At 40.0% G+C, this 144,179-nt stretch overlaps 2 protein-coding genes and 1 long non-coding RNA gene across 3 annotated transcripts; 2 read left to right on the forward strand and 1 right to left on the reverse strand.

The window, feature by feature from the left end:
- Nucleotides 1-6,435: 6,435 nt before the first annotated feature.
- On the reverse strand, nt 6,436-108,116 carry LOC100979830 (uncharacterized). The gene is made up of 14 exons (XR_010110666.1): nt 105,124-108,116; nt 93,328-93,445; nt 92,836-93,008; nt 92,220-92,425; nt 70,005-70,163; nt 68,342-68,421; nt 64,872-67,175; nt 58,083-63,560; nt 57,163-57,214; nt 39,388-39,553; nt 36,692-36,792; nt 34,045-34,145; nt 30,924-31,047; nt 6,436-8,110 (listed from the first exon to the last, which is right to left on the reverse strand). It is a non-coding gene; the product is annotated as an uncharacterized LOC100979830 (long non-coding RNA).
- FLG (filaggrin) lies at nt 56,649-67,474 on the forward strand. Its single transcript, XM_034935666.3, has 2 exons — nt 56,649-56,801; nt 57,374-67,474. The coding sequence occupies exons 1-2, from the start codon at nt 56,664-56,666 to the stop codon at nt 67,472-67,474; spliced, it is 10,239 nt and encodes a 3,412-aa protein (XP_034791557.3). The 5' UTR covers nt 56,649-56,663.
- A 10,990-nt stretch (nt 108,117-119,106) lies between the features above and the next one.
- HRNR (hornerin) lies at nt 119,107-134,340 on the forward strand. The gene is made up of 2 exons (XM_063599148.1): nt 119,107-119,244; nt 120,862-134,340. The coding sequence occupies exons 1-2, from the start codon at nt 119,107-119,109 to the stop codon at nt 131,737-131,739; spliced, it is 11,016 nt and encodes a 3,671-aa protein (XP_063455218.1). The 3' UTR covers nt 131,740-134,340.
- The last annotated feature ends 9,839 nt before the right edge of the window (nt 134,341-144,179 follow it).

The raw sequence follows: 144,179 nt of genomic DNA on the forward strand, positions 1-144,179 counted from the left end.
TATGGCTATCCAATTGTTCCAGTTCCGTATGTTGAAAAGATTATCATTCCCCAATTAGTGCCTTTGTACATCTGTTGAAAATTACCTGAACGTATCAGCATAGGTCTATTTATGAACTTTATTCCATTGTTCTAAGTGACTAAACTTTGCTAATGAAACACTTTCTTGATTACTGCAGCTTTATACTAAGTCTTAAAGACAACCAGTGTGAGTCTTCCGATTCTGTTTTCTTATGTTGTTTTGGCTATTCCAGTTCCTTTCCCTTTCCCTTTAAATCTTAGAATCAGTTTGCCCATTAATATAAAACAGACCATTAAAGAAAAAGACCATTAGAATTTTTATTAGGATGTTGTTGCATTTCTAATAATTGGGGGAAATTGACAACTTAATTATATTAAGTCTTCTAGTCCATGAACAAGGATGACTCTTCATTTATTCAGTTTTTTTCTTTGGTTTCTTACATCAGTGCTTTGTAGTTTTCAGTACATATATATTGGATATGTTTCTAAGAATTATACCTAAATACTTTATGGTTTGGATGTTATTATACATAGTACTTTTAATTTTAATTTCCAATTGTTTATTGATCGTATATGGAAATATTATTAATTCTTTTGTATGCTGACCTTATGTACTGTGACTTAAATAAACTCGCTTATTAGTTCTAGTAGTTTTTGCATGTGTTTATTACATTTCTTTGTTATTTTCTACATTGACAATTATGTCACCTGCAAATAAAGAGAGTTTTACCTCTTCCTTTCTAACCTATAGTCTCATTGCACTGACTAGGATCTCCACTATGATGCTGAGTATGAGCAAGGAAATTTATGTTCCCAATCTTTTTTATTTTATTTTATTTTATTTATTTATTTATTTTTGAGACAGGGTCTCACTCTGTTTCCCAGGCTGGAGTGTAGTGGTGCAATCATGGCTCACTGTAGCCTTGGCCCCTCTGGGGCTCAAGCGATCCTCCCACATCAGCCTCCTGAGTAGCTACAGGCACGTGCCACCACACCTGACTAATCCGTTTATTTTTTGTAGAGGTAGCCTGTGTTACCCAGGCTGGTCTCAAACTCCTGACCTCAAGTGATCTCCTGCCTCAGCCTCCCAAAATGCTGACTACACGCGTAAGCCATTGCACCTGGTCCATGCTCCTAATCTTAGAGGTAAACCATTCAGTCTTTCAACATTAGATAAGATGCTAGCTATAGGAATTTTGTCGATGCCCATTATCAGGTTGAGAAAGTTCCCTTTAATTTCTATTTAGCTAAGAGATTCTGTTACCACAAATGGATGTTGACATTTATCAAATGCCTTTTCTGCATCTATCGAGATGATAGTAGAGTTTGTCTTCTTTAGTTTGATATGATGATTTTTTTTTACTTTAATTTTTAGGGTACATGTGCACAACGTGCAGGTTTGTTACATATGTATACATGTGCCATGTTGGTGTGCTGCACCCATTAACTCGTCATTTAACATTAGGTATATCTCCTAATGCTATCCCTCCTCCCTCCCCCCACCCCGCAACAGGCCCCAGTGTGTGATGTTCCCCTTCCTGTGTCCATGTGTTCTCATTGTTCAGTCTCCACCTATGAGTGAGAACATGTGGTGTTTGGTTTTTTGTCCTTGCGATAGTTTGCTGAGAATGATGGTTTCCAGCTTCATCCATGTCCCTACAAAGGACATGATTTTTTATGGCTGCATAGCTCATCATTTTTTATGGCTGCATAGTATTCCATGGTGTCTATGTGCCACATTTTCTTAATCCAGTCTATCATTGTTGGACATTTGGGTTGGTTCCAACCTGCCATTCCCAGGATAGACCCCATTTGTCATAACATATGTTTTTCATACATTGTTCAATGTGGTTTGCTAAAATTTTTAAAGAATTTTTGTATCTATTTTCATGAGGAATATTGGTCTATAGTTTTCTTATAATCTCTTTGTCTGATTTTAGTATCAGGGTAATGTTGCTCTCAGAATGAGTTGGGAAGTATTCCCTCGTCTTCAGTTTTCTGGAAGAGTTTCTGTATAATTGGTATCATTTCTTCCTTAAATGTCTAGTAAAATTCACCAGTGAAGCCATCTGGGCCTAGAGTTTTCTTTGTGAGAAAGTTTTTAATTACACATTTAACTTATTTATTAGATATAAGGCTATTCAGGTTAGCTGTTTCTTTTTCAGTAAGCTTTACTAGTTAGTGTCTTTCATGGAATTTGTTCATGTCATCTAAATTGTTGAAATTACCAGCCTAAAGTTATTCACAATATTCCCTCATTATCCTTTTAATCTGCAGACTGTGATTTTTCTTCTCTCATTCCTGATATTGGAAATTTGTATCATCTCTCTCTCTATCTAAATGTTTTTCAATTTTATGGATCTTCTCCAAGAACCACATTCTGCCTTAATTGGTTTTCTATTATTTTTCTGTTTCCTATTTCACTGATTTATTCTGTTATCTTTATTATCTCTTTTCTTCTTACTTTTGACAAAATTTGCTCATATTTATTTCTGGTTTTTATGACAGGAGCTTAGTTCATTGATTTAAGACTTTTCTTCTTTTCTAATATAGACATTTTAGTGCTATAAATTTTCCTCTAAGTATTACTGTAGCTGCAACTCACAAATTTTGATATGTTCATTTTTTCATTTTTATTCAGTCAAAATACTTTCTAATTTCCTCTTTCATTTGTTCTTTGGCCCATAAGTCATTTTTAGGTGTGTTTTGGTTTCCAAATATTTTAGCTTCCACATTCCCTTCTATTGTTTCTAATATAATTTCATTGTGATCAGAGAATATACTTTGTAGGATTTGAATAATTTTAATTTATTGATACTTGTTTTATGGTTCAGAATTTTTCTTGATAAATCTTCCATGTGCACTTGAAAGGAAGTATATTCCACTGTTGTTGAGTGGAGTGTTCTATAAATATCAATTAAGTCAAATTAGTTGATAGTGTTCTTCATGCTTCTATATAATTACTGATTTTCCATCTCTGTTTTATCAATTACTGAGAAATGGATTTTAAAATCTCTGATGATAATTGACTATTTCTTCTTGCAGTTTTATCAGTTTTTCTTAGAATTGTAATGTCCTCTTGATAAGGTGACCTTGCCTGGATTCCCTCTACTCTGCTGTGACCTGGAAACTTTCCCCAGGCTTTAAGTTAGGAAAATTGTATTGCTTCCTTCATTTATCTTTCCTGTAGTGCAGTGGGTGGAAACCTTTTTTTTATTTATTTTAAGTGACAAAAGTGGGAGGGTAAATCCAATCCACGTTACTCCATCTTGGCCAGAGAATCATGAAGGCAATAACTGAGTATAGACTGAAAAGAGATAAGGAAGCAATATCTGGGACAGCGCACTCCAGAGAGAGGAAACTCTGAGGTGAGTATGTATCTGGCAAGCTTGTGGAACATGAAGGAGGCCAGTGTGGCTAGAGCAGAGAGAGTAAGGGGAATAGCAAGAGATGAGATCAGAGATCATTTAGTCCCTCTCTGGCCTGTGGCTTACTCTGAGCAAGATGGGAGCCACTATAGGGTGTTAAGAAGAGGAGTGACATGCTCAGACTCAGACTCCTGTTTTAAAATGTTCACTGTCTACTGAGTTGACAATGGACTGTAGAACAAGCTTGTCCAACCTGCAGCCCATAGGCCACACGCAGCCTAGGATGGCTTTGAATGCAGCCCAACACAAATTCGTAAACTTTCTTAAAACCATATAAGATTTTTTTTTGCTATTTTTTTTTAGCTCATAAGCTATCTTTAAGGTTAGTGTATTTGATGTGTGGCCCAAGACAATTCTTCTTCAAACGTGGCCCAGGAAAACCAAAAGATTAGACACCCTGCTGTGGGGTATTAAGAGTAGAAGCAGTTGTGTCAGTCAGGAGGCTAGTACTACCAGCAACAAATGATGGCAGTTTGACCAGGATAGTAGCAGTGGAGATGATAAAGTATGCAGACTCTTATTATAATCTGAAGATAAAATTGGTAGGATTTACTAACAGTTTGCCTGTGAGGATGAGGGGAAAAAAAGAAGTTAAGAAAGATCTAGTGTCCTTTGCATTATACCATACTATTTATCTTTTGTGTTTGGCAAAAAGGTCTGGGGGTTATCTCTCCTATTATTGCTGCTACAGAATGAGCACTTGTATATTTAATGCTTTTTCTCCTACTCCTTTCCCAATGATCCAACACATATTAGCTCCTGTGAAAACTTATTGGGTGTAAGAATTAAAGCATATGAGACTCCCTTTTCAAGTTGAAAAGTGGGTTTGGTGGAGATGTGGATCAAACCACAGCTAATCTCTGTGTTTCTTAGGATAGGGGCCACGGAATCTATATTTAAATTAACATCTAAAGGGCCTTCCCTTAACTACCATTCTCAAAATAGAGATCCAGCCTGCCTTATGACTCACAACCCCATTTGACAAGCAGCTCAGCTTAGACTCCAGATTGCTGGGTTGTGGAACTAATAGGTGAGGGAACCAGTCCTACAGCAAGCAAGTTCTAAACTTGGCTGGTATGTACCTGCCTCAACTTGCCTCTGGCTTTACACAAAGACTTAATTTGGTTGGGCTTTTCTTCAGGTGAACTGCAGCTCCTAGTAGCCTTGAGAAGCTGGCTGGAGAAAGAAACAGCTGAAATTAATATGTCAACTTTACATTTAGGCAGAGGAAAGCTTTAAAGCTGCAGAATATACACTCACAGAAGACCTTCAGTCAACAAATGTCTCCCTGCTACTTAGACCAAGCTGAACCATTTATTACTCCCTGTTGGAATTCTATAGGATAGGAAGGCAAGAGCCAGGAAGTAGAGAAGTCAGGAGATCTACAATCCATTGAAAACTACTGGGAATCTGGCTCCTTATAAAAGAGAAGGAACAGAAAATGTATTCTATCTATAAAACTCCAAAAGATTCCATAGATTTAAGATCTGAGACAAGTAAGTCTTCCTAGTGAGGATCAAGTGACTAAGAACCACAGATAACCAAGAAGAGGCTTACAGTGGCTAGTGCAACCAGAGCAAATAAGATTATGGATTGGAGAACCGGATAAATATACTATAAATCCCCTGCTCCCAGAGAATCAGTCATAGACTAAGTGAACTAGAAAGAAGGAGAGAATCTATGTATCCCGCAGGCAAATTCAGGGACTATGCTTTGACCTGCTGCCCTAAAAGTAAGTGGGTGTGATCTGAGGATTCTATCTTCATCATAGGCAGAGTTTGCATCATTATCATTAGCATCATAAACAATATCAAGATTATTGGCATTGTAATCATCTTTAATCAACGTGGCCCACTAGCCAACTGAGCCAGAACCAAGATGCACTTCCAAGCAGACCAATCACAGGCCATGTTTTTACAGTATTGGATGCCCAGAGATGTTGATTAATCCCAACACAATGTGATTGGGATTAATATATGATTTTAATTCTCAAAACAAAACTTGTAACAGTGATTTTTATGATGATGATGTCATCCACTAAACAGAAAATATAGTCTTTCTAACAAATGCAAAAAATATTACTTTTTAAAAATTTGTGTAAAAACAAAAATTTCTATGATTTATTGAATGGCTGTTCTGTTCCAGGCACTTGACTTAACTCTTTTAAGCTTTGTAACAACCCTGCAAAGAAAATTTCCCCCATTCTCAGAGATGTGAAGTTACATAATTAGTAAATGGCTGAAGCAGAATTCCAACCCAGATCTTTCAGATTCCAATGTCTATACTCTTAGTCACTGGGCTAAATTGCTTTGCTATGAATGTTTTTGTTTTAGTTTTTAGGAAAAAGCCAAGAAACATACTCCTTTAAGAGTCCTACCCTGTGTGTTCCCTGATTTCTTCTATGTGGACCAGATCTAGGAAACAGGTATGAGAAAGTCCTTATTAGAAAAGTCTAGGCTAATAGTTCCTCCTCTTGCAGCAAAGGTCCCAAGCCCTGCTCTCCATGAATACACCTGCCTTTCAAATCATACCCATCTCAGAAAGGAGTGGGATGTCATCAATGACCACTTAAAAAGTTAAGTATTAGTTTCCCTAGGCCAAGGCCCTGGAGCCTCAGGTAGCAGATTCTGCTCCAAGCATCTTTGGCTTGTATAAAACTTGGGGTATTGAGTGGGGCAAGTGGATTACAGAACACAGTCATTCCCTGAGATCTTAGTCACCCTATAACAGCTATGTAAAATAATTACTCTACCTGCCTTTTGTAATTATCTTGCCAAATGGTGATCTAGTATCACTTTTTCAAGACAAGAGTCTCCAAGGAAGAAAACTTACCCCTGAAGAAAAAAATGAGACATTTGCAGATGTGTTTTTCCACAGATCCCACTTTACTGTCTTTTCTCTCAGAGTCCAATGTTCAGAAGTTACTTAAACTGAGCAGTCCCAGGAAATCTAGGCACTGAAGAATAATTAGTGCCAGAGTCAAGAAATAAGCACATGGGAGGAGTGACTTTATTCACAATAGGTAAAATAAACATAATTAATTTTTAAAAGGAGAACAAATGAAATTAACATAGATAATTGCAATAATCAATAATATTGTTGGTTTAATTCATAAATTAAAGTTCAAGCCTGATGCCATAACTCATAGGTCTTATATTTATTTTTCCCTTATCCTGTTAAAAGATGTGTGAGGCAGCCCGAGATATAATTTTTGCCTATTCTTTTCTCATCCATGAGGCATGAAATATCAGCCCTACCGAGTAATGTGGAGCAAATCTATTCCAGTTAAAACTTACAGTGATTTAAGGACAGACAGATGTATATTCACAATATTTGTGCACAATACACCCTGGTCAATATCAAATGGCAAATCCTCAATATCTTTTCAAATAGGTGAATGTCAAGATCATTTAAGGGTAGTGACAAATAATCCCAAACTCATAAATAATTCCAAACCAATACAATTTCACTAAGGACACTGCACTTAGCACTAGGCAGTCCATGTTATAGATCTTCAACAATGTATAGTAAATACCTGTCACCAGGTAGAGTAAATACTATACGTTGTTATAGGAGTATGGAAGAGAGAGAGAGAGAGTGTGTGTGTGTGTGTGTGTGTGTGTGTGATGTATACATAACCCTTCAACAGTTTTCCTGATGCTCAAATCCCAGGCCAAGCTTCCATCTTGGTCTGGCTTCATTATACTGCTTCACACATTCTCAGACTGCCTCACCACTGGAAGCACATTCCTACAAGAAGGGTCATGATATCATAGAACAGCCTCAAAAAAAAAAATGCCTGCTGAAGTAAATTACTGACAGCCACTGGACAAAAGTCAGTCTGGTTACTTTAAATTCATACTCAACAATGAACTCCCCCCCTTTTTTTTTACCTTATCAGTTATTCACTTGACTTACAAACTCTAAATGCATATTGTTTCAAAAAATCAAATGTATGACTTAAAAGCTGGTATTTTCATCTACCAATTGACATTCAAAAGAATGTAATGTTCCAAATGCTCTGAATGCCCCAACACTTTAAGCATATACTTGCAGCCTTTTAGAGAAATTATTTTGATTACACAGATTCTAGATTGTTTGTTTTAAGGGAAAAAAAAATCAGTTGCATTACTTAATAATCATAACGTGCAATTTGTCAAAATACAAATTCCAGCTCATCTAGTGAAACTAGAGTTCCAAAGCTATCCACATTCCTTCCCATTCAATCAGGTTTAGCTAGCCAGTAAGTTTCCAAATCCATCATGGAGCAACCTTCTCTCTGTCATCACAGGTTGTTGATATCGTAGCTCTGAGGAACATCTGAGCTTCTGAGACCCAGCTTCTGAGATCCAGTAAAGTTCAACAAGCATTAGTAGGTCCCAGATGGCACATTTCAGCTGAACCTGGACAAGTCACTAAAGCCCTATAGCGCATTCTGAAAGCCTGGGCGTGTCACCAGGTATCCTCTTTGTGAGACCCCGCTGCTCCAGTACATTGATCTTAAGATACCAACAATGATGTGGTAAAATAAAAATGAAATCCTGGGGTGAGAGCATTCTCAGCCAGTGTAGCTAGTGGATCCAGTTTCCTCAGGGACTCTACATAATGGAAATTTTAAGTTCCTTTGAAGGTTGAGTTCCAAAAGCTGGCCTTCAATTTCACCTAAGAAGAGAGACCACAAGGAGGGAACGGAGTTAAGAATCATCTCCATGAACCATCATGCCCAAAACTTATTGATAATTTTCTAAGTCAGATTAAACTTGACAGTATGAAGAAAAGACGGGAAAATATATTGAAGTCTTATTACGTGCTAAGCATTATCCTAATGTTACCGAATTCTAAGATGTCTGTAATTGTCCCTATTTCACAGGTGTGAAAACAGAGACAGACTTAGAAATGTTCCCAAGATATTACAGGTAGTGTATGTTGGAGCTATAATACAAATTAATCTATCTGTCTTACTGCAAAGTCAATGTTTCTTCTACCACATCATACTACAAGCCAAGAACATCTCCCTAAACTGCTCTTACAGAAAACAGACATTTAATACACATCAGTGTCCCTGAATCAATTCTCAGGTATCAGCTGTAAGTTGAGTTCATTGAAAACCCCCCAAATAGGAGTTCCAAATAGTTACAACATAGAGAAAATGTTTGGTTCTTATGATAGACAAAGACCCACTTGGGCCCTAAGGCAAGTTCTTAATTTGAACATGACAAGAAGTAAAACAGACTATTTTAACTTGGAGAACCTCCACCACCTTAAATAGGATGAAAAAAAATTAGCACGCATGGTGGCATGTATCTATAGTCCTACCTACTTGGGAGGCTGAGGCAGAAGGATCACTTGAGCCTGGGAAATCGAGGCTGTGTTGAGTCATGATCATACCACTGCACTCCAGCCTGGGTGACAAAGTGAGATGCTGCCTCAAAATAAATAAATAAATAAATAAAAATTTTAAAAAATAAAATTAAAATTAAAAAAAAGGATGAGATGTAGAAACAAAACTTATCTGGCATGCAGTGGAAAAGCCAAAATCTGGAACTTCCACAGGTCCAATTAAAGTTGCTTTTAACATTCTAAGGTATAGCTTCCTCTTCAAGAATCCAGTGGCCAACGGTGCATAAGCTTCACCAAATGGGCCTAAAATCAAAGAGTCTGGTAGTGCCTAGAGCCTGAGCAATGTAAACATGGAATGAGCAGACGGTGATGAGATGAGTAGAACAAGGCAGGAAGGAGGCCCAGACACAGAGAAATGGTGTAACTGACTGTGCCCTACCTCTGGACTTCAGGCCTCTGCTTTGTTGAGCTAAATAATCTTTCAGAACCCAGGAGGGCAAAAGTTTCTGCAGGTATCAACTCAATTCTTAAAACCAGCACTTGGATTTCTTTCCAAAGTGTGCATAGGCGTCTGTGAAATGGGGACAATAATTGTTCTCCAAAATCGCAGCTGAAACGACCTGCTATCTGTCCACTTGGACCCTGATACTAATAACACCTATGATTATTACAGAGGGTAAACTAAGGCATTAAGAAGTGAGGAAACTCACTTAAGGACATAGACATCATAAGAACAATAACTCAATTGCACATACTCTGTACACACACACACACACAACGAACTGTATACTTTAACCCATTTCCCAATTAGGGAAAAAAAGTGCAGCTCACTGCCAGCACAGTATTCTGGGGGCAAACACAAAACAGATTAAAAGGTTGACATTTATGATATGTGAATTATATCCCAAAAAAGGTGGTTTATTTTCAGAACCATGACTTACCTTCTACACAATGCTTTTGACAGAGGCGTAGTATTTCTACCTTTAAAAGCCACTAGTAAGTGGCTTCTAACTCATTTTTATCAAACATTATCAAGTACTTTCTTTGTGTAAAATGCTGTGATAGATTGTATGAAATATTTATCAAAATAAGTTTGCAGTAATTATATAGTGTACTAAGAATGTATTATATGCCAGGCAGGTACTAAGCAATTTCATATGTTAAGTAATTGCCACCTGTTAGGTAAGTGTTATTGTTCCCATTCTATAATTTGGGAGACTGAGGCTGAGAAGATTAGATAATTGTACAAGAAACGCAGTAAGAGGCAAAATTGAGATTAGAACTTAGGTCTTTCTGACTATAATTTTATCCATTATGCTAAGCAAGTAGAAGAGGAAGAGAGACCTAAATGCAAAGAATACAAAAGACTGAATAATGGAGTTCTGAACTATGGAGGAGTTTCAGAGTTCTCAACTATAATGCTGGAGTGACAGTGCAAAAATGCTTTAAAATTCTGTCTCAGTGTGGAGTCTGGGGCCTGAAAGTCTTTCTGACACAGCAGCCATCTTAACAAAAATGCACTTCCAAAAGATGCATATGATTGAAAATGACCATAGTATCCAACAGCAAACATAACTTTCTGTGTGGTTGTTTTGGTCTAGGATTCCTTGGCTATGTGAGCAATTGACATATTTCAAGGGCCTATTCATTAACATTTTATGAACAGACACTCATTCTTAGTGTTTACCAAGCTCTAGGTGCTGCCTAGATGGTGGAATGAATAAGATATGATGACTGGCCCAAAGCAATGCCCAGATAGGAGTTTATTGACTCCATATATGTAGAATATATATGGTTAAGTGCTAGGCTTTAGCATCGGCTAGCATGTGTATCTGTTCTAGTGCTGCTACTAACTAGCTGCGATTTGTAACAAATGTTTGCATTGCTCTATACTTTTATTACCTTATCTATAAAATGGGGTTATTTTGAGGAATAAATAGATAAGCATGTAAACCTACCATGTATAGAAGATAGTAAGCACTTAGCACTTAATGGTAGCTGCTATCCTCCTCCTCATCATCATTATCACCCGGTAGCAAAGTACAGCAGAATTGGCTCTCCATGCTTAAGACTTACAGCTCTCTGATTATTTTTGTTACCCTCAAGTATATTTGATATACTTTCTGTACATAAGTGAACATTTTCCCAAGGGTCCAGGCCCTAAACATGCCAGACTACCAGTGGATCGCAGAGTGCTGGAAGAAAGCTCACTCTAAATTCACCCTGAACACATCTGAAAACATTATTTTTATATATAGCCAATTACACTTTTCTAGCCTAGAAATGAGCCTTCACAAGGTCAGAGAATGTTTCCTCTCTTCCTAACAGCACTCTGTATGTTACTTTTTTATATTATTTGTGTTTGAGTGGGCCTTACACTCCTAAAATGGTGCATAATTTTTGCATGATAGTTATATATGATAAATACACAGAGGTAAGTTAGTATAATGGTAAACAGCAATTGCAATAAGGTAGATACAGGTTCAACTTCTGGTTTCTCTGCCTACTAGCTATGACCTTGGAGAAGATCCTTATCCTTCCAGAACCTGTCTCTATAAAATGGGATAATAAATACATATCTCGTATGAAGGTTGTGAAGATTAAATGAGGTGATAAGATCTAGTATTTGGTAACATAATATGGTAACTATAGTTAACTATTTATTGTATATTTTTAAATAACTAAAATAGTAGAATTAGAATGTTCCTACTACAAAGAAATGCTTGAGGTGCTGAATACCCCAATTACTGTAATTTGATCATTACACATGGTATGCCCATATCAAAACATCACATGTACCCAACAATTATATACAACTATGTACCCATAACTAAAAGTGCAGATTTTTTAAAGATTGAGATGGTTTGTTTAAAGTATTTAGCACATAGTAAATTCTCAATAAATGTCACTTTTTATTATTACAAAAAAGACATGAATTAGATGAACCTAGTGGCTCAGGTTCATTTTCAATTAAATAAGCATTTATTGTGCACCTTCCAAGTATCTTACACTCTGCTACTTTCTGTGGGTACTAGATAAAAGAAATGTATAACATGAGTCCTCTAAAACAAAGTCTGTGCTTTTCACATGTATATGACCCTGAAAAAAAAGGTATCTTGCAACCATGTCCTCATACTGGAAGGTGGGGCTGGTACTAGCCTTTCTGCAATCATCTGTAGATAACAATGTGAAGGAGGAAGGTAAATATGTAGAGGTGGAGTTAGGTTTGATGGAAAATGAATCACCTCATTCACTATAATCACTATAGCTATATAAGGGTCATTATCCCAATCCATCGTCACCCTGCAAGCTGCATCAGGCTTTATCCTACTTGTTCCTTTGGTGAACCAGGTGAGAGAAAATTCATCCAGCTACATTTATGAATATTTGGTGTTGTCCATAGTAGAAGTCTAGGGATATAAGCAAAGGCAGAGTTCATGTATATTTTGCCTTTCTTTTCTTTTTTGTTTCTTTCTTTCATTTTCTTTTCTTTTTGTTTGCTTATTTGTTTGGTTAGTTTAGTTTATTCTGGGGCCTTTTTGTAGTTAAGTTCATTTTTATGGAGAAGAATAATGCAAGTAAAAGTTCACCTTCCTCTAGGCCATTCCACAGTCTGAGTCTTTTTCCATGCCCTCTTTTCTGGGCTGTCCAGCTCAAACTGGGAGGCAGCTGGGTCTGTTGCAGAGTCCCTTCCTTATTCAGTGGTGGTTCCCAGAGCTCCAAGATCTAATTATCCACTAGTTAAACTGCTGCCTGCATTGCTGAGCTCTTCTTCTTGATTAATTAAAGAGAACAGTCTTTGGTCAAGTGCTTGACATTAAGAGAGTTCCTACGCTCTACTGAGTTCTACTGTCTCATGCCTATGAAACACCAAGCTACTTTGAGCCCCTTTGCCCATTTTTTATTTGCTGAAGGCCTTAAGGGTCCAGTTTAGCTTCTGGTGCCCAGAGGATAAACAGATGTGCATGGTGGAAGGTCTGTCACTTTTGACTCAAGAAAAGCAGTGAAACTAGAAAGAGAGATTGAGGCAATGGTGTCTGGCTGGTTCTGGAAACTTTGGAAGCCTTAGAACAACACCCAGAATGCCAACACACTCAAAGTGTAGAGATACTATGTAGAGACTATACTTACCCATGACAGGAAATATACAGACTTGAGGTCTATTCTCAGTTGAACCAGTAACATACCAAGACTTGATCACAGAAAAGTAACTCAAAGTTAACAAAGTTAATTTTCATTGTGTTCAACGGGGTTGTATCATCCCTGGCCCATTCTTACGTTTTGAGATTTAAAAAACAAGAGGTTAAAAAAATCATGCTGGTTATTATTAAAATGAAAATTGCTGATAAGTTAAAAGGGGAGAATATGAATAATAGGGTTCTTTGTTTTTCTGTGTCCAGGTTCACTTAAACTTGCAAAAAGATGACCGACCTCTTGAGAAGTGTTGTCACCGTAATTGATGTTTTCTACAAATACACCAAGCAAGATGGGGAGTGTGGCACACTGAGCAAGGGTGAACTAAAGGAACTTCTGGAGAAAGAGTTTCATCCAATTCTGAAGGTGAGAGCCATGTACCAGAACTGAAGGCTGCTGGAGTCCTGTACATGCTCTGTTGTATGACCCAGATCAGCTAAAAAGTGCACAGCCCCAGTGAACTCTAAGCAGACTCTATGAGCGGTATTTTGGGGATGCCAGAAAGTCTGTTAAAGCAGCAGATATTTTAAAGAAAGTGAATGTTTCGTCCTCACTTTTCCACCTATGCACTCCTACCTCATAGACTCTCAGACTTTCTCATACACCCAGGCTTTTCCTTAGAAAAAGCAGAAAATAAATTTATGCTAGGACACGAATTAATAAATTATCCTATCAAATGGAAAAAAAAGTATAGAAAGGGAAATCATCTACATAGGGAGTTGACAAAATAGCCATGATTAAGAATCAAAAATAAAATACCAGCATTTTATTCCATCTACTTAAAAAGGACTCAGCTAGGCGCGGTGGCTCATGCCTGTAATCCCAGCACTTTGGGAGGCCGAAGTGGGTGAATCACAAGGTCAGGAGATCAAGACCATCCTGGCTAATACGGTGAAACCCCATCTCTACTAAAAATACAAAAAATTAGCCGGGCGTGGTTGCACGCCCCTGTAGTCCCAGCTACTCGGGAGGCTGAGGCAGGAGAATGGCGTGAACCTGGGAGGCAGAGCTTGCAGTGAGCAGAGATCGCGCCACTGCACTCCAGCCTGGGCTACAGAGTAAGACTCCATCTCAAAAAAAAAAAAAAAAGACTCAGTTATTAACTTCAAAATAATAGATGATAAATTCCAACATGGAAGATATTAACATGTAATAGTTACAATTTATGTAAAACTTAGAAATACCAGTTACTGAACTTAGTTTATTCCACTCCTTCCTGTAGGCCTTACCTAAGCACTTAATCCTTTAGCCTAAATCCTTGAAATGTCTTCTTCTGAGGATCCCAGTAGTCTTTATTTTCTATTAAACCTTAACATTTACTGGGTTCTATTAACCTAAAGTAATCCTTTATTGGGCTAAAACTACATCATGTCAAACATCCATAATTTCACAGCGCTATTTGAATGTGTTAGTTGAGTATGCAGGTTAGGCTGACCAGGTCTCCCTTGGTGTGTCACTCATATACAGAACCCAGATGATCCAGACACAGTGGATGTCATCATGCATATGCTGGATCGAGATCATGACAGAAGATTGGACTTTACTGAGTTTCTTTTGATGATATTCAAGCTGACTATGGCCTGCAACAAGGTCCTCAGCAAAGAATACTGCAAAGCTTCAGGGTCAAAGAAGCATAGGCGTGGTCACCGACACCAAGAAGAAGAAAGTGAAACAGAAGAGGATGAAGAGGATACACCAGGACATAAATCAGGTTACAGACATTCAAGTTGGAGTGAGGGAGAGGAGCATGGATATAGTTCTGGGCACTCAAGGGGAACTGTGAAATGTAGACATGGGTCCAACTCCAGGAGGCTAGGAAGACAAGGTAATTTATCCAGCTCTGGGAACCAAGAGGGATCTCAGAAAAGATACCACAGGTCCAGCTGTGGTCATTCATGGAGTGGTGGCAAAGACAGACATGGTTCCAGCTCTGTAGAACTGAGAGAAAGAATAAACAAGTCACACATTAGCCCTTCTAGGGAATCTGGGGAGGAGTATGAATCTGGATCTGGATCAAACAGTTGGGAAAGGAAAGGTCATGGTGGTCTGTCATGTGGATTGGAGACTAGTGGGCATGAATCAAACTCTACTCAGTCAAGAATTAGAGAACAAAAGCTTGGGTCTAGCTGTTCAGGTTCAGGAGACAGTGGGAGGCGAAGTCATGCATGTGGTTATAGCAATTCAAGTGGGTGTGGAAGGCCACAAAATGCTTCAAGTTCTTGTCAGTCACATAGATTTGGAGGGCAAGGAAATCAATTTAGCTATATTCAGTCAGGCTGTCAGTCAGGAATTAATGGAGGACAAGGCCATGGCTGTGTCTCAGGAGGTCAGCCCTCTGGATGTAGTCAACCTGAGTCTAACTCCTGTAGTCAGTCCTATAGTCAGAGAGGATATGGAGCTAGAGAAAATGGTCAACCACAGAACTGTGGAGGACAATGGAGAACAGGCTCAAGTCAGTCCTCTTGCTGTGGACAATATGGGTCTGGAGGTAGCCAGTCTTGTAGTAATGGTCAACATGAATATGGTTCCTGTGGCCACTTTTCAAACTCTTCTAGTTCAAATGAATTTTCCAAATGTGGTCAATATGGGTCTGGTTCAGGTCAGTCTACTAGCTTTGAACAACATGGAACAGGCTTGAGTCAGTCCTCTGGGTTCGAACAACATGTATGTGGCTCAGGTCAAACTTGTGGCCAGTATGAGTCTACATCAAGTCAATCCTTGGGCTATGACCAGCATGGGTCTAGCTCAGGTAAGACATCTGGCTTTGGACAACATGGGTCTGGCTCAGGTCAGTCCTCTGGCTTTGGACAATGTGGGTCAGGCTCAGGTCAGTCCTCTGGCTTTGGACAGCATGGGTCTGTCTCAGGACAATCCTCTGGTTTTGGACAGCATGGGTCTGTCTCAGGACAATCCTCTGGTTTTGGACAACATGAGTCTAGATCACGTCAGTCTAGCTATGGCCAACATGGTTCTGGCTCAAGTCAATCATCTGGCTATGGCCAATATGGGTCTAGAGAGATATCTGGCTTTGGACAACATGGGTTGGGCTCAGGTCAATCCACTGGCTTTGGCCAATATGGATCAGGCTCAGGTCAGTCCTCTGGCTTTGGACAACATGGGTCTGGCTCAGGACAATCCTCTGGCTTTGGACAACATGAGTCTAGATCAGGTCAGTCTAGCTATGGCCAACACAGTTCTGGCTCAAGTCAGTCATCTGGCTATGGCCAACATGGGTCTAGACAGACATCTGGCTTTGGACAACATGGGTCAGGCTCAAGTCAATCCACTGGCTTTGGCCAATATGGATCAGGCTCAGGTCAGTCCTCTGGCTTTGGACAACATGTTTCTGGCTCAGGACAATCCTCTGGTTTTGGACAACATGAGTCTAGATCAGGTCATTCTAGCTATGGCCAACATGGTTTTGGCTCAAGTCAATCATCTGGCTATGGTCAACATGGGTCAAGTTCAGGACAGACATCTGGATTTGGACAACACGAGTTAAGCTCAGGTCAGTCTTCCAGCTTTGGCCAACATGGATCAGGCTCAGGTCAGTCCTCTGGCTTTGGACAACATGGGTCTGGCTCAGGACAATCCTCTGGCTTTGGACAACATGAGTCTAGATCAGGTCAGTCTAGCTATGGCCAACACAGTTCTGGCTCAAGTCAGTCATCTGGCTATGGCCAACATGGGTCTAGACAGACATCTGGCTTTGGACAACATGGGTCAGGCTCAAGTCAATCCACTGGCTTTGGCCAATATGGATCAGGCTCAGCTCAGTCCACTGGCTTTGGACAACATGGGTCTGGCTCAGGACAATCCTCTGGCTTTGGACAGCATGAGTCTAGATCACATCAGTCCAGCTATGGCCAACATGGTTCTGGCTCAAGTCAATCATCTGGCTATGGTCAACATGGGTCAAGTTCGGGACAGACATCTGGCTTTGGACAACACAGGTCAAGCTCAGGTCAATACTCTGGCTTTGGACAACATGGATCAGGCTCAGGTCAGTCCAGTGGCTTTGGACAACATGGGACTGGCTCAGGACAATACTCTGGTTTTGGACAACATGAGTCTAGATCACATCAGTCTAGCTATGGCCAACATGGTTCTGGCTTAAGTCAGTCATCTGGCTATGGTCAACATGGGTCAAGTTCAGGACAGACTTTTGGATTTGGACAACACAGGTCAGGCTCAGGTCAATCCTCTGGCTTTGGCCAACATGGATCAGGCTCAGATCAGTCCTCTGGCTTTGGACAACATGAGTCAGGCTCAGGAAAATCCTCTGGCTTTGGACAGCATGAGTCTAGATCAAGTCAGTCTAATTATGGCCAACATGGTTCTGGCTCAAGTCAGTCATCTGGCTATGGTCAACATGGGTCTAGTTCAGGGCAGACAACTGGCTTTGGACAACACAGGTCAAGCTCAGGTCAATACTCAGGCTTTGGACAACATGGATCAGGCTCAGGTCAGTCCTCTGGCTTTGGACAACATGGGACTGGTTCAGGACAATCCTCTGGTTTTGGACAATATGAGTCTAGATCACGTCAGTCTAGCTATGGCCAACATGGTTCTGGCTCAAGTCAATCATCTGGCTATGGTCAACATGGGTCAAATTCAGGACAGACATCTGGATTTGGACAACACAGGTCAGGCTCAGGTCAGTCTTCTGGCTTTGGCCAATATGGATCGGGCTCAGGTCAGTCTTCTGGCTTTGGACAACATGGGTCAGGCACAGGTAAATCCTCTGGCTTTGCACAGCATGAGTACAGATCAGGTCAGTCTAGCTATGGCCAACATGGTACTGGCTCCAGTCAATCATCTGGCTGTGGCCAACATGAGTCTGGCTCAGGTCCAACCACAGGTTTTGGACAGCATGTGTCTGGCTCAGACAATTTCTCTAGTTCTGGACAACATATATCTGACTCAGGTCAGTCCACTGGATTTGGCCAATATGGTTCAGGCTCAGGTCAATCAACTGGCTTGGGCCAGGGTGAATCTCAACAAGTAGAGTCAGGATCTACAGTTCATGGGAGACAGGAAACTACTCATGGTCAGACAATAAATACCACTAGACATAGCCAGTCTGGTCAAGGACAATCCACACAGACAGGGTCCAGGGTAACTAGAAGACGAAGATCTAGCCAAAGTGAAAACAGTGACAGTGAAGTGCACTCAAAGGTCTCACACAGACATTCAGAACACATTCACACACAAGCTGGATCTCACTACCCAAAGTCAGGATCCACAGTTCGCAGAAGACAAGGAACTACTCATGGACAGAGAGGAGATACCACTAGACATGGCCATTCTGGTCATGGACAGTCTACACAGACAGGTTCCAGAACATCTGGAAGACAGAGATTTAGCCACAGTGATGCCACTGACAGTGAAGTGCACTCAGGGGTCTCACATAGACCACACTCACAAGAACAAACTCACAGCCAAGCTGGATCTCAACATGGAGAGTCAGAATCCACAGTTCATGAGAGACATGAAACTACTTATGGACAGACAGGAGAGGCCACTGGACATGGCCACTCTGGTCATGGACAGTCCACACAGAGAGGGTCCAGGACAACTGGAAGAAGGGGATCTGGCCATAGTGAGTCCAGTGACAGTGAAGTGCACTCAGGGGGCTCACACAGACCACAATCACAAGAACAAACTCATGGCCAAGCCGGATCTCAACATGGAGAGTCAGGATCCACAGTTCATGGGAGACACGGAACTACTCATGGACAGACAGGAGATACCACTAGACATGCCCACTATCATCATGGAAAATCCACACAGAGAGGGTCCAGTACAACTGGAAGAAGGGGATCTGGCCACAGTGAGTCCAGTGACAGTGAAGTGCACTCAGGGGGTTCACACACACATTCAGGACACACTCACAGCCAAGGTGGATCTCAACATGGAGAGTCAGAATCCATAGTTCATGACAGACACAGAATTACTCATGGACAGACAGGAGATACCACTAGACATTCCTACTCTGGTCATGAACAAACCACACAGACAGGGTCCAGGACAACTGGAAGACAGAGAGCTAGCCACAGTGAGTCCACTGACAGTGAAGTGCACTCAGGGGGCTCACACAGACCACACTCACGAGAACACACTTACGGCCAAGCCGGATCTCAACATGAAGAGCCAGAATTCACAGTTCATGAGAGACACGGAACTACTCATGGACAGATAGGAGATACCACTGGACATTCCCACTCTGGTCATGGACAGTCCACACAGAGAGGGTCCAGGACAACTGGAAGACAGAGATCTAGCCACAGTGAGTCCAGTGACAGTGAAGTGCACTCAGGGGTCTCACACACACATACAGGACACACTCATGGTCAAGCTGGATCTCAACATGGACAGTCAGAATCCATAGTTCCTGAGAGACATGGAACTACTCATGGACAGACAGGAGATACCACTAGACATGCCCACTATCATCATGGACTAACCACACAGACAGGGTCCAGGACTACTGGAAGAAGGGGATCTGGCCACAGTGAGTACAGTGACAGTGAAGGGTACTCAGGAGTCTCACATACACATTCAGGACACACTCATGGCCAAGCCAGATCTCAACATGGAGAGTCAGAATCCATAGTTCATGAGAGACATGGAACTATACATGGACAGACAAGCGATACCACCAGACATGCCCACTCTGGTCATGGACAGTCCACACAGACAGGGTCCAGGACCACTGGAAGAAGGTCATCTGGCCACAGTGAGTACAGTGACAGTGAAGGGCACTCAGGGTTCTCACAAAGACCACACTCACGAGGACACACTCACGGCCAGGCTGGATCTCAACATGGAGAGTCAGAATCCATAGTTGACGAGAGACATGGAACTACTCATGGACAGACAGGAGATACCAGTGGACATTCTCAATCTGGTCATGGACAGTCCACACAGTCAGGATCCAGTACAACTGGAAGAAGGAGATCTGGCCACAGTGAGTCCAGTGACAGTGAAGTGCACTCAGGGGGCTCACATACACATTCAGGACACACACACAGCCAAGCCAGGTCTCAACATGGAGAGTCAGAATCCACAGTTCACAAGAGACACCAAACTACTCATGGACAGACAAGAGATACCACTGAACATGGCCACCCTAGTCATGGACAAACCACACAGACAGGGTCCAGGACAACTGGAATAAGGGGATCTGGCCACAGTGAGTACAGTGACAGTGAAGGGCCCTCAGGGGTCTCACACACACATTCAGGACACACTCACGGTCAAGCTGGATCTCACTATCCAGAGTCAGGATCCTCAATTCATGAGAGACACGGAACTACTCATGGACAAACAGCAGATACCACTAGACATGGCCACTCTGGTCATGGACAGTCCACACAGAGAGGGTCCAGGACAACTGGAAGAAGGGCATCTGGCCACAGTGAGTACAGTGACAGTGAAGGGCACTCAGGGGTCTCACACACACATTCAGGACACGCTCATGGCCAAGCCGGATCTCAACATGGAGAGTCAGGATCCTCAGTTCATGAGAGACACGGAACTACTCATGGACAGACAGGAGATACCACTAGACATGCTCACTCTGGTCTTGGACAGTCCACACAGAGAGGGTCAAGGACAGCTGGAAGAAGGGGATCTGGCCACAGTGAGTCCAGTGACAGTGAAGTGCACTCAGGGGTCTCACACACACATTCAGGACACACTTATGGCCAAGCCAGATCTCAACATGGAGAGTCAGGATCTGCCATTCACGGGAGACAGGGAACTATACATGGACAGACAGGAGATACCACTAGACATGGCCAGTCTGGTCATGGACAGTCCACACAGACAGGTTCCAGGACAACTGGAAGACAGAGATCTAGTCACAGCCAGGCCAGTGATAGTGAAGTGCACTCAGAGGCCTCACCCACACATTCAGGACACACTCACAGCCAAGCCGGATCTCGACATGGACAGTCAGGATCCTCAGGTCATGGGAGACAGGGAACTACTCATGGACAGACAGGAGATACCACTAGACATGCCCACTATGGTTATGGACAATCCACACAGAGAGGGTCCAGGACAACTGGAAGAAGGGGATCTGGCCACAGTGAGTCCAGTGACAGTGAAGTGCACTCATGGGGCTCACACACACATTCAGGACACATTCAGGGCCAAGCTGGATCTCAACAAAGACAGCCAGGATCCACAGTTCATGGGAGACTGGAAACTACTCATGGACAGACAGGAGATACCACTAGACATGGCCATTCTGGTTATGGACAATCCACACAGACAGGTTCCAGATCTAGTAGAACAAGTCATTTTCAGTCACATAGTAGTGAAAGGCAAAGGCATGGATCAAGTCAGGTTTGGAAACATGGCAGCTATGGACCTGCAGAATATGACTATGGGCACACTGGGTATGGGCCTTCTGGTGGCAGCAGAAAAAGCATCAGTAATTCTCACCTTTCATGGTCAATAGACAGCACTGCAAACAAGCAACTGTCTAGACATTGACAGTTATTTTCTAGTTCTGACCTTACAGTATCCAAAGCAACTAAAAGAACAGGAAGACACGGTTTAAATCATGAACAGTCAATGGTAAGTTATGAACATTCAGTTGATTCTCAGTATCAGTCTCGACCTATTATTATAAGTCAGGAATCTAGTCATGGACATTCTATAGTAACTCATAAACAGTCAAACAACACCTATGTTCAACCTGGATATAACACAGCCAGAAGGGAGGGATGTACACATAGCCAGTCAAATGACCACCTTGGATTTGGCCATGGTGGATTCATTTGGCCATATGGATTCATTTGGCCATGAATCCATATCAGTTCATGGCCATTCAAAATCTAGTTCAATCAGAAAACAGGAATCCCATACTGATAACAAAAAGCATTCAGAAGATTGGGAGAAAGACACTCATGAGCAATTAGGATCTAGGCATGGGAAGTTAGAGTTCAATACAATAGCTATACATGGATCTAGCCAGCAACATTTCGGAGATACAACTTTTCATGGGCAGGTAAGATCCAGCACAGGTTTTGCCAGATAGGTATTAAGTCATGGGCCATCAAGAGATGCCTAGGGTCAGTCTGGATTCAGTACCAATGAAAGACAAGTATACAGCCATGGCCAATCGAATGATAGTTATGAGTAGTCAAATGACAGCAAAAGTCAAAGATACATTTTCAGTCACTTTCTTGACAGCCAAGACCCTGCAGGAATTGAAGAGTATAGGTATAGATATTCATCAAGCAGTGCAACCATATGCAGTGGGGGAGACAAAGGCAAGAGTCAGATTCAAGTCTGTCAGGAGGTATCAGAATATACGGTGAGGATGTGGGCAAAAAACAAAGAGGCTCTGAGGCCAGCAGTTACCATACAAAGGAAAGAACAGGCTCTGGTTCCTTCTGCTTAGATAGCAACACCCCACTCTATGAATATGTCCAAGAACAAAGGAGTTATTACTTTGAATAAGAAGCCAACATAAACTAGCCCAAGATAAGAACTAACCCAGAGAAGAAATGAGACACATACATGAAATTAAGGTATTTAACATGATCTCCTCTTTTGGTAGTAGGGGTATATGCCTGTTCTTTCATTTTAACTATAGTTCTGTACTATATTACTTTTGTTTGGTGCCAGGTGTTTTTGTAAGGCTCCACATTCATTGAACTCCTTGGTTAGAAAATAGTGAATGAGGCCGGGCGCGGTGGCTCACGCCTGTAATCCCAGCACTTTGGGAGGCCAAGATGGGTGGATCACGAAGTCAGGAGTTCGAGACCAGCCTGGCCAACATAGTGAAACCCCGTCTCTACTAAAAATACAAAAATTAGCTGGGTGCAGTGGCGGGCACCTGTAATCCTAGCTACTCAGGAGGCTGAGGCAGGAGAATTGGTTGAACCTGGGAGGCAGAGGTTGCAGTGAGCCGAGATCGCACCACTGCACTCCAGCCTGGGTGACTGAGCAAGACTCCACCTCGAAAAAAAGAAAGAAAGAAAATAGTGAATGGAAGAAAAAAATAAACACCATTTGGGGCTATATTCAGAACTATATAATAAAGTGAGATTTGTGTGGTTGGGAATAAAATTAGGTTTTAAAAAAATTTCCGAATTTCAAAATTTGGATTTTCCAGATTTTGTTTTAATTAATTATTGACAAACCTATCCAAGGAGCTAAATGACGTGGTTTAGGAGCCAAAACGTCTCTAGAAACATTATAACACATCCCATCCTGAACAAAGAATGTTGTAGTAGTTTCCCGCATGAATATTCAGAATATTTGCATCTTTTTGTGTCACTACTGGAATTCTGTACAATTATATTTAAATTTATTGTCATGGCCTTCTGGATATAGGATCCAGAAAATTGTACTTCATAAAAATTGGCAATAAACATTTCATCAAGTTATAGTTTCTCTTCTCTTTAATCTCCACAAACACATAGTTTCCTGCCATGGGATCAGATGCAGTTTTCTTCCACCTCCACACAGCTAGATGGCAGTGAAGCACTCAGGTACTAATAATAAGGACTCCAAAGAAGACAAAACTCAACCATATCTGATCTTTTCCTCAATCTAATCGCTGTCCAATGCTTCTGTAAAGCATTTACAGAAAGGCTTTATACTGATGAGTTGACCTCAGATGTTCTGGTTAATCATGATCATCACAGCAATTATTATCAAACATAATCCCAAGAAGCTACTTTCTAAGACAACCCAAGCTCTGGAAATAAGAATTATACACCATGGATTTTCTCTGTCAAAGATATTAATGGAAGAATCACTATCAATAGAAGCTAATTGGGTCTGGAGGTTTCCAGTAGAAGAAAAACAGTTAAAAATATATTATTCCTGCCTATAAGGAGAAAATACATGAATTTATTATGAATAGTGAGAGAAGTAATGATGAGTAGAAGAATTATGTACAAAATGCACTATCCTCAGTAGAAAGTTTACTACTATAAAACCCAAAGAAAATGTCCAGACTGTCAGAACTAGTAAGAACTTTAAAGATTACTTCCTTAATTTGGAAGTTAAAATAAAAAAGCCAAGCACACCGTATTTAATTAAAAGAGTGATAATTCTCACCATTAAATTTGGTGCTATCCAAATTTATCCTCTTTTCACTCAAAAATCAAGCTACTTTTCCTCCACCTTCACTTTTGGAATTCAAACTAAACTGAAATTCATCAGTGAGTGTTCAAAATCACAAGTCCCTATTAGAAGCAGAAGTTACATGAAAACAACAACAACAACAAACAGGCTCATTCTTCTGACTAGACTCAGAATATATCTATCTAATCTAGTTTTTAAATTTTAATATTAAGAAGGACTTGTACTTTATGAACTTTAAATCATACTATGTAATCAACATAACACTAGTCTGTTAGTTTCCTAGTGAAAAAGCTACTGTTATACTATTAATGATACTCAGCAAAATTACTGTGTATATAGGAGTTAACGCTAGTAACCAATTCATACCAATCTATCTATCACCATTTATTCACTGAATATAAATACTAATTATCAAAGAATAGTTAGAAATTTAAATTTGATATTTAATCTCTTTCTATTATAGATAAAGTAAGTCTATACCTATAATAAAAAGAGAAATCCATAGATTTTTATCCTACCTCTGCACAGCTAGATGGCAGTAAAGTAAATCTATGGATTTACTTTATTTACAATAGAAGAGATTAACTTGCTAATTGGAAGTGCTGCTATGACCAAGGTATAGGTTTCTGATTCTCAAGCCAAAGCTCTCTCTCTTGTGTCAGGGCGTCTGCACTCATTCCATACATCTGTAATTCCATATTCTACCGCTAGACGGCGGTGAAACACTCAGATACTAATGATGAGTCCAAAGAAGGTAAAACTCAACATCTGATCTTTCCCTCAATCTAATCACTGTCTAAAGCATTTACAAGAAAGAAAGGCTTTATTCTCTAAGTATACGTTTACAAATGTCTAAAGTTTCACCGGTATCCTGAATAAACGTTAATGTGCCTTTATTGTATGTGTGTGTAAATATGTATATGTGTATATATAAATATACAGGTTATGTACATAAATGACCCCCATAATCCCTTAACCACACCCATTTGAAATTTAAATGTAATATATTCCACATTGCTAAAACTCTCAATAATATGTTTTAATCAAATAGGGGGCAATTGTTCCTTATAAATTACACCAGAAGTATTAAATAACTCAAAGAGAGTTACACATCTCCCTTCTAAGATAAAAGGAAAGATAAAAATGAGACATCAGGTATGGTCTACAAAGAAAAAGTTCAAAACTGGGGTGCCCCCATGTGAAACCTCTGTGAACAGTTGAATTTCTTAGATGCTAGAAAGAGAAGTGTCATAGGTACATACAGTTAGAGATTTCCCCTCTACTACCATCTGTGTGCTAGCAACCTGTAGGTAAAGCATTTCTGTGCCAAGAAATACCCAGTGATGTCAAACCATGGCTGAGACTGTCATGGAGAGTACATGGCACTGAAGAGGAACTCTGGGTGGCCAAAATGGGAGGAAAGAAAGATAAAATCCCTCTTCTTACAAACTTTCTAGATAAAGATGACCTTTGGATGAGGGAAATTGAAGGTCAGTTTGTACCAGACACACTGCATGCACTGGCTGTTCTGTTAGAGTGTAATACATAGTCCCTGTGTTCCAAGAGTCCTTGATAACCAGAGAAGACTTTCTAATACTACATGCTGAGTACAACCTTTGTGGAGCACTCTAACACAATCAAAGGTGGGTATGTAAACTGTGGGGAGATGAGCAAGAAAAAGTAGAAAATCTTTCAAAAGTGAAGATTGAGGAAATTCTGGATTTGGTTGGAAATTAATCAAGCGAGCAGACAGAAGCTTCCTCTCTAATAATGATTTGACACAATTAAAAGGCCATTAACTCAGGCTTTGAAACTGGTTTTAAGCAACATCTTACTGAATCTTTGGAAAACATGGTAAGTGAAAGTGAGTGAAACTCTCCTTAAAAGTGCATAGAATTACCAGTAGAAGTTCACAAGTATATTTTTTGCATTATAAAGTCATCTAACACAAAGAAGTATGAAATTTGCAAGGAAAAACATGTTCATTTTCTAAAGATTGTTTAGATATGTTAAGTTGTCTCATATTATTCTTTTCATTTCCCCACAATGTACATTAATAAAAATCTTATGTTGTCTTACTTTCTACAAATAAAGTGCAGTAATTAGGAAAAGGATGAAATGGAGGAACAGCCTCTGGTTCCAAATCACTTAGATGTGTTTCTGGCTTTACCACTTTCTCTAGAATTAAAGTTTTAAGAATTGGCAGGTTATCCGTTTTTAATTAGAACATAGAAATGAAGGGTGGGAGAGGCAGTTTCCTATACTGAGGCTATTAGAGAAGAGGAAATACAGAGAGACCCTAAAATTCACAAATAGGGTGATCTGCTTTGGCTACAAGAACAAGATCTAAGGAGCTCAAGAACTTACATACAAGTACAGACAGATTATCCCTAGCTTAAAGTCATTACTTCAAGATTCCTCTGAGGCTGATTACGAAACAACAACAACAAACAAAAAAATCTGTATCAATCTACTGGTTGCTGCTTTCTAAAACTTGGTACAAAATATTCAATATTTGTGTTATTTATTCCACTCTGGATTAAAAAAAGAAAATTAAAATTTACTGAATGCCTACTCACTATGTTTCAGACACTTGCTCTAAAACAACCTTGCAAGTAAAAAATTAACCATACCTTACAGACAAAATTGAGGATCATGGAGGTTTTAAAAAAATCCTAACAGAGAATACACATCAAATGTTACTTTCCCTCACTTTCTTTCCTCTAAAAATCACTTTATGCTTCCTCTTTTAGAATCAATAGACTAGATAGGTAGATCGATGATAGGTGATAGAGATAGATAGATGACAGATAGACTAATAGATAGATAATAGACTTTAAATATATTTTTAAAATTTTTAAATGTTAAAATATTCTCCATACCTCACTCAGTAGTGTCATTCTTTATTTTTTGTCAAGAGGGCTTTAATAGGACAGTAGTTCAACCCTTCTTCTTCCTTAAATTCTCAAGATGACATTTTGTCAGCTCTGATGTTGTTTGTTGCCTTGCTAGGCTAGCTGAATGTCTTAAAAACCAATCAACCAGTAAACAAATAAAATCATGTCTCATCCAAACTAATTTTTTTCAGGTAGCATTAAAAAATGTATTAGAGCCTGCAATTGTTTCCATTTGGTGCAATTTCAGAGGCTAGACAAGGGTTATGTTTTCTCCCAAAGTGTACCACATAGGCTCTAGATTTGAATATTTGCAGATTAGGGGAATACCCAATAGGCTTCATTTTCCAGCAACATTACTAGTTCCTACTGCCAGTTCCTACTGCTCTTTTCTTTACAATACTTGCCCCATTCTTCCTAATAACTTTCCTGACTAGTTTTGTCAGGGCTGAAAGAACAGATGGTTGAGCTCCACCTATGTGTGACCAAACATTCATATTTCTACAGCTCTCCTGCAACATATAATCCAAGAATGTGGGCTAGGCTGATTAGTAATCTCTCTATGATTATTTTAATGACAGAATCCAGATGATGCAGATAATATGGGTGTTGTCAGTGCAACATTAGGGTCACTCTTTCACTCATCTATTCATTGGAGGGAAGTTAATAACAACTTAAATGACAGATAATGTACTTGATACTGAAATTAGAAATAGAAGACATTGTCCCTGTTCCTTTCTTTATATGTTCATCAAGGAGACCAACATATGAGAAAACAACAGATATGAATGCTGTGGCAAGTACTATAATAGACATGATCAAATAAGACATAATCAAGGAACTACTATTGATCACGTCAATTATAGCACTTGCCACAGTATGATCAGTATGCGAAACTGCCTCTCCCACACTTCATTTCTATGTTCTAATTAAGAACTGAAAATTTGCCAATTCTTTTTAATTCTAGAAAAATTTGGTAAAGCCAGAAACACACCTAAGTAATTTGGAACCAGAGGGTGATCCTCCGTTTTCAGTAAAGTGATCAACTAACCCTGATTAAAGGTGAAGAAAGGATTCAGAGAAATCTTAAGGAAAGAGGAGAATTTGCAGTGGGTCTCCAGAGATGGTCAGGAGTTATTCAGGTTTATCTGAGGAGACTAACTACTCCAGGCTTTTGTTAAGTGTATGTAAAGTCTTAAAGTAAGAAAGACCATAGTGAGCTCAGGGAACCTGAAAATAATCCAGCATAGCTAAGACATAGGTTGTATGTGGAAGCATAGCAAGAAATGATGTTGGAGTAATAGGCATGGGAAGACTGTAAAATGAAAATAAAGATAAGTTTCTTTGGAATCTTTTATAGCAAGTTAAATATGAATAAAAATTAAGATACTATGGAAAATTGTTAACTTTTTATTTAAAATTGCATAAATGGTACGATTCCATTGTGTTAAATAAATTTTGTCTAACTCTCCATCCAGCTGCATACAAAGAAATCTGAAATAATGTTTTCCAGAAGTTAACACTGATTATTTCTATATGATGGAATCCGTGATGATTTGTTGCTGTCTTCTATTACAATTTTCTGTATTGCTTGACTATTTTATAATTAAGGAGCATTCATTCTTTCAGATTTAAAAAGTCACTAAAATAAAATATAAATGAACGCATATGTTTACACTCACACAAAGTATAGACAGAGAGACTTTGGAGCAAAAGAACATGATCTAGATAGACAAAGAATAATTCCTGCTCCAGGGAACTGGGAAAACAAGGTCATTCAGGCAAACAAAGAGAGGTCAGATCAAGAAGAAATGTGTCGTCAAAGTCATACAATAGAGCGAGACTTAAGCTTAGGTTATTCTGCTGGAAGGAGGCAAAGTGTTAACATGATCAGAGAGTACAGTTAAAAAGAAGATCTAACTGGGGTGGAGATCCAAGCATTTTTATGAAAAACTCCCAAATGGAATTATTTTGTGTGGCAGATCTCCAAGCTTTGGTCAGCATTTCTGGCATATAGGATCAGTTTTCTATTATGAATTTGGCTCTTCTCAGCCTTCTAGCTAAAAAATATGATTGCAAAAAAGTCCATTTCACTTAGAGAAAAAAGTTAAAAGTTATTCATAAAAACAAGAGATTGAGCATGATGACAATGTCCAGGATGAAGGTAAACCATAGTTTTCTCCGTATTTTTTATCCATTTAATGAACAATTATTTCTACAGAGAAGTAATTCTCAGTAGAATCAGCAGAAGTGATTCTTGAGGATTTCTGCCTCAAGTCCCCTTTTTGCTCTTAAAAATTACTGAGAAACATGAAGAGCTTTTGTTTATGGGGATTATGTCTACCAATATTTTCCATATTAGAAACTAAAACTGAGAAGTTTTTAAAGTATTTATTCATTTAACAAGTCCATTACATATTAGCATACCATATTTTTATTAAAACGTAACTATTTTTAGAAAACAATTAATGAGAAGAGTGGCATTGTTTTACACTTTTGAAAATCTCATTGATGTCTAGCTTAATAGAAGACAACTGGATTATAGTACCTAGTTCTGCCTTCCAGCTGTTGTGACATCACACATCTAGAAAACTCTACTGGATACTTGTAAGAGAATGAAAATTAAAAAGACAAATAATATCTTAGTATTATGATGAAAGTAGTTTTTACTTCACATGCACCCCAAGACTACATATTGAGAACCATGGCTATAGAAAATTCTAGTAAGACCTTTAAAAAGTGTAACTCTATTATTTTTTGCAAGGTCTTTAATAAGCATTCTAGGCCTTGGACCCTCTAGGTGAGAAAAAAGATAAAAAGTGAGGAATATGAGGCCAAATTTTGGAAGAAACTAACATTGATTGAATGCCTATCATTTTCCAGGTTTTGGACAAAGCTGAGTTTCTACTGGTTTTCTCAGAACTCAAAGAATTTTCCAGCCTTAATCACTGACTATTTCAAAGTTTATCACCTTTCTCCAATGAGCTAAAAAAATCACAGGCCTAGCCTACTGGCTTAGGGATTTAAACTTGCTGTTGTAACACCAATAAATTCCACCTCAGCTCTTTTTTAAAAAAATTATCTGTTGTTTGTTTACTCTGTGCCAGACAGTGGTAAAGGGCTTTACATGAATTATTCCATTTAATAATCATATTAACTTTGGTAATCAAATATATATTTTATAGTTGATGAAACTTGATAACTGTTTTTTGTTTTGTGTTTAGGAGTTTGATAAATGGAAAGAGAAACAGATAGGACAGGGCAAAAAAAGAGCCTCAAGCCTCAAGGATTACTTTTAACAGAATTTCACAGCTGAAAGGTCACTGAAGATCATCTAGGTCAATGGCTCTTAACCTTTTGTTGTTTTCTTGTTCCGGAACTATTTGAGCATTTCTCTCCCAAATGCCCTTCCCCTCAAAAAAATGCGGAGACCCACTTACAAATGTTTCCTTATAATTTCAGGGACTTTACAGACCTTTCAAAGTACACTCATAGATATTGCCAGGTTAGGAACCCCATGATATTCCCTTTATATTTCACCTGAAAAAAGTGAATTCCAGTGTCACACAACCAACAGATGTCAACTGTTAATCAGAACAACACTGCATACCATATCCCAGACCAGGGCTTTTCCTACCACCTCATGTTGTCTTTTGGAAATAGAACCAAAGGGAAATGGGTTAGTGTAGGTGTAGCGGAAGTTAAAGGAGGACTTAATATGAGAGCCCATCTTTTTAAGTGTTATCAATGTTTTTTCTTATTTTTTAATATAGACACGTTACATAAACATGCACCAGGTATGGTGGCTCAGAGGCCATGGCAGAAGGATTCCCTGAGGGCAGGAGTTTGAGACCAGTCTGGGCAATGAAGTGAGAACCTGTCTATACACACACAAAAAAATAAAAAAATTAGCTGGGTTTGGTGGACTGTACCTGTTGTCCATGCTACTTGGGAGGCTGAGGTGGGAGAATCACTTGAGCCCAGAAGTTGAAGGCTGCAGTGAGCTATGATGGTGCCACTGTACTCCAGCTTGGGCAACAGAGTGAGACCCAGTCTCTAAATACAAACAAACAGACATGCAAGCCTGCTAGTAAAATAAGCCAATATATTACTGTAAATAAATAAAATTGTCATCAAAACTATTCTCCTATTAATTATATGCATGAAAATTACTGAACACATCATTATTAGTTCATACCATGCATTCATTCAACAAAAACATGCCGCAAATAAAAAACGTTTTAAAAATTGATTTTAATTATGAAATGATACAGAAATATATTCTTCCTTTGAAAAATTAGAATATTTGTAGATATATGCTACAGCCTCCTCTGACCTTCATCCCAAATCCAATAACTTCTTTTCTGTACCCAGGAATAATCACTGAGGAATAGGGCTTGATTCTTTCCAGACAACTTAAAGATATTTTTATAGACATGTATGTACACACAGAAAACACCTAACATTTAGTGTACATTTTTAAGTGGTATGTTTAAGTGAGAATGCAGATATCTCTTCAACACCAATTTTAATTCCTTTGGCTATACACTCAGAAGTGAAGTTGATGGCTCATATTGTAATTCCATTTTTTTTTAAAGACCCCCATACATTTTCCAAACTGACTCAGACAACTGGTCATCTTAACATGCTGTATTTCACAATTTATTCAGATTTTCTTTTATATCCTTTTGTAAGTTTTTTTCCTATAAAAGTATTTCACTTTTTCATTAGGTTTATTTGGGGGTTTATTTTTGTTGTTAATACAAATGGAATTTTTCTATCATATTTTTGAATTGGTGATTTCTATTGTAGAGGAAGCTGTGAACGTATTCATTCTGATTGTGTATTTGACTATTTTGCTGCACTCTTATTATCTTTGAATGTTTGTCAATTAATTTTGGGGGGTTCATTTTGTCTGAAACTGATGAACAAATTATCTTTCTTTCAACATTGATTCCACATTTCTAAATTATTTATTGCGGTAAGATACACATAATATAAAAATTATCATTTTAATCATTTTTGGTGTACCATTAAGTAGCATTAGTACATACATATTGTTGTGTAACAGTCAAAACCTTCCATTTCCAGAAATTTTACATCTTCCCAAGCTGAAACTCTGTATCCATTCAACAATAATCCTCCATTCTCCCTTTCCATTAGCAGCCATCATTCTCTTTTCTGTCTCAATGAATTTGACTACTCTAGGTACCTTATCTAAGTGAAGTCATACAACATTTGTCCTTTTGTGTCTGGCTTCTTTTTCTTGGCATAATTTCTTCAAGACCCAACTGTGTTGTAGCATGTATTGGAATGCCATTCCTTTTTAAGGTTGGATAATATTTCATTGTATGTAAATACCACATTTTGTTTATCCATTAACAAAACGGACATTTAGGCTGTTTCCACCTTTTGGCTATTGTCGATAACACTGCTATGAACGTGGGTCAAAAAGTATCTGTCCAAATCCCTGCTTTCAATTGTTTTGGATAACTACCCAGAAGTGGAATTGCTACCTCATTTCTTATTGATTAGGACTATCTAAATATTAGTACTCATAGTAGGCATCCTTGTCTTCTTTCTGACTTCAATGACATTGTTCTAATGTTTCAGTATTTGAAGTAGAGTATAATGTTTGCTATAGATTTCTGTTAGATAGCCAATATCAGATTAAGAAAGTTCCCTTCTATTCCTAGTTTGCTGAAAACTTCTACTACAAATGAGTTTAAAATTTTATCAAATGTCTTGTTCAATCTACTGAAAGGATTATATATTTTTTTCACTTATTTTTAAATTATATTAATTGATTTTCAAAAGTTAAACAGATCTTGGAATCTTTTGGTAAACTGTATTTGGGAAATAAATTTGGGACACTCCTGGAATTGATATGCTAATATTTTATTAGGATATTTGCATTCTGTGTTCATAAGTGAAATTAATCTATAGTTTTATGTTCTTGGGCTTTCACTATCTAATTTTTGTACCTGATAAAATTGGTTGGGAAATTTTCATTCTTTTCTGTGCACTGGAATAGTTCATGCAAAATGTGGATTTCTTAAAGGTTTGGTAGATCTAGCTAAAACTAGTGGGTGGGCCTCCTGACTTTGGAGTTTGAAACAGTCAGTCTTTCATGGTTGAAAATAGAAAGTCAGATATAGATTCCTTGGCAATTGACATTTTCTTACTAACTTATCCATTTTGTGTTGATTTCAACATTACTGGTACTTAGTTGTTTATAATATTCAATTTTTTCAGCTTTTTGAAGGGATAACTGACAATAATATTCTATTTTTAAATCATTAGTTTATCTGTAGTTATTTTTGTTACTTTTTACTGCTCTTTAACCCTTTGCAAAAGGTTGCAAAATATATTATGCCTTTAATTACCAAAACACTTTACCTTTAATTCTATTTTAATCTGCTGTTAACTGTATTAGTGTTTGCCTGCCATATCTTTTACATCCTTCTCTTTTAATCTTTACTTTGTCATTTGTTTTAGGTGTGTTTTTAATAAACAATATATAGTCAAATATGGGTTATTTATTTAATTGGAGTTTATCTGTTAATAGAAAAAATCAGCCAATCATTGTCTTTTAAAAAAATTTAAACAACCTATAGAAAAGGCAAAGTATGAAACAGGATGGCAGAAATACTATGTTAGTTAAATGAACATAATTAAAATAACATAATTTCAAAAATGTAAATAGCCTAAACTAATGAAATGACAGAGACATTTATAGTTGATAAAAACTACAAAACAGATTCAACATGTTGTCTACAAAATACATGCTTAATAATTATATACATATTATATATAATTACATATATAATCATATATAATTAATTCAGATTGATAACAGGATGCAAAAACTATTAAAAATCACATAACCTATCTTTAAAATTTGTCACATTAATATACTAAAAAAATTAAAATAACATGTTCATCTCAATTAATGCAGGAAATACATTTGACAAATCTCAATGCATATCAAAGATAAAAACTCATACTAGAAATAAATGGAAATTTATTAATATATCAAAAAATACAGTATACCTTATAATTAATGAAGAAATCTTAGAGGCATTCCCTTCAGAAACAAAATCAGGAGCAATATCATTATTAGTGTTTACCATAGTGGGGTGCCCTGCCCTATGCTATAAGGAAAGAAAGAGAAATAAATACATTGGTAGAAAAAAAAAAGAAAACAAATGACATTATTTGCAGGTAAGATAATATGACTCTCTAGCTAGAAAAAAGCACCTAATCAACAAAGTATTACAACTAATAAGATAATTCAGCAAGTTTATCAGAAATAATCAAGTTACAAAAATTAAAAGCACTTTTCTCTCCAACAATAACCAATTACAAAATGTATTTAAAAATAAGATATCATTCAGAACAGCAACAAAAAATGTTAAATAACTAGAAAATAATGACAACATATAATACTTCCATGGAGAAAATTTTTAAATCTAATAAATGACATAGAAGATTATCTGAATAAATGGAGTGACATTCCATATCTTGGGGGGGATGACTTAATATTATAAACATGTCAGTTCATATTAATCTATACATTCAACACAATCACAAATACTTCAAAATATTTGTGTTGAATTTCTTGAGAAGTTCAATAACCTCAAGTTTTTATGGAAGAATAAAGATCCACGAACAGGTAAGTCAACATTTCAAGAAAAAGGCAAAGAATGGGTACTTGCCCTTCCAAGTATTAAGACATACTACACAGTCAAGTAATAATAACAATGTGATATTATTGCAATGACAAACAGATCAGTGAAACATGGTAAGGAGCTTAGAAATTAAGTATGTTTATATGGGAACTTAATATATAGTAAAGTGGGTACCATATATCAATGGGAAAAGGGCAGATTAATAGAAGGAGTTGCAAACCGGGCTCATGCCATAGATAAAAACAAAATTGGATATTTACCTAAAGTCACATACAAAGATAGACTGCAAATGAAATAAATATCTGAATGTGAAGCTTAAAACAACAAAGTAAAGAGAAGAAAATATGGGAAAATACCTTAGTAATCTCAGCACAGGAAAGAACATTGTAGATAGAACTTTATAGGCACACATAATACAAAAATAATGATGACTTTTATTACATCATAATTAAATATTTCTGTTCAGTGAAAGACACCACGAACAAAGTTAACAGAGAGATGACACATTGAAATTATTTGCAGTGTCTAAAAATAACAATGTACTAATGTCTAGAACATACAATGAACTTCTTAAAGTAAAAAAGAAAATTAACAGAAAAATGGACAAAGTATTTGAACAGGCAATGTATAGAATAGGGTAATCAAAATGGCTTACAAATATACATAAAGATGTTCAAACTCATGGATAAGGGAAATCAAAATCAAAATAACAGTGAAATGAGCTGGAAAAAGTTAGGAAACTAGATATTGCTAGGTGTTGGCTGGGATGTGGGTTTAGGAAATCTCATGTACTCCTGGTAAGAAAGTAAAGCTGTTCTGGAGAGTTATCTGACAGTATCTAGTCAATATCAAGTATACATATAGCCTACCACCCAGAAATTCTACTTCTGTGTTTATGACCCCCAAAAATGTCTCCCAGAGATCCATAATGGACATATGTAAGAGGATGTTCGTCGCAGCATTATTTTTAGTGCTGAGGAATTAATTAGAAGCAATTTGAGTGTTCATCACCAGGGAAGTGCAGAGGTATACTGAGTAGATGCAAAACAACAGCACAATTAGAAGCAATGGACTAGACTTACATACTGCAACATGGATACTAAATGAAAAAAAAGGTAAAAAAAAGAATGAGATCTAACAAAAAATAACACTTACATAAAAGTAAAACTCTATGAACATAAAAGTAACAATAGATACTTTACAAACACCTGTACAAGTTAAGCCATATACAGTAAACTTATTAGAATAATTATCTGGTGAGGGAGGAGGAGAGGACTGGGAATAAAGAATGGGGATGAAAGTTAACCAACTCTTCCACAGAAGAGTCTGCATAGCTCAATAATTACAATGTGCCATGAAATAAGGAATATGATTAACTCACATCTCTATACCTAGGATTTAAAAAAAAATTGATATCCTGAGTGCTGATGGTCTCAAGTCAGCAAAAACTCTGGGGCCAAAGTCTATGAATGGTTAATTTTGCAAGCTCACATAACTGTCTGCTACAATAGAATATCCTTGGTGAAAGCATAGGAGAGAATAAAAGGGCTGAGACCTAAGAACAAACAGATTCTGGATTTCTGACTTCAGAAGACAAAGGAAAAGAAAGACAAGGAAAATTGAATCATTTTCTAGAGGGGTGTTAACTTAAAAATTACACAATTTATAAATTTTGAAAGGAGAGTTATATTTCTCATAGAGGGTTACAGTTGCAAAGTTGACAGGCAAATTCTGACAAGCTGGCAAGCCTGGCCTCTGGCTGACACCAGAAAGGCAGGTACTTCAAAAGAGGAGGGATTGGGATAGGAACTTTATGCTGAATGGGTTGACTAAACATATTCAATGGGTTACAGAATGAGCCATGAATATTCGTGGTCCTCCTAATGCACACATACTGAATAAATGTACATATTACATCTGACCAATGTTCACCTTGGGGTGGAGACTTAACATTTAAATATATTATAATTAGGCTTTATAAGGTCGTTTCAGGACACAAACACACTCACGTATGCAGCCTTTGTAAACTGGCCAGAATCCGTCCACGGTCGGTGGTCTTCTTATCAGGAGGAAGTTATTGAAATAGCCTCTCGTCTAATCAAAGCTGTAGCTATAGTTTGTGAAACAGGGGGATGGAGTCAGTGTCTGGCAGTGAATGAGCTACAAATTGTTTTCATATTGCTTACCTGAAGGCCAGTGCTTGTTTAGCTGCTGAAGAAAAATAGAAACCTTATGGCATTTAGAACATAGTTTAGTCTTTTAAGTGCAGAAGTGTGTGACTTAACCCTTGACTGGCATGGTCTTAGCTCCTGTTTACAATTTGGTATCTTACTGCCACAAAGAGTCTGTTCTATCAGTCTTACATTCTCTATTTTCACATCAATGCTGGCCAGTTGTGTCTAAATACTGCAAAAGGGAGGGTATATAACAAGATATGTCTGACTTCCTGAGCCATCATGGCTGGGAACTCAGTTTTTAAGATTTATCTAGGGTCCATTTGGCCAAGATTGGGGTGGGGAGGGTCTGTTCAGTCAGTTGAGGGCTTTAAGATTTATTTTTAGTTTACAGGAGGAACCATGTTCAGACTGCCAAATAGTTTCCAATGCTGAGCAGGGCTAGGGCCACAGACACACACTCCTGTTTCCATAGAAATTCCTCAGGCAGGCCTCATGTACTTAGCCAGGACCCTGCTCTTGCCCCCAAAGGAATTTATCCTTTTAAAAGTATAATATTCCTCTTATCTGACTGTTCTACTGCACAGTGGGGTAACCACAGTTAACAATATCATATACTATATTTCAAAATAGCTATTAATAGAAGAGAGAATTTTGAATATTCTCACCATAAAGAAATGACAAATGTTTGAAGTGATTGATGTGCTAATTACCCTGATTTGATCATTACATAATGTAAACATGTATAGAAACATCACTTAAATATAAACATGCACAATTATTAGATGTCAGTTAAAAACAAAATAAAACTTAGAAAAGTATAATGTGATAATACTGGTTCAGGGATCTGATCTTTAATCCGAAGGAAAAGAGGAGACATGAAAGAACTGAGGGGAGGGCTTGTTATTCCTCTTCCTCCCCTTTCTCTATTACCACCCTTGCATTAACATGCCCCTGGTTATCTTGCTATGTTTTTTATATTTATTATGAATGCAGAACACAGCAAAAAGTAAATAGCAATTATATCAGTTCTAATTCTGCTTCAAGTAATAGAACAACTCAAAGCTTATTAAATGAAAGGGAGAATGTATTGGTTCACGTAATTGAAAAGTCTTGAAATGGGGCTAGCAGGCTGTACTCACTCCAAGGCTCAAAGTATATCATCAAGATTGGGTGAGTCTCTCAATCTCTCAGCTCTGCTTTTCCCTCTGTTGACTACAGTTTTGACATGTAGTCATGAGATGGCTGCAGCAGCTTGGCCTACATTCTTCCCTGTTCAAATCTCAAGGTGCAGGGGCCAAGGGGTTGGGGGGAGAGGTGGAGGAGGAATGCTATGTCTTTATTGGTAGTTCCCACAATAGTCCTGAGATTCACTCTGCCTTAGACATCCCAGGTCACATGCTCACCCATCCCTGTCCACTAACATCCAAGCAACATCTTCACCCTCATAAGTCAAAGATAAACTCCTCCCCTCACCCTGACCACAAGGAGTAAGAATGGGCAATGGTTGGATTCTTAAATGAAAATCAGGGACTGTTGCCAGAAAAAAAAAAAAAAAAGTGGAATGTATACAATGGAGGAAAACAATAAATGTACTAGAGCAATTTTTGCTACTTTTTTTGTAGTATTTGTATTCAACATTCAATATTCTCCTGAAGCTACTCTTTTCCTAAAACAGATGAAAACCTTCTCCCCGATCTTCTAGAGATGATCACACTGAACCCTAAAGGACATTTAAAAACCTCCATAATCTCACAGAGAGGGACTCAATTTAAAAAAATTCTTGGAAAAGAAAAAGGAAAAGTTGTATGTTTCTTGCTCTTCTCTCTTGATGCAAACAAACACACATGCAAAAATTCAATTGCAATAAGTGTCTCATATTGAGTTTACCAATTCTGTAAGACTTCATAGTTATATAAAACTAATAATTACCATGTACTGAATACCTTGCTATCATGCTAGGCAAAGTGCCAGACCATTGACATATAATTCATTTAATATACTGAAGAACTATCAAAATGAAGTATTATTATCTTTACTCTATAGATGAGGAAACAGACCCAGAAAGGTTAAGAAATTTGCTCAAAGTCATAGAGCTGGCAACTGGAGGAGCCAGTAGTCAAAGGCAAGTCTGTGAGGTGTGTGAGATTGTGCTCTCAACACTACACCATGGATTTTGTGATCTTGGCTCTAATTAGGGGGCCAATATGGTGGACATGGTGTTATTTGAATTTAACCATTTTTCATATCTCATATGAAAAGTTCCTAGAATTAAAAATTTCATGAAGAAAACAAAAAATAGCTGAGGATTTCTAGATGCATACCGTGAAAAGAAATGCAAATATTAATAGTAATCATGTTCTATGAATTAGTTTAAGCATATACATGAAATGCTGTTAGAGTACACGTTGCAAGAGTAACTAACTGATGGCCTGATTAGAAAAATGATAGAATGAGGTAAAGAAAGAGGTAGATTCTGGGAAATATGGATTAAAATGATGAAACAAAAAATGAGAAAAAATCTACCTTACCTTCTCAAGTATTGCCATAGAAGAGCAGAAGTCATCCTGAGCAAAGCTAAAGGCAAAAAACCTAGGCTCCAGACTGATACACTGGCTTGATAATCCACACTGTGAGATGTCACCAAAAGTTGTCTGATCCAGCTGTGGGGACTTGGCTCCAAGTTGTCTGGATATCCTAAAATAATATAAATCCCTTGAAACAAGTGCTCTAAGAAATGGAGGAAGCCATACTTTAGGGAATGCTGATAAAATGAGTGGAAATGTTGGTGGTGTGAGTCCACCTCTACCTCAACAAGGTCACCACTGATGTGAGAATCCATGAGGTTAACAAAAACAAGCATCATTAGTCTCATAAATTTAACACTTGAAGGACTTTGGAGCCTTGGGTCTCAGTGATTCTTTGGAAATATGGTAGTTTAGGGTCTTTAATAATTTTTTTAACTTTTGTTATGAGCAGAAATTGTAAATAACATGTAAATACAACTCCAGAGTGGTTCTGATGTTCACCTTCTGAACTCATCTAGTTCTCAAACTACTAGATTATGCAACCCTTGTGCTCCTACAGCTAAACCACATATACTATTCTGAGCCCTCCCCTAACTACACCTGGGTAAGAGGAGTGTGGTGTAGTCTGGTGTTGTGCTATACCAATAGTCATGGAGATTATCAATCAAACATCTGCCTAATCTACAGGGTGTAGGTGGTGAATTATGAAGAATGAGTAACCAGGAGACTTACGATGAGAGAATAAAGTCTAAGTTGATAAAAAGTTAGTGCTGAGTAGATAGAGGGGTCTTCAGGAATTGGAAGCTTGGTGAGGGTCCCCATCATCCAGAATAAGTACTGGTCTTCAGCAGGAAGAATTTAAGAATAGAAGTTACCTAAAGCTCATGAATTAGTATCAGTTCAATTATGCTGGTAATCTGATTTTGATCTTTCTCAGTTATGATAAAAGTCTCTGCCTGGTCATGTTATAAACCTTCTTTGTTCTTTAGTCTTCCCTACTTACAAGATTAAAGTCCTGGCCTAAAATATGAGCCCTAAGGTCCTGCTACCTAGTGACATGATATTGTTGATACCAACTCCCCATTACCCACTGCCTACTGAAATCTCCTATTCCTGCCTTCTCCGTCATTGAGTTCTGTCCACCTGTCAGAGTCTACTTCATTGGGTTGCCCTCCCTAACCTGCCCAACACCAACTGCTTGCCAGGCCGCTAACCTATTCCCTCTTGTTCTTCACCTTCTCTCATAGTCCACCTCCAATGCATCACCAAGATCTGCCTCTAAAATGTATCTTCTCTTCAATCCCACTACCAATGCCTTAGTTTGAGATTTTACTATCTCTTCCTTCTTTTATATAAATTGCCTGTATCCAGCTCAATCCGCCATCCATACTTCCAGTAGTTACATTTACTGAATGAAAATCTGGTCCTGTCACTTTTCCACTTAAAAACCCTTCAGTTGCCACCCAATATAAATAATATATACATCACTTAGAGGCTTCCAAGGCTTCCAAGCCCTTTCCATATGACCTTTCAGGCCTGCCTCTCCCTGATCTTTCCCATACAATCCAATAAATGCTTTTATTGTTCTTTAATGTTCTTTAATGTCCTTTAATGTTCAGCTCAAATATTACCTCCCCTTGACCTCTCTAAAAGAAAACAGCTTGCTTCCTCAAGTAAAGCTATTTACTAATACCTAAGGTATTCCTAAAGGTATTTACAAATACCTTTATTATAACACATATCATACTGTTTATATGTATGCTTTCTTCATTAGATTATAAACTCTTGGAGGACAAGGAGCATGCCTTCTTCATTTACAGTTCTGTGACAAGCATGGTGACTGGGAAGTAGTCACTGGCAAGAAATGTTTCTTGAATGAATAAATGATCCCTAAATACTGTGACCTAACTCTTAGTCTGAATTTCCCTCAGTTACCTGCAGAAATTTTCCCTCTGGAATATATTCTTGTCTATCTATCTGTCTACCTGTCTGTCTGCCTGTCTATCTATTCTATCTATCTATAATCTCCCTATATACAAAGGAAACAGGTGAGAAAGGAGAGTAGAAGCTTATTTCAAGTTCCAGTCCCTCCTGATCTACATTCTCCTGTAATTATTAGCCTATGTTACCATGTCTGAACAGAAAATATTGGTGACGCCCTTGATCATGAATAGCTATCATGTCTCTGTTCTGGCTTGCTCCTGGATTTTTTTTTCCAGTTTCATGATGCTGCATCACTCTGTCACCAGTCCTCACTGTTCGTTTCTATGGAACATGAAATGGTGAATGGTCCATCCTTTACTGCTGATACTAGTCATTGCTGAAACAGCCACCCTAAAGATCTCACAGTCTCTCTGTTTATAAACATTTAAGAGTCAAGTCATGAAGGCTTTCTCCCTTAACTACATGGGATGATCAGTTGTTTTATCTGTTATTTTTTCTGTTATTACTTTTGTCCTTAATTGTTAGAGAAAACTTTCATATAACACAGTTACTACATAAATGTCCCCTCCCTTCACATCTTAGAATGCCTCTGGCCATCTCTGTAGTTGTACTTGAGAGGTTTAATAAAGTACCATAAGTTTGGGAAAATTAGCTTTATTGATATAAGCACTTCCTGGAGAATATTTCTTCACTATACAAAAAGCTCATATTTGATCATTGTTTTCTCTATATCTGTCTATCTCTCTCACATACGTTCTGAGTGTCTGTGTGTGTGTGTGTCCCCAGTGACTTCTGCATCTGTAGTAGCTGGAATAACATGTGTGTCACATGTACCCCCACCACACACACACACACACACACACACCTCTGCCACGGGCTTCGTTCAATTCTATTCTCAATTTCCAACCTTGTCAACCATCTTGATTTCCTCTTCTCCAAACCTCAAAGAAACTGTTAATGAGTACCCGAGAATGAAAATGTTGGGCATATGGAAAAACTGAAAGACAATCCATATTGCCATAAAGTGGCCTGCTTTTATCTGGAAAAGCCTTATTATCACTCACACTCATTCCTTCTACATCCTTTACCTCCTTCTCTTTGTCTTTCTGTCTCTCTCTCATTCTGTCTCTATCACACACACACACACAACACACACAGAGAGAGAGAGGGAGAGGGAGAGAGAGAGAGAGAGAGAGAGACTGGCTATAAAGAAAGCAGCATCTGAGGGCATCAATGGTAATTCGAACATTTTGTTTGCTTGGGATCAAGATTCCTTTCCATCACCATTGTCCTGGCAAATATAAGCTGCAAGTGGAAGTGTTTTAGCCAGATACTGCTTCACCACTCTATGGCTAACTAAGCAGGAATATCAGCTTCAACTATGCCATGGAATTCAAGAGAATATTCAACCTGGAAAAATTCTAACCCCAAACAGCACCTCCCAAAAGATGACTACAGCTCCTGCAGGAAATCATTTAACCACAAATTCCAACTCCCCTTCACTCCTACAGCCTCAGTCACACATCTCAAAGGGCTGATCCTTGAATCGTGACAACCTGACCCACATCAGCAGCCCAGAGGCCAGATGGCAACACAATGCCTTTCCAGCCTACTGGGTAGGAAAAGGGAGGGACAACCAATTGAATGATTATAATTGAAATCCTGTAATTTATTATTTGTCAATAACTCCTGCCTTGGGGGAGTTCTCTTCACTCCTTAGCAAATGCTGGCAGCCGCAATATGTGACCACAGACACCTAAAACACCACTGAAAGCATTTCATTATGTGGCAACAATGATATGGAGAATAAGATCTCTCTGGAGATAAGAAGACATGCCACATCTCAGAGTTCACTATTCAACAGCAAAGAATTTGAATAGGGGGAAAAATTCCTTAGACTTAGGGGGGAAAATTCCTGTGAGATTCTGAGGGTAAAAAGCTAGCATGCAAGTGGGATCAGCCAGACTGGCAGGAAGTGGGGCATGAAAACCCAAGAACTATCCTCCTGTTTGCAGTATAATGTTACCCCTGCAGTTATTAAACTGCACAGATCAAATAACTATCTGAACTGAGCTGAGCTGAGTCAAGCAAAGAAATGTACTTCAATCATAGAATAGTAGCTGTCAGGTTGAAAAGGGCATCTATCAGACATCTACCCAATGTTCCTCTACCTAACTCCCATCCTAATTATCCCTGTCTCATGTTCATCTCCCTGTAATTGATGCAACCTGATGCAACATAAAGAGGATTTGGAGTGAAAAGCCCTGAGTTGGAGGCCTGGGCCTTGATTTTTTAATTTACTAGCCATACAACATTGGTCCTTCTAGTCTTCAGCTACAATGTGAGCAGATTAAACTAGTTGATGCCAAGATTCCATCCAGTTCAAAATTCTCTAGGCAATAATAGGGAACTCACTATCTCCAAAAATAATTATTTGCATGTTTGGACAATTCTATTAAAAAGTCGTTACTTACATAAAGCCAAAACATGGTTTCTTATAGTTTCTACATATTTATCTGAGTTCTACCTGCCTTGAGATTATATAGTCCAAGTATAATCCCTCTAACAGCCACTCATATAGCCAAAGACAGATATTGCATCTCCCATCCATCTATCCATCCATCCATCCATCCATCCATCCCACTGAGTTCTGTTTGCCACTCATCTAGACAATCATTCTATCTACTTTACTCAGAACACATACCAATTTGTCCATATCCTTACTGAAAAATGGTCATCAGAACTGAACAAAGAGCTACAGAAATAGTTTGATAAATGCTGAGCCAAGTACATCACCACCTATTTTGTTCCAGCTAATGTGTTTATTTTAATGCAGCCTAATATCACATTATCTTTTTGGCTATGGCATCACTCTGCCACTGCCACAATATTGCTTCTTTTACTCATGTCTTCTACCCTATCCTTGTAAAGTGTAATTTGGAACTGGAGTCAGAATTTTACTTTTTCAATAATATTCATTTATCAGATTTGAGCCATTGGTGCAACATGATAAAATCTTCTTGAATCCTCAGTCTATCCTAAAAATATTTGCCATCTATCCAAATTTTCACCTAAGTTATTGATAAAATACAATGAGCACAACATGGTCAGGAAAAAAGTCCTAGAGCAGACCACTAAACAATACCCTCCATATTGACATAATTCTGCAAGATTTGGGGTCTTCTGGCCCCAAAGAAGGTCATATCCAAGATTGCCTCATTCTTGACACTCTCTCAACGCTACCTTCTTCACTCACTCATAGTCCATGGTCTAGTCTTTCTGCTGATCCTGCAATGATTTCCACAGTTAAGTTCACCCAGACATAGGTACTTTGAGAGAAATCACTGTTTAAAACATTAAAAATATAAATAAGGTTAACAAAAAAAGGATAAAAGTTCACACCCAGAACAATATGCCATGGTGGAAATAATGTGGGAGTTGGAGTCTGAATAACCTCAGATTGAATCCTAGTTCTGTAACATACTTGCTTGGTGACCTTGGGTGCCTTATCAGTATCAGTTCCCTCATCTCTAAAATAGAGGAATAATAATGACCTCAAAGGGTTGTCCTGATGATTAAAATTAATACACGCAAAATCTTAGCACATTCCTAGCACATAATGGGTATACAATATAGATTACTATCATTATTACATCATGGTAGAGACAAAAATGCAATAACTACTGGCATAAAAAAATTAAACCCAAGAAGAAAAAAGGAGAAAATGAATATCTGTGTTCTACAGATGTTAACCAATACTCCACAAAAGAAAGAATCAATGGTCTAATAAGGTTAAGAACGAGGACATTAAACACAGTTTTAAAAACTTGGGCATATTTTTATCTCTTTGACTCTGAACAAGATTGGCACACACTTGCATCTCTTATTTGATCATGTCCCAGGCATTGCTGTAGGGCCCAAGGACACAAAGGATGACTCAGACCCAGTCAATGCTAGGGTGAGAAGAAACACAGGATTCAAGGCACCAGGGGGCAGGGGGCACACATATAAATAAGTAATTAATATAAAATATCACCAGTGCTATTGAGAGGTAAATACAGAGTATGTGAGGGAACACTGATAAATCTGGAGATGTCAGGTAAGGCTTTATGCAGGAGGTGGTAATTTTGAAGAATCTTAAAAGATAAAGAGAAGTTAAGGATGAGGGTCTCTCAAGTCAAGGTAGTGGAGGATAGCACGCAAAGATTTTGAACAGTAGTGGACCAATATGGGCTCGTCCAAGAAATATTGCTCATTCTAGAGTGACTTTTCCATGAGATACAGGTAATAAGAGGGACAATTGAAAAGATACAGATTCATGCCTATTGTAAAGGGGCTTGTACGTCAGGTAAAAAAGTCTGAAATTCTGCAGGCAAGAAGAAACCAGCACAGCGAATGACATAAGATGGTAAGCCAGCTTAATAGTAGAAAGAGAGGCTAGTTACGACACTTTTTTTTCTTTACCAATACCCAATTGAAAGATGGTCAGGTCCAGAACTAAAATTATAGCACTGGAGGTAGAGAATAGGCCTACATAACAAAATCTAAGCCTGAGTATAATTGATATGATGTGACATGAGCATGAGGGGTTAAGGAAAAGGAGAAATGAAAATGACTTTGTCTAGCTTGAGACACCCAGTGTGTGGGGGCATCATTACCAATATATGGGCTTCTGGAGGATAGTATTTTGGTAGGAGGCACAATGTAAGTTCAGTTTTCAACACTATGGATTGAGATAACCATGGGACATCCATATGGAGATGCAATCTGCTCAACGTAACAGTATGTATATCATAAGACAGACCAGGGATAGGAGTCCCCTGTATATTTATGGCAATAAAAGAAAATTCATGGTTTAAGAAGGAAGAGTATGTGGAACATGTCTCTGATGCCACGATGTAATAACCTTGAAAACAAAGTAAAATTACACTAATGAGTCTTGCCTAATAAACTCATGCTCCTAGTGATCACCACTTCTAGTTCAATTGTTCACATTCTTGCTCTGCTTTGAAAAATTAAAATTAAATTTGCCTATCCTCTACTGACCATAATTTCTAGAAGATGGCATTCATCTCATGGCAAGTTCTTTCAGTACCCAAAGATGGAATTCATAGATTAAAAAAGAACATATATGTAGATGCTTGTGATGTTTTCCTATCATAAATTGAATTTCAAGTTCTTATAAACGTATTAATATGTCCTACTCTTCTAGAGACAAGGATCAGGAAGTGTATTTATCAATAGATATTTACCAAGCACCTGTCAAGCCAAAGTGGGGTTACAGAAAAGTAGGTATGGGCCCCGCACACAAACAACCTGTATTAGCCAAAGGGACCCTTCCATAAAATTTCCAATATGTAAACCCACATTTGGAACTTGCTAAAACAAGTACAGATGAATACGTGAGGAAGCTGGGAAGTAAACACAGGTTGCTGGAGAAATAGAGGTGGAGATATGGGTGGATCTAGGTTTGGTTAGGAATGAATCAGACCATCCCACAGAGGGTGGCTCCTCCCTGCATGTGGCCTGCTATAAAAGGGCCATTATCTCAGCCTTCAGTACCCAGCAGGCTCCTTCAGGCTACGTTCTATTTGCTCTTTTGGTGAACAAGGTAAGAAGGAATACATTTAATTTTGCCTACTTACTATTAACCAAGGTGGAAATCTGAATGTATGTGTACTGTAAGGCAAAAGGTTCTGGAAGTTTAGGGTTTTTCTCTTTCTTTTTAGTGGCACTGTCACTAAAAGGTTTATTTCTATATAGAAGGAAAATGAGGGCATAAATTTGCTTTCCATGGAGCTACTCAATACTCTGTATTGTTAGATTGTCCATTTATTCATTTACTTAACAAATATGTATTAACTACCTTCTACTTGGTCTTGGCTCTATCTAGGCAGCAGTGAACTATATAAACTCCTAGCAGCTTACCTTTAATAGGGGGAAACATTTAGTAAACAACAATAAACAAATAAGATAATTTTAAATAGTGATAAGAACAATGAAGAAAATAAAAGAGTGATGTAGTAGAGCAGGGGTGTCCCATCTTTTGGCTTCCCTCGGTCACAATGGAAGAAGAATTGTCTTGGGCCACACATAAAACACACTGACACTAATAATAGCTGATAAGCTTTAAAAAAAACTCATAATGTTTTAAGAAAGTTTACAAATTTGTGTTGGGCCACATTCAAAGCTGTCCTGGGCCACAGATTGGACAAGCTTGTAGTAAAGTGATGGGAGGGAGGAGGAAAGTGCTTTAAATTAGATGGCCAGGGGAAGACCTCTCTAGGGAATTATCTTTGAGTTGAGATCTTAAACACAAAAGAAACTAGCCAAGGCAAAGGGCAAGATTCTAAGCAAGAGTAAACTTGTCCCAAAGAGCAAAAAGAAGCTAGTGTGCCTTAGAGCATACATAATTAAAAAGAGGACCAGTGGTATATGGTGATGTCAGAGAGCTAGACAGCGTAGCTCATGTAAAGAGGGGCACAGTAGAATTAAAACAGTACATGTTAGCTTTTAGCATGTACTTAAAGGGGTATTAAGCAGGAGGCGTAAGATAATCTATGTTTTTAAAAGACCACTCTGGGCTGCTACGTGGAAAACAGGAATATAGGAAGGCAAGAGCAGGAGCAGGGAGAGACTGCATTCTTTTATGTGAAAGATGATGGAAATAATAGAAATAACGAGAAATAACTGTTTGCTCATACCAAAATCTAGAAGTTATCCATGATTCCTGTTTTCTCGTCACACTGATTCATCACCACATCCAGTCAACTCTGCCTACAAACCTGCCAAATCTATCCATTTATCCCCCTCTCTGCCATTATCATCCTAGTCCAGTCTACCTTCATGTCCCAACACTGACTATTATGTTATCTGAAAATATAACAATTTATTCATCCATTTGTCTATGGGTAGATATTTGGGTCTCTTCCATTTTTGGGGGTATTATAAATAATAGGGCTATGCATTTTTTTGTGTACTACTTTTGGTTACACATATGTACATATTTCAGTTGGGAATATTCCTAAGAGTAAATCGCTAGGACTTAGATACTGTCAAACAATTTTCCAAAGTGCTTCTGTCAGTTTATGTGCCTCCAGCAGTACATTAAAAAAAAAAATCTCAATTCTCCACATTCTCACCAATATTTGGTATTGTCAAGGATTTTTTCCTTTCTTATCTTTTTAGTCACTTTGGTGGGTGTATTGAGGTCTCACACGTTATTTCAATTTGCATTTCCCTAGTGCATAACAAGGTTGAGAAGTTTTGATATGTTTATTGGCCATTTGGATATCCTTTTCTGTAACGTTCCTAAGGTATTCATTTTTCCATTGAGTTAACTGTATTTTTTATTGATTTATAGAAGCTATTTTTATATTCAGGACAGATTCCTTTATTGGTTAAATGTGTTTTGTATATCCTCCCACTGTGTGGCTTGTACTTCTCTCTTCTAATGCTATCTTTAAAAGAATAAACATTCCTACTTTTAATGCAGTACAATTTATCAGTCTTTTTCTTATTAATTAGTACTTTTTGAATTTTATTTAAGTATTTCCCCACCCCGAGGTCCTGAAGATATTCTCCAATGTTATCTTCGTTTATCTCTTACATGTAAAATCAACCTGGAAACTATTTTTTTTCCATTTGAAAATTCAATTAACCCAGCACCATTTATTCAAGACTATTCTTTCTCTACTGACCTACACTACCATCTTTGCCATTAACCAAATGTCCAGAGTGATATAAGACTGACTTTATACTATTATCTTTTATCATTCCATTTGTTTAGCCTTGCACCATGCCATATTGTCTTCCTTTATAACACACCTTGCTATCTGGTATGTCTTCCAACTTAGTCTTCTTCAAGATGGTCTTACCTAATCTTGGCCCTCTACATTTTCATATAAATTTTAGAAATCACCTTATTAATCTTTATTTTTTAAAAAAACTTCAGATATTCAGAATGGGATTTCATTGCATCTATAAATGAATTTAAGGAGATTTGATATCTTAATGCTATTGAGACTTTCAGTTCATAAACAAGCTATATATTGTCCATTTATTTAAATCTTTATCTCAATATTTATAATTTTCTGAGTATAGCTCTTTCATGTTTTCTTAGATTTATTCCTAAAAATTTCCTCTTTTTTTATGCTTTTATGAATAGCCTCCTTTCCTATTTCATTTTCTCAGCACTTATAATCTCAACTTTTATAATATTCTGAGTACAGCCATTTCATATCTTTAGATTTATTCCTAAAATTTTTCTGATTTTTTTATGCTTTTGTAAATAGCATCTTTTCTTATTTCATTTTCTAAGTGTTTATTGCTGTTATATAGAAATACAATTGATTTTTGTATACTTATAACCAGAAGCATGTTTAGTTTATTTATTCTAATAGTTTAGCTATACATTCTTTTGGATTTTCCACATACAAAAGTTATATCATTCTGTGAGTAATAACAGTTTTATTACTTCTTTTCCAATTACTCTGCTTTTAATTCCTTTTCCTAACGTATTGCTCTAGCTAGGACTTTTAGTACAATGTTAAATAGGATGATACTATACATAGTATATATCAATAGGATGATGCAGGCATACTAGTCTCATTCCCAAACTTGGAGATGAAAGCTTTCATTTCACCATTAAATATAATTTTTGCTATGACATTTTTCAAAGACATAATCAATCTTTTATTTATTAATCAGAATTAATATTGGATTTTATCAATTTTTCATCTATTGAGAGGTTCATATAATTTTCCCCATTATTCTATTTCAGTACTTAATTGGTTGGTTTTCAAATGTTAATCCAAAAATGAATTTTGGAATAAAATGTAGTTAGGAATAACATATATTCTTTTTATATACCACTGAATTCAGTCTGCTATTATATTCTTTCAGAGTTTTGCATCTATATGAAAGGAATTGTCCTGAAAATTTTGATTCTTATATCATTGTCAGGTTATGGTACTGAGGCCAGTTTTGATTAATAAAATGGGTGTTTCCTGTTTTTCATTTCTCTGAAATAATCTATGTGATGTTATAGTTATTTCTTTCTTTCACATTGAATAGAATTCAGTAAAGCCATCTGACCTGCAGTTTCTCCCCCACTGGAAATGAATGGATTTAAGATTCAATTTCTTTAATAAACATAGGACTATTTAGGTTTTCTATTTATTGTTGGTTCAGTTTTGGTAACAAGTGTTTTTCTAGAAACATTTCTTCTATGTCATCTAAATTTTCAAATTAACTGGTATAATGTTTTTTATAATATGCTCTTGTCATCTTTCTAATGTCTAAAACCTCAATAGCAATGTCCCCTTTTACTTTCCTGATATTGGTACTTACTCTTCTTTCCTTGATTAATCTTGCAGGGGTTATCAGTTTTATTAGATTTTTCAAAGGCTGAATCTTGGCACTGTTGATTCTCTAAATTTTCTTTCTCTTTTATTAATTTTAGTTATCTTTATTATTTCCTTCATTATACTTTCTTAGGGCTTAATTTGTTCTTTTTAAAACTTCTTGAAATACATGCTTAGGTAATTAATTTTTCAGTCTTTCATATACATATATATACACACAACTGTATGCTGCTTATAAGATTCACCCATAAAAAATGATAACAGTGATTGAAAATGAAAGGATGGGAAAAAGAGATATCATTCATATATATATGTATGTGTTTATATATGTATATATGTGAGTGTATATATGTATATATGTGTGTGTGTGTATATATATATAGGCTATAAATATCTATTAGGCATGGAATTAATGTATTCCACAAGTTATGCTATTTCATATTTTTCTCATTTTCATTTAGTTCAAAATATTTTCTAATTTTGCATTGTAATTTATTCAATGACCCATTGATTATTTAGAAGTCATTAATTTTCAAACACTTAAAGATTTTTCTAGTTATCTTCCTATTATTTAATGCTTGCTTCATTCCACTGTGTTACAGAACAAACTCTATGATTTCAACCCTTTAAAATTTATTGAAACTTGCTTTATGGCCCAGTATATGGTCAATTTCAAAAGAATGGGTATTCTGCAGTTGTTAGGTGTAGCGTTCAATGTATGTTGATGTTTTATTAATAATTTTGTAGAAATATTCTATATTCTTACATATTTTTTACTTGTTCTATCAGTTGCTGAGAGAGGTGTATTTAAATACCCCACTATGATTGTAGATTGCCTGGTCCTCCTTATACTTCTGTCGATTTTTATTTATGTATTTTGAGGCTTCCTGGAGAATTGATCTTTTATTATTATAAAATTTCCTTCTAGCAATATTTTTTGCCTTAAAGTCTGCTTGACAGATATGAATATAATAATAACAGCTTTCTTTTAGTGTTTGAATGGTATCTCTTTCTTCCACCCTTTCATTTACAATCATTTTAATCACATTGTATGTGTGTCTCTTATAAGCAGCATACAGTTGGTTTTTTTTAATCCAGTCTGACAGCCTTGTCCCTTAATTAGCGTATTTACTCTATTTATATTCAGAGTTATTATGGAACTATTTGGTTTACATCTCTACAATATTACTACTTGGTTTCTACTATCTCACCTGTTCTGTATTTCTTTTTCTATTCTTGACTTTTTTGGATTAAGTTAATATTTACCAGTTAATTATCTTTATACAAAAGCTTATTAATTATACACTTTTATTATTATCTGCATCCTTGCCCTAAAAATTATAGCATGCATCCTTGATTTGTTAGGGTATATTATTAAGAAAAAAATACTTTAACCCCTACCCAAATAATACAAGTATCCTACAATACTTAACTCCATTTTCTCACTGCCTTATCTGGGATTGTTATGTATTTTAATTCTATTTATCTTAAATCCTGAAAGATTACTATTATTATTTTATGCAATCAATATCTAGCTATATTTTTCCACACATATGCTCTTTCCATTGTTCTTATTCTTTCTTGCTCCTCTGTGCTTCCAACTAGAATTATCCTTTAATATTTCCTTTACAGTAGGTCTCTGGTGATTAGCTCTGTTTTTCTTTGCTTGAAAATATCTTTACATGTTTTCTTTTTGGTGGATATTTTCACTGTTAACATATAACTTATTTTGCTTCAGAAAGATGAATATAACATTTCATCGTCTTTTAGCTTCCATTGTTTCTTTTGAAAAGACAAGTATCAATCTTATTGTTGCTCCTTTGAAGGTAATACAAGTGTTTCTCTGTCTGCTCTTAGGATTTCCTCATTGCCTCAAATGTTCAGCAGTTTTATTATTATATGTCTTGCTTTGGTTTTCTCTTATATCTCCTGCTTGGAGTTTATAATATCCTTTTGAACCTGTACCTTGATATCTTTCATCAGTTTTAGAAAATTTTGTCTTTTAATTCCCAAAATACTATATTTCCCTCTAAATCTGAATGTAAGCCCCAATAAATTGTCACAATCTTGATAGCTCTGTGATACCTTCAAACACACACACACACACACACACACACATTTTCTAGTTGTATTCAGAGTTAGTCTGAAACTAATAAACAATTGCACAAAGCAATCTTTAAAAATCAAACCATATTAGATCACTCTCTTACCAAAAAATATCATCTAGTCTCATCACACCTAAAATAAAATGCACAAATGTCACCTTATTTAGAAGATCATCATTATCTGACCCGTCTGTATCTCTGACTTTATGTTGTATTACTCCTGCTTTGTCCACAATTTTCTAACTGAGTTGGTCTTTTTCTATATCTCTAACATGACAAGCTGATTTTCATCTTGGAATCTTTGCACTGTTCCTTGTGCTAAAATTCTCTAATTAACAAGGCTACTTCCTTCTTATTTTTCCATTTTAAGTTCAAATGTCCCCTCTACCACAAAACCTCCTTTCCTTAAAGTACCCCCAAATATTCTGTATAATAGCACTCTTATTTTAGTTATGTACATATCACTTATCAATATCTAATTGTTGAATTAATTTATTGTTTGTTTATTGTCTTCACAAAAGTAGGCAGGCACCTCATCTATCTTGTTCACTACTATATCTCCAAAGCATGAAACAGTGCCTAACCCTTTAGTAGCTGTTCAATACTTGTTAAATAAATGAAGGAATGAATGAATGAATGTAAGCTCTGAGAAAAGGTTATGCCTAGAGGTATCAATTTTGAAGTCATCAGATAGATGGTATCTGAAGTCATGTGATCCAATGACATTGCCTCAGAAAGGTGTGTAGATTTTTTTAAAAAAGAAGGTCTAAGACACAGCCACAGATATTTCCAACCTTTTGAGATTGAGTAGAAGAGAGGTTAGTAAAGAATACTGAGAGACAACAGCATTCAATGGGTAAGAGGAATATCAGAAGAATATGGTGTCATGAGATCCAAGAAAAAAAGACTCCATTAAGAAAGGAATGGTTAATTCTATTTCACATACCAAGAGATTAAGTAAGATGATGATGATGAGGTAATGATGGAGAAATGACACTGTATTCAACAACTTGGAGATCACAGATGATTTGACACAAAGCAGTTTCAGTAGAGTTTGGTGATAGAAAATTGAGAGAAGCAGGTTAAAAAGAAAGTGGGTGGTAAACATTTTAAGAGAGAAAGCAGAGAAAACTTCTCCAAGACTCCTGTGAAATGAAGCAGTTAATTAGGCTAGTAAGATGTTAGGAGAAATGTTGGGGGAGGGTGGAATAATGGTTCGAGGGAAGGGTTTTAAGATGGAAGATACTCCAGCATGTTTCTGTGGTGATAAAAATAAACTACTAGAGAAGGAAACAGAGTGAAGTAGGGAAAACTGACTAATTTTAGGGATATTTTGAAAGTAGGATCAATAAAACATGTTGATGGAATAGATATTGGATGTAAGAAAAGGAGAATCAGAACTAATTTTCAGGTTTACGACTTGAGCCATCAGGAAGACAGGAATAACTGATGAGGATAACGGGTGTGCGACATTTTTAGGGTAAAGCAGTTGAAAATCAAGACTTCTGTTTTGAACATAATAGATTTAAGATCTCTACAAGACTCAAGTAGAAATATTGGATAGGCATTTAGACATACACATCTCAAGTTTAGGGGACAGTCAGTGACTGGGGGTATAAACTTGTGAGTTGTCAACTTATTTAAAAAGTTATATAGAACTAGATGAGATGACCCGAGGGAGTATAATAAAGAAAAGAAGCTAAGGAGTGAATCATAGGGCATAGCAACATTAGGAGCTGAACGAGGAGGCTAAGAAAAAAGTGGGCATTGAGGTTGGAGGAGAAACTTGAGAGTGCCAGGTCTCTGAAGAAGGATGAAGCCAGTTGCATCAAATGCTGCTGATATGTCAAGTAATATGTAAAATAAAAATGGATATGTGGATTTGGAAATATGAAGGATATTTTTTACTTGGTGAGAGTTTTAATACATTTTTTAGAAAGAAAAATACCTTGAGTAAAGGAAAACAAGAATGAGGAAGTAAAGACAGAATGTATAGGCATATCTTTTGAGGAATTTTGCTATAAAAGGGAATAGATAAATCAGATGGTACCTAAAGGCAGATGTGAGATTGAGGGTGGGGTGGAGATGGGAAGGTAAGTGTTAGATAGATATTTCAGCATGAATATATATTGAAGGGAATGATCCAGTAGACAAAGAAGAATTAATGATGCACATGAGAAAGTAGGCAACTGCAAAAGCAAAGTGTTTGGGTAGGCAAGAGAGAGTGGGGCTCAGTGCCAAAGTAAAGGACAGGAGGAGCACAGACTGTTTATTACCCTAAATAAAGTGAAGGCAAGGTATATGGATAGAAATGTAGTAGGTTGGGAGATCAGATATTAGGAGAATGAGGAAACTCTTTTCCAATGGCTTCCAAGTTCTCAGGAATCAAAATCAAGGACATCAGAGATAAAGGAAAGAAGTTGTTGAAGCTTTGGCCAGTGGGTATAAGAAAAAGTAGGACAAGTGGATGTATCCAAGGAGCATTTGGGGAGATTAAACATAATGTCTAACCAAGGTAAAAAGGGAAGTGAGTACATAAAGCAGTAAATAGAGAGGTTAAAGAATTATTGACATCAGCGTACAAGAGAAGGTCAAAGAGTGAGATCCTTCAGAAAGAGATTTTGCATATGTTGCAAGTAACGATAAGTTCAGAGAATACAATATCATCATAAATAAGACTGGCTGAAAATAATCATAAACTTTAAAATGCATTTGTAAGAAGCATATACCTGTAATTTTTTAAATTCAATCTTTACAATCTATATTTTAACTGGCAAGATCTGGTCTATTTTACATGTATTGTAATTAGTAATAATAAAATTATTTGTAATTCTATTAATTTATTTTATGCTTTCTGTTTACCCTTCTTTTTCTATGCTTCTTATTTTCTTCTTTCCTGGCTTCTGTTGAATTATTAAAGTTTCTTAATTCCCCTTTTTCATCTCTAATGGTTTAGAAATTATAAATTCTATTATTTTAGTAAATACCCATAAACTTACCCAAATACATATATCACTTAACCACAGCAAAATTCATTAATATCTAATTCCTCTTACCAAACAAACCAAGGTCCAAAAATGTTTTAGTTGTGACTGCTACAGTAATCTCCTTCACATTGTTTTCTACAGTATTTTAGTTTCACCTGGTTTTGTAAGTCCTAATAAAGTTATAATTCTTTATATAATACACGCTTAGATTTATTGACATGCTTACTAATTTCTTCACCAATGAGATAAACTGAACATTCCTTAAATGGCAAAATGAAACCCAGTCAGAAAAACCTTTCTCTTTAAATATTGAAGAGCTATTAAATCCATCCTATACAATGAAATATTATAAACTTCATGAAATGTTTAAAAAACAAATAAAAAATTGAATGAACTTTCATTGAGTATCTTGTCATATGGCTAACTGGCTTTCAGAGAATTGTGTCTTAGCAAATTAATCATTTATTAAGTTAGCTTTTGGGGAAGTAATTTTCAGTAAATTTGTATAAGTAAATTTTACTGCTTAAAACCAGTCAGCCTTTCTAAATTCTTGTTGCTAGCAATGGCAAGATCAGCAAGAGGGATGATCTTACCTAGAGCACACTGAGGTCTGTGAGACTAAGTCCAGCTGTAAGTGGGCACAAGGCCAAAAAATGGGCAATTTTATTTAAGTCAGGAAAACTCTATTCATTTGTTTTATGTAGATGGTAGAGAAAAGTTTCTCATGTCCATCTTCCATTCTTAAAGATGGATTACTTAGAGGAAAATGTAGGTTTAAAATGTGGAAAATGATTGTAATAATATAACCTAGAAAAAAAGATGTATAAAAAAAGTGCGTTTTCATTTCTTCTTTCTAGGTTCACATTTATTGCCAAAAGATGTCTACTCTCCTGGAAAACATCTTTGCCATAATTAATCTTTTCAAGCAATATTCAAAAAAAGATAAAAACACTGACACATTGAGTAAAAAAGAGCTGAAGGAACTTCTGGAAAAGGAATTTCGGCAAATCCTGAAGGTAAGAGTCTCTGACAAGACCAAAGATAGAGCATTTGTTTTTCTCATCAATAATCTAAGCAAGGGTTATTTTGAGCTCTTTGTGAACTATTTCTCTTAAAATAGGAAAAGAGTTAATCTTGTCTCAAAAGAGATAGATTTTATTTTCTTCCCCTATACCTGGATGTATATTATAAACATAAAGACACCCTCAGAGAAAAAAATATAAATATTTAAAAATTAATGTAAATTAGTTCTTAGTATTTTGGTATTTATAATATTCTCCCAAACATCAACATTACTAAGGGGATTTTTGTTAAAGACAACTAAGTAATGAATTATATATACTTCTGACTTTTAAAATAAGAAAAAGAGTCACTTACCCCATCAAATCTTGACACCTTACTAGTCTACATCTTTGTTCACATATAACACCTGAATGAGGATGAGACAAAAAAGTCTTAAAAAAACAAAAAGATTTTGTCCCACTTTTTAATACTCAAAGATCAGGTTCCTTAAATTAACTTTGAATTAATTGGCTGATAATGTGATTCTGTCTGATGCAGTCTCCCTCTGTGACTTCCCTCTGTACAGAATCCAGATGACCCAGATATGGTTGATGTCTTCATGGATCACTTGGATATAGACCACAACAAGAAAATTGACTTCACTGAGTTTCTTCTGATGGTATTCAAGTTGGCTCAAGCATATTATGAGTCTACCAGAAAAGAGAATTTACCGATATCAGGACACAAGCACAGAAAGCACAGTCATCATGATAAACATGAAGATAATAAACAGGAAGAAAACAAAGAAAACAGAAAAAGACCCTCAAGTCTGGAAAGAAGAAACAATAGAAAAGGGAATAAGGGAAGATCCAAGAGCCCAAGAGAAACAGGGGGGAAAAGGCATGAATCTAGTTCTGAAAAAAAAGAAAGAAAAGGATATTCACCTACTCATAGAGAAGAAGAATATGGAAAAAACCATCATAACTCAAGTAAAAAACAGAAAAACAAGACTGAAAATACTAGATTAGAAGACAATAGGAAGAGGCTAAGTGAAAGACTTGAAGAGAAAGAAGACAATGAAGAAGGAGGATATGATTATGAAAATACAGGAAGAATGACTCAAAAATGGATACAATCAGGCCATATTGCCACATATTACACAATCCAGGATGAAGCCTATGACACCACTGATAATCTATTAGAAGAAAACAAAATATATGAAAGATCAAGGTCATCTGATGACAAATCATCATCTCAAGTGAACAGGTTAAGACATGAAAATACAAGCCAGGTACCATTGCAGGAGTCCAGGACAAGAAAGCGTAGGGGATCCAGAGTTAGCCAGGACAGGGACAGTGAGGGACACTCAGAAGACTCTGAGAGGCACTCTGGGTCGGCTTCCAGAAACCATCCTGGATCTGCGCGGCAGCAGTCAAGAGATGGCTCCAGACACCCCAGGTCCCATGATGAAGACAGAGCCAGTCATGGGCACTCTGCAGACAGCTCCAGACAATCAGGCACTCGTCACGCAGAGACTTCCTCTCGTGGACAGACTGCATCATCCCATGAACAGGCAAGATCAAGTCCAGGAGAAAGACATGGATCCCGCCACCAGCAGTCAGCAGACAGCTCCAGACACTCAGCCACTGGGCGCGGGCAAGCTTCATCTGCAGTCAGCGATCGTGGACACCGGGGGTCTAGCGGTAGTCAGGCCAGTGACAGTGAGGGACATTCAGAAAACTCAGACACACAATCAGTGTCAGGCCACGGAAAGGCTGGGCCGAGACAGCAGAGCCACCAAGAGTCCGCACGTGGCCGGTCAGGGGAACGGTCTGGACATTCAGGGTCTTTCCTCTACCAGGTGAGCACTCATGAACAGTCTGACTCTGCCCATGGGCGGACCGGGACCAGCACTGGAGGAAGACAAGGATCCCGCCACGAGCAGGCACGAGACAGCTCCAGGCACTCAGCGTCCCAAGAGGGTCAGGACACCATTCGTGGACACCCGGGGTCAAGGAGAGGAGGAAGACAGGGATCCTACCACGAGCAATCGGTAGATAGGTCTGGACACTCAGGGTCCCATCACAGCCACACCACATCCCAGGGAAGGTCTGATGCCTCCCGTGGGCAGTCAGGATCCAGAAGTGCAAGCAGAACAACACGTAATGAGGAACAATCAGGAGACGGCTCCAGGCACTCAGGGTCACGTCACCATGAAGCTTCCACTCATGCCGACATCTCTAGACACTCACAGGCAGGCCAGGGACAATCAGAGGGGTCCAGGACAAGCAGGCGCCAGGGATCCAGTGTTAGCCAGGACAGTGACAGTGAGGGACACTCAGAAGACTCTGAGAGGTGGTCTGGGTCTGCTTCCAGAAACCATCGTGGATCTGCTCAGGAGCAGTCACGAGATGGCTCCAGACACCCCAGGTCCCATCACGAAGACAGAGCCGGTCACGGGCACTCTGCAGACAGCTCCAGACAATCAGGAACTCGTCACGCAGAGACTTCCTCTGGTGGACAGGCTGCGTCATCCCATGAACAGGCAAGATTAAGTCCAGGAGAAAGACATGGATCCCGCCACCAGCAGTCAGCAGACAGCTCCAGACACTCAGGCATTCGGCGCGGACAAGCTTCATCTGCAGTCAGAGACAGTGGACACCGAGGGTCCAGTGGTAGTCAGGCCAGTGACAGTGAGGGACATTCAGAAGAGTCAGACACACAGTCAGTGTCAGGCCATGGACAGGATGGGCCCCATCAGCAGAGCCACCAAGAGTCTGCACGTGACTGGTCAGGGGGAAGGTCTGGACGTTCAGGGTCTTTCCTCTACCAGGTGAGCACTCATGAACAGTCTGAGTCCGCCCATGGGCGGACCACGACCAGCACTGGACGAAGACAAGGATCCCACCACGAGCAGGCACGAGACAGCTCCAGGCACTCAGCGTCCCAAGAGGGTCAGGACACCATTCGTGGACACCCGGGGTCAAGCAGAGGAGGAAGGCAGGGATCCCACCATGAGCAATCGGTAGATAGATCTGGACACTCAGTGTCCCATCACAGCCACACCACATCCCAGGGAAGGTCTGATGCCTCCCGTGGGCAGTCAGGATCCAGAAGTGCAAGCAGACAAACTCGTAACAATGAACAATCAGGAGACGGCTCCAGGCACTCAGGGTCACGTCACCATGAAGCTGCCTCTCGGGCTGACAGCTCTAGACACTCACAGGTGGGACAGGAACAATCATCGGGGTCCAGAACAAGCAGGCACCAGGGATCCAGTGTTAGCCAGGACAGTGACAGTGAGAGACACTCAGACGACTCCGAGAGGTTGTCTGGGTCTGCTTCCAGAAACCATCATGGATCTTCTCGGGAGCAGTCAAGAGATGGCTCCAGACACCCCAGCTCCCATCAAGAAGACAGAGCCGGTCACGGGCACTCTGCAGACAGCTCCAGACAATCAGGCACTCGTCACACAGAGTCTTCCTCTCGTGGACAGGCTGTGTCATCCCATGAACAGGCAAGATCAAGTCCAGGAGAAAGACATGGATCCCGCCACCAGCAGTCAGCAGACAGCTCCAGACACTCAGGCATTGGGCACGGACAAGCTTCATCTGCCGTCAGAGACAGTGGACACCGAGGGTCCAGTGGTAGTCAGGCCATTGACAGTGAGGGACATTCAGAAGACTCAGACACACAGTCAGTGTCATCCCACGGACAAGCTGGGCCCCATCAGCAGAGCCACAAAGAGTCCGCACGTGGCCAGTCAGGGGAAAGCTCTGGACGTTCAGGGTCTTTCCTCTACCAGGTGAGCTCTCATGAACAGTCTGAGTCCACATACGGACAGACTGCACCCAGCACTGGAGGAAGACAAGGATCCCGCCATGAGCAGGCACGAAACAGCTCTAGGCACTCAGCATCCCAAGACGGTCAGGACACCATTCGTGGACACCCGGGGTCAAGCAGAGGAGGAAGGCAGGGATCCTACCACGAGCAATCAGTAGATAGGTCTGGACACTCAGGGTACCATCACAGCCACACCACACCCCAGGGAAGGTCTGATGCCTCCCATGGGCAGTCAGGACCCAGAAGTGCAAGCAGGCAAACAAGAAATGAGGAACAATCAGGAGACGGCTCCAGGCACTCAGGGTCACGTCACCATGAACCTTCCACTCGGGCCAGCAGCTCTAGACACTCACAGGTGGGCCAGGGAGAATCAGCGGTGTCCAAGACAAGCAGGCGCCAGGGATCCAGTGTTAGTCAGGACAGGGACAGTGAGGGACACTCAGAAGACTCTGAGAGGCAGTCTGAGTCTGCTTCCAGAAACCATTATGGATCTGCTCGGGAGCAGTCAAGACATGGCTCCAGGAACCCCAGGTCCCATCAAGAAGATAGAGCCAGTCATGGGCACTCTGCAGAGAGCTCTAGACAATCAGGCACTCATCACGCAGAGACTTCCTCTCATGGACAGGCTGCATCATCCCAGGAACAGGCAAGGTCAAGTCGAGGAGAAAGACATGGATCCCGCCACCAGCAGTCAGCAGACAGCTCCACAGACTCAGGCACTGGGGGCAGACAAGCTTCATCTGTAGTCGGAGACAGTGGAAACCGAGGGTCCAGTGGTAGTCAGGCCAGTGACAGCGAGGGACACTCAGAAGACTCAGACACACAGTCAGTGTCAGCCCACGGACAGGCTGGGCCCCGTCAGCAGAGCCACCAAGAGTCCACACGTGGCCAGTCAGGGGAAAGGTCTGGACGTTCAGGGTCTTTCCTCTACCAGGTGAGCACTCATGAACAGTCTGAGTCCGCCCATGGATGGACAGGGCCCAGCACTGGAGGAAGACAAAGATCCCGCCACGAGCAGGCACGAGACAGCTCCAGGCACTCAGCATCCCAAGAGAGTCAGGACATCATTCCTGCACAACCTGGGTCAAGCAGAGGAGGAAGGCAGGGATCCCACTACGAGCAATCGGTAGATAGGTCTGGACACTCAGGGTCTCATCACAGCCACACCACGTCCCAGGAAAGGTCTAATGCCTCCCATGGGCAGTCAGGATCCAGAAGTGCCAGCAGACAAACACGTAACGAGGAACAATCAGGAGACGGCTCCAGGCACTCAGGGTCGCGTCACCATGAAGCTTCCTCTCGGGCCGACAGCTCTAGACACTCGCAGGTGGGTCAGGGACAATCATCAGGGCCCAGGACAAGCAGGAACCAGGGATCCAGTGTTAGCCAGGACAGTGACAGTCAGGGACACTCAGAAGACTCTGAGAAGTGGTCTGGGTCTGCTTCCAGAAACCATCATGGATCTGCTTGGGAGCAGTCAAGAGATGGCTCCAGACACCCTGGGTCCCATCAAGAAGACAGAGCCGGTCACGGGCACTCTGCAGACAGCTCCAGACAATCAGGCACTCATCACACAGAGTCTTCCTCTCGTGGACAGGCTGCATCATCCCATGAACAGGCAAGATCAAGTGCAGGAGAGAGACATGGATCCCACCACCAGCAGTCAGCAGACAGCTCCAGACACTCAGGCATTGGGCATGGACAAGCTTCATCTGCAGTCAGAGACAGTGGACACCGAGGGTCCAGTGGTAGTCAGGCCACTGACAGTGAGGGACATTCAGAAGACTCAGACACACAGTCACTGTCAGCCCACGGACAGGCTGGGCCCCATCAGCAGAGCCACCAAGAGTCCACACGTGGCCGGTCAGCGGAAAGGTCTGGACGTTCAGGGTCTTTCCTCTACCAGGTGAGCACTCATGAACAGTCTGAGTCTGCCCATGGACGGACCGGGACCAGCACTGGAGGAAGACAAAGATCCCGCCACGAGCAGGCACGAGACAGCTCCAGGCACTCAGTGTCCCAAGAGGGTCAGGACACCATTCATGGACACGCGGGGTCAAGCAGTGGAGGAAGGCAGGGATCCCACTATGAGCAATTGGTAGATAGGTCTGGACACTCAGGGTCTCATCACAGCCACACCACATCCCAGGGAAGGTCTGATGCCTACCATGGGCAGTCAGGATCCAGAAGTGCAAGTAGACAAACTCGTAACGATGAACAGTCAGGAGACGGCTTCAGGCACTCAGGGTCGCGTCACCATGAAGCTTCCTCTCGGGCCGACAGCTCTAGACACTCGCAGGTGGGCCAGGGACAATCAGAGGGGCCCAGGACAAGTAGGCACCGGGAATCCAGTGTTAGCCAGGACAGTGACAGTGAGGGACACTCAGAAGACTCTGAGAGGTGGTCTGGGTCTGCTTCCAGAAACCATCATGGATCTGCTCGGGAGCAGTCAAGAGATGGCTCCAGACACCCCAGGTCCCATCACGAAGACAGAGCTGGTCATGGGCACTCTGCAGACAGCTCCAGACAATCAGGCACTCGTCACACACAGACTTCCTCTGGTGGACAGGCTGCGTCATCCCATGAACAGGCAAGATCAAGTGCAGGAGAAAGACATGGATCCCGCCACCAGCAGTCAGCAGACAGCTCCAGACACTCAGGCATTGGGCACGGACAAGCTTCATCTGCAGTCAGAGACAGTGGACACCGAGGGTACAGTGGTAGTCAGGCCAGTGACAGTGAGGGACATTCAGAAGACTCAGACACACAGTCAGTGTCAGCCCACGGACAGGCTGGGTCCCATCAGCAGAGCCACCAAGAGTCCGCACGTGGCCGGTCAGGGGAAAGGTCTGGACGTACAGGATCTTTCCTCTACCAGGTGAGCACTCATGAACAGTCTGAATCCTCCCATGGATGGACAGGGCCCAGCACTAGAGGAAGACAAGGATCCCGCCATGAGCAGGCACAAGACAGCTCCAGGCACTCAGCATCCCAAGACGGTCAGGACACCATTCGTGGACACCCGGGGCCAAGCAGAGGAGGAAGGCAGGGGTACCACCACGAGCAATCGGTAGATAGCTCTGGACACTCAGGGTCCCATCACAGCCACATCACATCCCAGGGAAGCTCTCATGCCTCCCATGGGCAGTCAGGATCCAGAAGTGCAAGCAGAACAACACGTAATGACGAACAATCAGGAGACGGCTCCAGGCACTCAGGGTCGCGTCACCATGAAGCTTCCACTCATGCCGACATCTCTAGACACTCACAGGCAGGCCAGGGACAATCAGAGGGGTCCAGGACAAGCAGACGCCAGGGATCCAGTGTTAGCCAGGACAGTGACAGTGAGGGACATTCAGAAGACTCTGAGAGGTGGTCTGGGTCTGCTTCCAGAAACCATCGTGGATCTGCTCAGGAGCAGTCACGAGATGGCTCCAGACACCCCAGGTCCCATCACGAAGACAGAGCCGGTCACGGGCACTCTGCAGACAGCTCCAGACAATCAGGCACTCATCACGCAGAGAATTCCTCTGGTGGACAGGCTGCATCATCCCGTGAACAGGCAAGATCAAGTCCAGGAGAGAGACACGGATCCCGCCACCAGCAGTCAGCAGACAGCTCCAGACACTCAGGCATTCGGCGCGGACAAGCTTCATCTGCAGTCAGAGACAGTGGACACTGGGGGTCCAGTGGTAGTCAGGCCAGTGATAGTGAGGGACATTCAGAAGACTCAGACACACAGTCAGTGTCAGCCCATGGACAGGCTGGGCCCCATCAGCAGAGCCACCAAGAGTCTGCACATGACCGGTCAGGGGGAAGGTCTGGACGTTCAGGGTCTTTCCTCTACCAGGTGAGCACTCATGAACAGTCTGAGTCCACCCATGGGCGGACCGGTACCAGCACTGGAGGAAGACAAGGATCCCACCACGAGCAGGCACGAGACAGCTCCAGGCACTCAGCGTCCCAAGAGGGTCAGGACACCATTCATGCACACCCGGGGTCAAGAAGAGGAGGAAGGCAGAGATCCCACCACGAGCAATCGGTAGATACGTCTGGACACTCAGGGTCCCATCACAGCCACACCACATCCCAGGGAAGGTCTGATGCCTCCCATGGGCAGTCAGGATCCAGAAGTGCAAGCAGACAAACTCGTAATGACGAACAATCAGGAGACGGCTCCAGGCACTCAGGGTCGCATCACCATGAAGCTTTCACTCAGGCGGACAGCTCTAGACACTCACAGTCCGGCCAGGGCGAATCAGCGGGGTCCAGGAGAAGCAGGCGCCAGGGATCCAGTGTTAGCCAGGACAGTGACAGTCAGGGACACTCAGAAGACTCTGAGAGGTGGTCTGGGTCTGCTTCCAGAAACCAACATGGATCTGCTCGGGAGCAGTCAAGAGATGGCTCCAGACACCCTGGGTCCCATCAAGAAGACAGAGCCGGTCACGGGCACTCTGCAGACAGCTCCAGACAATCAGGCACTCGTCACACAGAGTCTTCCTCTCGTGGACAGGCTGCGTCATCCCATGAACAGGCAAGATCAAGTGCAGGAGAAAGACATGGATCCCGCCACCAGCTCCAGTCAGCAGACAGCTCCAGACACTCAGGCATTGGGCATGGACAAGCTTCATCTGCAGTCAGAGACAGTGGACACCGAGGGTCCAGTGGTAGTCAGGCCAGTGACAGTGAGGGACATTCAGAAAACTCAGACACACAGTCAGTGTCAGCCCAGGGACAAGCTGGGCCCCATCAGCGGAGCCACAAAGAGTCCGCACGTGGCCAGTCAGGGGAAAGCTCTGGACGTTCAGGGTCTTTCCTCTACCACGTGAGCACTCATGAACAGCCTGAGTCCACCCATGGACAGTCTGCGCCCAGCACTGGAGGAAGACAAGGATCCCACCATGATCAGGCACAAGACAGCTCCAGGCACTCAGCATCCCAAGAGGGTCAGGACACCATTCGTGGACACCCGGGGCCAAGCAGAGGAGGAAGACAGGGGTCCCACCACAAGCAATCGGTAGATAGGTCTGGACACTCAGGGTCCCATCACAGCCACACCACATCCCAGGGAAGGTCTAATGCCTCCCGTGGGCAGTCAGGATCCAGAAGTGCAAGCAGACAAACACATGACAAGGAACAATCAGGAGACGGCTCTAGGCACTCAGGGTCGCGTCATCATGAAGCTTCCTCTTGGGCCGACAGCTCTAGACACTCACAGGCAGGCCAGGGACAATCAGAGGGGTCCAGGACAAGCAGGCGCCAGGGATCCAGTGTTAGCCAGGACAGTGACAGTGAGGGACACTCAGAAGACTCTGAGAGGCGGTCTGGGTCTGCTTCCAGAAACCATCGTGGATCTGCTCAGGAGCAGTCAAGAGATGGCTCCAGACACCCCAGGTCCCATCACGAAGACAGAGCCGGTCACGGGCACTCTGCAGACAGCTCCAGACAATCAGGCACTCATCACGCAGAGAATTCCTCTGGTGGACAGGCTGCATCATCCCATGAACAGGCAAGATCAAGTGCAGGAGAGAGACATGGATCCCACCACCAGCAGTCAGCAGACAGCTCCAGACACTCAGGCATTGGGCACGGACAAGCTTCATCTGCAGTCAGAGACAGTGGACACCGAGGGTCCAGTGGTAGTCAGGCCACTGACAGTGAGGGACATTCAGAAGACTCAGACACACAGTCAGTGTCAGCCCATGGACAGGCTGGGCCCCATCAGCAGAGCCACCAAGAGTCCACACGTGGCCGGTCAGCAGAAAGGTCTGGACGTTCAGGGTCTTTCCTCTACCAGGTGAGCACTCATGAACAGTCTGAGTCTGCCCATGGACGGACTGGGCCCAGCACTGGAGGAAGACAAGGATCCCGCCACGAGCAGGCACGAGACAGCTCCAGGCACTCAGCGTCCCAAGAGGGTCAGGACACCATTCGTGGACACCCGGGGTCAAGGAGAGGAGGAAGACAGGGATCCTACCACGAGCAATCAGTAGATAGGTCTGGACACTCAGGGTCCCATCACAGCCACACCACATCCCAGGGAAGGTCTGATGCCTCCCATGGGCAGTCAGGATCCAGAAGTGCAAGCAGACAAACACGTAACGAGCAACAGTCAGGAGACGGCTCCAGGCACTCAGGGTCGCGTCACCATGAAGCTTCCACTCAGGCTGACAGCTCTAGACACTCACAGTCCGGCCAGGGCGAATCAGCGGGGTCCAGGAGAAGCAGGCGCCAGGGATCCAGTATTAGCCAGGACAGTGACAGTGAGGCATACCCAGAGGACTCTGAGAGGCGATCTGAGTCTGCTTCCAGAAACCGTCATGGATCTTCTCGGGAGCAGTCAAGAGATGGCTCCAGACACCCCGGATCCTCTCACCGTGATACAACCAGACATGTACAGTCTTCACCTGTACAGTCAGACTCTAGTACCGCTAAGGAACATGGTCACTTTAGTAGTCTTTCACAAGATTCTGCGTATCGCTCAGGAATACAGTCACGTGGCAGTCCTCACAGTTCTAGTTCTTATCATTATCAGTCTGAGGGCACTGAAAGGCAAAAAGGTCAATCAGGTTTAGTTTGGAGACATGGCAGCTATGGTAGTGCAGATTATGATTATGGTGAATCCGGGTTTAGACACTCTCAGCACGGAAGTGTTAGTTACAATTCCAATCCTGTTGTTTTCAAGGAAAGATCTGATATCTGTAAAGCAAGTGCATTTGGTAAAGATCATCCAAGGTATCATGCAACGTATATTAATAAGGACCCAGGTTTATGTGGCCATTCTAGTGATATATCGAAACAACTGGGATTTAGTCAGTCACAGAGATACTATTACTATGAGTAAGAAATTAATGGCAAAGGAATTAATCCAAGAATACAAGAATGAAGCAAGTTCACTTTCAATCAAGAAACTTCATAATACTTTCAGGGAAGTTATCTTTTCCTGTCGATCTGTTTAAAATATGCTATAGTATTTCATTAGTTTGGTGGTAGTTTATTTTTATTGTGTAATGATCTTTAAATGCTATATTTCAGAGATATTAAATGGAAGAAATCAATATCATGGAGAGCTAACTTTAGAAAACTAGCTGGAGTATTTTAGGAGATTCTGGGTCAAGTAATGTTTTATGTTTTTGAAAGTTTAAGTTTTAGACACTCTCCAAATTTCTAAATTAATCTTTTTCAGAAATATCGAAGGAGCCAAAAATATAAAACAGTTCTGTATACCAAAGTGGCTATATCAACATCAGGGCTAGCACATCTTTCTCTATTATCCTTCTATTGGAATTCTAGTATTCTGTATTCAAAAAAATCATCTTGGACATAATTAATATTTTAGTAAGCTGCATCTAAATTAAAAATAAACTATTCATCATATAATACTGTTTGTCTCTTGTATTCTTATTTGTCATAAACACAAATTCCATACTTCCCCATGGCCAGAATTAGATGTCTTCTATATCACTGGAAAGCTATATGACCATAGAGCAGATACATTACATTCAAAATAACAAGTAATTAATAATGAAACACAAAATTTAATCAAGGCCTATATTTTTCTCCAACATAATCACTGTCCCACAATCACATGCAGGAAAAAAAAAAACATGCTCTGCTCAATCATGAATATCACTATTATTAATATGGAATTATCAACTTAGGTGGTGATTAAGCCATGTCAAAGGCAGATCACGAAACAGGAATTACTGACCATAGATCCTTCTTCCAAAGACACTAGGAGATGCTTTGCAATGTAGACTAGTTGGAGCAGAGAAGTTGTGCTGATATATCCTGAAAAAGGGAAAAGAATTAAAAAGAAGTGTCCTCCTGACCTGGAAGGAAAATATTTGTATCTTTATAATTTAAGCAAGTAGATGAAAATGCTGAAAAAAGAATAGTAAAAATATGAATGAAGTTCTACCAGTAGAAGGAATATGCTTCTGTAAGAATCCTACCCAAATTTTCATTCCCATAATATCAGACTAGAAGTGATATGTAGGCTAGTGATCACATTTTGCAGATGAGTCTATTACACAAATAATCTACACCAAAGTAGCACTTAGATCTCAAGTCTCCAAATCTGCTTTTAGTGGTTTTATAAAAGCACTTCCAAAAAGCTGCCTTTACTGAACTTACACTTGAGTAAACCAAGATAAAGTGACACTGATTGTCAAAGTTACAATAATACCCAATAGGTGCAGGGACTGAATGAAAAGCAACAAACAAGCTCATTTTTCTAATTAGCCTCAAACAATAGTCTATATGTGTTCTCCACAAGCCACTTGAAGATGGCATTTCCTTCCCACCAGTGTCATGCCTCCCTGCTTGAAGTGTTGTCCCCAAATGCCCCTACAAAGCTGCAAACTCCATAAGATATCATACCTTCAGACCTCATTGAACTTCCACAGACATACCTAGAGAGGATGCCTTTGTCCATTTCTCTGATACACTTTGCTACCTTGCCCCCAGTCTCACAACCAGCTTATGTGGCTACCTCCTGTAGCTCCTGTCTAAAGAAGCCAGGCATAACTAACTGGCTAAGAAAACAATATATAATGAGGAAACAGTGCAGACCTAGTCTAACTATGGGAGAGGTACTGACAGAAGGACAGACAGACCTTAAAGTAGTTTTAGCCAGACGTTTAGAGAGCTAAATTCTCAAGTTTTCTGAAGAACCCATAAACAACTGAAACTGTTTTCTTTCATATCCCTGCTCACTCAAGGATAAAATTACCAGATGCTCCTTTTTGTTGAGAGAAAATCAGTTTACCCAAAAAGATGCCAACAAGATTCACTTGGAACATCAATTTTTCTCTGTCCTCTCTCCTTCCTTTATAAAATTTGTTTTTTACTTTTTCCTTAACTTGTTCGACCAATTCTCTCACATATAAGTCAACAATTTTCCTGCAAGATAACTACAGGTTTCTAAGTTTTTCTTTGGGACAATCGTTTTTAAAATTTTTGTGGGTACATAGTAGGTATACATATATTTATGGGATACATGAGATATTTTGATACAGACATACAGTGTATGATAATCATATCAAAATAAATGAGGTATCCATCACCTCAAGCATTCATCATTTGTGTTACATGCAATCCAATTATACTATTTTACTTATTTTTAAATGTACAATAAATTAGTCGACTGCAGTTGCCCTGTTGTGCTATCAAATACTAAATCTTATTCACTCTATTTAACTATATTTTTGTACCCATTAACCATCTCCACTTACCCCCTACCTTTCATTACCCTTCCCAGCCTCTGGTAACCATCATTCTACTTTCTATCTCCTTGAGTTCAATTGTTTTAATTTTTAGATCTCACAAATGAATGAGAACACGTGAAGATTATCTTTCTCTGCCTCACTTACTTTACTTAATATGATGTCCTCCAGTTCCATCCATGTTGTTGCAAATTACAGGATCTCATTCTTTTCTATCACTCCATTGTGTGTAGGTACACTTTCTTTATCCATTCATCTCTTAATGGACACTTAGGTTGCTTCCAAATTTGGCTATTGTGAATACTGCTGCAATAAACATTGGAGTGCAGATATCTCTTCATTATAACGACTTACTTTCTTTTGGGTATGTACCTAGCAGTGGGATTACTGGATCATATAGTAGCTCTATTTTTAGTTTTTTGAGAAACTTTCATGCTGTTCTCCACAGTAGTTGTAATTTACATTCCCACCAAAAGTGTACTACTGTTCCCTTTTCTCTACATCCTTGCCTTTTTTTGTTATTTCCTGCTTTTGGATAAAAGCTATTTTAACTCAGTGAGATGATATCTCATTACATTTTTGATGTGCCTTTCTAAGATGATCAATGATAGTAAGCACATTTTCATATACTTGTTTGCCATGTGTATGTCTTCTTTTGACAAATGCCTGTTCAGATATCTTGCCCTTACACACCCACCAACAGCATACTACTGTTCCCTTTTCTCTACATCCTTGCCTTTTGTTACTTCCAGCTTCTGGATAAAAGTTATTTTAAGTTAGATGATATATTATCATATTTTTTATTTGGATTTGATTTGCATCTGATGATCAATGATGGTAAGCACCTTTTCATATATCTGTTTGCCATTTGTATGTCTTCTTTTGAGAAACGCCTGTTCAGATCTTTTGCTCATATTTAAATTGGATTATTAGATTGTTTTTCATATTAAGTTGTCTAAGCTATTTACTTATTCTAGTTATTAATGCCTTATCAGATGGAGAGTACAAATATTTTCTTCCATTCTGTGGTTTGCCTCTTAACTTTGTTGATTGTTTCCTTTGTGCTGCAGAAGCTTTTTACTTGATGTGATCCCATTTATTCACTTTTGCTTCAGTTGTTTGTGCTTAGGGTATTACTTAAGAAATCTTTGCCCAGAAATCTTTCTTTTTTTTCTTTATTTATAATACTTCAAGTTTTAGGGTACATGTGCACAACGTGCAGTTTTGTTACATATGTATACATGTGCCATGTTGGTGTGCTGCACCCATTAACTCATCATTTACATTAGGTGTATCTCCTAATGTTATTGCTCCCCCTTACCACCACCCCACAACAAGCCCCAGTGTGTGATGTTCCCCTTCCTGTGTCCAAGTATTCTCATTGTTCAATTCCCACCTATGAGTGAGAACATGTGGTGTTTGGTTTTTTGTTCTTGTGATAGTTTGCTCAGAATGATGGTTTCCAGCTTCATCCATGTCCCTACAAAGGATATGAACACATCGTTTTTAATGGCTGCATAGTATTCCATGGTGTATATGTGCCACATTTTCTTAATCCAATCTATCATTGTTGGACATTTGGGTTGGCTGCAAGTCTTTGCTATTGTGAATAGTGCCGCAATAAATATACGTGTGCATGTGTCTTTATAGCAGCATGATTTATAATCCTTTCGGTATATACCCAGTAATGCGATGGCTGGGTCAAATGGTATTTCTAGTTCTAGATTGCTGAGGAATCGCCACACGGTCTTCCACAATCACTGAACTAGTTTACAGTCCCACCAACAGTGTAAAAGTGTTCCTATTACTCCACATCCTCTCCAGCACCTGTTGTTTCCTGACTTTTTAATGATCGCCATTCTAACTGCTGTGAGATGGTATCTCATTGTGGTTTTGATTTGCATTTCTCTCATGGTCAGTGATGATGAGCATTTTTTCATGTGTTTTTTGGCTGCATAAATGTCCTCTTTTGAGAAGTGTCTGTTCATATCCTTCACCCACTTGTTGATGGGGTTGTTTGTTTTTTCTTGTAAATTTGTTTGAGTTCTTTGTAGATTCTGGATATTAGCCCTTTGTCAGATGAGTAGGTTGAAAAAAAATTCTCCGTTCTGTAGGTTGGCTGTTCACTCTGATGGTGGTTCCTTTTGCTGTGCAGAAGCTCTTTAGTTTAATTAGATCCCATTTCTCAATTTTGGCTTTTCTTGCCATTGCTATTGGTGTTTTAGACATGAAGTCCTTGCCCATGCCTATGTCCTGAATGGTATTGCCTAGGTTTCCTCTAGGGTTTTTATAGTTTTAGGTCGAACATGTAAGTCTTTAATCCATCTTGAATTAATTTTTGTATAAGGTGTAAGGAAAGGATCCGGTTTCACCTTTCTACATATCGCTAGCCAGTTTTCCCAGCACCATTTATTAAATAGGAAATCCTTTCCCCATTGCTTGTTTTTGTCACGTTTGTCAATGATCAGATGGTTGTAGATGTGTGGTATTATTTCTAAGGGATCTGTCCTGTTCCATTGGTCTATATCTCTGATTGGGTAACAGCATCATGCTGTTTTGGTTACTGTAGCCTTGTAGTATAGTTTGAAGTCAGGTAGCGTAATGCCTCCAGCTTTGTTCTTTTGGCTTAGGATTGACTTGGCGATGTGGGCTCCTTTTTGGTTCCATATGAACGTTAAAGTAGTTTTTTCCAATTCTGTGAAGAAAGTCATTGGTAGGTTGATGGGGATGGCATTGAATCTATAAATTACCTTGGGCAGTATGGCCATTTTCACGATATTCATTCTTCCTACCCATGAGCATGCAATGTTCTTCCATTTCTTTGTATCCTCTTTCATTTCACTGAGCAGTGGTTTGTAGTTCTCCTTGAAGAGGTCCTTCACATCCCTTGTAAGTTGGATTTCTAGGTATTTCATTCTCTTTGAAGCAACTGTGAATGGGAGTTCACTCATGATTTGGCTCTCTGTTTATCTGTTATTGGTGTATAAGGGTGCTTGTGATTTTTGCACATTGATTTTGTATCCTGAGAAATTACTGAAGCAGCTTTTCAGCTTAAGGATATTTTTGGCTGAGACGATGGGGTTTTCTAGATATACAATCATGTCATCTACAAATAGGGACAATTCAACTTCCTCTTTTCCTACTTGAACACGTTTATTTCTTTCTCCTGCCTGATTGCCCTGGCCAGAACTTCCAACACTATGTTGAATAGGAGTGGTGAGACAGGTCATCCCTCTCTTGTGCCAGTTTTCAAAGAGAATGCTTCCAGTTTTTGTCCATTCAGTATGATATTGGCTGTGGGTTTCTCATAGATAGCTCTTATTATTGTGATCAAGTGGGCTTCATCCCTGGGATGCAAGGCTGGTTCAACATATGAAAATCAATAAACGTAATCCAGCATATAAACAGAACCAAAGTCAAAAACCACATGATTATCTCAATAGATGTAGACAAGGCCTTTGACAAAATTCAACAACCCTTCATGCTAAAAACTCTCAATAAATTAGGTATTGATGGGATATATCTCAAAATAAAAAGAACTATCTGTGACAAACCCACAGCCAATATCATACTGAATGGACAAAAACTGGAAGCATTCTCTTTGAAAACTGGCACAAGACAGGGATGCCCTCTCTCACCACTCCTATTCAACATAGTGTTGGAAGTTCTGGCCAGAGCAATAAGGCAGGAGAAGGAAATAAAGGGGATTCAGTTCGGAAAAGAGAAAGGCAAATTGTCCCTGTTTGCAGATGATATGATTGTATATCTAGAAAACCCGATCATCTCAGCCCAAAATCTCCTTAAGCTGATAAGCAACTTCAGCAAAATCTCAGGATACAAAATCAATGTGCAAAAATCACAAGCATTCTTATACACCAATAACAGATAAACAGAGAGCCAAATCATGAGTCAAACCCCATTCACAATTGCTTCAAAGAGAATAAAATACCTAGGAATCCAACTTACAAGGGATGTGAAGGACCTCTTCAAGGAAAACTACAAACCACTGCTCAATGTAATAAAAGAGGATACAAACAAATGGAAGAACATTCCATGTTCATGGGTAGGAAGAATGAATATCATGAAAATGGCCATACTGCCCAAGGTAATTTACAGATTCAATGCCATCCCCATCAAGCTACCAATGACTTTCTTCACAGAATTGGAAAAAACTACTATAAAGTCCATATGGAACCAAAAAAGAGCCCACATCACCAAGTCAATCCTAAGCCAAAAGAACAAAGCTGGAGGCATCATGCTACCTGACTTCAAACTATACTACAAGGCTACAGTAACCAAAACAGCATGGTACTGGTACCAAAACAGAGATATAGACCAACGGAACAGAACAGAGTCCTCAGAAATAATACCACACATCTACAACCATCTGATCTTTGACAAACATGACAAAAACAAGCAATGGGGAAAGGATTCCCTATTTAATAAATGGTGCTGGGAAAAATGGCTAGCCATATGTAGAAAGCTGAAACCAGATCCCTTCCTTACATCTTATACAAAAATTAATTCAAGATGGATGAAAGACTTACATGTTAGACCAAAAACCATAAAAACCCTAGAAGAAAACCCAGGTAATACCATTCAGGACATAGGCATGGGCAAGGACTTCAGGTCTAAAACAGCAAAAGCAATGGCAACAAAAGCCAAAATTGAGAAATGGGATCTAATTAAACTAAAGAGCTTCTGCACAGCAAAAGAAACCACCATCAGAGTGAACAGGCAACCTACAGAATGGAGAAAATTTTTTCAACCTACTCATCTGACAAAGGGCTAATATCCAGCATCTACAAAGAACTCAAACAAATTTACACGGAAAAAAACGAACAACCCCATCAACAAGTGGGTGAAGGATATGAACAGACACTTCTCAAAAGAAGACATTTATGCAGCCAAAAAACACATGAAAAAATGCTCATCATCACTGGCCATCAGAGAAATGCAAATCAAAACCACAATGAGATACCATCTCACACCAGTTAGAATGGCAATCATTAAAAAGTCAGGAAACAACAGGTGCTGGAGAGGATGTGGAGAAATAGGAACACTTTTACATTGTTGGTGGGACCGTAAACTAGTTCAACCATTGTGGAAGTCGGTGTGGCGATTCCTCAGGGATCTAGAACTAGAAATACCATTTGACCCAGCCATCGCATTACTGGGTATATACCCAAAGGATTATAAATCATGCTTCTATAAAGACACATGCACACATATGTTTATTGCAGCACTATTCACAATAGCAAAGACTTGGAACCAACCCAAATGTCCATCAATGATAGACTGGATTAAGAAAATGTGGCATATATACACCATGGAATACTATGCAGCTATAAGAAATGATGAGTTCATGTCCTTTGTAGGGACATAGATGAAGCTGGAAACCATCATTGTCAGCAAAGTATCTCATGGACAAAAAACCAAACACCGCATGTTCTCACTCATAGGTGGGAATTGAACAATGAGAACAGATGGACACAGGAAGGGGAACATCACACACCGGGGACGGTTGTGGGGTGGGGCGAGGGGGGAGGGACAGCATTAGGAGATATACCTAATGCTAAATAATGAGTTAATGGGTGCACCACACCAACATGGCACATGTATACATATATAACAAACCTACCCATTGTGCACATGTACCCTAAAACTTAAAGTATGACAATAATTTAAAAAACGCAGTCCAAACTTTGTTTCATGCACAAAATTTTTAAAAATATTATATAAAATTACCTTCAAGCTATGCATAAAATGTATATATGCAACATACATGAATTCCATGTTAGACTTGGGTCTTATCCCCAGGATATCTCATGTATATGCAAATGTTTTAAAACCAAAATTATCCAAAATCTGAAACACTTTTGGTCCCAAGCATTTTGGATAAGGGATACTCAGTGTGTAAAAGGCAAGTGAAGCATATAGTGAGGACTTAATGTTTCTTTAACAAATAAACCATGTCCTCCAAGTCTTATATTCCTCACAACAGATACTGGGCTAAGAATACAGGATGTGTTAAATTTAAGGGCCAAAAATGTTTTGTTTTATTGATACAATCTCTTTATTTTCTTTGAATAAAATGTAAAAATATTTAAAAATGTATATTTATATAAAGTATATATATTTTATATAAAATGTAAATATTTATACTTTACATGAACTATATATATTTATACTTTACATAAACTATATATATTTATACTTTAAGTTCTGGGATACATGTGTAGAACGTGCAGGTTTGTTACACAGGTATCAGTCTGTGTCTATTAACTGGGGCAATTAGCCCATTTACATTTAAGGTTAATATTGTTATGTGTGAATTTGATCCTGTCATCATGATGCTAGCTAGTTATTTTGCACATTAGTTGATGCAGTTGCTTCATAGTGTCGTTGGTCTTTATATTTTGGTATGTTTTTGCAGTAGCTGGAACCAATTTTTCCTTTCCATATTTCCATATTCCCATTGTCTTTCCTTCAGGAGCTCTTGTAAGGCAGGCCTGGTGTTGACAAAATCGCTCAACATTTGCTTGTCAGTAAAGGATTTTATTTCTCCTTCCCGTATGAAGCTTAGATTGGCTGGATATGAAATTCTGGTTTGAAAATTCTTTCCTTTAAGAATGTGGAATATTGGCCCCCTCTCTCTTCTGGCTTCTGGGTTTCTGAGGAGAGATCCACTATTAGTCTGATGGGCTTCCCTTTGTAGGTAACCTGACCCTTCTCTCTGGCTGCCCCTAACATTTTTTTCTTCATTTCAACCTCTGTGAATCTGATGATTATGTGTCTTGGGGTTGCTCTTCTTGAGGAGAATCTTAATGGTGTTCTCTGTATTTCCTGAATTTGAATGTTGGCCTGTCTTGCTAGGTTGGGGAAGTTCTCCTGGATAATATCCTGAAGTGTGTTTTCCAACTTGGTTCCGTTCTCCCCGTCACTTTCAGGTACACCAATCAATCATAGGTTTGGTCTTTTCACATAGTCCCATGTCTCTTAGAGGTTTTGTTCATTCCTTTTCATTCTTTTTTCTCTAATCTTGTCTTCATGCTTTATTTCATTCAGTTTATCTTCAATTTCTGATATCCTTTCTTCTGCTTGATCAATTTGGCTATTGATACTTGTGTATGCTTCACAAAGTTCTCACGCTGTGTTTTTCAGCTCCGTTAGGTCAATTATGTTGTTCTCTAAACTAGTTATTCTAGTTAGCAGTTCCTGTAACCTTTGTCAAGGTTCTTAGCTTCCTTGTATTGGGTTAGAACATGCTCCTTTAGCTCGGAGGAGTTTGTTATTACCCACCTTCCGAAGCCTACTTCTGTCAATTCATCAAATTCATTCTGTGTCCAGTTTTGTGTCCTTGCTGGCAAGGAGTTGTGATCCTTTGGAGGAGAAAAGGCATTCTGGTTTTAGGAATTTTCAGCATTTTTGAGCTGATTTTTCCTCATCTTCATGGATTTATCTACCTTTGATCTTTGATGTTGAAGACCTTTGGATGGGGTTTTTGCACGGGCGTCCTTTTTGTTGATGTTAATGTTATTGCTTTCTGTTTGTTAGTTTTCCTTCTAACAGTCAAGCCCCTCTTCTGCAGGTCTGTTAGAGATTGCTGGAGGTCCACTACAGACACTGTTTGCCTGGATATCCCCAGCAGAGGCTACAGAACAGCAAAGATTGCTGCCTGCCCCTTCCTCTTGAAGGTTTGTTCCAGAGGGGCACCTGCGAGATGCCAGCCAGAGCCCTCCTGTATGAGATATGTGTTGATCCCTGCTGGGAGGTGTCTCCAGTCAGGAGGCATGAGGGTCAGGGAACTACTTGAGGAGGCAGTCTGTCCCTTAGCAGAGCTCAAGTCCTGTGCTGGGAGATCTGCTGCTCTCTTCAGAGCCAGCAGGCAGCAATGTTTAAGTCTGCTGAAGCTGCGCCCACAGCCGCCCCTTCACCCAGGTGCTCTGTCTCAGGGAGAAGGGAGTTTTATCTATAAGCCCCTGACTGGGTCTGCTGCCTTTCTTTCAGATATGCCCTGCCCAGTGAGGAGGAATGTAGAGAGGCAGTCTGGCCACAGCGGCTTTGCCATGCTGCAGTTAGTCTTGCCAAGTCCGAAATTCCTGGCAGCTTTGTTTATACTGTGAGGGGAAAACCACCTATTCAAGCCTCAGTAATGGCAGGTGCCCTTCCCCCAATGAAGTCGTATCATCCAAGGTCGACTTCAGACTGCTGTGCTGACAGCAAGAATTTCAAGCGAGTGGATCTTAGCTTGCTGGGCTCCATAGGGGTGCCACCAGTTGAGCAAGACCACTTGGCTCCCTGGCTTCAGTCCCCTTTCCAGGGGAGTGAACAGTTCTGTTTTGCTGGGGTTCCAGGTACCACTGGGGTATGGAAAAAAAATCTCCTGCAGCTAGCTCAGTGTCTGCCCAAACAGCCGCCCAGTTTTGTGCTTGAAACCCAGGGCCCTAGCTGTACAGGCACCCGAGGGAATCTCCTGGTCTGTGGGATGTAAAAACTATGGGAAAAGTGTAGTATCTGGGCCACAGAGCACAGTCCCTCATGACTTCCCTTGGCTAGGGGAGGAAGTTCTCCAGCCCCTTGTGCTTCCTGGGTGAGGCAATGCCTCCTGCTCCCCCTCCATGGGCTGTACCCACTGTCTAACCAATCCCAATGAGAGGAACCAGGTACCTCTGTTGGAAATGCAGAAATCACCTGCCTTCTGCATTGGTCTCACTGGGAGCTGCAGACCCGAGCTGTTCTTCTTCAGCCATCTTGCCCGCTCATCTCTAAAATTACCTTCTTGATTACTTTTTTTTCCGTAAATATTAGCTGCTTTTCCATTTATTTAGATCTTTTATCTCTTTCAAAAAAAATTTTAACTTTACAGTGGATAAATCTTAAAATTCTTTTGTTTTGCTGTTGTTGTTGTTTACTTTTATTTTAGATACAGGGGTACATTTGCATGTTTGTTATATAGGCAAATTTGAGAATATGTAGTATTTGGTATTCCTGGTCCTGTGTTAGTTTGCTTACAATAATGGCCTCCAACTCCCTCCATGTTGCTACAAAAGACATAATATTGTTCTTTTACATGGCTGTGTAGCATACCATGCTGTACATGCATCACATTTTCTTTATCTAGTCTACCGTTGGTGGACATCTAGGTTGATTCCATATATCTGCAATTGTGAATAGTGCTGCAACAAACATATGCATGCATGTGTCTTTATGGCAGAATGATTTCTATTCCTTTGGATATGTATGAATCCATTATTACATTGCTATAAAGAAATACCTGAGACTGGGTGATTTATAAAGAAAAGAAGTTTAATTGATTCATAGTTCTGCAGGGCAACATAGGAAGCATGATTCTGCCATCTGTTCAGCTTCTGAAGAGGCCTCAGGAAACTTACATTCATGGGAGACGACAAAGGGGGAGCAAGGCATCTTACATAGCAGGAGAAAAACAAGATAGAGAAGGGGAGGTGCTACACACTTTTAAACAAGCACATTGCACAATAACTCACTCTCTATCATGAGAACAGCACCAAGAAGATGGTGCTAAACCATTCACAAAGCATAAACTCTCATGATCCAATCACCTCACACCAGACCCCAACTCCAACACTGGGAATTAAAATCAAACATGAGATTTGGGCAGGGACAGAGATTCAAACCATATCAGGGTATATATCTAATAATAGGATTGCTGGCAATAGAAGAAGAGGGAATCTTCCCTAACTCATTTTATGAGGCCAGCATCATCCGGATACCAAAGCCTGGCAGAGACACAACAACAAAAGAGAATTTTAGACCAATATCCCTGATGAACACTGATGCAAAAATCCTCAATAAAATACTGGCAAACTCAACCCAGCAGCACATCAAAAAGCTTATCCACCATGATCAAGTGGGCTTCGTCCCTGGGTCACAAGGCTTCTTCAACATACGAAAATCAATAAACGTAATCAAGCATATAAACAGAACCAAAGACAAAAACCACATGATTATCTCAATAGATGCAGAAAAGACCTTTGACAAAATTCAACAGCCCTTCATGCTAAAAACTCTCAATAAATTAGGTATTGATGGGACGTATCTCAAAATAATAAGAGCTATCTATGACAAACCCACAGCCAATATCATACTGAATGGACAAAAACTGGAAGCGTTCTCTTTGAAAACTGGCACAAGACAGAGATGCCCTCTCTCACCACTCCTATTCAACATAGTGTTGGAAGTTCTGGCCAGGGCAATCAGGCAGGAGAAAGAAATAAAGGGCATTCAATTAGGAAAAGAGAAAGCCAAATTGTCCCTGTTTGCAGATGACATGATTGTATATTTAGAAAACCCCATCGTCTCAGCCCAAAGTCTCCTTAAGCTGATAGGCAACTTCAGCAAAGTCTCAGGATACAAAATCAATGTGCAAAAATCACAAGCATTCTTATACACCAATAACAGACAAACAGTCGAATCATGAGTGAACTCCCATTCACAATTGCTTCAAAGAGAATAAAATACCTAGGAATCCAACTAACAAGGGATGTGAAGGACCTCTTCAAGGAGAAATACAAACCACTGCTCAGTGAAATAAAAGAGGATACAAACAAATGGAAGAACATTCCATGCTCATGGGTAGGAGGAATCAATATCATGAAAATGGCCATACTGCCCAAGGTAATCTACAGATTCAATGCCATCCCCATCAAGCTGCCAATGACTTTCTTCACAGAATTGGAAAAAACTACTTTAAAGTTCATATGGAACCAAAAAAGAACCTGCATTGCCAAGACAATACTAAGCAAAAAGAACAAAGCTGGAGGCATCATGCTACCTGACTTCAAACTATACTACAAGGCTACAGTAACCAAAACAGCATGGTACTGGTACCAAAACAGAGATATAGACCAATAGAACAGAACAGAATCCTCAGAAATAAGACCACACATCTATAACCATCTGATCTTTGACAAACCTGACAAAAATAAGCACTGGGGAAAGGACTGCCTATTTAATAAATGGTGCTGGGAAAACTGGCTAGCCATATGTAGAAAGCTGAAACCGGATCCCTTCCTTACACCTTATACAAAAATTAATTCCGATGGATTAAAGACTTAAATGTTAGACCCAAAACCATAAAAACCCTAGAAGAAAACCCAGGCAATACCATTCAGGACATAGGCATGGGCAAGGACTTCATGTCTAAAACAGCAAAAGCAAAGGGAACAAAAGCCAAAATTGACAAATGGGATCTAATTAAACTAAAGCGCTTCTGCACAGGAAAAGAAACTACCATCAGAGTGAATAGGCAACCTATAGAATGGGAGAAAATTTTTGCAACCTACTCATCTGACAAAGGGCTAATATCCAGAATCTACAAAGAACTCAAACAAATTTACAAGAAAAAAACAATCAACCCCATCAAAAAGCAGACGAAGTATATGAACAGACACTTCTCAAAAGAAGACATTTATGCAGCCAAAAAACACATGAAAAAATGCTCATCATCACTGCCCATCAGAGAAATGCAAATCAAAACAATGAGATACCATCTCACACCAGTTAGAATGGCGATCATTAAAAAGTCAGGAAACAACAGGTGCTGGAGAGGATGTGGAGAAATAGGAACACTTTTATACTGTTGGTGGGACTGTAAACTAGTTCAACCATTGTGGAAGACAGTGGTGATTCCTCAAGGATCTAGAACTAGAAGTACCATTTGACCCAGCCATCTCATTACTGGGTATATCCCAAAGGATTATAAATCATGCTGCTATAAAGACACATGCACCCATATGTTTATTGCGGCACTATTCGCAATAGCAAAGACTTGGAACCAACCCAAATGTCCAACAATGATAGACTGGATTAAGAAAATGTGGCAGATATACACCATGGAATACTATGCAGCCATAAAAAACGATGAATTCATGTCCTTTGCAGGGACATGGATGAAGCTGGAAACCATCATTCTCAGCAAACTGTCGCAAGAATAAAAAACCATACACCGCATGTTCTCACTCATAGGTGGGAATTGAACAATGAGAACACTTGGACACTGGAAGGGGAACATCACACACTGGAGCCTGTTGTGGGGTGGGGGGGGGGGGAGGGAAAGCATTAGGAGATATACCTAACGTAAATGACGAGTTAATGGGTGCAGCACACCAACATGGCACATGTATACATATGTAACAAACCTGCACTTTGTGCACATGTACCCTATTGTTGTGGGGTGGGGGGAGGGGGAGGGAAAGCATTAGGAGATATACCTAATGTAAATGACGAGTTAATGGGTGCAGCACACCAACATGGCATATGTATACATATGTAACAAACCTCCATGTTGTGCACATGTACCCTAGAACTTAAAGTATAATTTTAAAAATAGGATTACTGTGTCAAGTGATAATTCAGTTTTGAGTTCTTTGGGAAATTGCCACTCTGCTTTGCACAATAGCTGAACTAATTTACATTCCCACTAGCAGGGTTTAAGCATTCCCTTTTCTCTGCAACCGCACGACCTTCTGTTATTTTTTTACTTTTTAGTAATACCCATTTTGTCTGATGTGAGGTGGTATCTCATTGTGGTTTTGATTTTCATTTCTCTAATGATTAGTAATGGTGAGCATTTTTTCATATGTTTCTTGGCCATGTGGGTGTCTTCTTTGGAAAAATGTTCATGTCCTTTGCCCAGTTTTTAATGGGGTTGTTTATTTCTTGCTGATTAATTTGTTTAAATTCCTTATAGATTCTGGATATTAGACTTTTGTTGGATGCATAGGTTATACATATTTCCTCCCCTTCTGTACATTGTCTGTTTATTCTGTTGATAGCTTATTTTGCTGAAGCTCTTTAGTTTAATTAGGTCCCATTTGTCAATGTTTGTTTTTGTTGCAACTGTGTTACGTGTCTTCATCATAAAATCTTTGCCAGGGCATGTGTCCAGCATGGTATTTCCTAGATTATCTTCCAACATTTTTATAGTTTCAGGTGTTACATTTAAGTCTTTAATCAATCTTGAGTTGATTTTTGTATATGGTGTAAGGAAAGGGTCCAGTTTCAACCTTCTGTTTAGGGCTAGCCAGTTACACCAGCTAGCATAGCTGAATAGGGACTCCTTTCCCCATTGCTTGTTTTTGTTGACTTTGTCAGAGATCAGATGGTTGCAGGTATGTGGCATTATTTCTGGGCTCGGTATTCTGCTTTGTTGGCCTATGTGTCTATTTTTGTATCAGCACTATGCTATTTTGATAACTTTGTAGCATAGTTTGAAGTTGGGTAATGTGATGTCTCCACCTTTATTCTTTTTGGTTAGTATTGCCTTGGCTATTTGGGCTCTTTTTTTGGTTCCATAGAATACTTAAAATATTTTTTTTAATTCTATGAAGAATGTCATTGGAAGTTTGATAGTAATAGCACTGAATCTATAAATTGCTTTGGGTAGTATAGCCATTTAACAATATTGATTCTTTCTATCCATGAGCATAGAATGTTTTTCCATTTGTTTGTGTCATCTCTGATTTCTTTTAGCAGTATTTTATAATTCTCATCGTAGAGATCTTTTACCTCCCTTGTTAGCTGTATTCCTGTGTATTTTGTTCCTTTTCTGGCTAATGTGAATGGGATTGCTTTCTTGATTTGGCTCTCAGCATGCATGTTGTTGATGTATAGAAATGCTACTGATTTTTGTACACTGATTTTGTATGCTCAAACTTTATTGAAGTTGTTTATCCGATCTAGAAGCTTTTGCACAGAGACTGTGAGGTTTTGGGGGTATAATATCATATCATCTTCAAACAGAGATAGTTTGACTTCCTCTCTTCCTATTTGAATGCCTTTTATTTCTTTCTCTTGTGTAACTGTTCTGGCTAGGATTTCGCATACTATGTTGAATAGGAGTGGTGAGAGTGGGCATCCTTGTCTTGTTCCAGTTCTCAAGAAGAATGTTTCTAGCTTTTGCCTGTTCAGTATTATATTGGCTGTGGGTTTCTCATAGGTGGCTCTTATTATTTTGAGGTATGTTCCTCCAATGCCTAGTTTGTTTCTAGTTTTTAACATGAAGGGATATTAAGTGTTATTGAAAGTCTTTTCTGCCATCGATTGGGATAATCATGTGATTTTTATTTTTGTTTTTGCTCATGTGATGAATCACATTTATTGATTTGTGTATGTTAAAACAACCTTTCATCCCAGGGATAAAGCCTACTTGATTGTGGTGGATTAACTTTTTGATGTGCTGCAAAATTTGGTTTGCTAGTATTTTGTTGAAAATTTTCACATCTATTAGCATCAAGTATATTTGCCTGAAGTTTTCTTTTGTTTTGTTGTTGTGTCTCTGCCAGGTTTTGGTATCGGGATGATTCTGGCCTCATAAAATGAGTAAGGGAGGAGTCCTCCTCTTCAATTTTTTTGTAACAGTTTCAGTAGAAATTATACCAGCTCTTCTTTACACATCTGGTAGAATTCGGCTGTGAATCTATCTAGTCCTGGGCTTTTCCTTGTTGGTAGGCTTTTTAATACTGATTAAGTTTTGGAACTCCTTATTGGTTTGTCCAGGAATTCCGTTTTTTCTTCTTGGTTCAATCTTTGGAGGTTGTATGTTTCCAGGAAATTATCCATTTCTTCTAGATTTTCTAGTTTGCATACAGATGTTCACGATAGTCTCTGAAGGTTTTTTGTATTTCCATGGGGTCAGTGGTAATGTTCCCTTTATCATTTCTGATTGTGTTTATTTGGATCTTCTCTCTTTTTTTCTTTATCCGTCTGACTGTCTATCAATTTTGCTTATTCTTTCAGTGAAACAGCTCCAGGATTTATTGCTCTTTTGTATCATTTTTCACATCTCAATTTCCTTCAGTTCAGCTCTGATTTTGGTTATTTCTTGTCTTCTGCTAGCACTGATGTTGGTTTGCACTTGTTTCTCTCTTTCCTCAAGGTGCAATGTTAGTTTATTAATTTGAGATCTTTCTAACTTTTTGATGTGGGCATTTAGCACTATAATCTTCCCTCTAAACACTGCTTTGGCTGTGTCCCAGAGATTCTGGTATGCTCTCCCTTTATTCTCATTAGTTTCAATGAATTTCTTGATTTCTGCCTTAATTTTATTTACCCAAAAGTCATTCAAGAGCAGATTGTGTCATTTCCATATAATTGTATAGTTTTGAGAAATTTTCCAAGTACTGACTTCTATTCTTATTGTGCTGTGATTCGAGGGTGTGTTTGGTATGTTTTCATTTTTGAAAAAATATGCTAAGGATTGTTTTATGGCCATTTGTGCCGTTGATTTTAGAGTATGTGCCATGTGCAAATGAGAAGAGTGTATATTCTATTGGTTTTGGGTGGAGAGTTTTGTAGATGTCTATTAGGCCTATTTTTGTCAAGTGTCAGTTTAAGTCCCAAATATCTTTTCTTATTCATATTTTTGTATTTTTCTTTGCTTTATTTTTCTTAATACCTTCAACCAACTCACACCACCAAATATCTTTGTTAGTTTTCTGCCTCAGTTATCTGTATGATAGTGTCATCGGGGTGTTGAAGTTTCCCACTATCATTGTGTGGTTATCTAATTCTTTGTTGGTCTCTAGGAACTTGCTTTATGAATCTGAGTGCTCCTGTATTGGGTGCATATATATTTAGGATAGTCAGGACTTCTTGTTGAATTAAACCCTTTACCAATATGTAATGCCCTTCTTTGTCTTTTTTGATGGTTGATTTAAAGTCTGTTTTGCCTAAAATTTGAATAGGAAACCCTGCTTTTTTCTGTTTTCCATTTGCTTTGTAGATTTTTCTCCATCCCTTCACTTTGAGCTTATGAACGAACATTACATATGAGATGGGTCTGTTGAAGAAAACACCCAGTTGGGTCTTACTTCTTTATCCAATTTGCCATCCTGTGACTTTTAATTGGAACATTTAGCCATTTGCACTCAAGGTTAATATTGATATGTGCAGATTTGATCCTGTCATCATATTAGCTGGTTGTTACACAGACTTGATTGTGTGGTTGCTTCATAGTGTCAATGGTCTATGTACTTAAGCATATTTTTGTGGTGGCCAGTAATGGTCTTTCCTTTCCATATTTAGCACTCCCTTAAGGACCTCTTTTAAGACAGATCTGGTGGTAACAAATTTCTATGGCATTTGCTTGTCTGAAAAGGATCTTATTTCTCCTACACTTCTAAGGCTTACTTTGGCTGGATATTAAAATATTGATTGGAATTTGTTTTCTTTAATAATGCTGAATATAGGCCATCAATATCTTCTGACATAGAGTTTCTGCTGAAACATACACCTTAGGCTGATGGGGTTCCCTTTTTGGGTTGCCTGCCCATTCTCTTTAGCTGCCTTTAATGCTTTTTCTTTCATTTCAATCTAGGAGAATCTAATGACCATGTATCTTGAGGATGGTCATCTTGTGTAGTTCTCTGCATTTCCTGAATTTGAATGTCAGATTCTCTAGTGAGGTTGGCGAAACTCTTGTCAATGATATCCTCAATATGTTTTCCAAGTTGCTTGCTTTCTCTCCCTCTCTTTCAGGTTTGCCAATGAATCATAGACTTGGTCTCTTTACCTCATTCCACATTTCTCAGATGTTTGGTTCGTTTGTCTTTATTGTTTTTTCTTTACTTTTGTCTGACTCAGTTATTTTGGACAACCAGTATTTCAGCTCTGATACTCTTTCCTCAGCTTGGTTGATTCTGCTGGTAATACTTGTGACTGCATTATATTCTTTTTTCCATAAGTTATTGGGGTACAGGTGGTATTTGGTTACATGAGTAAGTTCTTTGGTGGTGATTTGTGAGATTTTGGTGCACCCAAAGCAGTAAACACTGCACCATATTTGTAGTCTTTTATCCCTTGCCCACCTCACACTCTTCCCACCAAGTCCCCAAAGTCCATTGTATCATTCTTATGTCTTTGCATCCTCATAGCTTAGCTCCCACATATCAGTGAGAACATACAATGTTTGGTTTTCCATTCCTGCGTTACTTCACTTACAGTAATAGTCTCCAGTCTCAACCAGGTCACTGCAAATGCTGTCAATTCATTCGTTTTTATGGCTGAATAGTATTTCATCATATGTATATATATATATACCACAGTTTCTTTATCCACTCATTGATTGATGGGCATTTGGGTTGGTTCCACGATTTTGCAATTGTGAATTGTGCTGCTATAAACATGCATGTGCAAGTGTCTTTTTCAAATAATTTCTTTTCCTCTGGGTAGATACCCAGTGGTGGGATTGCTAAATCAAATCATAGTTCTACTTTTACTTTAAGGTATCTCCACACTGTTTTTCATAGTGGGTGTTCTAGTTTACATTCCCACCAGTAGTGTAGAAGTGCTCTCTCTTCACCACATTCATGCCAACATCTACTGTTTTTTGATTTTTTGATTATGGCCATTCTTGCAGGAGTAAGATGGTATCACATTGTGGTTTTGATTTGCATTTCTCTGATCATTAGTGATGTTGAGTTTTTTTTATATGTTTCTTGGCCATTTGTATATCTTCTTTTGAGAATTTTCTATTCATGTCCTTAGCCCAGTTTTTGATGAGATATTTTTTTCTTACGATTTGTTTGAGTTCATTGCAGCTTCTGGATATTAGTCCTTTGTCAGATGTATAGGTTGTGAAGATTTTCTCCCACACTATGGGTTGTCTTTTTACTCTGCTGATGTTCCTTTTATCATGCAAAAGCTCTTTAATTAGGTCCCAGCTATTTATCTTTGTTTTTATTGCATTTGTTTTTGGGTTCTTGGTCATGAAATCCTTGCCTAAGGCAATGTCTAGAAGGGTTTTTCCAATGTTATCTTCTAGAATTTTTATAGTTTCAGGTCTTAGGTTTAAGTCTTTAATCTATCCTGAGTTGATTTTTGTATAAAGTGAGAGATGAGGATCCGGTTTAATTCTCCTACATATGGCTAGCCAATTATGCCAGCACCATTCATTGAAAAGGGTGTCCTTTCCCCACTTTATGGTTTATTTGCTTTGTCAAAGATCAGTTGGCTGTAAGTACTTGGGTTTATTTCTGGGTTCTCTATTCTGTTCCATTGGTCTATATGCCTATTTTTATAGCAGTACCATGCTGTTTTGGTGACTATGGCCTTATAGTATAGTTTGAAATCAGGTAGTGTGATGCCTCCACATTGGTTCTTTTTGCTTAGTTTTGCTTTAGCTTTGTGGGTTCATTCTTTATTATGTGAAGAATGATGGGATATTTGATGGGGATTGCATTGAATTTGTAGACTGCTTTTGTCAGTATGGTCATTTTCACAATATTAATTCTACCCATCCATGAGCATGGGATGTGTTTCCATTTGTTTGTGTCATATATGATTTCTTTCAGCAGTGTTTTGTAGTTTTCCTTGTAGAGGTCTTTCGACTCCTTGGATAGGTATATTCCTAAGCATTATCTTTTTTTGAAGCTATTGTAAAACGAGTTGAGTTCATGATTTGGTTCTCCACTTGGTCACTGTTGGTGTATAGAAGAGCTACTGATTTGCGTACATTAATCTTGTATCTGGAAACTTTGCTGAATTCTTTTATTAGTTCTAGGAGCATTCTGGAGGAATCTTAGGGTTTTCAAAGTAAATGATCATATCATCAGCAAACAGTGACAGTCTGACTTCCTCTTTATTGATTTGGATGCCCTTTATTTCTTTCTCCTGTCCAATTGCTCTGGCTAGGACTTCCAGCACTATGTTGAAGAGGAGTGGTGAGAGTGGGCATCCTTGTCTTGTTCCAGTTCTCAGCAGGAATGCTTTCATCTTCTCCCCATTCAGTATTATGTTGACTGTGGGTCTGTCATAGATGGCTTTTACTACGTTAAGGTATGTCCCTTGTATGTCGATTGTGCTGGGAGTTTTAATCATAAAAGGATGTTGTATTTTGTCAAATGTTTTTTCTCCATCTACTGAGATGATCATGTGATTTTTTTAAAAAATTCTGTTTATGTGGTGTATCACATTTATTGACTTGCGTATGCTAAACCACCCCTGAATCCCTGGTATGAAACCCACTTGATCATGGTGGATTACCTTTTTTATATGTTGTGGGATTCAGTTAACTAGTATTTTGTTAAGGATTTTAGCATCTATGTTCATCAAGGATATCAGTCTGTAGTTTTCTTTTTTGGTTGTGTCCTTTCCTGTTATTGGTATTAAGGTGACGCTGGCTTCTTAGAATGATTTAGGGAGGGTTCCCTCTTTCTTCTCTATTTCTTTAAGCTATCCATTTCTCTATCTTGTGGAATAGTGTCAAAAGGATTGGTAGCAATTCTTCTTTGAATGTCAGGTAGAATTCTGCTGTGAATCCATCTGGTCCTGGATTTTTTTTTTTGTTGATAATTTTTAAATTACCATTTCAATCTCACTGCTTGTTACTGGTCTGTTCAGGGTATCTAATTCTTCCAGATTTAAGTTAGGAGGGTAGTGTTTTTCAAGGAATTTATCCATCTCTTCTAGGTTTTCTAGTTTGTGTGCATAAAGGTGTTCATAATAGCCTTGAATAATCTTTTGTATTTCAGAGGTGTCAGTTGTAATATCTCCTGTTTTGTTTCTCAGTGAAGTTATTTGGATTTTCTCTCTTCTTTTCTTGGTTAATCTTGCTAATGGTCTATCAATTTTATTTATCTCTCAAAGAGCCAGCTTTTTGTTTCATTTACCTTTTGTATTTTTTTGTTTGTTTGTGCCAATTTCATTTAGTTCTACTCTGACCTTGGTTATTTCCTTTCTTCTGCTGGGTTAGGGTTTGGTTTGTTCTTGTTTCTCTAGTTTTTTGAGGTGTGACCTTAGATTGTGCTATTTAGAGGTTTTGACAGGTTGTGTCATTATTGTCATTCAGTTTGAAGAATTTTTTAATTTCCATCTCAATTTTGTTTTTGACCCAATGCTCATTCAGAAGCAGGTTATTTAATTTCCATGTATTTGCACAGTTTTGAAGGTTCCTTTTGGAGTTGATTTCCAGGTTTATTCCACTGTGGTCTGAGAGTATGCTTGATATAATTTCAATTTTTTAAAATTTATTGAGGCTCATGTTATGGCCTATCATATGGTCTATCTTTGAGAAAGTTCCATATACTGTTGAATAGAATGTGTATTTTGTGGGTTGTTGGATGAAATGTTCTGTATATATCTGTTAATTCTATTGGTTCCAAGGTATAGTTGAAATCCAATGTTTCTTTGTTGACATTCTGTTTTAATGACCTCTCTAGTGGAATATTGAAATCCCTCACTATCATTGTGTTGCTGTCTCTCATTTCTTAGGCCCATTAGTAATAGTTTTATAAATTTGGGAGCTCCAGTGTTAGGTGCATATATGTTTAGTACTGTGATATTTTCCTGTTGGACTAGGCCTTTTGCCATTATATACTGTCCCTCTTTGTTGCTTTTAACTGCTGTTGCTTTAAAGTTTGTTTTGTCTGATATAAGAATAGCTACCCCTGCTCACTTTTGGTCTCCATTTGCATGAAATGCCTTTTTCTACCCCTTTACTGTAGGTTCATGTGAGTACTTATGTGTTAGGTGAGTCTCCTGAAGGCTGCAGATAGTTGGTTGGTGAGTTCTTATCCATTCTGTAGTTCTGTATCTTTTAAGTGGAGCATTTAGGCCATTTACATTCAATGTTATTACTGAAATGTGAGGTACCATTGCATTCAAAATGCTCTTTGTTGCCTGTGTACTTTGGGGTTTTTTTGTTTGTGTTTTGCTTTTCCTTTTTAGCTTGTATTTTTGTTTTACAGCTCCTGTGTGATTTATGGTTTAAAGAAGTTTTATTTTGATGTGTTTCCAGGATTCATGTCAAGACTTAGAGCTCCTTTCAGCAGTTCTTGTGGTGGCGGCTTGGCAATGGCGAATTCTCTCAGCATTTGTTTGTCTGAAAATGACTGCATCTTCCCCTTCGTATATGAGGCTTAGTTTCACTGGATACACAATTCTTGGCTGATAATTGTTTTGTTTGAGGAGGCTGAAGATAGGGCCCCAATCCCTTCTAGCTTGTAGAGTTTCTTCTGAGAAATCTGCTATTAATCTGATAGGTTTTCCTTTATAGATTACCTGGTGCTTTTGTCTCACAGATCCTGATTCTTTCCTTTGTCTTAACTCTGGATAATCTGACGACAATCTCTCTAGGTGAAGATCTTTTTGCAATGAATTCCCAGGTGTTCTTTGTGCTTCTTGTATTTGGATGTCTACCTCTGTAGCTAGGCGAGGGAATTTTTCCTTGATTTTTCCCCCAAATATGTTTTCTAAGCTTTTAGAATTCTCTTCTTCCTCAGGAACACCAATTATTTTTAGGTTTGGTCATTTAACATAAACTCAGATTCTTGGAGGTTTTGTTCATACTTTCTTATTCTTTTTTCTTTGTCTTTGTTGGATTGGGTTAATTTGAAGATCTTGTCTTCAAGCTCTGAATTTCTTTCTTCTATTTGTTCAATTCTATTGCTGAGACTTCCCAAAGTATTTCACATTTTTAAAAGTTTGTCCAATGTTTCCTGAATATTTGATTGTTTTTTATTTAACCTATCTAATTAAATGAGTATTTTTCCTTTCACTTCTTATATGATTTTTTGGATTTCTTTGCATTGCACTTCACCTTTCTCTGGTCCCTCCCTGATTAGCTTAATAACTAAACTCCTGAATTCTTTTTCAGACAAATCAGGAATTTCTCCTTTGTTTGGATCTATTACTGGTGAACTACTGTGATTTTTTGGGGGTGCGTTGAAGAGCCTTGTTTTGTTATATTACCATAGTTGGTTTTCTGGTTCCTTCTCATTTGGGTAGGCTCTACTGGAGGAAAGGTCTAAGGCTGAAGGCTGTTCAGATTATTTTGTCCCATGGATTGTTCCCTCAATGTACTACTCTCCCCCTTTTCCTATGGATATGGCTTCCTGTGAGCCAAACTGCAGTGATATTGTCTCTCTTCTGGGTCTACCCAGTGAATCTACCCAGCTCCTAGCTGGTATTGGGGGTTGTCTGCACAGAGTCCTGTGATGTGAATCGTCTATGGGTCTCTCAGCGTTGTTACCAGCAACTGTTCCAGTGGAGGTGTTGGAGGGTGCAATGGACTCTGTGAAGGCCTTTAGCATTGGTGTTTTAATGCTCTATTTTTGTGCTGGTTGGCCTCCTGCCAGGAGGTGGTGCTTTCCAGAAAGCATCAGCTGTAGTGTGTGGAGAGGAACGGGCAGTGGGCAAGGCCCTAGAACTCCCAATATTACATGCCCTTTGTCTTCTGCTACCAGGGTGGACAGGGAAGGACCATCAGGTTGGGGGCAGGGCTAGGCATGCCTGAGCTCAGAATCTCCTTGGGTGGGCCTTGCTGTGGCTGCTGTCAGGGGTACATGTGAGATTCCCAGGTCACTGGAGTTGCGTACCTACCTAGGAGGATTATGGCTGCCTCTGCTGAGTCATACAGGTTGTCAGGGAAGTCGGGGAAGGCCGGCAGTCACAGGCCTCACCCAGCTCCCACACAATCCAAAGGGCTGGTCTCACTTCCACTGTGCCCTCCCCAACTGCCCTGAGGCTGTTTCCAGGTGGAAGGCAAGAGAGGCTTGAAAACTTGCCCAAGGCTATCCGCTTCATAGCTGCAAGAGAAAAGGGCTTTAATTCTTCCCCAGCTGGTGAAGTCTGCATGCCAGATTTGCGCCCTCACCTGAATTCTGGCCAGGAAACTTCTTGGTCCATTCAAATTGTTACAAAGTTTGGCTAGAGAATTCTTTCTCCCTGTGGAGTTTTACCCCCTGCTCCTCTGGCCACCCTCCCAATGGATCCTTGTGGTGCCAGGCAGTAATGGGCTACTTGGGGACCCAGTGAGCTCCCAGGGCCTTTCTGATGCTTCCTCTACCCCTGTATTTTGCTCAGCTCTCTTAACTTGACTCAGCTCCAGGTAAAGTCAGAAACTTCTCCCGCAAACAGACTTTCAGCTTTTCTAGTTGGGGTGTGTGTTTGGGATAGGAGGGTCTCCCCTTCCCACTTCCACAGTTGGGGCACTCACAGTATTTGGGGTATCTCCCAGGTTCTGCAGGAGCAGTCCACTTCCTTCAGAGGGTCTGTGGGTCCTCTCAGGATTGGTGGTTTGTTCTTTCAGTCGATCTGGAGCTAAAATTCACAATGCAAGCCTCCAGGTCTTGCTTTGTCTGGAGCTGCAATCTTGTCCTGCCTAGAAGACTATATTTCATTTGAGGGAGAGAGAGCACAGAACATAGTACACCTGAAGTCAGCCGGGTACAAAAAGAGAAAGGGATAAATGCATTTTTTTAACCATTTAGTAGCACTATTTGCCCCCATCCCTATCCCATTCCCCTAACTACTTTCTTCTTACCATGTTCCTGGCACTTTTGCTACATTTTTTCCAATAAGGTTCTCATTCATCAGGTGTAAAAATACAGAGGAAATCAAAAAGCAAAAGACAATATTTGAAGGAACTCTACTCTTAAGTCACAATTTCTCTGAAGTTCTGCTTTATCTATAAGACATGAAAACCTACCATGATTTTCTGAAGTTTAGAAAGGAGATTAGGCAGGACCCAGATCACACTGTACCCTATAGAACCCACATCATTCTTCATGAGGTCTCCAGGGAAATAAATCCTAAGAGGAAAAATCCTGGAAAAAGAAAAAGACATTTACATTCCCAGATCCTCTCTTACTGGAAATACATACAAGTACAAAAGTTCACACAATTAATATAGCCAATATTAGAATAACAACTAAACTGCGATAATTATATAATAGCTGAGTTTTAATGTAACTAAAATGTTACACAATGTGCTGTATAATTGACATAATTAGCTTACTTAATACTTCAACAGCCCTTTAAAATAGGCATTATCATCCTTACTTTGATGATGAGGAAACAGACTCAGAAAGGCTAAGTAATTTACCCAAGGTCATACAACAGTAAATGGAAGCGCCAGGAGGCAAACTCAAGTGAGCCAGACTCCAAAACCTTTGAAGCTGACATAGTTGCAGGCTAGTTTGTGACCTGTTCTACTCAAGAAGCATACAACCATTGTGTTATTTAAGTCAACCCAATCATATATACTTACCTTAAAAGGTTTTTTTTTAAGTAAAAATTGCATAAGAAGAATACAAATATTAGTTGAAATATACCCACACTACAAATGAATGATGCATAATTCAGTGATAGTTATTTTAACTGACAGGAGTACACTTTGCATGAGTACTAATGGGTTCCAACAAAGAAACAGTAAAAAGTGGGGAAAAGAGTTTGATTCCAGTGTATGTAGATCAAAAATTTTGAAGAAAGGGAGAGAGCAAAGACTACCTCCTAACCCCTTAAAAAGTATGCCAGAGAAGAAAAAAATTCACCCTGAAGCAGTCAAAACTCAAAAAGTATGTGTTCCACATAATTTCACTGATATGCTTACCACTACTGGGAATGCCATTTAACATGTCTGATCCAGCCTTGGAGGATTTTGCCCAAAGTTGTTCGGGCAATCCTAAAATAGAGATGAATTCCTGGAAAACTATAGGAAATTGTAAAAGCAGGTCACACCAATAAAAGTATTAAAATGCTGATGGAGACACTGAACCAGTCTTCACCACCACAAGATCAGCATTGATTGAGAAATCTATGGCTTCAACATAAAAGCGCATAACCGCTGACACAAGTCCACACTTGAAGGACTTCTGGAACTGTACTTCACTGATTATTCTAGTTATATAGAAGTTCGCAGCTCAGGATACTTTTTTATACAATTGTTAAAATTATTTCTTCTAGATTTTCCCACCATTTCATTCCAGCCTATAAAATCTTCTTCATGCATCCTGAATCTTATACATAACATATTTGCCATCAATTCACATTGTCATTCAAGTCACTGATTAAAATGGTGATCTACATTCATTCAAAGAAATTGCCTTTCAACATAATAGCTAACCACCCTGCAAGCTGTGTTAGCAACCCATGAATCAGTAAGATTTGGAAGCCTATCCATTGTAAGGACAGAAACCAGGGTACCAGTCCCCTGAGGGCATTACCCATATCATACATTTTCAGCTAGGTGGCTGGAGTGATAAAGTGATAAAATCCTCTGGAAAAGAGAAGAAATAAAGAGAGATAAAGATGCTAATGCTGACAATGAAGCAAAAACATGGCTTTTTGTCTATCATTTTTTAATGCTTCAGAGAGTATTTGATACAGAACAACAGTTCCCTTACTGAATTCCTTGATTAATAATAGATGTTCTTCAAAAGAAGAGTTCCCTGATTAGAAATATTTGGGAAACCCTGGTTACAGACAGGGTCCTGGGTTCTACAGAGCTTCTCAGAGTCAGAGCCTTTAACAGGCTAATGTACATTGTGGCTCCAAGAGGAGGACCATCTATGCCTTCCCTAAAGGTCCCAAACCACTAGAGATTATTGCTTGCAAAATATCTATTAACCATATCTATTGGCATAGAGATGGGGTCCAGGTGATAGGGATGGGTAACCGACAGGCAAATGAACAAACGATTGTAACACAATGTGACAGGAGCTATGGGATGGCCCTACTTCAATGCAAGTAACTTCACTAGAAGGAATTGCTTAAACTGCAGAGAATGTCACAGAAAGCATCATAAAGGAGATGACATTTCCAGGCAGATCTTATAGGATTTGTAAGAGAGCTTGTCTGGTGGAGAAGAAAAATGGCAGAGAAAATAGTATGTGCAAAGATATTAATTAGATAAGAAATGATCAAGGATTGTTGTTAACATTCAAAGGAACAATCCCATAAAAGACAAGTGGTAGTAGAGAAGGCTAAAAAAGTGAAGTTTCATGCCTGATTTTCAGGAGGCTTGCATGCCAAGGTAAGAAATTTGGAATTTATTATAGACAAAGGAGAGCTACCAGGAGCTTTAAGGCAAGAAAATGTTATAATATTTTTTATAGGAATATGAATCTTGCAGCAATGTAGAAGGACTGGTATGAAGATATCTTGATGGTAGAAAAAGACTAATTAAGAAGATTCTGGAAATAATCCAGATACAAGGTAGCCAGGGCCAGAATAAAACAAGCCATGCCAAGGACAGAGAGGAAGCTTAGATCCAGGAGATAAATCTGTGGTAAAACTGACAGAATGTGGTGGTCATGTGAGTGTGAAGGTGAAGAAAGGGAAGAAATGATGAATGACTATAGAGTCCTTAGTCTGAGACACAAAAGAATGTCACTGATATGTGACAGGAGACAATAGAAGAAAAGACACACCTGGGGGAAAGATTATAATGGGTCCAGTATGAGATGACGGGGATATCTAAGTATCTAAGTATCCACGTGGCGAGATTATATATGCAGTGAGATACAAAGGACTAGAAACAAAAAGTCCAGGGTTGAGAATCTCCTGCACAGAGTTAGTGAGAATCTCTATGAGAGTCTCTTGCACAGAGTTAGTGGTGCTACTATAGAAGTAAACATACTGTCTCAAGGTTCACAAAGGCAGAGTGTGCAGCATATGTCTGATATTCCAGGTTAATAACCATGACAAAAAGAGAAAAGTAGACCTCACTTTTCAATTTGGGATAATACAACTAAATCTGCCAACCTCCAGTGTTCTCTCATTTCCATTTATAACAATATATCAAAGATCACAGTTAGTAGTGCATTAACTCCCAGGCATATTTCTATAATACTCACATATGGAATTCACAGTAACAAACTAGGTCAGATTAAATCCTAGCTGAGAACTCTCCAAAACTCTTCACCTATTTTGGATTTCAGATCCCTCTTACACATGCATATTCTACTACCTCAGCTCAAGGATCATTGCTTTTCAGCATATATGCCTCAAGCCTTTGTTAGGTCAATATGGGAAATAAAACAAAGTATAAATAATGACAGATGTACACAAGGAGGCTATTATTTCCAAAGAGATCCTTCTGTAAAATTTATGCTAGCCAGGACAAATGTCAACCTAAATCTGGAAGCTGCTAATATAAGCAGAAACTAGTACTTGAAAAAGTTAGGAAATAAACAGTAGAGAAAGAAAAGTGGAGATATGGGTGGATCAGAATGTGATGAATCAGACCATTCACAAAAGGGGGCTTCTCCTGAGCAGGGACCTTTAGCTGGTATAAAAGGCCACTCTCCTGACCTTTAGTATCCTGCCACTCCTTCAATCGACATCCTTACATGTATGTTGGCGAACTGGGTAAGAGAGAACCCATCCAACTATTCCTACTTATTGTTAACCAAAGTGGAAATATAGGGATGTACTCTGCAAAACACTACTGGATGCTTGGATTTCTTAAAAAGTTATTTTAGGTCCCCTGTAACCATAAGATTCTCTAATAGAGAAAGAAATTGAAGATTGAAATGTGCTTTCTCTGAGATTACTCAGTACTCTTTGCATTGCTGCATTGTACAGCCCTAAGACATGGTAGGCTGAAAGAAAGACAGCATTGATTGTCTCCACTATTTTCAGAGGGCTTTATCTAAATATCATGCAGCTCTTACTGTGGACTGGATGAGTCATACATCTTGTTGAATCTTTAGATGCAGAGGATGCTTATATCCTGCATCCTTTTTGATATACGATAATTTAGACAGGATCAGTAAGATCAGTTAGATCAATATCAGTAGGACAGAAGCTGATTTCAGGAAACCAAACCTCTGATTCTCTATTTTCTGAATTCATGATGGTTGAATTCTAATGGAATGATTCATCCATTGATTCATGTAACTGAGTCCTACTGCTGAGTAGGTACTTTGACACATGACACGGATACTAACATGAATAAGCTGTAATCACTGGCCTCGCCTGACAAAGATCACTTATCATATGAGACAATCCCATAAAATGTCAACTGTAATTCAGTACACTACATGCTATATGTAGAATGAGTGCTAGGCATGCAAAGAAAACAATGTGAACAATGTGCTAAAGAAAAATGAAGGAAGGATACTTTACACAGATGGAAACACTTATTTGTTTATTCATACAACAATAATCGATAAGTGCCTGCCAACCATGAGCAAGGCCCTATTCTAGATTCTGAGTTTACAGTAGTAAACAGACAAAATCATCACTCTCAAATAGCTTACACATTCTGGAGGGGGAAACAGAAACTAATCAAATTTCAAACAGTAATAAAATGACATAAAGAAAATACATGTACCAGAGACAGGAAGGAAAGTTACTCATAGGAGAAATCATCTGAACAGAAACCAGAAATACAGACACCAGCTATATAGAGAAAAAGAGATCAACAAAAAAGGCAGAGCACAGGGTCTTTAGAAAAGAACAGGCAGAATAGACACCATATTCTTCTGAACTGAAAGGTCAGTGGGTCCACAGCATGGTGAAGAAGGAGAAGGGAGGGACAAAATAAGATCAGAGAGGCAGATGAGGGTCAAATCACAAAAAGAATAATAGTAAAAAGTTTATCTAAGATCCTAAGAATAATAAGAAGTTCTTCGAGTGTTTTAAGCAGGGAAGTAACACTGATTTACATTTTTCAAAACTTCATGCTGGTTGTTGTGTGGACAGGAGATTGTGGGATGAAGCAAGAAGAAAGAGCAGAGACTAGTTGCAATAATATAGCTGAGATGATGGCAACATGAACTAGATTGTTAGCAGTAAAGATAGAAATAAAGATGGATTAAGAATATTTTGAGGCTGGGTGTGGTGGCTCATGCCTGTAATCCCACCACTTTGGAAGGCCAAGGTGGGTGGATGGCCTGAGCTTAGGAGTTCAAAACAAGCCTGGCCAACATAGCAAAGCCCCGTCTCTACCAAAAATACAAAAATTAGCCAGGCATGGTGGCGTGCACCTGTGGTCTCAGCTACTTGGGAGGCTGAGGTGGGAGGATCGCTTGAGCCTGGAAGACAGAAGTTCCAGTGAGCCAAGATCGTGCCACCACACTCCAGCCTGGGTGACAAAATGAGACCCTGTCTCAAAAAGAAAATAAAACTTTTTTGAGAGAAAACTGACAGCGCTTGCTGATGGACTGTACATACAAGATGAGGAAAAGAGAAATGAAAGATGACTCGATGTTTTAGTCTGACCAAGCTGGTTGACGATGATACTTTTTATGATTATTTGGATGAAGAACAACAGGTGCACTATAGTTTGATGATAGAGAAATCAGGAGCTCTGTTTTAGTCACATCAAGTTTGAAATGCCTATAAACATCTCAAATGCCAAATAAGCCACTAAGCAACATCCATATGGCTAAGTTCAATGGTCACTTCAATTGCTTAGTACCCTGGCAGCATTTAGCATTTAGCTAACCTCTCCTTCCTTCTTTCTCTTGGCTCCCATGACACTATACGTTCCTAGATTCCCTCCTACCTTACTGGCCACTACTTCTGCATCTACTTGACTGGCTTTGCCTCCTCTGCTTGACTTCTAAAGACTGAAAGTCTCCAGAGTTCTATCTGTTGCTTTTTTTCTTATATATCTACACATTCTTCCATAGGGAGTCTCATTCTAGTTCTTTGACATGCCATCTGTATGCCAGGAGTTCTAACTATAGTTAGTCCAGTGACAGTGAGGGACAATCAAGAGATTCAAAAGAACAGTCGGTATCTACCCATGACCAGTCTAAATATGGTCATAGGCAATACCGATCCAGCAAAAGAGGAAAACAAAACCCTAGTCATGGTCAAACAGGAAGAAGCTCCAGATAGTCAGTATCTCAGCAGGGCCAAATAACCAGTCATTGACAGTTTGCATGAATTCAATGGACAGTCAGGAGAGAGTGCCAAGTCATCTCATAACCAATCATCACCTACAGAGTCTGGAATCAGTACAAATGGACCAAGGTGCCCAGGTATAGTCAATCTAATGATATTGAAAGACAATCAGAAAACTCAGACAGTCAGCATGAACCCATGAATAGCCTGGGTATGGCCAAAAACAACAGAAATCTGATAAAATAGGAAAACAAGGCTCTCACCACAGATAATCACAAGATAGCATTAGATGCTCAGGACAGACATCGATTTATGGACAGTCTGGGTCTACACATGGAAAATCTGGACCCAATATAAGAAGACATGGATCCAGCTACAGTCAATAAGGAGAGAGCTCTGGACATTCATGATCTTTTCATAGATAATCATCACCTGCAAAGTCTACATCCAGCATAAACAGCAGAGATCTAAATTTACTCTTTCCAGTAATGAAGCATAGTTAGGAGGCTGGGATAGACAGTTACCCTTCTCCTGTGGTCAAGTTGTGTATAGGCATAGGCAGTCTGGATCCAGAGAAAAAAAAAGAGATAGCTCTAGCCATGGACAGTCAAAAGGTAAGCCAGAAACTCATCAAGGATGGACATCTACTCATAGGCAATCTAGTCTTCCAAGAAGAATCCGTGTTCAACATAAGGAAAAGAAATTGGTTCACTATAGACAATCAAAAGGCAGCACTAGACCTTCAGGGTCAATTCACAGATGAGCACTATTAATATATTCTGGACCCAAAATAAGCAGACATCAAGGATGAAGTTACAATTAGGTCAGTGGCCATAAAATACAATCTGGAGATACAGAGATAGAATCAGTCCATGGACAGTTGGTTGATAAGAGATATTTCTATAAACTCTAAACGCTCGGTCTTATCACAGACAAACATCCACTAATGGTTAGTCTGAATCTATATATGAACAATCAGGATCCAACACTAGAAAAAGGCAGATAGATGGCCCATGAATAGATATGAGACAGCTCTAGACAATCCATGTCTTTTCCTAGCCAGACATAAATTCATGGACAGTTTGGGTCTAGTCATGAGAAGTGATGATCAGTAAAACAATGGACAGAGGAAGTTCCCTCCAGTGACAAGCAAGTCATAGTCATAATCAAGCAGGAGATAGATAACACACTCAGAAGCCAGACAAGTCAAACCCAAGGTGAATTTGGGTCTAATCATATACAGAGTGATAGTAATGGTGCAAGGATCAGGTTATAGTTGTAAACATGGTAGCTATGGAAGTGCTGATACAGCTATGGATAGTCTGAAAAACAATAGACCATTCAACCTTGATTTCAGTCCATTGAAATCTGGAGATAAAAGCACATAAAAGCACAAATAAGCATAGTCTTTTTTTTTTTTTTTTTTTTTTTTGAGGCAGAGTCTCACTCTGTCGTCCAGGCTAGAGTGCAGTGGTGCCATCTCAGTTCCCTGCAAGCTCTGCCTCCCAGGTTCACACCATTCTCCTGCCTCAGCCTCCCGAGTAGCTGGGACTACAGGAGCCCACCGCCACACCCGACTAATTTTTTGTGTTTTTAGTAGAGATGGGGTTTCACCAAAGCCTAGTCTTAAGCAGTCAGGATCTTCCTGATCATTCAGGGTCTGAATCAACAGGTAAGACAGAAAGGCAAAGATTTAATCTTGGATACTCAGGAATAAGCCATAAACAATCATTTGATACTATTAAAGCAAAAGAATACACTAACACTTGTTAAACTGGTAAGATAGGTGTTATTCAGGGCTACCTTGAAAAGTGTAGGGACTGCTGCAATGGGATTTTTGTAGTGGGGAGAGAGATGGAGCTCAATTCCTAATGCAACAAAGAAAAGAGGAAATTTATAGCCAAGAAGAAGAATGTGGAGGGTCAGTAGTTTAAAAACTACTGCAAGGGTAAGATAATTCTTGATAAGCTGACCTAACAAGATTCTTACTGAAGACAGGCCACAGTGATCCCATATTACCTGGGAGATGGTGAGAGAGGAAGAATTTGGTCAGATACTGAAGGTGATCAGATATTAAGGGTGGAGGATTCTGTCTAAACTGATTTAACAGGATTCTTGCTAAAACTGGACTCTTGTGGACATTCCCAAGAATGGGGTCTAGTTGGGTTCAGAAGAGCCTGACTAGTTATAGTTAGGTCAAGGGGAAAGTCTCTGTCAATATTCATTGTCAGTCTGGACCTAGCAGAGGTAGAAGACCATGAATTAGTTACAGTCCATCAGTGGCCTATAATAATTATGGGACATCATCAAGTGAACTAACCTCCATATAACAAGAATTCCCAGGAGACAAAAAAGAGAAGGGCCTAGAAAGCATATTTAAGGAAATAATGGCTGAAAGTTTCCAAAATCTGGAGAAAGATGATGCCATCCAAGTACAAGATGCTCAGAAGTCACTAATCAAATTCAACCCAAAGAAGAAATCCCCAAGACATATCATAATTAAATTACCAAAAATTAAAGACAAAGCAAGAATACTCAAAGCAGCAAAAGAAAAGAAATATATCATATTCAGTGAAGCCCCAATACAATTTTCAGCAGAATTCTCAGCAGAAACTCTACAGACCGGGAGAGAACAGGATGCTATATTCAAAGTGACAAAGGAAAAAAGGAATTGCCAAACAAAAATTCTGTACCCAGCGAAGTTAGCCTTCAAACATGAAGAAGAGATAAAGAATTTCCAGACAAACAAAAGCTGAGAGAATTCCTTAACAGCAGACCTGTCTTACAGGAAATGCTAAAGGGAGTTCTTCAATCTGAAAGAAATGGATGCTAATGTACAAGAAAACATCTAAAGTTATTAAACTCACTGCTAAAAGAAAAAAAAAAACAGACAAATTCAGAATACTCTAAATGTCTTGACTGCCCATGGCAGGATCCTTGATTTTCTCCTGTGCTGGATCACACGTGTCCATGAGTGGACTCAGACTGTCTACTTACTTCAACTGTAATTGAAGTAAGTCAGTCACTTATATTTTAAGAATAAAGACTAAAAGAAAAATTTATTAAAACAATAACTAAAACAATTGGTTAAGAGATAGGCAATATAAAAACGTAAATTGAAACATCAAAAAGTCAAAAAATGGGGAGGAAACAGTGTTAAAAAATAGTGTTAAATAATGTTAAAGAAATAGTGTTAAAGAATAGTGTTAAACCCTCTGCAGAGGGTTTTTTATTGTTGTTTTTGTTATTGTTGTTATTTTTCTTTTCTTTCCTATGAAGTTAAGTCATTATCAGCTTAAGATAACCTGTAATAACATAAGATGTTTTTGTAGGCCTTATGGTAATCAAAAAGCAAAAACCTATCATAAATACACTACAAATAAATAGCACAAAATCAAAACATACTATGGGAAAAAACCACTTAACTACAAAGGTAAACAAGAAGAGAGAGAAAACTCTGCCAAACAACCAGAAAACAAGTAACAAAATGCCAATAGTAAACCCTTACCTATCATTAATAACTTTTAATATAAATGAATTAATTTCTAAAATTAAATGACATAGAGTGGCTGAATTGATTTTTTTAAATGACCAAACTATAGGCTGTCTATAAGAAACTTAGTTCACCTATAAAGATATGCACAGACTGAAAGTGAGGAGATGGAAAAAGGTACTTTATGCAAATGGAAATCAAAAGAGAGCAGGAGTAGCTATGCTTAGATAAAAGAGGTTTTAATTAAGAATGATTTTAGACATGAAGTCCTTGCCCATGCCTATGTCCTGAATGGTATTGCCTAGGTTTTCTTCTAGGGTTTCTATGGTTTTAGTTCTAACATGTAAGTCTTTATCCCATCTTAAATTAATTTTTGTATAAGGTGTAAGGAAGGGATCCAGTTTCAGCTTTCTACATATGGCTAGCCAGTTTTCCCAGCACCATTTATTAAATAGGGAATCCTTTCCCCATTGCTTGTTTTTCTCAGGTTTGTCAAAATCAGATAGTTGTAGATATGTGGCATTATTTCTGAGGGCTCTGTTCTGTTCCATTGGTCTATATCTCTATTTTGGTACCAGTACCATGCTGTTTTGGTTACTGTAGCCTTGTAGTATAGTTTGAAGTCAGGTAGCGTGATGCCTCCAGCTTTGTTCTTTTGGCTTAGGATTGACTTGGCGATGTGGGCTCTTTTTTGGTTCCATATGAACTTTAAAGTAGTTTCTTCCAATTCTGTGAAGAAAGTCACTGGTAGCTTGACGGGGATGGCAGTGAATCTATAAATTACCTTGGGCAGTATGGCCATTTTGACGATATTGATTCTTCCTACACATGAGCATGGAATGTTCTTCCATTTGTTTGTATCCTCTTTTATTTCATTGAGCAGTGGTTTGTAGTACTCCTTGAAGAGGTCCTTCACATCCCTTGTAAGTTGGATTCCTAGGTACCTAGGTATCTTATTCTCTTTGAAGCAATTGTGAATGGGAGTTCACTCATGATTTGGCTCTCTGTTTGTCTGTTATTGGTGTATAAGAATGCTTGTGATTTTTGCACATTGATTTTGTATCCTGAGACTTTGCTGAAGTTGCTTATCAGCTTAAGGAGATTTTGGGCTGAGATGATGGGGTTTTCTAGATATATAATCATGTCATCTGCAAACAGGGACAATTTGACTTCCTCTTTTCCTAATTGAATGCCCTTTATTTCCTTCTCCTGCCTGATTGCCCTGGCCAGAACTCCCAACACTATGTTGAATAGGAGTGTTGAGAGAGGGCATCCCTGCCTTGTGCCAGTTTTCAAAGGGAATGCTTCCAGTTTTTGTCCATTCAGTATGACATTGGCTGTGGAAAAAAAAGTATGTGTATATATATATATATATATGTATATATATATATATATACACACACACACATATTTATATATAAAATTATATAAATTATATATAATTATATAAAACACATATATATAAATTTTTTTTAAAGTTTTTGTATTAGTCTGTTCTCACATTGCTATAAAGAACTACCTGAGACTGGGTAATTTATAAAGAAAAGAGGTTTAATTGACTCATGGTTCCACAGGTTGTACAGGGAGCCTGGCTAGAGAGACCTCAGGAAACTTACAATCATGGCAGAAGATAAAGGGGACCAGGCATGTCTTACATGGCGGGGGCAGGAGAAAGAGATGGGGGGAGGTACTACACAATTTTAAACAACCAGATCTCGTGAGAACTCACTCACTATTATGAGAACAGCAAGAGGGACATTCTACCCCCATGATCCAATCACCTCCCACCAGACCCCACCTCCAACACTGAGAATTACAATTTGACATGAGATGTAGGGAGCAGGGTGGACAAAGTCCCAAACCATAGCAGATTTTTCTAATTTGCCTTAGATCCCTCCCCTCCCTCCATCCCAGCACCACACCACTCCAATCTACTTCCAGTCTCCATTGTTTTGTGACTTTCTAGAATTTTACGTAAATACAATTATGCAATCTTTTGTTCAACTTTTTTCTCCTAATGTTTTGAGATACAACCATGTTGTTACATGTATTAAGATTTTACTGATTAATATTAATTATTAAATAATTATATTTTGTTCCCTAAAAAAATAAATAAATAATAAAATAAAATAAAATAAGGAAGAGAAAACATACGATTCATCAAGTGGAAGTGGATCATCATAAAGGTCTTCATCCTTGTTGCCTTCATGTTGAGTAGGCTGAGGAGGAAGAGGTAGAAGAAGAGCTGGTCTTGATGTCTCAGAGGTAGCAGAGGCAGAAGAAGAGGTGGAGGAGGTAGAAGAAAAGGCAGGAAGGCAGACAAACTCAGCGTAACTTTTACGGAAAAAACCAATGTATAATCCCTCTCTCTCTCTCATATGTAAATATAAATAAATAAATATATATATATATGCACACACATACACGAAGGCCTAAGAACTCTGAGAGTAAGTCCTAGTCCAAGTTCTGAAGGCCTAAGAACCAGAAGTGCAATGTCCAAGGGCAAGAGAAGATGCAAGTCCCAGCTCAAGCAGAAAGCAAATTCTTCCTTCCTCTGCCTTTTTGTTCTATTGTGGCCATCAACAGATTGGATGATGCCCAGCTGCATTGATGAAGGTGACCTTTTCTATTCAGTTTACGGATTCAAATACTCATCTTTTCCAGAAACATTCTTATTCTGTTTCTGGTAAAACAGTGAGAAATAATGTTTTACCAGCTATGTGGGACTCCCTTAGCCCAGTCAAGTTGACACATAAAATTAAACATTACGATTTCTTTGCCCTTTGGCTTCTAGTTAGGTTCAGCCAATGGGGACCCTGGTAGCAGATAAAAGGAAAGGAAAAGTGTGAGGTGGGATACTGAGTGTGTCCTCAGCTTCTTCCACAACCTGTATCTGTTTCTCAGAAGTCACAATGCCTTTCTAGTAAAGTCCTTCAACTACCCATTGGAATGTGTGGTGTGTTTCCTGCAAGGCCCTGAGTGATACATTGTGGGAGCATTAAATCCTGTGGGGATTCCAGAAAGACTTCACAGAGGAAGTAGCACTTGAGCTGGGTCTTTATGGAGGAGTAGGAGTTCCTGAGGGAACAGGGGAGAAGATCCAGGGGCTTCAGCAGAGGGCAAGTAGATGAAAGGAAGGAACTAAGATGATTTGGGGTGTGGATTGGAAGGGCTGTTTGGACTGAATATAAAGAATATATGCAATAGGGTATTTTGGTGAATTTTTAAGCAGAAGGTTACTGATAATAGTAAAAAGTGGTGCTTCTCAAATATAATTATTATGTTAACCCTTCCAATGAAAATATTTTTGCAGACATTTTCAGGATTGACTTAAATTGTTTTTATTGTAATGTGTATCCTGTATGTGTCAGTTTTAACTAGTTATATATAAATTCATTTCCCTTGTAATTTTTACACAACTGAAGAACCAAAATTAACTTACATAAAAGATAAAAACAAAACCATATAAACTCTAAAATCCAAATTAATGTTAACTTAATACAAAGGATGATGTTTTGCTGAAATAAATGTGTGAAAAAATAAAATAAAAAATAAAAAAAGAATGATTTTGAAAAAAGACAAAAAACACCATTACATAATGATATAAAGGAGTCAATACAACCAAACAATATAACAATTGTAAATATATATGCACCCAACACCAGAGCATCCAAATATATAAGTCAAATATTAATACATTTAAAAGGGAGATTCGCTGCAATACAATATAGTGGGGAGCTTAAACATGCCACCTTCAGCAATGGACAGATCATGCAGACAGAAAGTCAATAAACATCAGAGTTAAGCTACACTCTAGATCAAATGGTCCTAAAAGACATTTACAGAACATTCCATCCAATAGCTACAGAATACACATTCTTCTCATCAGCACGAGAAACATTCTCCGGGATGGATCATGTTAGGATAAAAAACAAGTCTTAATAAATTTTTAAAAACTAAAATCATATCAAGTATATTTTCAGACTACAAAGGAATAAAACTAGAAATCAATAACAAGAGGAACTTGGGAAACTGTACAAATACATGGAAACTGAACAACATGCTCCTGAATGACCACTGGGTCATGAAAGAAATTAACATGAGATAAAAAATTTCTTCAAACAAATGAAAAGTGAAACAAAACATACCAAGATCTGTGGGATACAGCAAAAGCAGTGGTAAGAAATAAGTTCACAGCAATAAACACTTACATCAAAAAAAAAAAAAAAACAGAAAGATCTCAAATAATCCTAAAATGCACCTCAGGGAACTAAAAAGTAAGAACAAACCAAACCCCAAATCAGCAGAAAGAAAGAAATAGTAAAGATCAGAGCACAGCTAAATGAAATATAGACTAAAACAATGTTACAAAGGATCAATGAAATGAAAAGTTGTTTTTTGAAAAGATAAGCAAAATCAATAAAACACTTGCTAGACTAACCAAGGAAAAAAAGAAAAAAGACCCAAGTAAAATCAGAAATGAAAAAGGAGACATTACAACTAATATCACAAAATTACAAATGTTCACCAGAGACTATTATGAACTATACACTAACAAACTAGAAAACCTAGACGAAATATGTAAGTTCCTGGACACATACAACTTACCAAAATTGAATCAGGAAGACAGAAAACCTGAACAGTCAATTAATGAGTAATGAGATTAAATCAGTAATAAAAAGTTTCCCAGCAAAGAAAAGTCCAGGACAGATGGCTTCACTGACAAATTCAACTAAACTTTCAAAGAACAAAACAAGTCTTTACAAATTTTTAAAAATCAAAATCATATCAAATATCTTTCCAACAATGGATTAAAACTAGAAATTAATAATAGAAGGAACAATAGAAATTGCACAAAATCATGGAAATTAAACAACATGCTCCTCAACAATGAATAGGTCAATGAAGAAAATAAGAAATTTGTTGAGAAAAAAATGAATAAACAATGTATGAAAATCTATAGAATATGGCAAAAGTAGTTCTAAGAGGTAAAGTCACAGCAATAAAGGCCTACATCAAAAAAAGTAGAAAGACTCCAAATAAACAATCTAATGAGGCACTTCAAGAAACTAGAAAAGCAAGAACAAACCAAACCCAAAATTAGTAGAAAAAAAGAAATAATAAAAATTAGAGCAGAAAGAAATGGCACTGAGACTATATATATAATATAATCAATGAAAAAATGACATTGAGTGTATATAATATACATAATCAATGAAAAATGACATTGAAACTAAACTATATATATAACTATATATAACTATACATAACTATATATAACTATATATAACTATATATAACTATATATAACTATATATAACTATATATAGCTATATATATAACTATATATATAACTATATATAACTATAACTATATAACTATATATAACTATATATATAACTATATATATATATAATCAATGAAATGATAATTTGGTTTTTTGGAAAGATAAACAAAATCAAGAAGCCATTAGTTAGACTAAGAAAAGACCCCAGTTAAAATCAAGGATGAAAAAAAGACATTACAACTGATTACTGATTCCACAGATACATACAAAGGATTATTAGAGATCATAATGAACAACTGTATGCCAACAAATTGGAAAACCTAGAGGAAACAGATAAATTCCCGGAAACATACAACCTACCAATATTGAATCAGGAAAAAAAAAGAAAATTTGAACAGACCAATAATGATTAATGAGATTCAATCAGTAATAACAAATTTCTCAACAAAGAAAAGTCCAGGACCAGACAGCTTCACTGCCAAATTCAACCACACTTTTCAAGAAGTATAAACATCAATTCTTCTAAAACTGTTCCCAAAAATTGAAGAGGAAGGAATTCTCTCTAACTCATTCTATGAGGCCAGCATTACTCTGATACCCAAACCAGACAGAAACACGACAAAAAAAGAAAACTACAGGCCAATATGCCTGATGAACATAGATGTAAAAATCCTGAACAAAATACTAGCAAACCAAATTTAACAACACATTAAAAAGATTATTTATCATGATTAAGTGGGGTTCACCCTAGGAATAAAAGCTTCCTATGCATATGCTTCAACATATGCAAATCAATAAAAGTGATACATCACATGAACAGAATCAAGAACAAGAGCCATGATCATTTCAATAGATGCTAAAAAAAGTACTCGATAAAATTCAACACTGCTTCATGATAAAAACTCTCAATAACTGGGTATAGAAGAAACAATAAAGGCCATATATGACAAATCCACAGCTAACATCATAATGAATGGGGAAAAATAAAGGCTTTCCTCTAAGCTCTGGAACAAAACAAGGATGACCACTTTCACAATTCCTATTCAACATAGTACTGGAAGTCCTAGCCAGAGCAATTAGGTAGGAGAAAAAAACAGAGGGCATCCAAACTGGAAAGGAAGAAATCAACTTATCCTTGTTTGCAGACAACATGATCTTGTATTTAGGAAAACTTAAAGACTCTACCAAAAAAGTCTTAGAACTGATAAACAAATTCAGTAAAGTTGCAGGATACAAAATCAACATGAAAATTCAGTGGCATTTATATACACCAGCAGCAAGCAATCTGAAAAAGAAACCAAGAAATCCATCTTATAATCCCGTTTATAATAATACCAAAAAAACCCTAAATATCTAGGAATTAATTTAACCAAAGAAGTGAAAGTTCTCTACAATAAAAACTATAAAACACTGATGAAAGAAACTGAAGAGGAGACAAATAATGGGAAAATATCCCATGCTCATGGATTAGAAGAATTAATATTGTTAAAATGTCCATACTACTCCAAGAAATCTATAGATTCAATGCAATCCCTATGAAAATACCAATGACATCCTTCATAGACATAGAAAAAAGCATTCCTAAAATTTGTATGAAACCACAAAAGACCCCAAATAGCCAAAGCAATCTTGAGCAAAAAGAAGAAAGCTGGAGGCATCACACTACTTGACTTCAAATATACTACAAGTCACACCAACATGGCACATTTATACATATATAACAAACCTGCACATTGTGCACATGTACCCTAAAACTTAAAGTATAATTAAAAATATATATTTACTACAAGTCTATTATAATCAAAACAGCATGGTATTGACACAAAAACAGACACATAAACCAGTGGAGCAGAATACAGAACTCAGAAATAAATCCACATACTTATAGCCAAATCATTTTCATAAATGTGCCAAGAACATACATTGGGGAAAGAATATCTTTTTCAATAAATAGTTCTGGGAGAACTGGATATCCATATGCAGAAGAATGAAACTAGACCCCTATGTCTCACTATATACAAAAGTCAACTCAAAATGGATTAAAGACTTAAATGTAATACCTAAAACCAGGAGACTGCTGACAGCAAACATTGGGGAAACACTTTCAGACATTCATCTAGGCAAATTTTTTGGGGGGTAAGACCTCAAAAGGACAGGCAACAAAAGTAAAAATAGATAAATGGAACTATATTGAATTAAAAAGTTCTGCACAGCAAAGGAAACAATCAACATAATGAAGAGACAGCCTGCAGAATGGGAAGAAATATTTGCAAACTATCCATCTGACAAGGGATTAATAACCATTACTTATAAGGAAACCAAACAGCTCAACAGCAAAGAAAAAAATTAAAAAGTGAGCAAATTAGCTAAATAGATATTTCACAAAAGACATTTAAGTGGTCAAAATGCATAGGAAGAAATGCTCAACATCACTAATTATCAAGGAAAACCACAATGAGGTATCATCTCAGCCCAGTTAAAATGTCTATTATTAAAAAGAAAAAAATAACAGATGCTAGCAAGGATGCAGAGGAAAGAGAACTCTTATACACTGTTGGTAGCATATATATTAGTACAGCCACTATGGAAAACAGTATGAAAGTTCCTCAAAGCACTAAAAATAGATCTACCATATGATCCAGCAATCCCACTCCTGGGTGTTTATCCAAAAGAAAGAAAATCAGTTTATTGAAGAGATATCTGCATACCCACATTTATTGTGGCACTGTTCACAATAGTCACAATATGGAATCAATCTAAGTGTCCATCAGAGGATGAATGGATAAAGAAAAGTGGTATATATACACAATGGAATATTATTTAGCCATTAAGAAAGAATGAAATTTGCAGCAACATGGATGAAACTGGAGGACATGTTAAGTGAAATAAGCCAGGCACAGAAAGGCAAATACTGCATGTTCTTACTAAATGTGGGAGCTAAAAAAGCTTATCTCATGGAAGTAGAGTAGAATGATGGTTACCAAAGGCTGGGAAAGGTAAAAAGGAGGAAGGATAAAGAGAGATTGGTTAATGAGTACAACAATACAGCTAGAAGGAATAGTTCTAGTGTTTGATACCATCCTATGGTGAGTATAGTTAACAATAATTAATTCTTTATTTCAACATAGCTAGAAGAGATTTGGAATGTTCCCAACACAAATAAATAATAAAAGTTAGAGGTGATAAATACCCTGATTGCCCTAATTTGATTATTACACATCATATGCATGTATCAAAATATCACATGTATCTAATAAATATGTATAATTATTAGGTATCAATTTTAAAAATTAAAAAAAGCTAAGTGTATCTAAAACAGAGCCTTGCAAAATTCCAACACCATAAAAAGAAGCAAGCAAAGACAACTGGAATTAACATTTTTGCTAATCAAATAGTAACTCCATATTTATATTATATAACTTAGGTTAGTAAATTATAATTATAAAGCCTATTATCATTAATTATGATAGTTTTATAAGACATGTATAATTACACAATTCCACATACACAATACTGTTGATTCAGACTAACATTCTGCATGTGTTAAATATTCTTGCCAGTGTAATTGTCACTTTAAGAGTTGAGTCTTTTAAGAGTTAAGAGTCCTAATTTAAAGTCAGAAACCTGAGTTCAAATTCTACTTCTGCCACTTAGTATTGATGTGATTTTGCAAGTTAATTAACATCGTCAAACCTCAATTTCACTGTCTGTAAGACAGAAATACTAATATTTCACCTAAGGATTTGAACAGTTAATGTCTAAATATCTATAAATCACATTGACATGTACACAGAAGATACTAATTTAAAAAAAAAGCTCTGTGGCAAGTAACAATGAAAGCAAGCAAAAACAAGTTTTTACTATTTTTTATAACAATGCTACACTCTAAAAATATATCGACAAGCAATGTGACTATTACCTTAATAAGTGAGACACCAACAGGAGAGGAACTAACTCAAAAACCAAGACGAGAAGAAAAACATAAAAAACAGGAATTTATTGTGACAAGTTCTTTCTGAGGACAAAGTTATCTGGCTCTAACCTTTTCTTTAAAAATGTAATCCTACCTTAATTCTTCTACTTAATATTGATCTTCTTTTAAAGGACAGTGCATACTTGCCCTCCTCAGTTAGCATATGTAAGTGGTGTAAGTTTAAATTTTAATATTAAAGAAAAATTTTGTTGTTTGGGTTTCAACTAGAGCATTAAATATGAAAGTTCAAGTTTTGAAGTTTCTGCCAAATTTTATATTTTACATAACTTGTACAGAAATGTATTAAGTCTTATAGTATCATCAGATCACTGTGACTGACTGCAATATGCTTGAGTTTATAGACAGAGCTTCTAACACTCTAGTTTTGACATTCCAATTGCATAAATATTGCCAACAAAAATTTATGAATTAACAACGTGTCTTGTCTCTATTCTGCTCCATTATCCTACTTTATAAATGGTAAGACTGGAAACTGATCCAAACAGGCAAAGAGCTAAGGATGGAGCTTTGGAGAGTAAAAACATTTAAGCACAGACCATGGAAGAAAAGCCCTTCAAAAAGCCTGAAAGAAGCTGTGAAAATCAACCTATAAAGTGTTGAAGAGTAAGTGAAAGTTACGGGAGTCAGAGACAAGGAGTGCTGACTGCTCTTTTAAGGAGTTCAGTTATTAAGAGATGGAAATGGATGACAGAAATAAATTAGATGATAATAATTCATCATTATTTCCCCTCATCTCATACCTTCTCTTTCTCATTTATTGCTTTGCTTTTTATTTATTTATTTACTTTGAGATGGGGTCTTGCTCTATTGCCCAGGCTGGAGTGCAGTGGCAAAATCTCAGCTCACTGCAGCCTCCACCTCCCAGGTTCAAGCAATTCTCCCACCTCAGCCGCCTGAGTAGCTGGGATTACAGGAGCATGCCACCACGCCCAGCTAACCTGGCCAACATGGTGAAACCCCATCTCTACTAAAAATGCAAAAAATGTATTGCTGTTCTTCGTGAATGTTACCACCATACATACTGCCATCCAAGTCAGAAGCCTTGATTACTTCCATTCCTTCATCTGTCTTCTGACTCATCTTCCTTATTCTATCTCACCTCTCGGTCTAGTATCAACATAGCAGTGAGTCAGATCATGCCACTCCTCTGCTCAAAACCTTACCTAGTAAATAAGCCAACCATATGGTATGTTAGAAGTATATATCAAATAGAAGGGTCAGGGTAGGCTTTATTGAGAAGGTGGTATTTGAGCAGAGACTTGAAGGAGATAAGTGATATAGCCAAATGGACATTTAGGGGAAGAGCATTTCTGGCAAAAATTCTTTTAAAAAGAAGGATGCCTGGAGGTTTTGGAGAATAGCAAGGAAGCTAATATGGCTTCAGCAGGGTACCACGAGGGAGAGAGTGGTGAAAGATGAGGCCAGAAAGGAAACAGAGGTCTGATCAGTTTGCTACTCATTACAATCATACTACAATGCCTCACTCTCCCTTCTCTATCTGCTATCCCACCACTATCCCCTGCCACACACACACGCACGCACGCATGCACATCGAAAGGCAAATGTTCTGGATTTGATTTCCAACAATCAAGGTCCTTATATCTCAGCTTTTTTTTTTTTTTTTTTGGTACCATTTCTAACACTTGAAATGTTCGTGAGAATCGCTTCCAGTCACTCTTCTCCATTTGTCCACTTTAATGGACCAGGTCTGCATGCTGAATGTTTCAGGTAGTAGGAACTAAGGGATAGAGACTATGAATACCAAGCCAGTAAGAGCATCAAACATCAAGATAAGAACACACAGCCTAAGTAACACAGTGAGACCTCATCTCTACAAAAAAATGTAAAAATTAGACAGATGCAGTGGCATACACCTATAATCTCAGCTACTCGGGAAGCTAAAGTGGGAGGATCACTTGGGCCCTGGAGTTGGAAGCTGCAGTGAGCCATGGATGCACCACTGCACTTTAGCCTGGGCAACAGTGAGACCCAAAAAAAAAAAAACTATATATATATTTTTCTCTTTTATTTATATTATATATATATATATATATATGAGAAAGATACTGATGGAATAAATAAAAGGATACATGTATGAATGAGCTCTGGATTCCCAGCATTTGGAGCATTTTGGAGTTCTCGGAAGAGAAAATGGAGGATATTAAGGGAGAAAGAAACAACTCAATAGGCAGACCAGTACTGAAGCAGAATATATTCCAGGGTGTGGGTCTGAAGCTGAAAGATATGTCACCATGCCTGTCTCATCCCCAGGGAATATATACTAAGCTGTAAAATTATATCGAATCCATTTTTTATTTTTTGAGATAACAGTAAAAAGGACTCAAAAGAGGATATAGTAGGAAGCACTATTTAACCAGTTTCATATTATAGCTAACTTCTTTTGATTCCATTTACCCAAAATCGTGACCATCAACCTTCTCTTATATACATACCCCTATTTTTTACATAGTCTCCTCATTTATAGAGACTAGGCTACAAAGAACTATAGAAATTCCATGAAATAATTTCTGTAAGGAAAAAGGGCAGAAAAGGCAATGAAGAAAAGATCTGCTTTAGAATTTCCCTATGACCCAGCAGATGGTGCAATAGGCACATTACTCTGCCTTCCAGACGGGCAGAAAAAAATGAGTGCACACAGATGATACTGGAACTTCACTGTTTATCCTTGCTAGTTTTGTTTGTTTGTTTTTCCTAGGTGAAACACTCCATTCCTGAAGAACTGTTTCCAAAACCCTTCCTTTACCAAGACATGAATATTTCCCTACTTGCTGACTATTCCTAGGAAAAAGCAGATTTGAATTTGAATTCTGTCTTCTCCACTTAACAGCTAAGTGACTTGAAACAAGTTACAGATTTCATCTGAGCCTCAGTTTTCTCATCTGCAAAATGGAAATATAATATCTAGATAACAGGGTTGTTGTAAGAATTAATGAAACAATGTACACCCACACACAAAGCACTGTGCTTGTCATAAAAAGGAATGTAATTTTCATTCTTCTGCCAACACACAGAGAAAGGCACTCAAAAACCTAGAACATGGCACATACCATAGAAAAGCTTTTCTCCTGAAACCTATCATCTCCAAGTGGAAAAACCACTAACCAAACCTATGATGGAGGAATCTTCATGTCCAACTCTGTTACTATGGAGCACACACTCTAAAAAAAACATGAAACTGTTTTGAAAGTGACTTTTGTGATAATCTAGTCCTACTCTTAATAAGTAATTCTCAATGGGGAGAGAAGAGACCAAGACGCATATGTAATATGCTTCTTATTTTCATGATACAAATGAGGAAAAAAAGCCCAACAAAATTCTAGTTGGTGAGCATATCCAGAAAACAACGTAATGAAAGAATTAATTTTTTCTTTAATAGTAAAAAACTATTCATATGATACTTGACAATAAATTCAGTTACTTCACAAAGAGCTCACTGCATTTTCAGTCAATGCAAATATTAAATATTTCTCCCTTACATCAAATCAAAATTTATCTCCCTTTTATGAGCAGCCAAAGGTCCCTTGTTCTGTTCCCTTTCCCCACCACCCCACACATGCTGATATTTACAAATTCACCTTCACTCTTGTTCTCTCATGCAAGAGTTAGTGGTTCTGATGTCCCACACTTTTCAGCCCTTCTTTTCTCTCAGATCCTCCTCTCCCAGAGAATCTTCCTGAAAAGCAAATACAGAAGAGGAGCAAAGAGTGGTAAACTACAGCCTGCAGTTCATAGCTAGCTTGTCATCCATTTTTGTGTAGCCTACAGGATAAAAAGGTTTTCTACATTTGTAAGTGGTTGAAAAAATATATGATATGTGAAATTATATGACATTCAAAGATCAGTATTGATAAATAAGTTTTACTGAAACATAGCCATGCTCATTTGTTTACATATCATCTATGGCTGCTTTTATGCTACAACAGCAGAGTTGAGTAGTTGCAACAAAAACTATCTGTCCTGCAGAGATAATATTTTGTACCATCTGGCCCTTTACAAAAAAAAAGTTTGCTGGCCCCTATTTCAGGAGAACACTAGCCCCAAGAGCACGTTCACCTGGAATAGTCTTCTCTCACAACCCTCTCCTCCCTTCGTGACAACAGCTGGTTCCTGCAGGAAATCAGTCTTCACTCAGCAAATTCCACCCCCCTTTACTCCCACAGTCTCAGCCACACCTTTAAAAAGTCATTGTTCTGATGAAGCATGAAAACCTGGCCCAATCAGATGTCCAGAGGAAACACGGCTACAGAATGGATACTGACTCTGCAGCCCTCTGGGCAATTCTTAAAAGAAAACACATAGCCTAACAATAGTTGAATTTGGAATCATGTAATTTATCACTTGCCAACAGTTGCTACCACACCTTCTCAAATCCTGATGACCATATTGCACAAGTTTTAAGTCCATGTAACTTCACACACCTTCAGTGAAATTTGTGTTATATGTTCACAATGGAAAAAATGCAGAGCGAGGGCCTCAGAAAAAAGCAGAAAGCCACTCATTGATTCTCAATGCTAAGATTCCGTTCATATTCAGGTAAAATCATGTCCTCTGAGGCAAAGATGGCAAGAGAGAGGGCAGACCCTAGTCCTCCTGTGAAAAGATGGAAGTTGGCCAATGCAGAGGACTATATTCTTGATCCTTGCTTCTCTTTCAAATGAATTCAAACTGACATTTATTGGAGACCGTTATGTGACAAGCAGTATACTAGGTCTCCAAATGACATAAGGATAAATAATGTCCATTCCTTATTCTCAAGGAGCTCATAGCCTAGAAATGAAATAAGCCCATAGACAAATGTGTGTGTCTGTGTGTGAATGTGTGTGTTTGTGAAAGGCAAGGATATACAACAAAAAACTAACAGTAGTTATTTTTGGCTAGTGGCTTTAAAGGTATTTTGATTTTATCTTATTTGCTTATCAATATTTTCTAATTTTTATATTAAACAATAATTGTATAGTAAAACAATTTTTAAAGATTACAATATAGTATGATTGATACAACAATAAATATGAATAAGGTACACAATTACAACTCCCTCTTGAGTAATTCAGGAAAGATTTTCTATGGGAAGCCTAAATTGGATTTTGAAGAATAATTAGTTCACTAGGCAGACGAGGAAAGACATCCTAAGAAAAAATATGAAATAACATATCCCATGGTATATTGAGGAAGTTTGAAATATTACTAGTTAATTACTGTTGGAGTACAAAGAGAAATATGGAGGGGAGAATGGAGCTGGAAAAAAGCCACAGCCCAGATCATGAGGAACCATGGATACCATGCTAACAAGCACGCATTTCTTCCTAAGGTTATATGGTGTTTGAAATGAAAGCTATGGTGATGAATGGCCAATAAGGGGTCTGGTAAATTGAGGTACTTAATGAGTTAAAGGATGGCCTGGAGCCATTATCCATTTCAAAAGGTAATAACAATACCAAAGATGACACTTTGGCTGGAATACCATTTAAGAAAATTTAGCTTAGAATGGGAGAGTTTGACTAGATGATCTTTACAGTCCTTTTAATCATCAATTTCCATGATTCTTTGACATTTGGGCCATGATGTCCCTGCACACACTCCATTCAACTTCTATTAAAATCCACACAATTTGTTGTCAATATATTGTGCTAGATAGTTTGATGAATACAAAAACAGGCCTTTCTGCAGTGTCCTGACACTTTGGCAGGTGGGGCTGAGAGTAGCCCAGATTTGGGAACTGCTAATGCAATCTTAGGTGAACCTGTAAGGAAGTGAGAAAGAAGGTAAACACCTGGGAGGTGGAGATAGAGGTGGAGATGGGCTTGTTTAGGAGTAAATTAGGACATCTCAAAATTAGCAACTCCTCCCTAAGATGGACCATTATTCCCTCTATAAAAAGGCCACTCTGCCCAACTCGCAGCACCCTGCAAGCTGTTTCTGTCTCTACCCTACTTGTTCCTCTGGTGAGCTAGGTAAGTGAGCAGTTCAACTCCGCTCAAGGGTACTCAGGGCTATAAATTATGAAAGTCCAGGATGTGCTCTAAGGCAAAGAGGCACTAGATACAAGGCTTCTTTTTAGTATACTCTGGGGAACTTTGGTATAAGTTTAAATTTACTGAAAAGAAAAATGAAACAAAGACTAGGACTATGTATATTATCTCCTTTCTTTGAGGTCGCTTCCCTCATAACATGGATATCATGGGGTTCTAATTATCCACAGGCAGGTTGCCTTCTTTACAACTGAGCTTTTCCTCTCTATTGTGTAATAAGGTCTGAGGGTCACTTCCTGCTTGGAGAATGAGAACAGAAGCTGGATCTAATAGCAGTTACCCTTAGCTTCATATCACCTAGGCTTGTTGGCTTTGCTCACACTGTCTATTTTCTCTGACCTAGAAGTCTTGAGAGTTCAGTTCAGCCATTGATGCTCCTTAGGTTGAGTAAGGCATGTCATGTAGATGATGGACCTGTGCCCACAGTATGCTTTGAACCTAGAAAGAGGAAGCAGATGAAGTGGAACACTCAGGACTTCTACAGCTCCAGAACAAAGCTAATATTATCCCTGGTAATGTCAGGAAGCCAAAAACAGAAAGTCATTTTTCCTACATTCATTCAGGAATGGAAATAAGACCTATGGATTATATTCCTAATTTCATCACTCTCTTGCTACATGGCTTGAACAAGTCATTCAACTCTGAATTGGTTCTTGATTACAACAGAATGAATTTAATCATGACTAATTCTGAACAATTATTATAAATAATTAGAACTATTTATGTGTTTAAACAAGAAATAAGAATAGTAAGGGGTTGGTCTCTCTTTTTCCTCCCTTTAGGTTACTCAAACTTGCAAAAAAAAAATGCCTAAACTCCTACAAGGCATCATCACTGTCATCGATGTTTTCTACCAATATGCCACCCAGCATGGGGAGTATGATACGTTGAACAAGGCAGAGCTGAAAGAACTTCTGGAAAATGAGTTTCATCAAATTCTGAAGGTAAGAACTCCACGCCAGGATGGAGTTATGCAGGAATTTTCTTCTTTATCCCTTTCCACCTTCTTGTCACATATGTCAAACATCCTAGAGGATTCTCCCTACTTGGTGAAAGAGAACAGGGTTTGGTAAAAGTTTGAGATAAGGTCAAAAGCGGATCCGTGATGGTTTCCATAGCATAACTAACGGAAGTGACCCTACTAAACAACAAATAAAACCCACAGGTTAAATAATGTCCTATCTAAGTGACTAATTCCTACAAACCCAGACAGTCCTCAGAAAAACTGTGAAGTAGATTTCTGAGTTCAGGAAATTAGCATTTACTCCTGAATCACAAAAGAATGTGTCCACCACCTTAAAACTGTCAGGTCTAGATTTGATAGCTTAGATATTTGGGACCTTATATCAGACTCCTGAGTTTCAATTCCTTAAATTTGGATTTCTGTGGATTTCAGATATGATATTCAGATATCAGATGTCAGATATTCAGTGTGTCAGCTATGAATCTCATAATCTTCCCCACTAACCTTTTTCCTTCATCTTTTTGCCCAAAGCAAAAACCTGGTGTCATTTTTTATTGTCTCTCTCTCAGCAGATACCACTACCTTCTAACCTCCATCTAACTCATCAATAATCTCTCAAAACAACCCATTTCTCTTCATCACTATTATTAGTCCTCTGGTTCAGGCCACCTACTACTTCTACTCTCAGCATTAGATGCAAATATAATCATTTCACTCCTCAGCTAAAAACCCTTCAATACCCAACTGCTCTTAAAATGAAGTACAAAGTTCCTTAACATAACTTAAAAGTCATAATCTAGTCCCTATTTGTCTCTCTATCCACATTTCTTGACTCTTCAAACTCTAAATCTAGCAATCCTGAATTTCCTTCAGTTCCTTGAATGCTCCATAACTTCTCTCACCTCTAGCCCTTTGTTCATATAATTCCCTCTGCCTAGAACAATCTTTTCCCCTTCTCTTTCTCTTCCTGCTTCTTCATTTGGCTAATTCTAATCCATCCTTCAAAAGGCATCATTTCCTCTCATTAACCTTTCTAGGACCCCCAATGGTTCCTCTCTGATGTACTCTTGTAGAAACCTTACCACAATAAATTATAATTTTAAGTTTGTATATCTGGCCAACTAAACTTTAAATTCCATTTTTTTTCAGGAAGCAAACTTGTTCACTTCTTTATACTCTCATATGACATAATGGTAGGCAACTAGTAAAATAATAAATCTTTGTTCAGTGAGTAAGTAGCTAGTTAATTTAATTGGATAAATAAAGTTGATATAATTAATGTAGGTATAAAAACATATTACTTATAAATTAGCTAATCATTCATATTTGACCCATTCTTTACCAAAAATAATCAGCCCTCTTGTTTCCTTTCATCTTCCAGTTGCATCCTATTCTAGCTGTTTCCCACCACATTATTCATTCCGTATTCCTTTTTCTCTTTCTGCTCAGGATACAGAAATGCAGCCTAAAGGACTGTGTGAATGAGTTCCATATAAATAACCCAAACATTTACATTTTCACATCTTTCCTTCAGTTCGTTAGCCAGATGTATTGTCCATACTAACAGAGCTACTCTTTGTACCTTTCTCTTATACAGAATCCAAACGATCCAGATACTGTGGATATCATCTTGCAAAGTCTGGATCGAGACCATAACAAGAAAGTGGATTTTACTGAGTATCTTCTGATGATATTCAAGCTGGTTCAGGCTCGTAATAAAATCATTGGCAAAGATTACTACCAAGTTTCAGGGTCAAAGCTGAGAGATGACACTCACCAGCACCAAGAGGAACAAGAAGAAACTGAAAAAGAGGAGAACAAACGGCAAGAATCCTCTTTTAATCATTCAAGTTGGAGTGCAGGAGAGAATGATTCCTATTCCAGAAACGTCAGAGGAAGTCTTAAACCTGGGACTGAATCCATATCCAGAAGACTGAGTTTTCAAAGAGACTTTTCTGGCCAACATAACTCCTACTCATGTCAGTCTTCCAGCTATGGTGAGCAAAACTCCGACTCCCATCAGTCTTCGGGCCGCAGCCAATGTGGGTCTGGGTCAGGGCAGTCTCCCAACTATGGCCAACACAGCTCTGGCTCCGGACAGTCTTCCAGCAATGACACACATGGGTCTGGCTCTGGCTTTAGTCAACACAAGTCTACCTCAGGGCAGTCCTCTGGTTACAGTCAGCATGGATCTGGCTCAGGTCACTACTCTGGCTACAGACAACACGGCTCTAGGTCAGGACAGTCATCTAGGGGTGAACGACACAGATCTAGCTCAGGTTCGTCTTCAAGCTATGGTCAGCATGGGTCTGGTTCCCGTCAGTCTTCGGGCCACGGCCGACAAGGGTCTGGATCTCACCAGTCTCCTAGCCATGTCCGACATGGGTCCGGTTCGGGGCACTCCTCCAGCCACGGCCAACACGGGTCTGGCTCAAGTTACTCTTCCAGCCGTGGCCATTATGAGTCTGGCTCAGGCCAGACTTCTGGCTTTGGGCAACACGAGTCTGGCTCAGGACAGTCCTCTGGCTATAGTCAGCATGGTTCTGGCTCAGGTCACTCCTCTAGCCAGGGGCGACATGGATCTACATCAGGGCAGGCATCAAGCTCCGGCCAACATGGCTCTAGCTCACGTCAGTCTTCAAGCTATGGTCAGCATGAGTCTGCCTCCCGTCACTCTTCAGGCCGCGACCAACACAGCTCTGGATCTGGCCAGTCTCCAGGCCACGGCCAGCGTAGGTCTGGGTCAGAGCAGTCTCCCAGCTCCGGCCAACATGGGACTGGCTTCGGTCAATCTTCCAGCAGTGGCCCATATGTGTCTGGTTCAGGCTACTCTTCTGGCTTTGGTCACCACGAGTCTGGCTCAGGGCATTCCTCTGGTTACACTCAGCATGGATCTGGCTCAGGTCACTCCTCTGGCCACGGACAACATGGCTCTAGGTCAGGACAGTCATCTAGGGGTGAACGACAAGGATCTAGCGCAGGTTCATCTTCCAGCTATGGTCAGCATGGGTCTGGCTCCCGTCAATCTTTGGGACACAGCCGACATGGGTCTGGATCTGGCCAGTCTCCTAGCCCTAGCCGTGGCCGTCTTGAGTCTGGTTCCGGGCAGTCTTCCAGCTATGGCCCACATGGGTCTGGCTCAGGGAGGTCTTCAAGCCGTGGCCCATATGAGTCTGGCTCCGGTCACTCTTCTGGCTTAGGTCACCAAGAGTCTCGCTCAGGACAGTCCTCTGGCTACGGTCAACACGGATCTAGCTCGGGTCATTCCTCTACCCACGGGCAACATGGTTCTACATCAGGACAGTCATCGAGCTGTGGCCAACATGGAGCTACCTCAGGTCAGTCTTCCAGGCACGGTCAGCATGGCTCTGGCTCAAGTCAGTCTTCTCGCCATGGCCAACAGGGCTCTGGATCTGGCCAGTCTCCTAGTCGCGGCCGACATGGGTCCGATTTCGGGCACTCTTCCAGCTACGGCCAACATGGGTCTGGCTCCGGTTGGTCTTCCAGCAATGGCCCACATGGGTCTGTCTCAGGCCAGTCTTCCAGCTTTGGTCACAAGTCTGGCTCAGGGCAGTCCTCTGGTTACAGTCAGCATGGATCTGGCTCAACTCACTCCTCCGGCTACAGAAATCACGGCTCTAGGTCAGGACAGTCATCTAGGAGTGAACAACACGGATCTAGCTCAGGTTTGTCTTCCAGCTATGGTCAGCGTGGGTCGGGCTCCCATCAATCTTCGGGCCACGGCCGACAAGGGTCTGGATCTGGCCACTCTCCTAGCCGTGTCCGACATGGGTCCAGTTCAGGGCACTCCTCCAGCCACGGCCAACACAGGTCTGGCACAAGTTGTTCTTCCAGCTGTGGCCATTATGAGTCTGGCTCAGGCCAGGCTTCTGATTTTGGGCAACACGAGTCTGGCTCAGGACAGTCCTCTGGCTACAGTCAGCATAGTTCTGGCTCAGGTCACTCCTCTAGCCAGGGACAATATGGATCTATGTCAGGGCAGTCGTCAAGCTACGGCCAACATGGCTCTAGCTCAGGTCAATCTTCCAGCTATGGTCAGCATGAGTCTGCCTCCCGTCACGCTTCGGGCCGCGGCCGACACGGCTCTGGATCTGGCCAGTCTCCAGGCCACGGCCAGCGTGGGTCTGGGTCAGGGCAGTCTCCCAGCTATGGCCGACATGGATCTGGCTCCGGTCGGTCTTCCAGCAGTGGCCGTCATGGCTCTGGCTCAGGCCGGTCTTCTGGCTTTGGTCACAAGTCTAGCTCAGGGCAGTCCTCTGGTTACAGTCAGCATGGATCTGGCTCAGGTCACTCCTCCGGCTATGGACAACACGGCTCTAGGTCAGGACAGTCATCTAGGAGCGAACAACATGGATCTAGCTCAGGTTCATCTTCCAGCTATGGTCAGCATGGGTCTGGCTCCCGTCAGTCTTTGGGCCACGGCCAACATGGGTCTGGATCTGGCCAGTCTCCTAGCCCTAGCCGTGGCCGACATGGGTCTGGTTCTGGGCAGTCTTCCAGCTACGGCCCATATGGGTCTGGCTCAGGGTGGTCTTCCAGCCGTGGCCCATATGAGTCTGGCTCCGGTCACTCTTCTGGCTTAGGTCACCGAGAGTCTTGCTCAGGACAGTCCTCTGGCTACGGTCAACATGGATCTAGCTCAGGTCATTCCTCTACCCATGGGCAACATGGTTCTACATCAGGACAGTCATCGAGCTGTGGCCAACATGGAGCTAGCTCAGGTCAGTCTTCCAGCCACGGTCAGCATGGCTCTGGCTCAAGTCAGTCTTCTGGCTATGGCCGACAGGGCTCTGGATCTGGCCAATCTCCAGGCCACGGCCAACGTGGGTCTGGGTCAAGGCAGTCTCCCAGCTACGGCCGACATGGGTCTGGCTCCGGTCGGTCTTCCAGCAGTGGCCAACATGGGTCTGGCTTAGGCGAGTCTTCTGGCTTTGGTCACCACGAGTCTAGCTCAGGGCAGTCCTCTAGTTACAGTCAGCATGGATCTGGCTCAGGTCACTCCTCCGGCTATGGACAACACGGCTCTAGATCAGGACAGTCATCTAGGGGTGAACGACACGGATCTAGCTCAGGTTCATCTTCCCGCTATGGTCAGCATGGGTCTGGCTCCCGTCAGTCTTCGGGCCACGGCCAACACGGGTCTGGATCTGGCCAGTCTCCGAGCCCTAGCCGTGGCAGACATGGGTCTGGTTCTGGGCAGTCTTCCAGCTACGGCCCACATGGGTCTGGTTCAGGGCGGTCTTCCAGCCGTGGCACATATGAGTCTGGCTCCGGTCATTCTTCTGGCTTAGGTCAACAAGAGTCTCGCTCAGGACAGTCCTCTGGCTACAGTCAACACGGATCTAGCTCGGGTCATTCCTCTACCCATGGGCAACATGGTTCTACATCAGGACGGTCATCGAGCTGTGGCCAACATGGAGCTAGCTCAAGTCAGTCTTCCAGCCACAGTCAGCATGGCTCTGGCTCAAGTCAGTTTTCTAGCTATGGCCAACAGGGCTCTGGATCTGGCCAGTCTCCTAGTCGCGGCCGACATGGGTCCAGTTCCGGGCACTCTTCCAGCTACGGCCGACATGGGTCTGGCTCCGGTCGGTCTTCCAGCAATGGCCCACATGGGTCGGGCTCAGGTCAGTCTTCTGGATTTGGTCACCACGAGTCTAGCTCATGGCAGTCCTCTGGTTACACTCAGCATGGATCTGGCTCAGGTCACTCCTCCAGCTACGAACAACATGGCTCTAGGTCAGGACAGTCATCTAGGGGTGAACGACACGGATCTAGCTCAGGTTCATCTTCCAGCTATGGTCAGTATGGGTCTGGCTCCTATCAGTCTTCGGGCCATGGCCGACAAGGGTCTGGATCTGGCCAGTCTCCTAGCCCTAGCCGTGGCAGACATGTGTCTGGTTCCAGGCAGTCTTCCAGCTATGGCCCACATGGGTCTGGCTCAGGGCGGTCTTCCAGCCGTGGCCCATATGAGTCTGGCTCAGGTCACTCTTCTCGCTTAGGTCAACAAGAGTCTCGCTCAGGACAGTCCTCTGGCTACGGTCAACACGGATCTAGCTCGGGTCATTCCTCTACCCATGGGCAACATGGTTCTACATCAGGACAGTCATCAAGCTGTGGCCAACATGGAGCTAGCTCAGGTCAGTCTTCCAGCCACGGTCAGCATGGCTCTGGCTCAAGTCAGTCTTCTGGCTATGGCCGACAGGGCTCTGGATCTGGCCAGTCTCCTAGTCGCGGCCGACATGGGTCCGGTTCCGAGCACTCTTCCAGCTACGGCCAACGTGGGTCTGGCTCCAGTTGGTCTTCCAGCAATGGCCCACATGGGTCTGGCTCAGGCCAGTCTTCTGGCTTTGGTCACCGTGAGTCTGGCTCAGGCCAGTCCTCTGGTTACAGTAAGCATGGATCTGGCTCAGGTCACTCCTCCGGCTATGGACAACACGGCTCTAGGTCAGGACAGTCCTCTAGGGGCGAACGACACAGACCTAGCTCAGGTTCGCCTTCCAGCTATGGTCAGCATGGGTCTGGCTCCCGTCAGTCTTCAGGCTACGGCCGACAAGGGTCTGGATCTGGCCAGTCCCCTAGCCGCGGCCAACATGGGTCCGGTTCGGGGCACTCCTCCAGCCACGGCCAACACAGGTCTGGCTCAAGTTGTTCTTCCAGCCGTGGCCATTATGAGTCTGGCTCAGGCCAAGCTTCTGGCTTTGGGCAACACGAGTCTGGCTCAGGACAGTCCTCTGGCTATAGTCAGAATAGTTCTGGCTCAGGTCACTCCTCTAGCCAGGGACAATATGGATCTATGTCAGGGCAGTCATCAAGCTACGGCCAACATGGCTCTAGCTCAGGTCAATCTTCCAGCTATGGTCAGCATGAGTCTGCCTCCCGTCACGCTTCGGGCCGCGGCCGACACGGCTCTGGATCTGGCCAGTCTCCAGGCCACGGCCAGCATGGGTCTGGGTCAGGGCAGTCTCCCAGCTATGGCCGACATGGATCTGGCTCCAGTCGGTCTTCCAGCAGTGGCCGTCATGGCTCTGGCTCAGGCCGGTCTTCTGGCTTTGGTCACAAGTCTAGCTCAGGGCAGTCCTCTGGTTACAGTCAGCATGGATCTGGCTCAGGTCACTCCTCCGGCTACAGACAACACGGCTCTAGGTCAGGACAGTCATCTAGGAGCGAACAACATGGATCTAGCTCAGGTTCATCTTCCAGCTATGGTCAGCATGAGTCTGGCTCCCGTCAGTCTTTGGGCCACGGCCAACATGGGTCTGGATCTGGCCAGTCTCCTAGTCCTAGCCGTGGCCGACATGGGTCTGGTTCCGGGCAGTCTTCCAGCTACGGCCCATATGGGTCTGGCTCAGGGTGGTCTTCCAGCCGTGGCCCATATGAGTCTGGCTCTGGTCACTCTTCTGGCTTAGGTCACCGAGAGTCTCGCTCAGGACAGTCCTCTGGCTACAGTCAACATGGATCTAGCTCAGGTCATTCCTCTACCCATGGGCAACATGGTTCTACATCAGGACAGTCATCGAGCTGTGGCCAACATGGAGCTAGCTCAGGTCAGTCTTCCAGCCACGGTCAGCATGGCTCTGGCTCAAGTCAGTCTTCTGGCTATGGCCGACAGGGCTCTGGATCTGGCCAGTCTCCTAGTCGTGGCCGACATGGGTCCGGTTCCGGGCACTCTTCCAGCTACGGCCAACATGGGTCTGGCTCCGGTTGGTCTTCCAGCAATGGCCCACATGGGTCTGGCTCAGGCCAGTCTTCTAGCTTTGGTCACCACGAGTCTAGCTCAGGGCAGTCCTCTAGTTACAGTCAGCATGGATCTGGCTCAGGTCACTCTTCTGGCTACGGACAACACAGCTCTAGGTCAGGACAGTCATCTAGGGGCGAACAACACGGATCTAGCTCAGGTTTGTCTTCCAGCTATGGTCAGCATGGTTCAGGCTCCCATCAATCTTCGGGCCACGGCCAACAAGGGTCTGGATCTGGCCACTCTCCTAGCCGTGTCCGACATTGGTCTGGTTCAGGACACTCCTCCAGCCACGGCCAACACGGGTCTGGCTCAAGTTGTTCTTCCAGCCGTGGCCATTATAAGTCTGGCTCAGGCCAGGCTTCTGGCTTTGGGCAACACGAGTCTGGCTCAGGACAGGGCTATAGTCAGCATGGTTCTGGCTCAGGTCACTTCTCTAGCCACGGACGACATGGATCTACATCAGGGCAGTCATCAAGCTCCGGCCAACATGGCTGTAGCTCAGGTCAATCTTCCAGCTTTGGTCAGCATGAGTCTGCCTCCCGTCACACTTCGGGCCACGGCCGACACGGCTCTGGATCTGGCCAGTCTCCAGGTCATGGCCAGGATGGGTCTGGGTCAGGGCAGTCTCCCAGCTACGGCCGACATGGGTCTGGCTCCGGTCAGTCTTCCAGCAATGGCCCACATGGGTCGGGCTCAGGCCAGTCTTCTGGCTTTGGTCACCATGAGTCTAGCTCACAGCAGTCCTCTGGTTACAGTCAGCATGGATCTGGCTCAGGTCACTCCTTCAGCTACGGACAACACGGCTCTAGGTCAGGACAGTCATCTAGGGGTGAACGACATGGATCTAGCTCAGGTTCCTCTTCCAGCTATGGTGAGCATGGGTCTGGCTCCTGTCAGTCTTCGGGCCATGGCCGACAAGGGTCTGGATCTGGCCAGCCTCCTAGCCCTAGCCGTGGCAGACATGGGTCTGGTTCCGGGCAGTCCTCCAGCTATGGCCCACATGGGTCTGGCTCAGGGCGGTCTTCCAGCCGTGGCCCATATGAGTCTGGCTCAGGTCACTCTTCTGGCTTAGGTCAACAAGAGTCTTGCTCAGGACAGTCCTCTGGCTACGGTCAACATGGATCTAGCTCGGGTTATTCCTCTACCCATGGGCAACATGGTTCTACATCAGGACAGTCACCGAGCTATGGCCAACATGGAGCTAGCTCAGGTCAGTCTTCCAGCCATGGTCAGCATGGCTCTGGCTCAAGTCAGTCTTCTGGCTATGGCCGACAGGGCTCTGGATCGGGCCAATCTCCAGGCCACGGCCAATGTGGGTCTGGGTCAAGGGAGTCTCCCAGCTATGGCCGACATGGGTCTGGCTCTGGTCGGTCTTCCAGCAGTGGCCAACATGGGTCTGGCTTAGGCGAGTCTTCTGGCTTTGGTCACCACGAGTCTAGCTCAGGGCAGTCCTCTAGTTACAGTCAGCATGGATCTGGCTCAGGTCACTCCTCCGGCTATGGAAAACACGGCTCTAGGTCAGGACAGTCCTCTAGGGGCGAACGACACAGATCTAGCTCAGGTTCGCCTTCCAGCTATGGTCAGCATGGGTCTGGCTCCCGTCAGTCTTCAGGCCACGGCCGACAAGGGTCTGGATCTGGCCAGTCCCCTAGCCGTGGCCGACATGGGTCCAGTTCGGGGCACTCCTCCAGCCACGGCCAACACAGGTCTGGCTCAAGTTGTTCTTCCAGCCGTGGCCATTATGAGTCTGGCTCAGGCCAAGCTTCTGGCTTTGGGCAACACGAGTCTGGCTCAGGACAGTCCTCTGGCTATAGTCAGAATAGTTCTGGCTCAGGTCATTCCTCTAGCCAGGGACAACATGGATCTATGTCAGGGCAGTCATCAAGCTACGGCCAACATGGCTCTAGCTCAGGTCAATCTTCCAGCTATGGTCAGCATGAGTCTGCCTCCCGTCACGCTTCGGGCCACGGCCGACACGGCTCTGGATCTGGCCAGTCTCCAGGCCATGGCCAGCGTGGGTCTGGGTCAGGGCAGTCTCCCAGCTATGGCCGACATGGGTCTGGCTCCGGTCGGTCTTCCAGCAGTGCCCGACATGGGTCTGGCTCAGGCCAGTCTTCTGGCTTTGGTCACAAGTCTAGCTCAGGGCAGTCCTCTGGTTACAGTCAGCATGGATCTGGCTCAGGTCACTCCTCCGGCTATGGACAACACGGCTCTAGGTCAGGACAGTCATCTAGGAGCGAACAACATGGATCTAGCTCAGGTTCGTCTTCCAGCTATGGTCAGCATGGGTCTGGCTCCCATCAGTCTTTGGGCCACGGCCAACATGGGTCTGGATCTGGCCAGTCTCCTAGCCCTAGCCGTGGCCGACATGGGTCTGGTTCTGGGCAGTCTTCCAGCTACGGCCCATATGGGTCTGCTTCAGGGTGGTCTTCCAGCCGTGGCCCATATGAGTCTGGCTCCGGTCACTCTTCTGGCTTAGGTCAACAAGAGTCTCGCTCAGGACAGTCCTCTGGCTACGGTCAACATGGATCTAGCTCAGGTCATTCCTCTACCCATGGGCAACATGGTTCTACATCAGGACAGTCATCGAGCTGTGGCCAACATGGAGCTAGCTCAGGTCAGTCTTCCAGCCACGGTCAGCATGGCTCTGGCTCAAGTCAGTCTTCTGGCTATGGCCGACAGGGCTCTGGATCTGGCCAGTCTCCAGGCCACGGCCAGCGTGGGTCTGGGTCAAGGGAGTCTCCCAGCTATGGCCGACATGGGTCTGGCTCCGGTCGGTCTTCCAGCAGTGGCCAACATGGGTCTGGCTTAGGCGAGTCTTCTGGCTTTGGTCACCACGAGTCTAGCTCAGGGCAGTCCTCTAGTTACAGTCAGCATGGATCTGGCTCAGGTCACTCCTCCGGCTACGGGCAACACGGCTCTAGATCAGGACAGTCATCTAGGGGTGAACGACACGGATCTAGCTCAGGTTCATCTTCCCGCTATGGTCAGCATGGGTCTGGCTCCCGTCAGTCTTCGGGCCACGGCCAACACGGGTCTGGATCTGGCCAGTCTCCTAGCCCTAGCCGTGGCAGACATGTATCTGGTTCCGGGCAGTCTTCCAGCTACGGCCCACATGGGTCTGGTTCAGGGCGGTCTTCCAGCCGTGGCACATATGAGTCTGGCTCCGGTCATTCTTCTGGCTTAGGTCAACAAGAGTCTTGCTCAGGACAGTCCTCTGGCTACGGTCAACACGGATCTAGCTCGGGTCATTCCTCTACCCATGGGCAACATGGTTCTACATCAGGACAGTCATCGAGCTGTGGCCAACATGGAGCTAGCTCAGGTCAGTCTTCCAGCCACGGTCAGCATGGCTCTGGCTCAAGTCAGTCTTCTGGCTATGGCCGACAGGGCTCTGGATCTGGCCAGTCTCCTAGTCGCGGCCGACATGGGTCCGGCTCCGAGCACTCTTCCAGCTACGGCCAACATGGGTCTGGCTCCAGTTGGTCTTCCAGCAATGGCCCACATGGGTCTGGCTCAGGCCAGTCTTCTGGCTTTGGTCACCACGAGTCTGGCTCAGGCCAGTCCTCTGGTTACAGTCAGCATGGATCTGGCTCAGGTCACTCCTCCGGCTATGGACAACACGGCTCTAGGTCAGGACAGTCATCTAGGAGCGAACAACATGGATCTAGCTCAGGTTTGTCTTCCAGCTATGGTCAGCATGGGTCTGGCTCCCGTCAGTCTTTGGGCCACGGCCAACATGGGTCTGGATCTGGCCAGTCTCCTAGTCCTAGCCGTGGCCGACATGGGTCTGGTTCTGGGCAGTCTTCCAGCTACGGCCCATATGGGTCTGGCTCAGGGTGGTCTTCCAGCCGTGGCCCATATGAGTCTGGCTCCGGTCACTCTTCTGGCTTAGGTCACCGAGAGTCTCGCTCAGGACAGTCCTCTGGCTACGGTCAACATGGATCTAGCTCAGGTCATTCCTCTACCCATGGGCAACATGGTTCTACATCAGGACAGTCATCGAGCTGTGGCCAACATGGAGCTAGCTCAGGTCAGTCTTCCAGCCACGGTCAGCATGGCTCTGGCTCAAGTCAGTCTTCTGGCTATGGCCAACAGGGCTCTGGATCTGGCCAGCCTCCTAGTCATGGCCGACATTGGTCCGGTTCTGGGCACTCTTCCAGCTACGGCCAACATGGGTCTGGCTCAGGTCGTTCTTCCAGCCATGGCCCATATGAGTCTCGCTCGGGTCACTCTTCTGTCTTTGGTCAACATGAGTCTGGCTCAGGACATTCCTCTGCTTACAGTCAGCATGGTAGTGGCTCAGAGCACTTCTGTAGCCAAGGACAGCATGGTTCTACATCAGGACAGTCATCAACCTTTGACCAGGAGGTATCTAGCACAGGCCAGTCTTCCAGCTATGGCCACCGTGGCTCTGGCTCCAGTCAGTCTTCTGGCTATGGCCAACACGGGGCTGGATCTGGCCAGTCTCTTAGCCACGGCCGACACGGGTCTGGTTCAGGGCAGTCTTCCAGCTACGGCCAACATGGGTCTGGCTCAGGACAGTCCTCTGGTTATAGTCAGCATGGAAGTGGCTCAGGGCAAGATGGGTATTCTTATTGCAAAGGAGGAAGTAACCATGAAGGGGGAAGTTCTGGCTCATATTTTCTCAGTTTTCCTAGTAGCACTTCACCCTATGAATATGTCCAAGAGCAGAGGTGCTACTTTTATCAGTGAATAATAAACATAAATGCAATTTACTCAAGTAGCAATTTAAGAAATAGGAAAGTCATCTATGAATTCATCATGAAAGACAAGCAATCCATCATGAAATTCTTTCTAAAAGTGAATCAATGCATTTCTGTCTCTTTCTTTAGAGCCTATAACTGTAGCATATATCTTGTTATGGGGTTCCTTCCAAAGACTGTTAGGCATTTGTGCTACTTTGTTAGAAAATACTGAGTGGAATAACTTGTTAGAATGTGGGTTAAACTTTGAGGAATAATGAAAAGCTTTTAAAGAGCTTTGGGTTTAGTTGGAGTTGTCTTTTTGAGAGCTCATCATTCATTTATAGATGGTGCCAAAGCTAACCTTACATTTCTTAAAAGCAAAATATTACAAATGCATTACCAGTCCTAGATACAAAGCTTTGTTTTACAGCAATTAGTGTACCCTAATTTTTAGTGTGTCCCATGTTTGGTGTGTCCCAATTTTTGGTATTGTGGCAGAAGGTGAAGGCTCTGAAAGCAAAGATGCAGCAGCGGTAGTGTCTTTACTTATCAAAACCATCAAGTCCTTTTTCTTGGGTATATATTTAATCAGTAAGTTAATTAGTGGCATAAAAAAGTAGCATCAGGGTCTTTTCCCAAGCCAGTGAGCAAGAGCATTATTTCATAAAGAATAGGGATTTATCATTTCAGGAAAAAAAAAACATTCAAATGTGGGCTTTAGCTTGTTTTCAGCAAGAAAGATCTTGCTCCCCTATTTCTAAGAGGCTGCTCAATATTGGGAAATATATTGAGGAGTTATTCCATGGAAATACAATGCTTTCCACCTACTACTGTAGTTCAATAACGTTTCCACCTAAAAAAATATCATCCATGCCCAGATGAAAAGGAAGAGTATCTGTCACTGCTACATAGTTCCTTAATTTGACTGTAACACATTTGTTTCAAGTCTTTGGATTCAAACAACCAGATTGCATTAAAATTGACAATAAATAAATGTTGATTAAATACTAAGACTTTTCTCATCTGTGCTTCATTTCACTTCTTACATACAGATGGTCATCCTAGAAACCAACCCAAACAGCGATTTCCCAATATTCTATTTTTCACAATGAAGAATAGATAAAGCATTCTTAAAACTCAATAAGACAAACTACTTCATTTTTAAATGATCAAAATTCCATCACACTGGTATTGGCAATGATTTTTTTGATATGACACCAAAATCACACACAATAATGTGGAGCTGTCAGCTCCATACATGTTATTGTCCCTGAAGCCCTTAGAGGGAGACAACATATGGAGGTAGAAGGCGATATTTGTCTTAGTTTAACAAAAACTTTTTAGTGTTAGTTTTAATTTTTAACAAAAAAAGTTTTTTAAAAAAATTTAAAACAGAAAAAAGCCTACAGAATAATGATGTAAATAAAAAAATATTTGTGTTCAGCTATACAATGTGTTCGTGCTTTAAGCTAAGTGTTAATTAAGAGAGTCAAAAAGTTTAAAAATGTAAAAGTCTATAAACCTAAAAATTTACAGTAAGCTAAAGTTAATTTTTACTGGAGAAAGAAATTCTTTTATAAATTTAGTGTAATTCAAGTGTATAGTGTTTATACACTCTACAGTAGTATACAGTAATGTCCTAGGCCTTCCCATTCACTCACCACTCACTGACTGACACCTACAGCAACTTCTAGTCCTACATGCTCTATTCATGGTAAGTGCCCTATACAAGTGTACCTTTTTTATCTTTTATGCCATATTTTTACTGTACCTTCTTTATGTTTAGATACATTTAGATGCACACTTACCATTGTGTTAGTTGCCTACAGTACTCAGTACAGTAACATGCTGTACAGGTTTGTAGCCTAGGAGCAATAATCTATACCATATAGCCTAGTTGTTTATTGGCTATACCATCTATATTTGTGTAAGTACACTCTCTGATGTTTGCCTAAGGGTGCATTTTTCACAACATATCCCCCATTGTTAGGCAACACGATTGTGTACTTTACTATAGAGCCTAGCAATTCCACTCCCAAGCGAAATGACAACGTATGTCTACATTGAAGATTTTTACATGAATGTTTATAGCAGCTTTAATAATAGCCCCAAACTTGAAACAATCCAAATGTCCACGAACAGATGACTGGATAAACAAATTGTGGTATGGCTATAAAATGGAATTCTATTTAGCAAGGAAAAAAAGAATAAACTACTGATACATGTAACATAGATGAATCTCAAAAACGTGTTGATCAAAAGAAGCCACCCACAAAAGAGTACATATTTATGATTCCATCTATATGAAACTTACTAAAAACAAACCTAATCTATAAAAATAGAAAGTAGATCAGTGGTTGACTAGGGCTGGGAGTAGAACTTGTGAACTGGCTGGAAGAGTCACAAAGGAACACTCTAGGGTGATGGAATAAATCTATATGTAGATTATAATGGTAGTTACATATATATATACTTTTGTCAAAACTCACATAATCGTACATATTATGTGGAAATTATATCTCAATAAAGTTGATTGTTTAAAGGCTTTCTGTGCAACTTGACACACGAATTTTTTTTGTTTTTTGTTTTTTGTTTTGAGACAGTCTCACTCTGTTGCCCAGGCTGGAGTACAGTGGCACAATCTCGGCTCACTGCAACCTCCGTCTCGTGGGTGCAAGTGATTCCCCTGCCTCAGTCTCCTGGGATTACAGGCAGGCAGCACCACATCCAGCTAATGTTTGTATTTTTAGTAGGCAGGGTTTCACCATGTTGGCCAGGCTGGTCTCGAACTCCTGACCTCAGGTGATCTGCCCGCCTCGGCCTCCCAAAGTGCTGGCATTATGTGAGCCACCAAGATACAGAAGGGGAGGAGTTTCATCTCATCAGATATCAAAATATATTACAAAGTTATATGATTTAAAACAGTGCAGTATTGTTGTAGGAACAGATATACAGAGCAATGTGACTCCAGAAACAGATCCATGCATACTTGATATACAAGAGCAGTGGTTTTGCTTATCAGTGGAGAGAGGCAACTCTTTCAATAAATGGTGCCAAGGTAATAAATTTTCCATAGGAAAAAAATTATCTCTATTTCACACCATTTACAAAAATCACTTCCAAGTAAATAAAAACCTAACTGTGATAAGCCAAACTTTTAAAAATTTTTAAAGAAAATATAGGAGAATATCTTTATGACTTTGAAATAAGTGCAGATTCTTTAAACAAGAAATATACAAACCACCAAGGAAAGACTCATGACTTTTACTATAATTAAATTACAAATGTCTGTAAATCCAAAGACACTCTCAAAAAGTAAAAAGGACAAACCACAGAGTCCAAGAACATTTTTGAAATGCCTATAAACAACAAATGATCAATAGCCGGATTATGTAAATAACTTATAAAAATTAAAAATTTTAAAAACAGCAAAACTTAGAAAATTCGCCAAAATTTATAAAAATTAAAAAGAAACAGCAAAACTTATAAAAAGAAAATTCACCAAAGGTAATCTGAATGGCAAAGTGACATTTTTAAAACAATGCTCAGGGAAATAGATAATTAAAACACAATGAAATTCATTTCATACCCAACGGATCAGAAAAAAACTAAAGTCTGGCAATATCCAGTGTCGGGAGGATACTGAGCAGCAGGAGTCTGAACTGATAATTAATTAAGAGGAAATCTGGCAACCACAGACAAGTCTGTAACAGCAAAATGTTACAAACAACCTAAAAGTTCAATAGAAGAATGGATAAATTGTAATATACCCACACACTAAAATGCTATATAGCAGTTAAAATTCATGAGCTACAGGTACGTATATATCAACATGGACAAATTCCAAAAGTGTAATGCCAAGTGAAAAGGTTGTAAAACAAGTATACATGGTGTGATACCATTTATATAGGTTTACAATATACATAACAATACCATATATTGTTTGTGGTTAATACATATTTGGTAAATGTAAAAATCTTTATGGGAATGATAAACAGCAAATTCAAAACAGTGTGTACCTCTGGAAGGAAGGAAGAAAATGGAACTGAGATCGAGTAAACAATACCAAAAGTTTTCTTAAGAAGATGGTATTCATTATATCATTCACTGACTTGTAAATCTACACTTACTTGTAAATCTTAAATTATTTTGTAAGAAAAAGGAGAACACAAAGAACAATGTTAGAATGCCCATCAAGGACTGCTCAAGGGAGAGTGTTCTGACAAGCTAGTCCACTGGTGTATCTGGTCCAGCATGTCCTAGTCTTTTAAATAAATGTCTCACCACATGAGTGCCTAATGATATTCATCAGCTGAACCACACAACACACCCTCTGCCATAGACTTCAAACACACCAAGGGGCCTTCTAGAAAATTTGGCTTTCTCAAAATTGACAAATGGGATCTAATTAAACTAAAGAGCTTCTGCACAGCAAAAGAAACTACCATCAGAGTGAATAGGCAACCTACAGAATGGGAGAAAATTTTTGCAACCTACTCATCTGACAAAGGGCTAATATCCAGAATCTACAATGAACTCAAACAAATTTACAAGAAAAAAAAAAAACAACCCCATCAAAAAGTGGGTGAAGGATATGAACAGACACTTCTCAAAAGAAGACATTTATGCAGCCAAAAAACACATGAAAAAATGCTCATCATCACTGGCCATCAGAGAAATGCAAATCAAAACCACAATGAGATACCACCTCACACCAGTTAGAATGGCAATCATTAAAAAGTCAGGAAACAACAGGTGCTGGAGAGGATGTGGAGAAATAGGAACACTTTCACACTGTTGGTGGAACTGTAAACTAGTTCAACCATTGTGGAAGTCAGTGTGGCGATTCCTCAGGGATCTAGAACTAGAAATACCATTTGACCCAGCCATCCCATTACTGGGTATATACCCAAAGGATTATAAATCATGCTGCTATAAAGACACACACACACATTATGTTTATTGCGGCACTATTTACAATAGCAAAGACTTGGAACCAACCCAAATGTCCATCAATGATAGACTGGACTAAGAAAATGTGGCACATATACACCATGGAATACTATGCAGCCATAAAAAATGATGAGTTCATGTCCTTTGTAGGGACATGGATGAAGCTGGAAACCATCATTCTCAGCAAACTATTGCAAGGACAAAAAACCAAACACCGCATATTCTCACTCATAGGTGGGAATTGAACAATGAGAACACTTGGACACAGGAAGGGGAACATCACACACTGGGGACTGCTGTGGGGTGGGGGTAGAGGGGAGGGATAGCATTAGGAGATATACCTAATGCTAAATGACGAGTTAATGGATGCAGCACAGTAACATGGCACATGTATACATATGTAACAAACCTGCACGTTGTGCACATGGACCCTAAAACTTAAAGTATAATAATAATAAAATTTTTTAAAAAAAGAAAATTTGGCTTTCCACAATTTTCCCAAAAGGAGAAAGCATTCATCAGCAAGATTAATATAAATACCCAGTGTTTCTGATAATGCATTTCTGACTGTAAATTAATAAAATGGCACTCTGGTTTTTATACTTCAGTCCCTGATGAGTTCAGTTACAATGAAACAGTTTTCCTGAGTCTGATCAACTCTGGGGCACTGATATGAGTGCATTTCTGGGTATATAAGAATGAGAACCAAACCCTGACCCTTTTTCTGGGCAACACCCCAACCTTATTCTTTGCCTTCCAAGGGGTAAGGGGCAAGAAAATTTTTCTAATAAGAGAAAGCAAAGAAATTCCCAATAAATGCTTAGTTATATAGTTAAGCCAAGTTTTTCACAATGTTTCTCTTTTCCTTGTTATGACTCTAGAAACTTAAGAACCATAATGTTACAGCTAAAATAAGAAAAGAGAAAGAGGTGGGCTGTTTCAGGCAGGATCTTACAGAATCCCAATACCTCATCCCCAGATGGATCTCACTTTTGTTAGTTTTTGTCTGTACATTCAAATGTGATCAAGCTCTGGGAGACAGATTCACTCTTAAGCAAAGTCTTAAGGGTCCAATTGATTTATTTACTAACTACAAGATAATAAACGTATTCAGAACAAGAATCAGCTGTTTAACATGGGGTATTCCCTGTCATTGGATAGATTCATTTGAGAGATATCAGGTTATTAGATGAGCTTCAGAGCAAAAGAGTTTTATTCTCCAAGGTTGTGCTATGGTAATCTGATGATTCAAAAATTTTTCCTAAAATGGATAGAAAAATACAAAAGCAGCATTGTTATTGAACATCTTATGAACTGGGAACATTACATTATGTGCTATATACATGACATATATTTATTTATTATTTAATTTCATTCTCATAGCAACCCTGTGGTTATAAATGTTATTTTACTGAAGAGCAAACTGAGACTTTAAAAGGTCAAGTATATTATATTAGTAAAGTCAGATACAGAGAAAGGAATCGTTGTTGGATCAAGGACCTAGAAGGAATGACAGAAATGGAATCAAATATACACATAGAGAAATCAGTCTTGGAAAGGAAAAGAATACCTCATATACTCTTGAAACAAAAAGGAGATTAAAATTCAGCAAAAATACAACCACCTCCATGTTTTTAAAAGAGGTTCCTAGGATGAGCTACATCAGAATCACCTATGGTAATTATTTAAAAAGCAAACTGATGGCCTCTATCCCAGATCAACTAAATCCAAATTTCTAGTAGATGGGACCCAGGAATCTGTATGTTAGTGGTCCATGACCCAGTTGATTCCTTTTAGAAACAAAGTTAGGAGAATTCACATCCATTGGCCCCTATGGAGAAAACAAAACTGACTCCTTGCCCAACCACCATTATGACTAAGCATATAAAGTTGCACCATTGGAGAGGAAAAACAAAAATCTTTACAACCCTGAGATAAGCTAAAAATGAGGAAGAAGATTCTACCTAGTCTTCCAAATCAATGAAGCCTTGAGCCCTTTCCTATAAATTGCTAACTCTCTAATGTAAACAACTTCATCCCTGACTTTTGCAACACTGACACCTACAAGTATGATAATGACATGGAGGAAATTTTTTCATCCACATGAATAGACTAACTGTAATCTTGGTAGCCTAGTGATTTCTTTCCTTGAAATGTCTACTGTGTCATTTAGCCAGGAAAACATTTTCTCAAGACTGGACTCCTCATTCTTTTTGAATCACTTCCCAATCTTAACAAAGAAGGAAGTAAAGTGATCTACTAAAAGGAAGATGGGGAGGGAGTGAAGCAGGAGGCTTAGAAAGATCTGAAAAGGGAAAGGTCTGAAAATTCCAGCTGAGGGGTCTGGTAAAAGAAACCACTAGGAATGATGAAAGGGATTGCCAGGCAATATTCAGAGTGTGGGCAAGGTTAATATAATAAATGTGTAGAAATAAGCTAAGGCACCATGTATGTGATATTTGCCATCTAACAGCCTGGCAGAAGAAGCAAAAAAAAAAAAATGGAATTAGGTTAATCCCAGGTTTGAGACTGGCAGGGCAGGTACAAGGAAAAATGAATGGTCCAAGGACACATAATGGTCTGTAGAGAAGGTTATAGGTATGGGAGGAAAAACCAGAAACCCTTACAGCAGGGGTCCCCGACCCCTGGGCTACAGACTAGTACTAGTCTGTGGCCTGTTAGTAACCAGGCCACACAGCAGTAGGTGAGTGGCAGCCCATCGTGCATTACTGCCTGAACTTCGCCTCCTGTCAGATCAGCAGCTGCATTAGATTCTCATAGGAACACGAACCCTATTGTGAACTACACCAGGAGGGATCTAGGTTGCATGTGCCTTATGAGAATCTAATGCCTGATAATCCAAGATGGAACAGTTTCATCCCTAAACCATCCCACCCCCACTGTTCTCCCATCCATGGAATAATTGACTTCCATGAAACCAGTCCCTGCTGCCAAAAAGGTTGGGAATTGCTGCCTTACAGGCCCCCTCCTTGGCCCAAACTATATGTGTGTGAAGGGACGGATAATTTTATAGCCAAATTTCCCTTAGGCAAGACCTTACACTCTCGACTCCATTATTGTAGGAAAGATGGGCCTTGTTAGCAGCAGCAACTTTTCAGGTAAAATAAAACTAACAGTATGGAATATACTAGGAGCTATGTACCAATGTCTCATTACTTACCCCTTTTTTACCTTCACAATAACTCTTTGATGCAGAGATCCTTAAACTTCTCCTCAGTATGCAAATTGAGGTTATAAATCCAAGGACACACAGCTCACCTATGATGTAGTTCAGATTTGAACTCAAGTGTGACTATGAACTCATTCTCAATCTACTAGCCCACAGTGACTTCACCAGAACAGCCAGGCTCCACTTCACAGAAAAAGGAAAACAGCATCATTAAAGGAAAACCAGATTTCTAAGAGCAAGGGATGGCAGGGAGTAAGGATATAGGGATATTTCTTGGCAACAAAACCAAAGAGAATGAAACATAATGTAGGATAATTAGCAGTGAGAGCACAGCAAATAAAAGGCAATAAGTAGCTGTAAATATTATATCTGAAGGCGTGTGTGCATGGGGAGTAGTGGAGGTGAAGCTAAGAGCCAAGTGGAGAAGGAAGTGAGAGGAAGAAAGTGAATTTAGCCCACTCACCATCATTATCTCTGACATCTCTCAAAGGAAGTAGAGTGGGAAACAAAAGGAGATTAAAGCAAGTTTGTCTAGATAGGAAGATTCATCATGCCTGGCAGGAGGGGGTCACTGTTATTGCAACCTTTAACCCAATCCTTTTCTCTTCTGCCCACTTTGGGGAGTGATCTGGGTGACTTGGTTTGTTCTTTTTTGAGATGCTTACCAATTGCTGACAACAATCACAATGCATTATAACATGATTGAGGCCCACAATTTCAAAAGTGTGATGATGGAATCCTAGATAGATATGAAAGAAGGCAGGAAGGGGACTGGCAGACTGAAAAAATAGAGACAGGATAAGGAACAGATTTATTTGAAATGTGCATACCCTGTCTACCAGCAGTTCTACTCCTACTCGTATACCTCAGAGGAGTTTGCATGCAGACATACTTCATTTTATTGTGCTCCACTTTATTGTGCTTCACAGACTGTGTGTTGTACAAATTGAAGGTTTGAGGCAACCCTGTCTGGCAAGTCCATCGGCATCATTTTTCCAACAGCATGTGCTCCCTTCATGTTTCTGTGTCACATTGTGGTAATTCTCACAATATTTCAAACTTTTTCACTATTATTATATCTGCTATGGTGATCTGTAATAAGTGATCTTTGCTGTTACACTTGTAATTTTTGAGGGCACCACAAACCTTTCCTATATGAAACAGAGAGTTTAATCGATAAATGAGTGTTCTTACTGCTCCAGTGATCAGCTGCTCCTCTTTCTTTCTCCCTCTAGTCAGGCCTATCTATTCCCTAAGATACAATATTGAAATTACGCCAGTTAGTAACCAGACAATGGCTTCTAAGTGTTCCAGTGAATGGAAGAGTCACATGTCTCTCACTTTATTTTATTTATTTATTTATTTATTTATTTATTTATTTATTTATTTGAGACAGAGTATCACTCTATCGCCCACGATAGAGTGCAGTGGCAAGATCTCGGCTCACTGCAACCTCTGCCTCCCGGGTTCAAGCGATTCTTATGCCTCAGCCTCCTAAGTACTGGGATTACAGGTACAGACAACCATGCCCTTCTAATTTTTAAATTTTTTGTAGAAATGGGATATCATTATGTTACCTAGGCTAGTCTCGAACTCCTGGCCTCAAATTATCCACCTATCTCGACCTCCCAAAGTGCTGGGATTACAGGCATGAGCCACCAGGCACAGCCACATGTCTCTCACTTTAAATAAACAATAAGAGCTGGGCACGGTGGCTCACACCTGTAATCCCAGCACTTTGGGAGGCCAAGGCAGGCAGATCACCTGAGGTCAGGAGTTCAAGACCAGCCTAATCAATATGGTGAAACCCTGTCTCTACTAAAAATACAAAAATTTACCAGGCGTGGTGGCAGGCACCTGTAGTCCCAGCTACTCGGGAGGCTGACACAGGAGAATTGATTGAACCTGGGAGGCAGAGGTTGCAGTGAGCCGAGATCATGCCACTGCACTCCAGCCTGGGTGACAGAGCGAGCCTCCATCTCAAAAATAAATAAATAAATAAATAAATATGATTAAACTTAGTGAGAAAAGCATGTCAAAAGCAGAGAGAGGCCAAAAGCTAGGCCTTTTGTGCCAGTTAGCCAAGTTTGTGAATGCAAATGAAAAATTCTTAAAGAAAATTAAAAGTGCTACTCCTGTGAACACATGAATGATAAGAAAGCAAAACAGCTTTACCACTGACTTGGAGAAAGTTTTAGTGATCTAGATAGATCAAACCTGCCACACCATTATCTTAAACCAAAGCCTAATCTAGAGTAAGGCCCTAACTTTCTTCAATTCTATGAAAGCTGAGAGAGGTAAGGAAGTTACAGAAGAAACGTTTGAAGCTAGCGGAGTTTGGTTCATGAGGTTTAAGGAAATAAGCCATCTCCAGAATATAAAAGTGCAGGGTGAAGCAGCACATGCTGATGGAGAAGCTGCAGCAAGTTATCCAGTAGATCTAGCTAAGATAATTGATGAAGGTGGCTACACTAAACAACAGATTCTCAATGTAGATAACACAGCATTCTATCAGAGGAAGATGTCACCTAAGACTTTTATAGCTACAGAGACGTCAATTCTCTGGCTTCAAAGCTTCAAAGGACAGGCTGACTCTCTTGTAAGGGACTAATGCAGTTGGTGACTTTAAGTTGAAGCCGATGCTCATTTACCATTCTGAAAATCCTAGGGCCCTTAAGAATCATGCTAAATCTACTCTGTGCTGTATAAATGGAACAGCAAAGCCTGGATGATGGCACATCTGTTTACAGCATGGTTTACTAACTATTTAAGCCCACTGTTGAGACCTACTACTCAGAAAAAAGAGATTCCTTTCAAAATATTAGTGCTCATTGACAATGCATCTGGTCATCCAACAGCTCGGATAAAAATGTACAACGATATTGTTCCTGTGCCTGCTAACACAACATCCATTCTGCAGCCCATGGATCAAGGAGTGATTTCAATTTTCAAGTCTTCTTATTTAAGAAATACATTTTGGAAGATTATAGCTGCCATACATAGTGATTCCTCTGATGGATCTGAGTAAGGAAAATTGAAAATCTTCTGGAAAGGATTATCCATTCTAGAAGTCATTAAGAACATCCACGATTCACGGAGAAGTCAAAATATCAATATTAACAGGGGTCTGAAAGAAGCTGATTCTAACCCTAATAGATTACTTCGAGAGATTCAAGACTTCAGTGGAAGAAGTAACTGCAGATGTGGTGGAAATAGCAAGAGAACTAGAATTAGAAGTAAAGCCTGACATATTTACCTAGGTAACAAACTGCACGTCATGGACACATACCCCAGAATTTAAAAGTCGAATAAAAAACAATAAAAACAAATTGATTAAAAATTTTTTTACAAAAAGTAGAGCCTAAAGACTTAATTGCTACAATCTCATGATAAAACTTAAACAGATGAGAAGTTGGTTATGAATGAGCAAAGAAAGTGATTTCTTGAGATGGAATCTACACCTGGTGAAGATGCTATGAACACTGTTATGATATTCCATAAACTTAGTTGATAAAGCAGTGGCAGGGTTTGAGAGGATTGACCAATTTTGAAAGAAATTATACTGTGGGTAAAACTGTATCAAACAGCACTGCATGTTAGAGAGAAATCTCTCGTGAAAGGAAGAGTCAGTCAACACAGGAACCTTCACTGTTGTCTTCCTTTAAGAAATTGCCACAGCCACCCTAACCTTCAGCAACCACCACCCTCATCAGCCAGCAGCCATCAACATCAAGGCAAGACCCTTCACCAGCAAAAAGATTACAACTTGCTGAAGGTTCATTAGCATTTTTTAGCATTGAAGTATTTTCAATGAAGGAATGTATACTTTTTTAGACATAATGCTATTGAACACTCAATAGAGACTACTCTACAGTGTAAACATACTTTTATACGCACTGGGAAACCAAACAATTCATGTAACTCACTTTATTGCAATATTCTCTCTAATGCAGTAGTCTGGAACTGAACCTGCAATATCTCCAAGGTTTATCTATATTTGTGATGATAATATCTAATAGTTATATAAAACATACTATGCACTAAGCACTACTATGTATAACTCTCTCAATTACCCTAGGAGATAGATCATTCCAGATCACCATTTTACTGATGAGGCACAGAGGTTAAGTAATTTGCTATGGTCACATAGCTGCTACTGAAACCAAGCAATGAGACTCTAAAGTTTTTGTTCTTAACCCAGGGCACCACATGTGGCTATGCAATTCATTCACTGTCCCAGTGGTGCCAAGAGGGAGCAAGTTGGCACAGAAATCCAATCCATGTCCCAGTTAATAATCCATGTA

Source organism: Pan paniscus, chromosome 1, assembly GCF_029289425.2.
Source record: "Pan paniscus chromosome 1, NHGRI_mPanPan1-v2.0_pri, whole genome shotgun sequence".
NCBI classification, from domain to species: domain Eukaryota; kingdom Metazoa; phylum Chordata; class Mammalia; order Primates; family Hominidae; genus Pan; species Pan paniscus.

Bases quoted from the DNA above. Each gene is read 5' to 3' on its own strand.
- FLG (XM_034935666.3), top strand. From the start codon at position 56,664: ATGTCTACTCTCCTGGAAAACATCTTTGCCATAATTAATCTTTTCAAG. The intron at 56,802-57,373 runs GTAAGAGTCTCT...CCCTCTGTACAG, and splicing joins AATTTCGGCAAATCCTGAAG to AATCCAGATGACCCAGATAT.
- HRNR (XM_063599148.1), top strand. From the start codon at position 119,107: ATGCCTAAACTCCTACAAGGCATCATCACTGTCATCGATGTTTTCTAC. The intron at 119,245-120,861 runs GTAAGAACTCCA...TCTCTTATACAG, and splicing joins AGTTTCATCAAATTCTGAAG to AATCCAAACGATCCAGATAC.